Below are 142,859 nucleotides of genomic sequence, written 5' to 3' on the forward strand. Positions count from 1 at the left end.
AGTTGCTTTAAATTAATGCCTCAGAAAGTCTCTCAGGGTAATGCCTATGGAATTTCCAGGTTCCTTTAGACTGTAGCCACTAGACATATTTCAGCCTTGATTATAGATGCAGAAATTTGTAAGTAGCCCCAAGTCTTATGTTCAGGTGAGGTTTCAGGGGTGAACTTTTGGCTGGAGAGAAGCTTTCAGCAGCCACTTGGAGTAAGGCATTTACAGCCCAAGGGGGCTCAGCCTTAGGCTTTCTGCTGGCCTTTCTTGGAGGTTCTTTACTTACACAAGGTGTTTTCCATGCTCCTACCCTCTGCATGAGCATCAGGTGCCTGGCTGAGCTGTCACGACTCCTGTCAGCCACTGCTCCCCAAGCCTTGGTGCTTTTGCTGTCACTGGCTCTTCACACTCTGTTGCTGCATCCCTGACAGCAAAGTGCCATCTTGTCCTTAATAAAGGCATCATTTAATCTGCATTGTCCTGAAATATGATGGACTCCCCTTTGCTGAGACATGCCTGTGGCATAGAGCAGGCTCCCCCAGTGCCCCCACAACCTGCAACACCTTTGTGCAAGGGCTGAGTGAACTTGGCTTGGGCCCCCTTGGACATGAAAGAAAAACAAATCTCCTTGGGAGTAAAGGTCCCCTGGCATGGATTAACAGCATGCAAGCTTCACTTTCCAAACCACATCCACACCCAAACACACACACAGAACCATCTGAGTTGTTGTTTTAAATACTTTTAAATTCCATTATGTTTCCTTTATGGGTAGGTTGTTTTTTTCCTCAAGGACTGTCATAAATCAACCCTGCTAATCCCACTCTACATTTATTATTATTATTATTATTATTATTATTATTATTATTATTATTATTATTATTATTATTATTATTATTATTACTAGGGAGAGCACAGCTGAGTGAACAAGGAACTAAGTCATGGTTCAAACACCTCCATGTCCAAAAGGCTCCTTTTGCTGGTGATAGAACTGGGGAATGTACAACACATGGCCAACACCTAAATGGGTTGTGCTTCCCTTTGGTGGGCAAGCCTTGGGGCTGGCCTGGGAGCCATGAGGTGTGCTCTGAAATGCACATCAGTTTTGAGCTCAGTGCTGTGACTGCAGACACTGCCTCCCTGGGGAGCTACTGCATGATGGGGCTTTAGGAAACAGCAATTACCAGACTGGCAGGTCAGGAGAGGAGTAACAGTGTGAACCTAAGTAGAAGGAAACAAAAATATAAGTACTCTAGGTTGTCCCTGGAGCATATTTGACCAAGGAGGCGTGTATACACTCAGTACTGTTGTCAGCTTTCTTTTAGCAGGAATGCAGGTGCCCTGCAGGCACTCTGGATGTGACCCTGACAGCTCTGGCAGATGCCAGGCCCTACCTCAAATCCAAGAGTTAAAATCACTTCTCAGTCCAAGCCATCTTGGTGGCAACCCATCTCACTTTGATACCACAGATGCAAAAACCTATGCTGTGTTTCGGTGCATACCCCAAAGAGTTCTGCAACTTGCTCCTGTGAGTCTAGAGAGTGCCAATGAACTTGGCACCCACCTCTGCTGTTGCAACAGAAATACAAATCCACTTCTGAGCTAGATTTTGCCAGAGCAGAGGGCTGGAAAAACAAACAAACAGGAAAAGTGCCTTTGACTTACTGCATTCCCATTTTGTGGCTTCAGCATGGCCCAGGCTGCCAGCAGGTTTCACTGGCAGAGCAGCATGGTGAAAGGCATGGCCCAGGCAGCCCAGAGTCTTCTCCTCCCTTCTTGGGGCCTGTTTGCAGTGAGTCCTGCAATGCTGCATCCTCCAAGGCTGCTCCTTGGCCCTGCAGCAGAGCTGTTTCACCAGGGCACCCTGTTTGACCCTGAACACCCAGCAGGGCACAGGGACTGTCCCCCTGCTCACTGCCTGGAGCAGGTCCATGGCATGGAGTTACTGCACAGCTGATACACAGCAAGGCACAGGGACAGGCAGCCAAAAGCACACACACACACGGTCCTCACTGCTCCAGCATGGAGAGGGGGCTGTGCTCTCAGGTGTAAGGCAGGGAACCCCAAAGGCACAGGTACCATCATGAGACAGAGCCCAAACTCCCCGGTCTCTCCTTCTATTTGACTGAAGAAACACAAAGACAGGCCCAGATGTGTTCAGTTTATTTTCCCTGGATTTAGACACAGCTCTGGCTAACCACCACAAGAATGAACAAACCATGGCCTGTGCCAGCCCCTGCACCTCACCTTGCAGCAGAAGCAGCTGGTGGCACCCCTGGGAGGGCTGGGGCTGCACAGGGGCAGCTCTGCAGGATGCACCTGGGCAGTGGTGGCTGGGGGATGGCAGCACAGGCCCACATGGAAGGTGCAGCATTCAGAGTCAAGCCTTGGATGCAGCAGCATGGTGCACGTGGAGGGACCATGAAATGGGGGCCAGCTCTCCAAAGTGAACAGCTGCCCTTCCCTTCTTCTCCCCAGCTTGTCCTCTGGCTGTTTTGAAAAGAGGGATGGAGTTAAGCATTTACAGAAGAGGCACTTAAGCAGGGAAGGCTCTTCAAAGGCAGGAACCTTGGGCAGTTCTTTGGGGAGCCACCTTGATGAATCTTTTCAACAATCAGTGAGGGAAAGGAGATAACAACAAAGGAATAAGCAATTCCCAGAGCCTTTTCCTCTGCAGATGCAGCATTGGATGAGATGCAGCAAATAACTCTTCCAGCATTTTCTGGGTGGTAATAGTTCCCTCTTCACAGTCTGGGCATTTATTTTTCCAGATGCAGTTTACCTCTATCTTGCCCAGGACCAGCTTTTGAGGAGGTCTCTACAGAAAGCCAATCCTTGTCTACAACCTTTGCAGTCAGTGACTGGATGGGAAGAGGGGGCTTCTGAGCCTGGGAGGTTTGAACAGGCAGAAGCTACAGCAGTAAAGAGAAAAGACAATTCTCTGTGGCAGATTTTAAGTCCTGGGAATGCCAAAACTGGCAGAGGGCAGTAGAAAAGGACAGATGAAAGAGCCAATGCAGCAGGGAGCTGAGCAAAGCAGCTCAAGGATGTGAACTCCAGCAAAAGTCCCTGTAGTGTTTTCTGGATAGCAGCCTTGCAGTAATTTCAAGTGAAGATTACTGAAACCTGGCTTTTAGGAACTGTGTTCCAGCAGCAGAAGCAGCTCTTGGGTCAAAATATAAAGTTGCCCTTATGTCTGGGACAGAAATCCTGTGACCCAGTGCCTGTTCTGACTGAGATAGGGGCTTCTCTGATCCCACACACAAGACTAAATTTAATGGTTGGGGAGGAATTATTTACTAGCTCAGCAGCAGTTACCTGACTACTTGCTTTCACTGCAACATCCTCAGGCTGGGTCAGAACTCCTCTGATCAAACAGACACTACCACACCATGAACATCTGCTGCCAGGATGGGAGCATGCAGCCAGGACATCCAGAGTGCAGAGCTACACCATGACCACCCAACACCATGGCACTGTAACTTCCTAAGATGCTTTCCAACAGGGACCCAGAAATTATGACTACAAACTCTGCGTTCCACCAGCAGCAGACTGGGCTGGAAACTCAAAGGATGCAGTGTGAAGCAGCATCCTTCAGTTCCCAGGCCATCAGCAAGAGAAGGGACTGAACATGAGTGACAGACCCTATTTCACTAGAGTCAGCTGCAAATCACATCCCTTCTCCCTGTGCACAGCTCATGGCCCTGCTCAGCAGCTCATTTCCAGAAGCTCTGCTCAGAATTAATGCCCAAACACCAGCTCCACATGCCTACAGAGAAATCTCCGTTTTGCTAGGACTTGGGTTTTCCTTTGTTTTTTTCCCCTAAAAGGCATATTTGAAATGGTGAGAGACAGTCATAACTCCAGTTCTTCTGCTCCAGTTTCCCCCAGTAGGAAGCAGAGCAGGAACACTGGTGCATTAGGACACCTGAGAGTTTTCTCTAGCAGATGCTAAAGAGAAGCAGCTACTTTTGGTTGAGAAAAAAAAAAAAAAGGGTTCTCCAAGGGAGTAGAGTGGGCCTGAATGAGTCCTGAGAAGTGCTAGAGAAAAACAGGGAATGCTGGAAGCAGAGGCAGCCCCATCAGGAGGTGCTGGCACAGGGATGAGGGTTCCAGCAAAAGCTGTGCTAAACACAGAAGAGGCATTCCTGAAACTCCACGATCATATTAACCTGTTAATTTATACAGCATCTCTGTACAAAAATAGAAGGGTTCTAATAAGATTAACAATATTAAATAAATATTTAATAGAAAAAGTCTTTGGCCTAGTTCATAGCTCATCCTTTGGGTTGATGTTCATTTCACTGGGTCCTAGATGTTCCTGGTCCAACATTGCAATCACTTCGTCTGCCTGGATTCGTTCCTGCAAGAGGGGAAGGGAAGAAATGGTAACACAGAGCTTCAGTGCCTGCTCCAGCTAATTCAGTGAGGCTCAGGCTGCTGGGAGGACACACAGCAAGGATTTTATCCCAGAATCAGCAGTGTAGGTGAGAGGATGGGGGAGAGCCTGGGACTCAAGCTGGGGATTTGCTGGGCAAAATTACTCAAATCCCTTTCCACCTCAATGCCTGATTCCCTCCTCCCTGCAGGGCTGCAGTGGTTGGGGCAGAGCTGATGTTCTGTGGTCCCCTGATCACACTTCACTAGCAGCCACTGCCACAGCACACCCTCCTCCTGTCCCCTCTGCTTGTTGATTTCCAGACCTCAGGCAGGGCTGATCTCCCACCATACAGGCACCAAGCTTGGAGGAATTTCTGCTAATGCAAAAAACCTGAGAGACACTGATTTACATGTCTGAAAATAAGCTTTTCCCCAAACCTCACAGCCCACCTCCATCACAAGGCAGAGGAATGAGAGTTTTACATTCTCCCTGCATTTAGTTTTGCTCGGTCTTGTATCTTTCATTTTTACAGAGCAGAATTGCTACCAAAGGGAGGCAGGGACTGGTACAGCAGCCTTTTAAAACAGAATGTGGAGGGTGCCTGGTGAAAAGCATCACGGCCCAGATCTTCCAAGGCATCTTGGGTGTCCAGAGCCATAGATTTCAAGTTGCTGAAGTGCTTATGGGAGGCCTTAGCAGCAGGACTCACCCAGCACTCTGAGCTGTGGATGGCTTTGCAGGAGTTCCCCATCCATCAGGCTGCTGCCACTAGGTGTCAGAAATGGCCTTTCCACACCCCACTCAGCACTCCAGCCCAGCACTGCACCCCACCGGCCAAGGGCAATGCGTGCCCAGGACCAGGACTGGCAGGAAAAACCTGCCCTGGGGCCACCAGCTCCTCTCACGAGAGTGCTGCTGTGGGGGCTGTAATGGGAGGAAAACAGATCTACTGGGACTAGAGAAAATAAGATGGTCCTGGCTCCTGTGGGATGCTGGGTATGCCCCAACTCCCCTCACACAGGATGGAGGGACTCACCAGCTCTCTGTAGAGAGGGTCCAAGGTGAACCAGAGAGCCACAGCGCAGCGCTGGCCCTTGGTGACCGCCTTCACCCCGTGGGGGTTCTCGCCGCCCGACGAGAAGCTGATCATCCTCCCACACTTGGGCTTGATGGAGGCCTGCAGGGAAACAGCACAACAGGCTGGCAAGGGGCTGCACATGCTGGCCTGGCTGGGCTCACCACGCCCCAGGGCTTGGGACATTACTGGGCATCCCTCTGCTTCGCGCCAGGACCTGGTGAGCTGCCTGGGGGGACATGCAGAGCCCTGGGCATGGCTGGCAAAACGTGTAGGGTAAATAGGGAGCTGTGAAGCTTGCTCCTGCAGTGCAGACATCGTGCAGAAAGGACACAATGGCATGGAGTCTCTGGAAAGCCTACAGGTGACCACCTAGAGCACACTGGGGCCATGGCATAACTCCAGGGAGGTCCAGGATAAGCCTGGCATGGCTGTCAAATACCTCTTTCTTTCTTCTCTTGGCAAGAGTCCACAAGAGTCCTGCAGGACCTTGGGAGGAGAACTGCCAACCAAACCAACCCTCAGGCACTTAAGTAGACACAATCTACCCTCCAGCTTCTCCAGAGACCCCAGCATAGTGCCCAGACCTCTGTCCAACCATAAAGTGGGTGCCCAGCTTCCTTAATGGCCCCAAACAGAGGTGAGGGCTCATGCCTGAGCCACATCCCTCTCAGGGTCTGATATCCACCACTGTGACCCACTCTGGAACAAGAGACCTGCATCTGTGTGGAGACACCACCTCATGTTTGACCACGAGATGGGGTGGCAGCTCAGCAATCCTCCAGGCCAGGGACAACTACCAGCCATCCCTCTGCCTGCCCTTGGGGTGGGGAGAACCCCTAATCCACAGGTTTACTGTTTGGCATGGCCTCTAGGGAGGGAGCAGATGGTCTGTGCACCTCTGCAGCAGGATTTTGTATGGGCTGTTTGCAAGGTAGGAGCCACAGGCTGCCTGGGGAAGCCCAGAGCCCTGAGCATGGACTTATGAGGAACAGCTTTTGGCCCACAGCACCAACTCACTGTCACAGTTTTGGCGTCCATCTCGGTGAAAATGAACTCGCCGCCTTCAAAATCTGCGTTCATGTACAGGAGGGCACTGGGGAAGGAAGTGGGAAACCCCAGTTAGGGGAGCACTGGGGAGGTCTCAAGGCTGACCCCCACCTCCTGGACAGATCCCACAGTGCTCCACGGTGGGGACAGCCAGAGGGAGAGAAGTTCCTAGGGAGATTCCTTCCTACCTGTAATCCCGAAAGGTGTAGGCAGGAGGTTCCTTCCAGCACTCATTGGCTTCAGGGTCCAAGAGGCAATTGTCAGCATGGATGGGATGGCTCAGATCATTCCTGCGCTCCTGCTGGCCTAGGCAGGGCCATGTGGAGGAGGGGGGAAGGAGAAGGGATGGATGAGATGGGAATGCCATGCTCTGTGGGGTCCCATCATGGGGTGGGAGCCTACCCTGACCCCACTCCAGGTGGTGTTCACAGGTGAGAGGAGGAAAGGAATGGCTGGGGAGAAAAGGCAACATCTGAGGACGCAGATCTGCACAGCTCTGCCTTTTTCTGACTGCGGGGAAGTGAAATGGAGAACTGGGGCTGAGGTGGAAAGGAAAAGGGACAGACAAGAGAAAAGGGAGGAGAAAATAGAAGAGTTGCAGATATGAAAACCAAGAGACATCCCAGAAATTATTTTTCTGAGGGACAGCAGTGTCCACTTTTTGCTGCTGTGGGATGCTGACTTTGCCCAGCCTTGGCCACCCATTTAAGCATTAAGCACAACAGAGCCGTTCTGAGCTCATGAAGCCCCCCTGGAGGGCTGAAGCCCTCCCAAGCTCCCTGCTCCTCACCAGAGAGGGCGGTGCGGCACACCAGGTGTGTGTAGGAGAAGTAGAGCGTGGAGTTGAGCTGGAAATAGGACTGGACGATCCTGCGAGCCTTCTCACTGATGTCATAGAACAGCCGGGCACTCTTCAGGGGGACACGGCCCTCGTAGCCATACTGGGCAAGGAGAGGGCCAGGGAGAGGTCAGTGTCATGTGCTGACTGGGAGGGAGGGCATGGGAGAGGAGGAAAAGGAGGAGGGAGCTGTACCTTGAGGGCTTTGAGGACAGTGGCTCCTTCAAATCTCTCATTCGGGGTGTGGGGGGAGGTTTTGCCCCTGTAACCATCTCCAGCCAACATGATCCCCTGGAAAACAGGAATACAGATGAGGGGTGAAGTGGTGTGTCAGGAGAGAGGGATCTGCAATGGAAGCACATGGCACCCTCTTCCCCAAATCCCCCAGGGCTGCATTCACTGGGCCAGGTGAGTTGGGGTGGAAAGGTGCTGCAGCTCTCTGTGAGCACAGGTGCAGGATATCAACCACCACCTCCCAACTGGGGATGTTCAGGCACCCTCAGTGCCTTGCCAAGCTCAGTTAATGGTGAATGAGAAGGCACACCCAGACTTGTGGATGAGCATCCTTTGGGGAAAGAGCTCTTTCTGCACAGGCTGTGTCCTGCAGCCCAGGATGGAGCAGCAGCTCCCGTGCTGCAGTTATGAGTGTGCACTGGGGACAAGCATCCACCTGCTCTCCACAGGCACCCTGCCATCACCTGTAACACTCAGCAAGGCATGAACCCATGGTCTCCAGGGGCTGATCACACATTCAGCTGTCACACTGAGCCCGGGGACATTGCCCACTCACACTGGCCACCCTGTGCAGCTCCCGGCACTGCTCCTCCGAGATGACGTTATCCAGCAGCACTCGCTGGGTGCCATTCAGCTGCTGAGAGTTATAGACAAACTTCACATCGCTGTAGAGAAGAGGGCCCCCTGAGGAGAGACACAAAACCATCCTGCTGAACATGCCCTGGCCTTGTGGACATCTTGTACAGAGCCTGGAGGCCAGCTGATGTCACCCAGGTGTGCTGACAGGCAAAGAGCTCCACAGCTCTTTGAGAGAGAGCAGAGTGTTATTGTAAATCAAAGGCAACTCCGACGAAGGGGAGAGAAAATGATGATGCATCTGACTCCATCATCAGAAAGCTAATTAATTACTTTATTATACTACACTATATACATTTCATCTAAACTGAATCTGCCATGCACTCACTCTTGCTCACAACAGCACAGAACTGCACTCCTCTCTCATTCTCCCATGACTGTCCCATGACAGTCTGACACACACACACACACCTGGCCCTGATAGGCCAAGGGAACAAAACATCCTCACTTTGGGTAAACAATCTCCATATTGCATTCTACTTTAGCTCAACACAGGCATACCAAGCGAGATAAGAATTGTGTTTTCCTTCTTCTCTGCTCGTCTCACAGCTTCACTCTTTTCAGAGGGCATGTGATTACTACAGTGTGGCCTCCCATCAGTCACAAAAGAAACAGAAGCAATGGGCACACAAGAAGATGAAATCAATCTGATATAGGAGCATCAGCATTTTCTACCTTCTCAACAGCTACCTTGCAAATGCAGGGGCCACAGCCTGGAAACACCAAGCCCTAGTGGGACAGAGGGAGAGACAGGGACAGTGGCTAATGGCTCTCCAGCCCAGCTGTCAACACCCAAGTAGATTCCCACTGCATTTTGTGCTGTGTGGATGCTGCTGGCTTGGCATGCAAAGCCACCCTCTGCAGTTGTCATCAGTGTTTTTTGTCTGCCATACACAGAGAAAGCCTCACATGGTGCTGAGCTTGCAGCAAGCATTGCTCTCCTCCAAGAGGAGGGCAGGGAGTGGGTGAGCCAGAGGACTCTTGGGATAATCCTCCTCCACTGAGGCAAAGGAGCTGGCAGGGGCTGTCCCTGCCATCCCTCACATCCTGCCTCTGAGCTGCCTCCCTCTGCTGCACGCTTTTAACAAGAGGTTTCAATCCATCCCCATCAAATCTGACTGATCCAAAAACCAGAGCAAGGCCCCTAAACCACCGTCTTTTGAGCCTCTTCCACACATCTCCTCAAAGAAAGAAAAGGAAAGAAATGGTAACAATAAAAGCCTAAACCAGATGTCTCTCCAGGAAAAAAATGAACTATATCTAAACTGTGAAGAAAATTATTTGTTGTCACAGACAAGCAACAAAATAGAGGAAACAGAGCTGCAGAGTTCCTTCCCACCATGCGGCATATGGAAACTTCTCTGTGACAATGCTTTTGTAACTTCTACTTTTCCTGTCTGTTGAGTCAAAACTGTGTTCTTGGCAGGTCTCCTTGGCCTATGGAAGACACATAAACCCCACAAGCCCTGTCATTAGCTCACAGCATTATTTCTGAAGAGTTAAGTTTCTTGGAAATGGAAAATATGGGATGTTTCTGGTGTTCACTGTGCTGATTTTGTTGCCTGATAATCACACTTCTTGCAAATGCAGCTGGATCAGAATCAGAATTCTCAAATCCAAGCTCCTGGCATGCTCCAGCACAGGGCTGAGTTCTCCAGCTCAGCTGTTCCTCCCCAGCCATAAGCACATGAGGGATGAACATGGAAGTTATTGCTCAACACTTCCAACATTTCTCTCGGTTCCTCCCAGGGAACAAATGGGGCAGCTCTGTGCCATGGGCACGGAACCCTTGTCCCACACTGACAGTGTGCTCCCACCTGCTTTCCTTGCCTCTGCCTGCTCTGAGCACCAGCACAGACAGACCTGTGTCTGTGCTCTGTGAAAAACACCCCTGAGAAACTGAGGAATTCTTTGGACTTTTGGGAGAGAAGGAATTGGCAGAAAGGAGGAAGCGGGGAAAGGTAGAAGTATAGAAGAGTACAAAATTAGAATGACTTTTGGACTTTTCTTTTTCCAAATAAAAAGAGAGAAAGAAAACAAAAAACAACCAAAAAAACCAGTATCTGGATGGACAAAAATCCCAGTTCCTTTTTGATTGATTCCGTTTTCTTTGTAAACAAAAACATTCTGCAAGTAAACCAGAATAAGAGCATAGAAAGGAATAAAAACAGAAAGAAGGACTCTGAAATTACTGGGTTATAAACAGCAAACAGGCCAACAAATATAATTCAACCAGTTCTTGGCTTAAGCAAGATCTTTGGTATCTTCCTGTGGTATTTGTCTATTTTATGTACAGCTAGAGAAGGGATAACACCACTCTGAGCACAACACTGAGCAGCTGGACACAACTTGGGTTGGGGAAAGCTGTGAAATTCCCCAAAAAGAGCTACCACCCATTGCATTACAGTGAGGTTTAATTGCCTGCTGCTGTGGAGCTGGCTCACTAGAGACACAAGACATCTCCTGGCTTGAGACCCTGTTGTTTTGCAGCAAGGATTCTGCTTTGGTGCTTGGCTACAATATTGTTTTTCAAAATTGTTAAGGGGAAAAATCCTATCTTTAGTAGATGTTATGGTATTTTCTGTGGCTGCCGAAAATGTGCTGAAATCAGATGAAATGTCTGCTGACAGGCTTATAAACAAAGTGATTTCATGTGAGTTAAGACATGAAATCATAAGCTTAGTCTGCAAAGAGAAGTGATTGCTAGTATGGTGAGATCCAGCACATTGAGCAAAGCATGAGGCTGCTCCCAGCACCCATCCTCGGTCCAGCAGCCTGGACAACAGGGAACACACTGATCTCAAAAGCACTGGGACAGAAGACTACTGTTTGCTGCTTGCTTTCCCCATGGTGAGGAAGACCCAGCCTCCCAGCTCCACATCTCAGAGCTCTGTACTGAGTAGCCCAGCAGGTGGAAAAACAAGTCCAAGGCACAGAAGTGCCCTGGGATCCACAGACCCAGAAATGCTGTGGCAGACTGAAGACTTGTCTGTCTCTTAAACAAAACTTGAACTCCCTTAAATAGGAGTAGCCCTCACTACCCAGTGGCCAGCCTTTGCAGTCTGCAGTCTCTAGCAACAGGAAAAAAAATCCCAATTTTGTTGAGACATGTTCAACAGCCTTACCCTCCTTCAGCTCTCGATCTGGCTTTGGCATGGGTTTCTTTGTCAGGGACAGCCGGGGCCCATCCTCGGGTTCACTGCTGATGCTTGATGGGACACTGAGGAGCAAAAGAGAAAAGGAACATCATGACTTTGGCCACAAGTTCTTCAACTTGCATTTTTGCTCCCTTTGGAAACTAACACACAAAAACCCCAAGCAAATCAGTACTTTGTACAAATGTCACAGCCATACAAGCTGAAGCCCTGTCCTATGGCAAACATTGCTGTTGTGGTAATGAGAGCAACAGCTTCCACCAACAAAGCACAGACACCAACAAATCTGACCAGCACAACTTGGCTCAGCAATCAAGTTCCCTCTAGATCATTGCTGGTTTTGAGGCGCTAAGTTAAAATAAGGTTCTTGTGGGAATGTTTGCAATGGCAAGGGGCAGAGGGCCCTAATTCAACCAGGATGGTGTGCTGGGTGGATGGGCAGTACCCCTGAGTGGCAGGCTGGTACCCCACCATGATCCCACCATGGGGAATGGTGAAGCTGCAGCTCAGCTGTGGCTCACCTGTGCTCGTCCTGGCGGGCGCCATACCTGTTCCAGTAGTTCTGTGGGAAAAGAGAGGACAAACTTCTTAATCTAATGCTCCAGCCAAAGCCAGGGCATTACCTGCTCTGCCTGACTCCCAGGGACATCAACCAGCCTCTCTGGCTCCATCCCACATAACTTTGGGCAATGGCCTGAGTTCACCAGATTGAAAATGTGGATGAGGCTGTATGCGCCTCTCCTTCACCCCAGGAATGCCTCCTTTGCTTTGCCATCCCTGTTTTGCTACAGGGAACAAACCAGGCCAAGACCCAGCTCCTGAGTCACCCACAGAGGGCTGGATTGACGGGAGAGGGGCAGGGGGAGCTGTCCTAGAGCCGTGAGCTGCTGGCCCAGCACAGGCAGGCGTTACCGGCTCCGTGTAGGCGAATCCCAGCCCGGCCGCCGCCACCCGCAGCAGGTGGGACTCCAGCTTGTGCCGCCGCAGCAGCGCTCTGGCCTCCTGCAAAGAGAACAAAAACACGAGCAGATGCACGTGGCCAGCTTCTGCAGGACAGTGCAATGCCCCTCTGCTTCACAGGGGTTTGGTTTCCATGCAATGCTGCTGGTTTCTTTGGGTTGAGGGATGCTTGGGCCAACCCGAGGCACGAGGCTGAGCCACTCAATACATGACAGAAGCCTGAATCCCCAAAATTCGTAAGGCTGAATCCCCAAAACACATGTCCAAAGATGGCAGAAATTCCTGAACACCTTGGTGAGCCTCGAAATATCTGGGCAAAAGGCTGGCCAGAGAAACCCCAGCTGCAGAATGAGGTCAAGTTCAGGCTGATGGGGCAGGGACCCTGGCTGGGCTGTGCCTCAGTTCCCCCCATGGAGCCCATGGCCTGGCCCTGGGATGCACTCAGAGTGCTTGGATAGGGGGCAAAGCTTAGGCAGCTGGAAATTGTCGATCAGAGGGCTTTATTTTGAATGAAAAATCTGCAAACACTGGCATTTTTCCTAGAAAACTATTGTGCAAAGCAAAAATAAATTCATTTTTTTAACAGAAAACTTCAAAACACTCTAAACTATTAAATTTTTTTGCCAACTTCAGAGTTTTTTCCCTAGATTCATTTTGTGATGGAAAAGAACATTTTTTTCTTGTTTTCCTTTTCATAATTTTACTTTTATTTTTTAGTACTTTATCAAATTCACCCTGATTTGCCTGGATGTCAAGGAATTCCCAAAGGAATGGAAAAAACAGTTCCTGCCAGCACTCTGTTTATGGTGTGAGAGAAATGACTGGGATGGGATGGGATGGGATGGGATGGGATGGGATGGGATGGGATGGGATGGGATGGGATGGGATGGGATGGGATGGGATGGGAGGAATTTCTGTATGGTGAGGAAGGCAGCCCCAGGGCCAGAGATAAGGGCTGCCTAGACTGGAGAGGAAGCCTGTCCTGCTGGGTGATGGAACACACACTGTTTGGTTACTTGACCCCAGCCTAACCCTGTGATAGCAGAGCTACTGTCTGCACAACAGGCTGAGCCCTGAACTCCAAGCTAAGAGATTTGAGAGTAATGCTGGGATCCCATCCTCCCCTGGGAAATTTTTCCTAGCCCTGTCTGAAGAGATGCTGCCCTTTGCTTGGAGTTTCATTACATTCCTCCTCCATGTATCCGCCAGAGCACTGGGCAAGAGGAGGGTTTACACTGTTGGTCACTGCCCTCCCTGGCCTTGCTCAGGCTTTACTAGGCTGAAGTCCCCATTTAAAGAAAATCCTGTCCACGAGCTTCTCCCCTACACCAGTGACTCTGAACTTGCACGCTGAAAATCACCACCTCAGCATCACCAGCAAGCCCAGGACTTCTGCTTCTCTTTTTAAAGTGGTCCCAGCGGGGCAAAGCTGCCAGGCTGCTTTAATTTCCACCACATTTTTTTTTGTTAAAATCTCCCACCAAGAGCTCTGAGGTGTCACTCAGTCTCACCTTTCTGGGTTTGATGGTGGCTGGATCCACTGTGCCTTCCAAGAGACCCTCGTAATAACCTGCATTCTCCAGGACATCTTCATCGTCCGGGTGGAACAGCAGGTAGGACTTGGCACACTCCAGGGCTTTCACATAGTCACCAACTGGGGGGAACAAACAGTGGTCAGGGGAGCACAGGAGGGCACAGGGGGCTCACACAGAGCCCAGGAGGGGACTCAGCCCCCACAGAGCAGGGAGGGAAGCACAGCCTGAGCTCCCCCTCAGCTGAAGCAGCAGCCCAGGACTTCGTGGGGCTCTTTTGATGCCTCTTTGTCTTAACCACTTCACCAGCAGGGAAACTGAGGCACAGAAACAAGACTTTTCTACCATCACGCACAGACCAGATGGTATCCAAATTGCACCCAAATGGATGGGCAGGTCTGGCATCAAACTGCCTCTGATCTGTGCAGCATTTCTCAGGGCCCAGGGGTTTTCACCCACCACAGCAAACTTCTCACTGGGCAGAGGAATAAAGAAACCTGTACACCACACATGAACTTCTGCTTTCTTCCTGTTGTGATGATGAATCTTTATGTTTTAGTAGAAATTTTGACCCTTGCAGAGTCTGCCCTTTTCAGTAAAAAGTTATTAGCAAAGGCCTGAGAGAGCAGATGTCTATTTTCTTTTATGTAACAAAACATAATAAAATAGCCCACAGAACCACACAACTGGCATGATATTTTAGCACTGCCAACCCCTGACATTTTGCCATGCTGCCAACTCCTGCAACTTCGCTGCGAATCCTGAAATATTTGGTAATTGTCAAAAATTGGCATCTTGGGATAAGCTTGAGCTAAGTCATATGTCTGTTATATATTAATTTAGAAAATGTATCAGTTCATTTCAGAAAATGTGAAACATATGAATCCCAAGGATTTTAATATTAAAAGGCAAATGAAATGACCCTAAAAAACCATGATTTATATAAAGAAAAGTAATGTTTAAGCTAAAGGTTAGGCTTTTAAAACCTGACTGATCATCTAAAACACCTTCATAAAATTACTTCACTGTATTTTAGTCAACCTGACTTTTGAAGAGACCATTTCCAGTGTCCTTTGCTTCTCTTTCAGACCGTGCCTCTGCGTCGCTGTAGTGTGGGCACTGGGGGAAATAGCCTTATTCCCATACGGAAGAAATTGCACAGAATGAGCAGAACTCAGCAGTGCTGTGAGGGACAGGACTTTACCTCTGTAATAGGCAAACTGCAGGTAGTCGTAGTGGAGGGGCAGGAAGTTCTCGATGGGCGAGATGCGGCCCGAGCGCGTGGCCAGCTCCCGGACACAGTCGTGCTTGCAGGCCAGCACCTGCAGGTAGTGATCTGCCAGGAAAGAGGGAGAGCTGCTCTGAGCTGAGGGGACGGTGACAGTGCCCAGACAAGGACAGACAGAGGTTCAAACTCCTCAGCTGAGGGATGTGCAACTCACACTGCTCTGGCCCGGCAGGTGAGTGTGCACCGCGGGAAAGAGCTCATAGTGTAAATCGAAGGCAACTCTGACGTTGGTGAGGGAGAGAGAATGATGCATCTGACTCCATGGATATCAAAAGGCTAATTAATTACTTTATCATACTACACTATATACATTTCATCTAAATTGAATCTGCCAAGCACTCACTCTGCACACAACTGCTCACACTGTACAGAATCCCATGACTGTCAGCAACAGTCCCAACACACACACACAGTTAGCCCTGACAGGCCAAGGACACAAAACATCCTCACTTTGGATAAACAATCTCCATATTGCATTCTACTTTGGCACAACACATGCACAGCAAGTGATAAGAATTGTGTTTTCCCTTTCTCTGAGGTTCAGAGAATGTGAATCTCAGAAATGCTTGGGAAGGATTGTGCCTTGCTCTTCCCTGTAAAATGTGGCGACAGCTCAGGCTCTCCCCCAGAGCCAATTGGACAGAGCTGCAGTTATATTTTTGTCTCCTTTAAGAAATGCCTTTCTCCTTCTCTCAACTGTAGAGGGAGCTTGAGCATCTCTTTGGTGTGGCAGGAGCTGCGGCGTGCAGGGACTGCAGGTGGCAGGTCGCACTTCAGCCCCAAGAGACAAATGAAAAAGCAAGCAGAGAGGTGAAGACAAGGTGGCCACATGTGCTGCCACATGAAATCCAGCTCCAGACTCCCTTCCAGCAGCTCATCCTTAATCCTCTCCTTTCCTGCAGCAAGAAAGCTCCAGAGGGCACAGGGAGGTTTAGCTAAGAGGGGCTGGTGCTGGTTCTCAGCACAGCCAAGCAAGGCCAGTCTGAAAGGTCTGAGGTGCAAATCTGGGTAGCAAAAATCCCCCTGTTTGCTGCTTCTCAAAGATGAGGCACCCCCCAGGGAATCACAAGCACGTGGTAAATACTTGCCATTAACAAAGTTTCTTAATTAGTGGGACTCCATAGTATAGACGTTGTACCAGCTGTACAGTTTCAAAGCCAACACTGACATCTGATTCCATTTTGGAGCCTTTGCTGCAATGTACTTACGAATCTAATTTGCTTGCTCTGTCTCTGCACACCATTAAAAACCTTAAGAAACAAACACAGGCTTGAAAATAATCATGTGCTCAGCTACCAAGGCATTTCTTAAGAGCTGCCATAAAAACCACCTGAGGAATTTGCAATGAAACCAAGTGGAAACTCAGAACAGTGCCTATGTGCTCTTGGCTCTTGACAGGTAGTCTGAGTAGTTTTCTGACTTACCATGCATTTTCAGGGTATTACATTAGGAAAAGCAAGAAGGGAAAGGACATAAATCATATTGTTGTAATTTAAACCTGTTTAAGCATCCTAGATCTGAAATAATCAATCCATCAATGAGAAGTACTGTTTTTTCTTGGTACTGTAATCAATTCACTGAAATGTATCTGTCCTTAGGGGAAAAAGGTGAGAGTGTTTCAACCCCAAGCAGCAGCAGAGCAAATCAGTTTGGGATTAAAAAGAAATGAATTTGAAGAAACCTAAACCCTCTTTTCTTGGTGTATTATGTGTTCCCACTCCCCACTGAAATGTCTGAGCCTGAGTGCCTTGGACCAGGGGTGAACTTTGGATTATCCTGTCCTGGAAGGAGCCACCTCGATTCCTACAGAAGAGCAGTTGCACCAAGGATCTTATTTCCCTCCCTCAGCTCCATGTTCCTTTGGGTGCCTGAATGTCCTGGGGTTTGGGGTAGTTATGGCCAGGCACACATGGCCAAGCCTCAGCCCTTGCAGGGACCCTCTGGCTGCTGTCCCCCCAGGTGATGTCCTGCTCTGAGCACCACCATGGCCCTGTCTGTGCTCAGGAAGGGCCAGCACAGAAACACCTCAGCCCACTGGGGCTGCACTCAGCTGGCACAGCACAGGAACAGTTTGTCCTGTCTGAAGAGCAGCAGCTCTCAGTGAGAAGGATGCTGGGCCTGCTTTGCCACTGAAGGCTGCTCTCTTGATGGGTGTCCTGCTCAAGGCTCTAAAAGCAGGCCTGATCAGCTGACAGCCACACTGGGACCAAGTCAGCCTTTCCAACACTTCTATTTTTTGCATGGTAAACAAACCCCACCAGGGCAGCTTCCCATCCGGTATGCTGGTGGTTTCTCCTCTTGGTTGTTTCAATTAGATTTCCTCTCCCGACACAAACAGAATTATGCAAACCCAAAAAACATTCTGCATCTGAGTGAAGTATTTTCCACATAAGAAGCAAGATTTCGGGGCTTGATGCAACTCCAAGACCATAAGCAGATAAATAAGATTTCTGTCACCAAACAAACATTAATTTATTGCTCTTCCTTCCCTTACAACTAATTAAATGTAATCTCATTTCCAATGAGAATGAACTGTTTTAATCCTCTCTGGCTCAGAGCCACACATGCAAATCTGAAGATTACACAGCAACGTTCCATTCTCTCAAGAGATTTCAGTCAAGATCATAATTAGGTGGGCCTCCACTAATGACAAATCCATCCTTTTGGATGGGGAGAAAATCCACGTTACGAGCTTTTTTGGCAACTTTCCTGGCCACCTGGAGCACGGCCAAGAGAACTCTGCTGCTCTCTTCATGTGCTCTCAGAAACAGAAAACATAAACAAAGGCCAGCAATGCCTGGATTCCAGGGAGGTGTGTGACACTGTGTACAGGGGAAATGGAAGCAGTTTAGATAAAGCACCTCAACTTCCAGCTCTAACAGAAAGCTGCAAATGCTCCACGCATCTGGAAATGCAATTCTTCTCGCCCAGCTTCTGTTCAGGACCAAAATGAGATGTTCTAGCTCACTGTGCTCTGAGTCTGCACTTTCTGGGTTTCCAGGTGCCTCCTGCAGCGTTACTCACCAGCAGCAGAGGTGGGAGGGAAGACACTTCAACAAATCCAGCCAAGCCCAAACTCAATAACTAAAAACATTTCAGGGCCACGGGTGAGAACTCTAAAAATGCAAAAAGATCTCACCTGCAATAGCTTCGTAGAGACCAGCCTTGTAATCCAGGTGCTCGTGCTCCTCAAACCTCTGTGGCCCCTCGCACATGAGCTGGCAATCCTCATCCTCAGAGTAGTATCCTTGCAGGGCACGCTCCAGGAGCTCAATGGCCAGCTCATACTCCTCCCTGTCGTAGTGCCTCACCCCAGCACTGTAGTCCTCCTGCAGAGCAGGCAGGCAGAACACAAACCATGAGCAGGCCATGCTGCCTGGAGCACAGCATCCTGCAGGGCTTCTCAAAGGAAGGTACAAGGGGACAGGGACGGGACAATCTCCCCATACCTATCAGATATAACCACTTGTACCAAACAATGTTTAAGCCATCAAAGGACTTTTGGACCAGTGGAACCTAATAAACCTGCTTAAAGGCTCTTCTGAATCCTCCATGCTTAGGGAATCCTTAGTATCACTCCTAGATTATGCATTAAAATAAAAAAAAAAATTTTGGTTTTTTTTTTGTTTTGTTTTTACCCCCCCACCAAACAACAACACTGAATGCCAAGAGAACAGATTGCTCATTTTTTTAGAATGGCCTCTAATAAGCACCTCCATTAACTACACCCAACAGCCACTCCTGCTCCCCTGAGTCTTGTGAAATTGGGAAGTTGGGGGTGGCCCTGGCATTTGACTTGGGCTTTTGCTTTGTGGAGGTGGAAGCAGCTGACACTCTCCTGCCTGCCACTGTGCACCCTCACCACCACAGCCACCCATGTGCATGTCCCCTGCCCAGGTGGGAGAACTCAGGTCAAAAGAAGCACACAGGAGCTGTCCTGGAGGAAACACACGGGAGCTGAGATGTCATGGAAGCTTCCATCAAAGCTGCCTGCTGGTGTGTGTGTTCACAGCCATGTGAACCCCAGAGCACTCTGAACACAGGGACCAGGCTGGGGATGCAGCTATAAACAAAGAGCAGAGTGCCCAGAAAAGGCAGGAGCAGGCTTGCCTTAAGGGAAAATGCTGAAAGGAGAGTTTGTTTTGCTGTATTGGTAAGAATTTCCTCAGTCACAGATTAATCTCTTTTGGCCTCCTAGTCTCTCCTCTCCAGACTTCTTGATACTTAAGCTGGGCACCTCTTCAGCCTCAGACTCACCATGTGCTGCCTGGCCTCCTGGTCAATCAAGGTGGCCTTCCCTGACATGGTCTTGTAGTTCTCCAGGTCCTGCTGTATCTCCATGTGCTCAGGGTTTGCCATGAAGAAGGTGTGAGCTGCATTTGCTGCCTCCTCCAGCTTGTTCAGCTGTAACAAGGGGAGAAGGACCAAGTGAGACTGGTGATGTAGAACGTAAACACAGCTCTGACATCCTTTTGACACCATTAGATTGGGAAATGATGGGATAACCAAGGAAAACCTGAATGCAGAGGCTCAAGTAAAAAGCTGAATTGAGAGGAAAGCCCCATATAAGTGAAATGGAAAGAGCTGGAGCTCCTGAGAGCCAGACAAGTCCCTGCAACAGGGTCTGCTGGTGATGGGATCCAGCCTGTGTTCCAGCAGCACATCCTCTCAACTCAGCTACTCCAACCCCCTGCACAGTTCCAGGTGGAAAGATGCTCTCATGAGATATGAGATGGAGAGAGGAGGGGAAAGCAGTTGCAAACACTGCTCTCTCTCAAGCCTTGGAGGCTGAGCTTTGTCCAGGCTGAGGCTTCTGCTTGGAGACAGGGACTGAGGGCCATTTATTAAGCTCAGCTGTGTATAGCTGCAAAAGGCCAAACTCTGCTGATGGTGGCAGAGGTGTAAAGAGAGGTTTATTTTGATATACCAAATTATTTTGTGTTTAGAGATTCAGAAGGAGATCAGACATCAGTTTCACCCTAGAGAAAGCCTCATAAACAAACAGAACTGCTAGTGCTAAACACATCCATGGCAGCTGCTGGGAGCATCAGGAGCAGAACAGATGTTCAGGTGAAACCTCTTCACGAGCTAGCAAGAGAGAAGTCACTAAAACATTTGCTTCTGAAAGAAAGCCAACACCACTGGGTACCAGCAAGCTGCAGGCAGGTCCCTGGGATACATCAGCAGCCTGACCCAAACCTGTCAGCCAGGGCCAGGCTAATGATAGCCCAGGCTAGGCTGGGTCCAAGTGTTCTCCTTGGCAGCAAAACCCACAGCAAGCGCTGTGCCACTGCTGCAAGGCTGCTCCTGAGGCACCAGAGCCAGCAAGCCCTGGCACATCCATGGGACACAGTACAGCAGCTCACCTGCACAGGCACCCAGCAGGCAAACCCCAGCAGCAGGATGGGAACAGAGACCTGCAGGGAAGCATGAGCTTCACATCCTGCACCCTGCAGCAGGGCAGAGTGGCTCCAGGGCACAGCCAGCCCAGGAAACACACAGGAATGTCCCCAAAATGAGGGTGAGAGCCGCAGCATCCCAGCCCACCCCCCTGCACACCAAAGCACAGCTGTGCTGCAGTGCCCACAGAAACGCAAAATATTTGCCTTGTGTAAACTTCAGAAGTTTTTAAGGATTATCTCTGGACTGACAACATGTGCAGGGGAGCCAGATTTTACTGCAAAAACAACATCTATTCCAGTCTTTCATTTGGATTTTTCCAAAGGACACCACTCTCCATAATAATCCCTTGGCTTTCCAGCAGGCATGAAAAATGACTATAAGAAATTTTTAGCCAGGACAGCACATACAAAACCAAAACCCCTCCAGAATAGAAGTTTGAGTTGTTCTTTTTTTAAAGAGACATTCCTATTCAGAAACATAAGTGCCATTTTGAAATAGATCATTTCAAATAATCCCACTCTGGAAAAGTTCATTGCAGCTGGACACCATCGGATGTGGGATAAAGGACTGACCAGAGCATCTCACAAAGGCAATTCTCAGGTCCTGCTGAGCATCTGTGGGAATGCCACTGCATCTGGTAATCAGAGACAGTCAAGATGGAACAAAAGGTTTGTTGGAGATGTGAGCTGCTGACCTGATCCAGAGGACTGCTAAGAAGCCACTGTTTGAGCTGCCTGGGGGAATTGCATTCTTCCACACCACAGATTTCACAAACAGCACCCTGCCTGTGCAGATTTAAAAGGGACTAAAGATCTCTCAGGAGGGGAAGTGGTCCCTAAAGACACAACCTGCAATACTCTGCTGTGGGATGTTCTTTTTCCCTTTAGCTCTAGATCCTTTTCAGCAAACTGTCAGAGATTCCAGGATGGGCTTAATTCTTCTGGATAACATCCACCTCTGTGAAATAGGACAAGCCTGATTTCTAGACAACAGAAAATCCCTTTGAAACAAGGCTCATTCTATGTCTAGTCCTGCTGGCTCTACACAGCAGAGATGACCTTTGGAGTTTGCTAAGTGGACTTGAAGCAGAACATTTCAACTCAATGCTTTTCAATTTATCACGTTCCATATTTGCCTTAGAAACATTGAAGTAACATGAAGAAGCCAACAGCTGCTAAGGTTAGGGATAGCTTTTAAGTCAGTGAGCGTGTATAAAAGCAAAATTCCTAACTGGTAAGACACGTTCAGTGTCTAGCTCTGACATTAGTTATGAAACACTCTGGGGAAACTTTTGCCAAAACACTTTGAATTCAAAAGGAGCAGGATATTTTGGTGCTTAAAGGTCTGGGCTGGGACTCAGGACACCTGGACTCAGTTCCTGGCCCTGTCACAATCTCACTGTGCAGCCACTGGAAAAAAATAATTTTGTTTTCTTTGTGCCTGGCTTTCCATTGTTTTTAACTAATAACAATAAAAAATAATAGCATTTCTCCCACAGAGCAGTAATTTTGTTTATCTGGATGGCAAACAACTTGGGGGCCATAAGCATGTGCAAGCACATAACACAAGGAGATTTTGATCTTTGCACAACAACTGCTGAATGAAAATGAGCAAGGAAAAAATGACAAATGTGCACTCACAACCTCAGTATGTGCTCTAAGCCCTGCTTGCTCACCCCACTGGAATGAGATTGCTGGACTCTTGCTGCAGCTTTGCACCAAACCCTGTGTATTTCAGCCAGAGAAGACACAAGAAATCAGAGCACAGCACTGAGAGAGCCCTGGGAACACCCTGTCCTGTCCATTTTGATCTTGACATACCAACACCTAGAGCTGAGAAGGGGAAAACACAACACGTAAGTGCTGCGGGGCCCTGATGCTGGAAGATGTTTATTTTCCTCAATGAGATTTAGGAGTGGTTCGTATAAAAAATATTTTAAGCAGCAGAACCTCAGATGAAAGAATTTGAGCAAACTGCAATGCTCAGTTTCACTCCCAGCTGGGACAGTGCTGGCCTGGGCCTCAGTGGGGTTGTGGCTTCCAGCCTGCACTAGGAAGGCTGCTGTGACTGGAGCACTGTGCAGGAACAAACACAGGCTGGAGAAAGGACCTGGAGTGAGCATCTTGATCATCACTAAACAACTGAACCCAATTCTCACTGATAACCATTGAGAAAATCCTTTATGGAGCCTCCATGGGCTGCACGGTGACACACAACACAATTCTAACAGACCCTTACTATTGATTGCCATTCTGGTACCTGTCCAGGTATGTTTAAGACAGCAAACTCCATGCTGAGCAACCTGATTTGTACCTGTGATGCCACAGTCACCAGCCTGCTGGGCTAAAGAACCAAGCTGTCTCACTGAAACATGTCTAACCTGCTGCTTGATTTTACCCCCACTTCGGCTGCTGGGTGCCCTAAAGAGAAACCCAGAGGATTCACCCCATCACTGACAGCTGCCCAGACACCTCAGACTGGCTCAGCTCCAGGGCAGGCACATGCTCTGAATTCACATTTGCCTTCACCCCTGGCAGACAAATGAATTCTGACCAAAGCCCCTCTGGTGCCAGATGCTCAGCAGGCTGGCACAAACTCCTGTCCCCTTCCCCAGGGAAAAGGGCTCACTGCAGCACCATGGCTTCAGCTACAACAACCCAAAACTCACAGTCCTTTAGGTTTGCTCTCTGGAGCTTGGCAGTGGGACAAGGAAGTGGAACAGGCAGGGTGCCAGGCCTGTGAGACAAGGACTGCACAGCTTTACAGTCAGCTCATGCAGCCAGGGCTGCCCTCCCACCACCACTCTGCTGGTGCTGAGCACTGACACTCTGCAGCTGTAACCACAGCAACTACAGGTATTCAGCTGCTCCCAGCTCATCCTGAGCTTTCCAGGGCAAAAAACAAGGATGAAAGAGGTGCAAAAGTCAGAGGATTTTAGAGAGAATGTAGCTAAACTGACTGATTGAGAAAAGAGGTCACAGGTATGATATAGCCAAGACCTTAGACTATTCTTCATACTGAGTTCCCATTGCATGGAACTTAATATCAGATATTGGCAGCTGTCATGCATTCTGTGTCTAACTGTCCTAACTCAATCTGCTTCTATATTAAGGTTTCTTCATCACATAAAATATAGTTTCAATTAAAACTTTTTTTTTTTTTTTTGAGGGGAACAGAAGTAAGGCTTATATATTGGAAAACATGTCAGATCCCTCAGCATTTATTCCCATGCCAGGACTGGACCTACCTGCACATAACCTCAGTTAATTGCAGAGTGTATGAACCTGGCATGGAGCCTGTGATGAAAGATTTCAAACCATTCAGCTGACCTAGAAACCAAAGTTTCCAACCTCACAGACAATCCCTGGTTTGCTGAACAGATAATGTTTTTCTAAACTTTTCCACAGCTCCAGTGCTGCTGTGTTGTACTGAAGGTTCAGTGCACTGAGCTCTGCAGAGCAAGGAGGCTCTGGAGCCTGCAAGCACAACAAGGGAAATAAAAGGTTCAGTGCCATGAAGGATTAATCCTGTTGTGTCTGTGCAGAGCTTACTGCCCAGGAGAGAAGGAGCAAGGAGCGGTGAGATGGTCATAAATAGCATCTGACCTTATCTCAACTATTGTATTATTGCAAATAAGAAGGATGAAATTCTCCAGAGAAGTTAATTAGGAAATTTTCCTTCTGCTGATGGGTCACACATTTGCTGAAGTGTTTGCAGCCCACTATGGCACCAACTGTTCCCACAGAACCACCAAAATCAGGGAGCAAGGCAAGCACACAGCAGGAAAAGACCTTAATTGTGTGCAGGGAAGAGGTACCAGGAGCCAAAGGTGTGGGGCCATCTCTGAGTTCAGTTCCACACCATCCCCTGCTCTCCAAACCTGTCACCAGTTTCTTGTCTTCCAACTCAAGATAAACAGGGCTGCCTCCTATCCCTGCTACTGCTGTGTTGGAGGGCAACAATGATGCATTCCTGGAGGCTCCCCATGTAAATTTTCAGAGTTTTTTTCATTTTCAAAATGAAGACAACCTCCAGCCTGCTTTGGACAGTTCCTCTCAGACCATCCCAGCTGGTGTGCTGCTGCCTACCAATCACTCTGGTAGACTCAAATCCAAAACAAAACAAATTTGCAGAACTGACACAAGGAAAATCTCTCATGAGAAAGGAAATTTCGAAACAGCTTGGGGTTTTTTGGTATTCCAACAAGCAATTTTCAGGACACAAACATATGTGGATTGGTAGCTGCGTGGTCAAATGAGCTAACTACATGATGAATTTTGTCTTCAGAAAGTGGGAGATACTTGGAAATCTAAAACCAAACACCACTTCAATATTCTTTATGGAAAAAAAGTTCTTTCAATTAATGAAGACGGAAATAATATTTTTTTTTTATGAATCTCTCACTTGAGCCACGCTGGCTTCATTTCATGTGTGCATGAGTCCATGCTGAGCAGACTGGCTGGATAACTCTGTCTGAAAGGGCCATTTGGCATTAAAAAAACAAATTAGATTGACCCTCACATTCTCCCTTCCTTCCGTCTCTGACATGCTCTTCTTGGACTGTTCCCAGGCATGTAAGAATGAAGATTTCCACACGTTTCTGGCTGTGCATTACATGCTTCAGTGCACACTTGTGTAACCAATCCTGCACAAGGAGCAGGGCATTTACTCACAGCAAAACCACTTCCCAGCAGGAAGGACCCTTCCCATATAAATCTCCAACACACTGAAGCATTGCAGGATTCATTTGCAGAGCAAGCAGTGGGAAATGTGTTTGTGTTTACTGAACCTTCGATCTGACTGACTGTGAAATACACTCTGAGCCACATTTTGTGCTGTCTAGACACTCAGTCTGCCTAACAAACCCTGAGAGCAGCAGCTGTGTGTGAAACGGTATTTTCAATGAGGAAAAGGTGGGATGCATTCAGCCCTCAGGAATCTGTGCAGGTGGTTACCCATGAAGTTCCTGCACCCCAGAGTTTTGTTTTCCTTGGCCAGATAATTAACCAGTTCCTTCAGAGATGAGTAGCACGGGAGAAGCAATACACTCACACACTAATGGCAACAAAAGGTGAACAGCATAAAACCAGCCAGGCTTTCCACAGCAGAATTTCTTCTTGCATGTCCTTCCTCCTGTTGTTATAACATCCCTGTGGCAGCCTGAGCTGTTGCTTACCTTGAAAAATATCAAAGATTAGCCTAGGCATTTTAATCTAATGAAATCAAGCAGCTAGGACAAGCAGGATGTGACTATTCCCTCCCTGGACCACCAGCACTCCTATAGGCCACTGCCTGAAAGACAAATAATGAGCTTTCATCTATATTATGACTGATAACTGAGAGGCAGGTGTTCCCCAAAGTCATGGGAATACCTGGCAGAAGAAAGGTGAATCTCACTCAACACACTGGTGAGGAGTGAGGGAAGCCTTTGCCATCAAGGGAGGAGGGTCTCATGCTTTTAGGGGAAAACCAGAACAAAACAAACTTGGCAGGCAGTTAAGAGCAGCTTTGCAGTTTAGATGGGAATTTTCTCCAGCATCCACACTGCAGCTAATCAAGCTGCACTGACTGATAACTGGGTCACACTCCTAACCCAGCTGTCTCCACACTGGTATCTCTATGGCAGTAATTACTAAAACACTTAAGAAAAACACAACAGAAAAATCCGAGACAAGCAGAAAAATTCCTACAGCAGAAACTTTCCTCCCTTTCTACGGTTTAGCAATGGCTCAGCACCTCTTAGAAGAGTCAGACATGATGAGCTGCTGAATGCCCTTTGGGAGCCAAAGTTTCTTGTGCAGATGTATGTGCTTGTCTGCTGCTACCTAACAACATGCAAACAGCCCCTGTGTCCCCAGAACACGCCCTTCTCAGAGCACACATGGCTTTCCACCTCCATCCCAGAGCCAGGAAGACACAGCAAGCTGCTGATAAATGATACTTGTTTTTTGTAGCCCTTTCATGCTGTAAATGGAATTTTGTCAACAGGCTTAAGGCCTGTGCCAGCCTGAGGACTGCCTCCCTACCTTTCCCTTAGGCCACAGAAAGGTCTGCTGGAGAAGGAGCTGACTAATCATGATCAGTTTGTGGTATTAGCATCAGAGCTTTAGTTTGAAAAGCAGAGTGCAGAGCCCTGAGGGTGGGCTGCAAACAGGACTGTGCTATCTGAGGAAGAGGTTATCTCTCCCTGCCCTGATCTGTGATGGGGCAGCAAAGGGAAAAGCAAACAAACTATAAATTTCAACAAGAAAGCAGACTCATGGCATATCTGTGCATTGTTTCTCACCCGAAACCTTGACAGTCTTCAAGGAAATGGTTTTAATTCACGTTTTTTCCAGACACAATATTTCTTGAATACCTTTTCCAGGGCTCAAATCATAAACCAGCAAATAATAATTGACAGCTGCTGAATTCATGGAAGCCATCATGATGGTGATGGACATTAGGGCACTGCACATCTGATTAAATAAACCCATCACATTCCAATCCAAGCATTTTGCAAAGTCTGTAGGAGATCTACAGACTGGGGGTGGGCTGTGCTCACCATGAGGGGAACTGACTGACACCAAGGGGAAGCAAACTCAGCTTATGCCTTAGGTGGGTTTGAAGAAAACTGCCATAATTGAAGAGAGATTTTTGTGCTGATTCTCCACTACTGGGCCAGCACAAAGGCACTGCACTGGAAACAAAGTCTGCAGATAAAGGGAGAGAGTACAAGGAAGAAGTGAAAATATATCCACAATTCTGCAATTTAATCTTGGTTGGTCTGCAAAGCAAAGGAGAGGTCCTGCCAGGAACACTGCCTGCATGGGCTGCCAAGTCCAGTCCAAAGGTTTGATTATCCCAGGAATCTTCCCCCAGCAGTGGCCAGGGGTGGACACTTGTGGGCAAGCCATAAATACATGGTGGGTACACAGGGACCCTCACACACAGGGCATTGTCAGCAATGTCCAGCAGCTTACAGGCTTCCTGAACCAGGATTTGCCTCTGGAGCACTGCGTTTAAAAGCCACTGATGGCCCTGTCCTCCTGGGATTGGGTACTCCCTTCTGGAATGCATTTACACAGGCTGCAATAAATAAGGGATTTGGGAGATTTTAAGACATCAGTATATTATTTCCACCAGAGTACACGTTGGGGAGAGAAAGACCTACCACTAGGCTATGGTAGAGTTTTCAGAAAATGTGGAGCTGCAAAGTACAGGCTGACTCATCTGGGAGGCAAGAGGAATTGCAGCAGTGTTGCAAAACTCCTCAGTACCTCCAATGCTCGTTGTTCATAAAACTCAAACACAACCGAATACAACAGGGATAGGGTTTCCTACCAAAAGACATCTTCTGAAATTAAGGGACACGAAACAGGGCAGAGGAAGGGGTCCACAAGGCATCTTCTCATCCAGGACACTGAGAGCGCATCAGGTCTCAAGGGCTGTTGACAGGATGAGGATGCTGGCATGGGATGGATTGTGTTGACTTCAAGCAGAGCAACCTCCAGGCATGTTCCCTGAAAAATGTGACCCTGGAATTTCAGGGGAGAGGCTCCCTGTCATAAGGGTTGACACACAGCACTCTGAAGAACCCACTTTGTGCATTGCCACATTCAGTTTACCCAGCACCACTGCAGAAACGTGTATTTCATTTGGAGAGGATGTAACTCTACCCTTGCAAATGTGCTTCTTACCCTCCTCCAGCTCCCCCAGCTTTGATGAGCACTGTTACTGATTTGAGAGAGGAACTGCTGGCTTTGACAGCAGAGTGAAACCAGTCTGGGTGAATGGCAGCTCTGCCAGCCCAGGGGCACTGTTTGGAGATGTGTGCTCTGCTGCTCAGGCTCTTGGTGCTGCTCCAGAGGCTCCTGTGGACTTACACCAGGGCAGGTTTGGCTCGTGCTCCAGTGAGCAAGGCCACATACCACTGGACAATTGTCTCCATACATGACACACACCACAATCTCAGCTGGATTTGCTGCTTCTGAAATGAAAACACTTTGCTTGATTTCCCCAGCCTTGGCTTGGTAATCATTACTAAACACTTATCAGCTAGACAGCCTTCATTTCCTGAGAGCCTGAACCTAATTACACCAGGAAACGTGCTGCTTTTCCTTTAGACACTGAGAAATGCTGCTTTCTGAGCCCTTCTACTACACAGTTTAACTTTGTTCTGATTAGTAGAGTGTAGGGGAGGGCAGAAACACAGCCAGATCTCAAGAGGCAAATGCAGTGATCCTTCACAGAAATGCCCTGGCTTCACTCTACATCATTAATAGTAACAACAAAATGCCAGAGATATTTCACCTCCTCTCCCTCCCCTATTAATCTCAGCTGAACCCTGCGAGGCCCCTGCACAGAGGTATCATTTTCCCTCAATTGCAGGTAAGGAGTCTGATGTCTCACAGCAAATCAGAACCAGACCTGGGGCTGCCTCCCAATGCCATTCCTCGAAGGAGTGAAACTAGCCCTGCAGCTCCATCCCTTATCAGGACATTCCATCCCTGGTGGGATGAAGGAGCCTTTGCCAAAAGCAGCTCTTTCAAACCCCTCCTTTGTGCCACGGGGCCCCACTGGGATGTTGAGTTACAATTGCCCACTTGTAATAGAGCCCAGACTATCGCCACCAAATCAAACTGTTGGTTAATTAGTGTATAAAAAATCCCCCTACAAAAGCACAGTAATGGAGTTATAGAGCCATTAGCACCAAATCACAAGATCTGCTGCTGCAGCAGCATCACTTTCACCCTGTGAGCCGCCCAGGAGCTGCTGCCCATCCTGGAGGGCTGCCAAACATCCCCATCCAATGGGAGACACCTATGGCAAACCTGCTTGGAGAACAAAGGCAAGGAGACCTGAGCTAAGGGGTTGTGCTTCCCCTGACTGAGGCTTCCAGGCATTCTCATTGATTCTATTCTCCTGGCTTGGTAAAGAACTACAGAAATGCAGAGTGGGTCCTCCCAGTGGTGCAGTTTTCCCTTCACAAGAATTAGTAGAATGACATGGATGGGATGCGTCAGCTCCCAGTTTGACCAGTTCACACGTGGCCAAAGGAGTGAGTGACCCAAGGGGAAGTGGGCACATGTCTGTCCTTGAGAGCAGCCAAGCGATGTGCCCTCTGTCAAGTGCTGATGATGAGCACATCCCACATTTCTGACTCTGGAGGCTCTCCTATGGGTGTGTACCTTCACCCTTCTTCCTCACAAGCTGGAAATAAGACACAGAGCACTACCCTGGGCAAGAGCAGTGCATGGACTGGGCACTTGGACTGCGCACATTCCTGTACTGGGGGCAGATGTGGATAGAGCCAGGCAGGATGCAGGTCACAGCCTGGATGAAGTTAATAACACACAGTGTAAAGCTCCATCTTCTGACACCCTTGTGGTCCTGCTTGCTGGAAACCCTGTACAGACACACCCCTCCACAACCTGCTTCACATCAAGGGCTGGAAAGATCCGTGGTGATGGATGACCTTCACTGGGCTCCTACCCAATCACCAGCTCCCCAGTTCCTCAATTCTCAACTGGCTCTGGGAAGCAACATCCTAAAGGATGCACGTGTCACTTGAGGCAGGACACAGGTGTTTATTCCATCTCTGCTTGCACTGCTTTGCCTGCCTGAGATGGGGAAAGCAGCTGCTTGGTGCAGCTCCAGGGAAGGATGGCTCCCAGCTGCTGCAGGATGATCCACAGCCCGTGGGGAGCTGCACAGGAATGAGCAGGACACCCAGGGAGTGGTGTGTCCCACAGGGATGCTGTGGGGACCCCCTGAGCACAGGCTGTTATCACTGAAAGCCCTGCAGCTCTGTGCCCCTGCTGCAGCCCCTGCACTGATGTCACCCTGAGAGACAGTAGCTGCTGTCTGGGGCAGAGCTGTGCTCCACTGTGCAAAAATGAGGAGCTGCCTGCCCTTGCTGAGGACACATGAAGTCATGCTCCTGGGAGAAGTCAGTATTTTCCAAGCACTCAGGTTCTGCTTTCAGTTGCTGGCTCTGTTCTGATTTACTGGGAATTCTTCTGCCAGGCACTAAGCATCCCCATGACTCAGTTTCCCTGTTAAACAGGAGCACAAACCTCTTGGCCCTGGTTGCTGGGAGGCAGAATGACAGCATTTAAAAACCTCAGATGACACGTCAGGGCTTAAGACATTGCAAGATTTTTCTGTTGATCTGAAAATTACGCAGTGGACTCCTGTAAGAGCTCACTGAGTCCTTATAAGTGGCTCTTTGTCACTGTTCCCATCCACACCCTGGTTCCACCCTCTTTGAAGGGCAAATACCATAAAAAGCTGTTTATAGAGACCGAGATCTAGAAAAGAGAAGTCAAATAGGGTCAGGCTCTGGATGGCTTTGCTGCCCTGAGCTGTGGCCGGGGGCTGGCTCCCTGCTCCCACCCGTGACTGCAGGGAACACTGCCCCATTTGTCTGGGGAGCCTCCAATGTGGGTGGGTGCGTGGCTCCTGCCCCTCCACAAACATTTCAGCCCCACTGGAAACAGCTAAGACGGAAAACGTGGATGATGCCAAGATTAAGAAAGAGAATTAGGGAAACAGCAAGCGTCCCTAATCAATCATGCTTGGACACTGAGGGTTTTATGTGCACAAAGACTTCACTTGAATTCTTTTTTTGCATTTATCCACAAGAAAGAACTCCAATAGAGTTCTTCCTCCAAAAAGAGGAAGTTGCCAGATGTTGATTCACCATTTTGCTTTCTGCAAATGTTTTCATTTTATTGAAAACCCAATCAGCAAACTCAGGAACCCTTAAAAATTATTTATTTAGAAAATAAAACCTGCAAGCACCTCCCTGGCAGCACATGACATGGATGAAGGCAGAGGAACCAGTCTCTCTCTCACTGGTACCAAGTCTGGCTTTCCTTGGCACAGAAAAGATAAAGCTGAAAGAAACAGGGATTTTTAAAAGAAAATACAGGTAAGTATTTTAGCAAAACTTCTGGTAAGGATGCTAATCATCATCTGGTTCACAAAGATCCCTTAACTTGCTTAAACACAATCCAGGGTGACAACACAGGTAGGCAGAGACAGAAAGTCACAGAGGGCAGCAGGCAGGCAAGATGTAATGACATTGTATGGGACTCACCCCAAACCCCTGAGGGGAAACTACAAAACCTCAGAAAAAAGAAATCCCATCAGTGAGAAGGATCTGCCACCACACACCCCTAACAACAGCTCACAGCATCCCAGTGAGAGTGCAGGAGCTGCAGCACTGTCCAACATTTCTATTCTAAACAGAGATTTACAGCCAACTATTGATGGATTAAATAGGGTGAAGACTAAGTCAGAAGTCTGTTGTTAAATTTACTCAGCCTCTGGCACGTGCACCTAACCATAATACCGCATCTAATTTTGGTTTTGTTTTTTAAGAGAATCAATTTGGACTTAGTTTCCACAAAACTCTTCTGTTTGCCTTAGTGAACAACAGCTGTTCATTTCAAGAAGCTCTTGGAGAAACATTCATCTGCTCCCAGATCAGACTACCATTAAAAATGCTGAGCATCCTTCTAACACTAGCAAAAAAAAAAAATCTGTACTTTAAAAAGTGCAAGTATGAAGAACTTTTGAAAAATGTGTTTTGGTCATTTCTGAAGCTAATTCAAAACATAAATCCCTGCAGGTGTAACTTCACTGGAAACACGTGGCTTTCCATCCAAAATAAATCTGGGGCACAGAATAAAATCTGCATGACCTAAATGGTGACTTGGCAAACCATGGGCAGACTTGCAGAGCTAGCATCAGTGCTGCATTCAGCCCTCTGGGTTATTATTTACAGATGCTGCCCATGACAGCAGCATCCCTCTCCTCTGGCTGCCTGGGAGCGCTTCCCTGGAGCTCACGGTGCCTGGCTGTGGCACAGCCACTCGCAGCCGAAACAATCCAGGAACAACGTAAATGTAAAAAGGAACACTGGTTCCCAGTAACAGCAGCAGAAAGGTCTCTGGTTGCCAGACCACAAACAAGCTGGAGGCGTTTTCCTCCCTCATCCTGCTTGACACGAGACCTGAGCCAAGCTCCTTCAGCAGCTCTGCGAAGGATTTGCCGTGAGACCGCCCGTGTGTCCGACTGCAGCTGCACAGAACTGCCCCTGCCCTGGTGAGGGGAGAGGCTCTGCTGTGCAGGACAGCAGCAAAAGCTCTCTTGTGATGGGGCAGGAGAGACAACCACCTCCAGTTTTCCGTCAGTCCTGGGCTGGATTTTGCACCAGAACAACATCAACAGTAGCAGCTTTTGGCTGCTGGAAAAAAAGAGCTGCTCTGAGTGAAGCACCAGGAGGACCAAAGCCTCGGGAGCTGCACCCCTTGGTTTGCCCAGGACAGGGTGGGCTTCCCACTGCAGCTAGAGATTCAAACTCACATTCAGGTATGGGCTGAGGGCTTCCCACCATGCCCAGATGCTCAAACCAGGGCTGCAAAGCAATTGCTGTTTCCCAAGTATCATATTACACTTTTTTTGTTTCATGCTCAACAGGTCAGCTGGCCTGCTGACCCCAGGCTGCCCAGGCAAAGATGTCAGACTTCGGTACCCATGAACTGCACTGAACAGTCCTCTTTGTCAGCAGATGAGAGCAGCCCAAAGAGATGGCTCAGAGCAGGGCCAGCGCAGCCCCAAACATGTACAAAAGGTGGGCAACTCCTTCTCTCACCTCACCCCAGAGAGCTCATGAGCAACATTCAGGGAAGGCACCGGAGGCCAAGTCTGGAGGAGGAGGACAATGAGAGCAAGAGAAATACAATAAAGTTTCTCTTTTGGAAAACAGATGGCACCAAACCATGCAAAAAGGTTTTATGATCCCTCAAGCAGGAAATAAGTGATGACATACTGTCATGTTGCTGTGTCAACAGCTGACACAACGCAGCAGGGTAATTTCACAGACTCCCACGTTAGTTTAAAAGCTCTCTTTGAAACCACAGAGCTGGGGCAGAGGCACTTCAAGTCTTGCACAGACAGCAATGGCTCTGCTGCTGCAGATTCAGTGCCTCAGGAGCCAACCCTGCACAGAGAAGCCACAGCCAGCCCTGCCATCCACTGAAACCATCTGCGGCTCACCACAGACGGCTGCTGATACAAGACCAAAGCACCAGCCTCCCTTTCCCCCTCCAAGAAAACAGTACCCTGACCCAAAGTGTGCTCAAAGGGTTCATTGTTGTCGGGCCAACACACACGATGCCTGAAGCTGGCCTGCAAGTCCTCAAGGTTGTGAACAAAGTTCTGCACGTCTCAAGCAGGCCACAGCACTTTGAGAGCCTCCTTTATCCCTAAGAGGGCTTTTGTTTGCTTTAACATTACACACCAGAAACAAAATATTGCTCCCTCCCTCCCTGTCTTTCTTATTAGAAGCAGGCACTGGCATTTTCACCAACAAGATTGCCAGGCAGTTTTTCTAAGGGTCTGCATATTCACTTTCTCTGCTTTTTTTAGCAGTGGGGAGTGAGAGATGAATCCTTGAGGACTGGCCCACATGATCCTGCCATTACAGACACCAAGAGGGATATCTCCAGGAAACTCTGTATCTCACTGTCCTGCCAACTGGAACTGCTTTTCTTTTTCCAGCAGTGGGTCCAGCACAAGTCACACAGTCAGATAGCAGAGAGAACAAAACCCATGTTCCCTACAATCCTCATGGGAAGGCTATCCCTAGTCAGCACAAATTCTGCAAAGCCCATTCAATCTCTAGGGAATATCTCCTTTTAGAATCCAGTTTCATTTCCCAGCCCATGATACTAGAGACAGCCTGTGTGCAGATGCATCTCCCACTGACTTTTTCTTTTGAGAGTGATCCTGCCTTTGGGAGAAGTTTGCTGAAGTTACCAAGTAAGAGTACACAGCGTTCTCCTTGGAAAGCAACACATTAGAAAACGGTCTGGGCTCAGATCAGAATGAGTGCTTTTACCCATTAACCTATGAATTTACCCCCTCCCCTGCTCCAGGTGAGTGCCTCCATGCCCTACAGCATGCAGGCACTGGAGCATCAGCAGCAGCTCTGCTCTGCCCCAGCTGCAGTGCTGCTGGCCAAAGCAGGAGGCAGGATCCTGGGCCATGGCTGTGACTCACACTCCTGACCTGCCAAATAAGTAGTTTGGAGCAAGGAAGTAACAGGCAGACTCAAACCAGAAAGCTGGTGAAACAAAATGAAAGAAAATCCTCTTCAGCTCACCTTGCTTGCATCACAACTTAGAGCCATGACAGTCAATGGCAAAACTCCTAATGCTTAGGGGAGTCCAAAATGCAACCCCACGTAAATTGGCCCAAAAAACAGATGCTCCAGGTTTGCCTGTTTCTGAACAACTTAATTCACAGCTTTCTTGGATGGTAATATCCAATCTGCAGATGGGGAGAGGGGCACTTGTGAAGTCTCCTAGGGAGAAATCCATGTTTCTATGACTGCACTTTGACCACTGTCATGAATGACCCTAACAAGACTCAATTATGTGTTCAGCTGGCAAGAAGGGGTCAGGCACAGCAGATCAGCATGAACCACAGCCCACAAATACCAGTGAAAGAAATCTGAACCAGGATGAGTGTCCTGCCCACAAATCACATTGCTGCAAAGAAATCTGAAGGCATGGTCATGATGACCCCTCTTATGTCCCTGACCCAGGTGACTTCCTACAGGAAAATCCACTATATCCCGTTCCACACACACACTTTGGCCCAAAATCTTTTTTGCCAAGTTTCAGCCCACAGCTGAGATTTGATAGTCAAGTTAATGACTTCAGTGTGTGTCAGTTCAGAGGGAGAAGGATGACACAGTCAGCCTGACTCTTTCCCACAGCCTTCTGTGCCTGGTAAATAGGAAAAACACCAAGAAAGGGAGGAGGATGCTGTGCCACAGCCCTTGGGAAATCCTGCTGCATGACTGGTTGGGCAGGGTGGATCAGCTCTCAGGCAGGCAGGGCAGATATTGTCAGGGAGAGAAAAGGGCTGATTAGGCTTTCTAGCACTAATAATATCAAAACAGAATATTGCTTTCATTGGCAGTGAAGCAGAAAATGAAACAGTGCAAAAAGGAGAAGCCTCAGGTGAAGCGGACTGGAATAATGTCAGGTCTGGAGCAACAACAGCCCTCAAGTGCCCTTTATAGTTGAGTTTTCCTCTTGCACATCGGGAGGTCTGTGAGGTACAAGCTATCACCTCCTACTCACCACCCATGGGAACCCTCCCATACTCCTGCCCCTGCACTGATGGTAAATTGGCAAGTGTCTGCAGGCTAAAGCAAACCCCTGGGAGACATGAGCCAGATGGTCCCACTGCCCACTCTGAGGCTGGGGGAAGAACATCCTCACTTGCTGCCTCTGAGAACAACTGAGGTTCACTTTCTTCAGCACAAAGGGGAGCAAAGATGCTTTTGCTGGCATCTAACTCCAATAATGAATTTTGGCTCACAAGTCTGACCCATGGGCTCTCAGCTGTTAAATCAAAACCTGCAGAGGAAATCTCCTTGCTGCTACACAGAATGACAGCTTAGACCTTGCCAGACTTTGGTGCTGTGGCTCTCCCATGCTGGGTCACTCACACTCCACCACCCCACAGCCCAGAGTCTGGGCTCTCTGGGGCAGAGAGGGTTTGCTAACACACCTGTACACTGATTAATAAACTGAAGCACTGACTTTCTGTGACTGCCTACTGCTATAGCATCATAAACAAAGAAAGATAAAAAGCAGGAGCACCAAAGAACAATTGAAGCAACTTACTGAAACTCTCTAGAATGTTCCTAAATATCTAATGAGCTTTTTTTTATTTTTCGTGCAGATCCTGTGCAAAATCCAGAGCACACACCTAGCAGGTACACCCCAAGTGGGGCATAAAGGCACTGTCAATCTTCAGGATGTTCCCAGGCCAAAGTCTCCTCAAGCATTAGAGCTCTTATCATCTAAACATACAGGCATGCTCACACACAGCAGCAGCATATTGTGACAGCATGCCAACTGTCTGCACACCTGCATGCACTATAATATGCAATATGTAAAATGTAATATGTAATATTGTATATAATATATTGTACCTTATATATTTTATATTCATTATATATTATAACAAGGGCAAACTATATGCCTGGAGTCAAAGCTAGGTGGAAAGTATGAGTTATCAGTTTACCATGGAGCTGGCAAACCCCTGTGCCCTCCTCTTCTCCGGGATGCTCAGACCCTGTGGCTTTTGCTGCTTTCAGCAGTCTGTGCAGAGAACAGATGCCTTTTCCATACACAAAATGAATTATTTCCTTGCTCTCAAGGGAGAGATGCTTCCCTCCTACACATCCATCAGGTTAATGCACATTTACAGCTCCTCCAGGGGAGGGAAAGGCCAGGGGTCCCCACTGCACCTCAGATGTTCGGCACTTTGCTTCCAATAAGCAAAAACCCCTTTGCTGCTGGGGGGCAGCCTGGCAGAGTGGGAGGGCACTGATGAGGGCCAGGATTTGGGGCTATCTGATTTTCAGATAGGATTTTCAGCTGGCTGGGCCAGGAAGAAAAAAAAAAAATTAAATCAGTAAAAAAAAAACCCAGGAGGCTGGGGAGTTAATGTCATTAAGTATCTGACAGCTGGAAAATGTGAGCAGCCATTGTCTGCAAGCCCCCACAACTACTCCTCCGGCCAACCCAGTTTGCTGAAAGCAGCAGCAACAAAGCATAAAAGCCAAGACTGGAAACACTGACCTCCTCTCCCTGCCCTGCTGCCCTGACTGAGGGAACAGGACAGCTCAGAGGTCACCCTGCCCCAGCGTGTGGCCCTTGGCTTCTCTGCAGCCCTCCCGACCCTGTCCCTGCTCTGGCAGCAGCTCTGGGGCCTGCGGAGGCCCTGGCAGCAGCCCTGTCCTCTGCCACCCTCCCCAAGCTGCTGTGCTCCATCTGCACACACCCACACAGCACTGCTGCTGGGCTGGCACTGTCACCATGAGGGGAGCAAGCTGCTCTGAGCACAGCACTGCTGCTGGGCTGGCACTGTCACCACGAGGGGAGCAAGCTCTGTGCACAGCACTGCTGCTGGGCTGGCACTGTCACCACGAGGGGAGCAAGCTGCTCTGTGCACAGCACTGCTGCTGGGCTGGCACTGTCACCATGAGGGGAGCAAGCTGCTCTGAGCACAGCACTGCTGCTGGGCTGGCACTGTCACCATGAGGGGAGCAAGCTCTGTGCACAGCACTGCTGCTGGGCTGGCACTGTCACCACGAGGGGAGCAAGCTGCTCTGTGCACAGCACTGCTGCTGGGCTGGCACTGTCACCATGAGGGGAGCAAGCTGCTCTGAGCACAGCACTGCTGCTGGGCTGGCACTGTCACCACGAGGGGAGCAAACTGCTCTGAGCACAGCACTGCTGCTGGGCTGGCACTGTCACCATGAGGGGAGCAAGCTCTGTGCACAGCACTGCTGCTGGGCTGGCACTGTCACCATGAGGGGAGCAAGCTCTGTGCACAGCACTGCTGCTGGGCTGGCACTGTCACCATGAGGGGAGCAAGCTTTGAGCACAGCACTGCTGCTGGGCTGGCACTGTCACCATGAGGGGAGCAAGCTGCTCTGAGCACAGCCCTGTCCCCACTCAGCTGCCTTGGGGAGGGAAGGAGCAGGCCAGCCACAGCCCACAGCACCAAAACCCCAAAAACATTGCTCCTGCCCCTTCTCCCACTTCCCCTGATGGGAGGTGCTACACACTTCAGGCCTTGGAGCTGTCACAAAACTGGTCCTCTGCAGCCTGAGAGATCCTTGCACTGTTTCCTCAGTGTGCATGAATGTCTTAGCATTGGCTGTATGAAAACAGAAAGAAATCCAGAGCTTCAGGCACATGCAGCATCTTCCACCAGCCAGCAGTGGCCAACAGCTCTAGGGTACCAATAGCTTAACTATTCTTTAACCTTCAGGCTCCTTTCCCTTCCAGCAGCTGAGCCTGAGCCAATGCCACCTTCCCCAGGCACAGGCTGGCACTGATCTGCTGCCAGCAGCGCCCTGAGCCCCCTCCAGTGTAAAACTGATCTGGTGCCAGCATGAGAGGGAGCATTCTGAGAGCACTGCTGGCAGGAACCTTGTCCTGGGGAGAAGATTTGATGGCAAACTGTGGGTTTTTCCCTTTAATGCTTGCAGAGAAATTTAATCAAAAAATCTTCACAGACTAGTTCTGAAAGTACTGAACTCAGGCACTGAAACTGCATCCCACTTCACCTCCCAGAATAATGGGCAAACAAACCAAAGATTCAGTTGCAGGAGGGCCTTTTAAGCAACTCTAACTTATGGACAAATTTGTGGAGCCCCTTCTTCTCAGTCCAAGGACTGTAGCAAGCTTCAGGTTTTATCCGATCACAGGCATTCATTGAACTCTGCTGTCCCACAGTCAAAGGACTTGAGGTAATTTTCACTGGTCCAGGTAATCGTCTCCACACTTGGACAAGAAATTAAGAATTGCTTCCATAGCAGTGAGAGAATTAAATCTGACCTGTGCTCATACCCAGATGCTCCTTTTTACATACACACACTGAGGTCTCTCCTAAGTTACTCTGGTGCACCAAATCCTGTGAAGCACTGAAAGCCACCATGCCCCTTGGCCTGAAGAGCTCTTTGCTCAGCACCTCATCAGATGACACAGCTGCAACAGATCTACAGCAGCAGCACAGCATGTTCACACTCCTACAGAGCAATAACCGAGATCCCAAAGACATCATTTCCTCACCACTTCCCCTGACGAGTCCCACGCACTTCTGCAACAAACAGGAGGATTCTGACCAAGGCAATTCACATGGGTGTCAGCCACGTTTTCCCTGGCATCTCCCTCACTGGATGCTCATGAACTCCAAAAACCACGAGAGCACCTCACAGCAGCTTGTTCCAAAGCCTTTGTGTTCCCTTCCAGGCCATCTGCCTTCCTCTACCTTGCCTTCATCCAACTGGGAAACACATATTTAATTACATTCATTTATGTTCAAATAGGCCTATTGAAAAGTAAGTGGATTAAAAACTGGTCTGGAAAAAAAATTAAACTCTACTGCAGCACAGCACAGGCTGTGAATTTGGGCTGCCATGTAATGCAGGCAGTGGGAATTCTCCTCTGCAAGAGGCATTGGGAGTTTAATGTTGCAGCACAGCCAGTTGCAATGCACTTAGCAGATGTCTGAGACCTACAGCCTCATCCATCCACCTTTGATCTTATGTTCCACTCCTTCCCTCCAAGTCTGAACAGCCATTTAACCACGGCAGAGGCTCAGTGCACGTCTGCAGATGGATCTAAACTCCTCTCCGAGCTCCAAGGGCAGGAGCTGCACATACTCATCTGCAGGACACCCATTCATTCATACCCTCACCCATGCCACAGACATCCAACACCCACAGAGGGATATTCTACTTGAACATGACCCTTCCATTGCAGCAGACAGTTAATGCTGAAAACAGCTGGGAGCTGGTGACTGAGTCTGAACATCAGCACCTTCCTGTTGGCACTTCCCACCAGAAGGGCAGCCAGGACAATGCTGCTCAGCCTCCAGCACGCCAGGACAGGACCCCTGCACAGGCAGGGAAGAGCAAGAGATTATGCAAGCCTTTCCTACCTCTGTACACCCAAGTCCAGTAGTGCAAGACAGTAAAATACTAAAAATTAAAAAAAAAAAACAAAAAACAAAAAAAACCACCAACAAAACAACAACAAAAAAAAAAAAAAAAAAAAACCAAAAAAACCATGTGACATTAGAGCTGAAGAGTGAGATGGGTGAAGCACCAGGCTTGGGTGCAGAGAAGTAATACAATCCCAGTGCTCCCAGCTCGTTCTGGAAACTCTGCTGGGGCTGCACTGCTCCACACTGACTGCACTGCCACCCCAGATGCTGGCAACCATGGGACACCCACGCTCCACACACCCAGAGCAAACATGGGGGTAGCAGAAACAAACCTCCAGGACAGGCCATTCACACAGGGGTTGGACTCAAGGATCCCTGTGGGCCCCTTCCAACTCAGAATATTCTGTGATTCTGGGACTTGTTAAGCCTAACACCTTCCCTTCCAACCTATACCTTACCAAGCTGCTGCCTCTCAGACTTGGCTCCATGTGGGGAAGAAGGGACAAGAGAAGGAAAAATTTTTAAAGTTTTTTGCAGCCCAGTGAAAAAGTTCAGCAGTGTTTGGTAGATTATTAAGACCAGCACAAACCTACTGTGCTGCAGGCCTCCTCTGAGCTTCCCCCTCCCAGCTCTGCTTGCCTCCCTTCCCTGGCACAGCCAAGAGCAGAGCTGGCATGCTCCTACTGTTAATTAAGCAACAGCAATTAGGCAACACATTTTTAAGCGGTTCTCTCACAGCCCAGCTTGGGAAAGGGCTGGCTTCAGCATTAAACCGGCAGCTGTGTACAAAGAGCCAAATCAGTGCATCACAACGAGGGAACTTGATATGTAAACAGCCTTGTCAGTAATTACCCCAATGCTTTCCAGTGAATTGCTTCACTCCATGAGAGCCCCGGCTTCCTGGGGGCTGAGCGAGCACACAGGGTGCTGCACCAAGCAGGGCTGGTCTGGTGCTTAAAGGGTTTGGTCTGATGTTTAAACCAAAGCCCAGGACACTTGACAGCAACAACCTTGCTGAATATTCAGTGTTGTACTGACAGAGCCATGGTGACCTGGAGTGGTCCCTGAGCACAGTCCTGGAGGATTTATCCATCTTTCCCAGGGGCTCTGGGCTGATGTTTATTGCAGCAGACTGCACAGGAGAGAGGCTGGTTTTCCACAGCCCCTGGGAGCTGAATTCACATATTGCTGCTCCCTCCTCTCTCTCTGGCAGATAACAGGGATGGGCAGGTTTCCATCCCACAGACAGGGAACTGGACCTGGCTTCATGTGATCCACGTGGTGCTGCCAACATGTTCCAAGATCCCTGAGAAAAAAGCTGAGCAGCTGCAGAGTGAGCAGAGCTGGGGATCCAGGGCCAAGGCTGGGATGCACCAGGAAGCACCACAGGAACAGCACTGCTGTGCTCTCTGCCTCCTCTCCATGCCTGTGGCATTCCCTGGTAAGAGCACCAAATCCGTGTGCTCAGTCAAGCCTCAAGCAAAATTCTAAAATATTTCCTGGGGGACATTTTTTTTGGTAGCTTGTTGGGATTTTTTAATAATAAAAAAGGCTAAATTTTTTAGCCATTATTTTTAATAATGGCTATTCCTGCTCTGCTCCAACAAACAGGCGAAGGCTGCCAAGCACACCCAGTAAATCACACATATGCTCTGCTCCTCTCAGCTGAATATTTACAAATTTCCCAAGTGCTGAACCTCTTCAAGTCATTCAGCTTCTGCTTTCATCTGAAATATCTATCTCAGTGCTTCTGAGATTTTCCTGCAGTTATCCTAAATTAACGAGGATCGGAAACCAGGCTTCATCTGTAACCCTAAAGGTCAATCACATCATTTTGCTTCAACATGCCAAACAGACAAGACAAAAACAAACATGAAGTTTCTCAAAGGAATATGAGTGAGAGAGTGAAGAGCCCTCTCCCAAAGGAAAGCAAAAACCCTAAGTAAGAAGGATGTTTTAAAGTAGTTATTTCTATCTGTCTAGATAGTTGAAACACATGCAATGCCTGGAGTTGCACCCCAAGCTATCTGGGTTTTCCTTCTATTTCCAAGAGATGATAAAAACACTCCTGCTACTTTATGAGAACAACACCACAAAAATTCTGCATTCAAATTTAAGTGCAGTTTCATATATCTGAGGGGAGTTTAGCAGCCCCAGGTTAGGCACAAGCAGTTTGTCCCTGCTCCACCTCACAGCACCTGTGCTATGCTGCAAGTAGGCAGGAATCCCACCCCAGAGAAGAGATCTTTACAGGGAGATCTTTACAGCCTGAACCCCCTGGGAACACCAAATTGCAAGTTCCAGGTTCAAAGCCACCACACAGGCTAGCCCTGATTTCACCAACACGGGCAACGGCGTGCACTGCACGTCCTGGGCTCCATGGGCTGTCCCATCTGGTACCACTCCTTGGGTTCAGCTCCCAAGGAGGCAGTCAATGGGCACTGGGATTACGGGGGACCTGCCTTAGCTCTGAGAAGATGGCTTGCACACTCCCAGCTATCCGGGGATGGTGAGATGTGCCCCACAATCTGCATGTCAAGGATCCAGAACCAGAAAAGCAAAGGCAAAGCCACATCTCCAGCTGATGAGAGTGGCTGGTTCTGCCCCTGCTACTTGTGCTGCCCAACAGGCTCTCACATTCCAAGGGAGCTGTCAGGAGGTCAGGTGAAGAGAAAAATACTGTCATTAACAGTTCTGAGCTATAGGGCTGGAGGTCCAAGCATGTCAGAATGACTGACAGTGGTCTGAAGGGACTGCACACAGCTGGAAGTTTGAGTTTTCTTGCTCCTGCCAAGGCAGAAGAAAATCCAGCATCCCAAGGTGGCTTCCAAAACAGTTTCTTTCCTTAACACCCCCATCTCCATCTACATGTGACTGGTGGGGAGAAGTGGCTGTGTCACAACTCGTGGCCACTCCTGAGCCCCAGACCCTGTGCAGGACCACAATTCCCACCAGCACTGCTCTGGCTCTCAGTGCAGGAGAGGAAATCATACTCCAGGTAAACGTGACTATGGATTTAAACTCCATGTTTGCAGGCTTTCTCAGCAGTTAAAAATAACCAAATATAAAGAAGCATCATGAAAGCTTTTCCAGGGAGCTCACCTTCTAGCCAGCATTCAACTCTCAAAGTAATATCCCTAATTTCTAATTAATGTACTGCTTCATTGCCTTTAATAGCACTTTACCCCAAATCTGCACTTTCTCTTCTGCCTAAAGCACTAATTTCCATTACCTCAAAAGGTATCAAATTCCAAAAATTCCAAATTTTTGTTGCAGCTTCAGGTTTTCACACTCAAGTTACAGACACCTCATTAGCCTCCCCACATCTGGTCCAGGCTACAAGGTGCTCGTTCTGTGACACGCCAGAATCAGTCAACACGACTGTCTGGTTACGTACAGGCTCCAAAATGTCTCATGTGTACGAAAAAAAAAAAAAAAGAATAAAATTAAATTAAGCAGATGGCCCACAGAGCAACTGAGATTTGCAATTTTCTTCCTGGAAAACTTCTGCTAACCCCAGTTCCAAAAATAATACTAGGAATAGCCCTCCATGTGGGAAGGAAGAATTTTCTAAAAATCTTTGATCTCTGTGTTCCAGAGAAGGGAACTGACACAGTAATCAGAATATATTGCTGAATGGGGTTACTCTCCCACACCACAGGGCAAAACCAAAGTGGGTATTTAAACACTGGTGTCCAGCTCCTGAAAGAAATGTACTGTGTTGGTTTTTTTTTTTTCTCCCTGGGATATTTTTTCAATTAACAAAGCAGAAACACATCAGTTCAACTCTTCCATAATCCCTACTATCATCTCTCCCCTAAGTCACTGCTCATCTCCTACTAAAATTTCTTTCTAACAGTTCTCACCCAGAATTTTATGCAGGATTGTATCTGGCCTTTTTTTATTATGTATTATTAAGTATGATGAAAATTTCCAAATATAATGAATTTATCCATGACTAGGAGCCTCATTTCACAGGTGTGCACATGGTGAGAGCTTTGATGGTTACACTGAAGCGACAAATCCAGGTAGCCAACACTCCAGAACAACCTTGGAGCATCCCAAAACTCTGCAGGATAATGTCACCCACACACACATCTCCCCTCCCACCTAGGTTTCACTGCAATCCAGAATTTACAGGAAAATCTCTTTCCAGATGGGACCCCCAGCACACATCCTCATTTCCATAACTCATCACCACTCACAGGGGTCACATAAGGAGGGCACCCACACCTGCCCATCTCCTCCTCCACCTGATCAGTGGGAAGGGGCCTTGCTTGTCATCTAATTCCTGCTTTTAAGGAGGCTCCCTCATTTTGGGAACAGCATCTTCCAGCTCCCCGGGCCCTTCTCCCCACCCTGCAGCAGCAGCAGAGCCCCTGGACACAGGAGTACAGTGCTGAGCTCACGTCCCCTTCCCAAACTGCCTCTGCCTGCAGAGCCACAAGCTGACAGCATCTGTTTGGACTCCATTCCTGGACAAGACCTGCCTTGAAGCATTTGATTTTCCCCACTTCTTCCACTTCCTTTCTGTAACATGAAGCAACACTTTTTCCCCTATAAAAACCGAAATTTGGAGCACGCAACCTAAATTTCAAGGTATTTATAATTTTTGGTCTGTGCACTCTCAGTATTACCCTGCCAAGCACTGCTTGCTGCTGGGAAGGCTGACAAAATGTGATCAGCCATAAACAAGTGAACTTTAACTTCACTATAGGATGGAAAATGGAAAATGGAAAAAGGAAAAAACAAATGGTATCAAACACTTGTCACTTTTGCAGTGGTATGGGATGATAACCCTGCTCTGTGACAGCTCATCACAGACTGGAGTGCATTGTCTATCAGCAGGTTAAGGCAAGTAAAAAGCCAGGAGGAAGGGAAGACAGGCTATCAGCTCTCTTTGGAGGTAACAGAGTGAGGAGGAGGGGTGGAAAACACATCTCCAGCTCTCCAAAGACAACTTCAGCCCAAGGAGCACACATTCTGTGTGGCTTTATCCATTGACATGATTGGAACAGACACACGTGTCAAGCTGCTTACTGGTGCTTACATCATATAGGAAGTGAAGGCATATAGGAAAGCAGAAAGTCTGCTACCCAGTTTGGATAGCTGGGATTTGGCACCGCTGTCTGACCTACATTAACTTTCCATCCACTGGAGTACTACTTGGAGGAGATTCTTAACCACTGTTTTTGTATCCTGTGCTTCTAGTTTGTAAAACAAGTTAATTCACAAAGAATCCGAGTTACCTCAGAGGAAGAGAATTATGAGAGACTTCCTCTGTCTGGATCTGATAATTCATAATCCAGTGCAGGGGAATTTGCTTATAAGTAAAACACTGAGGAACTGTTGTCTTCACCAGCAGTTGCAGCTCCAGGAGCTATGGAGCTGCTGTGGAGCTGGCTCTGACCCTCTGCTATGGCCTTATCCTGTTCACCAGCTCCCAGCAGGGCAGGAGGATCCCTGAATATCCAGAGCAACACCCTGCAGTCCTGCCCCTGCCCTCCAGACCCCTCCTCATGAAGTTGGCAGTGTTTTCCAGCCTGACAGGCTGCAGCACCCAGCATCTCTCAATTCTGCTGATGTGGGGAGCACGTGTGGCCACTGCACTGCACAAGGGCTCAGCATCATGAACTCTCCTGCCCTGGGAACTGCAGAATCCCCCTGAACAACAGGAAGCATTAAATCAGCATCTCCTCTGGAAAAACACTGCAAGAAACCACCCACGGGACTCTTCTGCTCTTGCTCTTTTGGCCCTGAAACCACCTTCCTCAGCAAATGGACCTTCTCTGACAGGAAACGCTGCCTTTGTCCATCCCATTGTCTCCAAAACATCTGCACATGCTGTCAGTGCTCTGGGGTGGGCACATGCCCCTGCTGTGCCAAGGAAGAGCCTTTTTACAAGCACCTTCCCTTTAACTCAGCCTTGGACCTACAAACACCAAGGCCACCCCTGCCCTGCCAGTGATCTGATTTCTGCAGAAAGGTAAGGGCTAGGATAACCTGAGGAATGTAGGCTGCCCTTGCAAAGAGTCAATCTCACAGTAACATCAGCCCTGGCATTCCCACTGCAGGGCACCAGAGCCAGAAATGCCAAGGCTGTGCTTTGGGGAAAGAGAAACCAAGTTAAACACACATCCAGCAGAGCTGGGGCAGGGACAGGAGGCATGAGAAAATTACTCTGGAAGGTCTGGTCCAGGACTGAAAGCAGTTGGCTTTCTCAAGCTAGAATCAAAAACACAGAGGGGAGCTGAAAACACACTTCAGATGCAGGCTGGCATATAAAAAGAAAGGTGGTGAGGAACCAGAGTACAGCCACTGGCTTAGTTTGTACCATGTGAAAATGTTTATCTGGGTATCAGGAAAAAGAATACCCAACTTCAAGGTCATTTTCCTTTGGGAATTCAGGATTGTCCTCAGGAGGATTTTAAAAACACATATAATAATAATAATCTGGCATGCACCCATCTCAAGCAGATGGCTGGACTACAGAAGGTTTTACTACCTCTCAATGCAGCATTCACACGAATCTATGATCTTTGACAATTAATTACAATTTCTGAAAGATGCTGAGCACTTTCAATTCAGAAAATTTGCCAGGCCAGATCATTTGCCCCAGTTCTTAATGAAGCACTGCAATTGCTAACTGCCTTGTATATTGAAAACAAGCATCCTGTCTGTGCTCTGAACATGTTTTTCTGTCCTTCCTTGAGTGCCCAGTGCTGGCCACTCTTGGGGACCTTTGTTGTAACTGGATACAGCTGCTCTCTGTCAGTTGCATAAGAACAAAAACCAAAATTAAACCTCCTCCTCGCCCATATCATCAATCATGTATTTTCTAGTGCACACCAACGTTACTAAGAGTAACATCAGCAATAACAAAAAGCCTGGGACAAACAGGTTTTCTCACTAGAAAATCCAAATGTAGTCTCTGCACTGCACTGCACGTCCATAGTCTGTTATTGCAAGGAGCTTCAAAGGAGCAGAATGGCAGGCAAGAGTTTGTGACACATCTGGTATTGGGCTCAAGTTTATCTGTGAGGCATCTTAATTGAAAATTCGTAATTAAGATTGGAATCCCTAACAACCTTCCCAGCACCCAAACAGGAAATTCCAGGTAGGAAACTGTTTCTCATCCAACTCTGCCTCCTCCTGACAGCAGAATTCAAAGGAGCCCTGTGTGGGCCAGGCACCTCTGATTTTGTGCTGCCCCTTGGCACCCAGTTGGACCCAATGTTATAGACATGGGAAAGGAGATGAAAAGGAGCTGGGGGACTGACATCATGGACATCCTTGAAAACAGAGAAGAAAATCAATGTGTAGAGCAAGATCAGTGTGTCAGGGGCAGGCAGGCACTGCTTCCATGAGCCTTCTCCTCAGCTGGCACCTCCAGACTGATCTGCTGCTCCCACCCAGGGCACTCAGGAGCCTCTGATTATTTCCTCCTGCTGGAAACATGCCTCAGTTCAGCTGAGGCATTTATTGATTGAGAAACATCAACAAGTCACTTGATGAAATGTATATAAGCACTTGACACCTTTTAGGATGAAAACAGCCAAAGGAAACTGGGATTCATCCCAAAACACACTAGACAATCCACATTATTCAGATGGTGATATACCTGTCTCACTCCCAGCCCTTCATCTCCTCAAGCAAGATAAATGGCAAAGGAAACAAACCAACACCCTCTAAACTTTCCTCCCCCAAGGATCCAGTTTCCATGAGACTAGTCTGCCTTGGCTGTGAGCTGGAAAATAATAAACCAGAGCTCTGTTCTTTCTCAAGGGCCAAGATGAAGAAGCTGTGCACAACCAAGAATGAAAAATCCCATGACTCTGTACATTTTCCAGGCCCTGCTCCAGGCTGGCTGCTTATCACTGAAGCTGTGAAAGAAGCACAGCAGCTCTCTTCCTGCAAACAGACTGGTCACATGTCACAACACAGGCATCTTCCAGCATCCTCCCCATCTGCCTTCCTGAATCAGCACCACAGCAAAATCCCAGCCCAGCAAGGCTTCCCATCTCCGAGTGCCACAGGAGCCAGCACACAGCCCAAAATGTGACAGTCAGAAAGAGTCCCCAGGAATGAAGCAGGAAGGCAGTCATCTCTCCAGGAGCCAACATCAATGTTTGCCTTTGGAACATCAACTCCTGCATGCAGAAGACATGAAAATCCAGGTCATTCCTCTGCTCTTTTCCTGAAGAATGAATCAAGTCCCTCAATTCTGTTTTTAGCTGAAACCACAATGGGAGATCTGCAAGGGTGGGAAAGCCTGGGAAGTCTGAGATGCAGCCTGCATCATGTCTGGGCTGCATCTGTGTGACTCAGCAAGCTGTGAGGGGGTAAGACCAGCATCTGTGCTAAACAACAGCCTCCCCTCTCCTTGGAGAATTGTGGCACAGCCAGACTCTGAGCAAGCACAGTATTTGGAGGGGAAATAAAAACACTTTTCTTATCTAGCAGATTACAGCCAGGCTTTCTCAGCAAGGAGGGTGAAATGTCAGCTGTCTCAGAGAAGCAGCTCTAGCACCACAGCTTTTATGGCAAAATGGTTTCCTGCATATCAGCCAGAGGGGGACCCAGGGGCAATGCCAGCATCCACCCAAAGACATGGCAAACCTGTCTTGGAAACATTAACAAAGACCAAGCGTGTGTCTCAACCTCACCCATTCACAAGCGTGTACACACCAAGAGCTGTTTCCCCTCACACCCCACTGTGGGTTTGCTTAGGTTTAACCAGAATTACAGGGTGGCCTGGAGTGGCTTTACTGATGAGCCTGACAGCATCTGGCATGGGAAGGACACGAATTGCAGGAGTCAATTCACAACAACAGTTTAGAGCAAACATTCACAGCTTGCTAATGAAGAGATAATTCCTGACCTGCTGCCAACACACAGAGCTCAGCCCCCCTTGTGGTGTGCTGGAGCTGCTTTCCTACTGCAGTTACTTGCAATGAAAATGTGCAGAGCAAACCCTCCCACCTGCACAGGAGTTTCAATAGCTACACCACGGAAATTAATTAACAAATCAAGAAAGGGATGGATTTCTGGAGAGGTTCATGCTCTCCAGAGCAGGGCAGAGAAGCCCTGTTGGTCCATTTCCCACTGCCACCCTTCTGGCATACATTGCTTTTTGGTTTATTTTTCTTAATTTTTTCTGTGGAAGGCAACTTACTGGGCTCTTTTAGTTTTTTAAATCAAATAATTCTAACAAGACATGGTGTGATCTGTGGCAAAGCACATGATCACACCTTAGTGCCTCTGTACCAGGGTGGTGGGTGCCTGATGCCCAACAGATTCTGACCACGGACACAAACCAAGAGTAGGAACTCTCCCTCCTGCTTTCACCTTGCTGAACATGGACACTCCCAGGAATTTATTTACCACATCTGTGCAAACACTCCAGGCTCTACGAGATGAAAGAACTCCAAAAGTTTGTACACCTGTGACTGGCTCTGAGCATCCCATCCTCCAGCACAGAGCAGAATCACACACTGGCTCTGTGCAGATTGCACATCAAAAAATCATTAGTTAGAGGGGGGGAAAAAAAGCCATAACCACCATGAAAGAGGAAAGCTGTTAGATGGGGTTTTTGTGCTTATTCACTCAGCTAAGGTAAACTTCTTGCCTTGGATCTCCCACAGCACAGCCAGAAGCAACAGCTTTTCTTTCTCAGAACCGAGAAGTCTTCTCATCTTCTTTCCTTGCTTCACTAACTTTGGATTGCATATGAGCAAATAACATCAGTCATTTCTGCCTGATTGCTACCTTGCTGTTTAAGGAACAAATAATGTCATTAATGAAATTTTGAGGGAGAAAACAAAGGCTTTACTAAACACAAAACATCAGCTAAGCACTGTGAACTTTTCTTAAATTCCCTAGAAATGAGAAGCAGCTGCCTGGCACCAATTCCCCCAGCAGCAGCAACTGCAGCATTTGGAGCAGCTCTGGGTGCTTCTGAAAATAGACAGGATCTTGTGCCAAACAAAATAATCCCTTAATTTTATAGGTGTCTGAATATAAAAAGGCTGAAAATTGGAGTGTCTGGGGAGGCACATATATTGCATTGCCTGGTGTCTAAAAAGGTCTTTCCTTTTCCTCTCCAAGCATCAGCAAGTAGAACTTGACTTGATTTAAACTGGTAAGTGTGGGGTTCAAATAAAACCCCTTTTCACTTGATGTTCAGTTCGCCACCAATTTCAGTTGTTTGGGCTTAGGTCACTCAAAAAAAAAAAAGCAAAAATTAAAATCTTTCCCAAATTCTAGCAGTATTCCACAGCAAGGAAAACTCATCAGCAGCTCCATTAGTGGCTGCTGGCAGATGTTTGTCTCAATTTTTTAACAGGATATTTTAGCTTCTCTACATAGCAGTGGCATACACTGTGGTTGTCTCCTTGGGTGAAACCAGATGAAAAATTGGCAAAAAATTACATTTTTTTATTCCTGGGTAACTCTTCTGATCTGTGTTACAAATAGCAGGAGGAGTCAGGCTAGAAGCAACCTGGATGGGGCTCAGCAGTGAATGTGGGAAGGGGATATTTGTGCTGAGGAGGATTTGCACCATTCTGGGGAGGGCTGAAGCTCCTCTGCCAGGAACACTGCCCCTAAGAGAAGGAGCAATAGAGAAATCTTCTGACTGCTCACACCACAATGCCCTGCTAAACCAATGGGGAATCAATGACTCAATACACAAGGCTCTGGAACAAATTTTAGAGACAAAGTAGGGAAAAGTCTCACCAGAGCACATCACGAAACTCTGGAGTTATTTAAAGCACAGAAAATACCAAGAATGGCCCATGAAACAGCAGCTGCTTGGGACTGGTCTGTTATAAGTTACTCTAAAAAAAGTACTGAATATCCTAATTATGTTGAAAATTGTACAGGCCACCTTCCATATTTAGTACAGAGCGGCACAGAGACAGCCAGGGGACAGGACACATTTCTTTAGCAGGATGCCACCCAGATCCATATGCAGCCTTGGCCTTCTCCCCTGTTATTTAAACTACAATAAGCTGTGCTCTGCATTCAAGGAAAAAGGGGGGTGAGGGAATGAATCCAGACCTTTGTGGGGAAGGTTTCAGTGAAAAGCCTGGCTGCTTTTCCATGCTTACTGAGGTAATGAAACTTCAACAGGGCCTTACACAATGTCAGAGTGGAAGAAATTCAAAGCATCTATGAGAAGGGTTTCAAGTTACTCAAAAGCCTCACTGATAGGATTTCAGAGCCAGCTACTCTGCTTGGACACCAACGTGCAAGTGAACACATCCTTCCAAACCACACGCAGCCAGGCTTGTCCCAGCCATTCATAAGCAGGAGTGTGAAGCAGCGGGGCAAATCAAATAAATGACTTCATTCCTCTGGAGATATGAGCAAATGAGAACAAAGAGAGCAGTTACAAATTCAGGGTGCCATATTTTTGGCAAGTTTTCTTCTACTGAGGAGCTAGGAAAGATCCAAGGAATACAGCTGTTCTATTCCTTCCTAAGGCTCTGCACTCACGAGTGCACATGAGTGTGTAAGCACAAGCAAGCCTCAGATCTCCCAAATTTACAAACCTGCCTGCCCAGCTCTGTGGAAGACATCAGACAGCAGTTTAACACACCAACACTTGTGCAACTGGATACAAAGGTGTGTGTCTGGGGTAAAGCAGGATTTGGGGTACTGCATCCCATACCAGGGAAGTGTATCCTCTTTGCTAAGGCAAAGGCCAAAAGCTCTTGGAAAGCCTCACTTTACAGCAGAAAAGGTGTTTATGGACAGGCTATGACACTCCCAATTGGTAACCTGGGGCCCATCAAAACACCAAACATTGTGAATTTTCTTCTGCAGCAATCCCTGTCTCTGTAGTTCAGAAAAGAAATGTGTCTATGCTTGCTGCTGAAGACCAAAGTCCTATTGTAAATGTGAAATCTACTATGAACTACGAGAAAAAGTAATAACAATTTTTTGACATGTTTCAGCGATGTGAAAACCCAATGCACACTACCTGAGAATAATCCTGGTTAAACCTCTCTGCCTGCCTGGCCTGGAGGATGAGTCCCTCCTGAGCAAGGGCCAAATCCCCTGTGGGACAGTGCTGGCTCTTCCATACACCTGGCACACGGGCTTTAGAGGTGAAAGCAGAGCTACAAAGCCTTCAAAACCTTCCAAAGTGACAAGCTGAGAGACATGACAGCAGCTGTGTGCTTTGTGCAGGGTTGAGACCCTGTGAGGGATGACCCCCAGCTCCCTTTCCAGCCACAGTGAGCCTGCCTGGCTGCTTCAGCCTCAGCAGGAGCTCTTGCTCTGGTTTTCCACAGGAGAAAGTTCAAATCCAACCTTTTGGCAAGTTCCTCCTTTCAAAACAAACAAACTCATCATTGCTCATCCTCCTCAAACCCTGGTGCAGGCAAGTGCCCCTCAATACAACAGCATCCCCATGGCCTCCTCCTCCAGTCTGGCACAGGAGTCTGCCAAACACATTTGATGCTGTGAATCCTTTCCCCAATCCCTTTGCCACTTCTCTTCCCTGCCCCATTTTCTTGCTTACTCTTCTCTTTCAGCTCTCCATGAGTGGAAGACAAAGTGAAATCTGCTCCAGAGCTGAAATTTCAGTTCACCTTGTGAATTTCAAATCAAGCAGAGTATCAGCTTTCCAAAACAAATCTCAGTGGATATTGAAATAATTATTTTTCCAGAATGATTTTTTTGTTTGCTTTAAGTAAAGCAATATGAAAAATAGATAAAGCCTTGCTGGAAAGGGAGAATCCCTCTCAGCAACTCTCCTCAAGCAGTGCAGCTGAGACAGGATGAGCTGTCAGCCCTGCTCAGCCCCATGGCTGATGGGTCTGACTCTCCTTGCAGGAGTTCATTCTGATTGCAGGGGTCTTGCTGGTGAGGTCCGCCAGAAAGAAGCAGGGATGTGTGTAGAAAAGATTCACAAGGTAATTTATGGTGAGCTACAGAATGGGATTTATGGCATTGGGCCATAAAGTGGTGGGACAGAGGGATGGGATTTGGTTTATTAGGACATTTAGGACATTTCACCCTTCATGCTCAGCCAGATGGATGAGTCCTGTGAAATGAAAGCTGCTGCCCTGGACAAGGCAGCTGGCTTTCCACATTCAGTTCAGGTCCCAATCAGAAAATGTTTGTAACTCAGGAACCACTCCAAAGAAAACCCTTGAGTCACATTTTTTACCATGATCCTATCAGGCTTTGAAGGCCTAAAACAAGGACAGCCATTATTCTGCAGCCTAATGATGATTTTGGACTCCCACTCATCTGAAATGCTCAATTTCCCCAGATCCCAGGAATATTATCAGGTCTTGAGGGCCCTTTAAACAGCAGTAGTAGCAGCTAGAGAAGAAACATCTGGAATAAACATACCAAAGGTACTGAAGTTTTTGCAAAGGCAGTAAGGAACACCTGGCTGCAAATGTCTGCTGTGTGGAACACAGACCCTGCTCTGCTGCCTGTGGAGCAGTTTAACAGAGGGCTGGAAGCTGACCTGCCCTGGACCTGCATGGCTGACAGCTTGTGTCCTCTCTGACGTGCAGGACAGTTGTGACAGTGCATTGCCACAGCTGGATGACTGCTCTCCTCTGAGGGGACACTTAGCTCACACCCTGCTAATAGGCCAGGCAGCACTACTGACTCTGAGCAAGCTGCTCCATAATTGGCCTTTTGCAGAGCAGGACATCTTTAATTAATCTGCTACTGTTTGTGTGTGCTGTTCCTGCTGGAACTCCCTCACGGAGCACGGACACCACGCAGCGCATCTGACATTCCCCAAATATGTGATGTCAGCCCTGCCTCACACACTGAGTGCCTGGTGTGCAATTACTGCACATCAAACTCATTCCACAGATGGGCAAAGCAGGGCTGGGAGTGCTGGGCTGGAGCAGCCACTGTCCTGGTGTCTGGTCACAAGCTCCCAAATCAAGCACAGTTGAGACAATCAGGGGCTGCTGTGCCTGAGCCCGAGGTCTGCCAGATCTCATCTGAGCTCTGTGCAGAACAAAAACCCAACAGGCTGCAGCCAACACACACACTTCAATGCACAGTGCAGCTGTGCTTTAGTAAGTCATCAGGCATCAACCTGAGTCATTAGAACAGATGTGAGCCCACAGCAAATACAGGCACCACTTCAGCTCTTTTTCTTTCTGAATAAGCTGCATCACACTCCCTTCCATTTATCCTCCATCTCACTGCTTTCACATTAAAGGACAGATACACCTTCAGACATTTTACACAGCTTTGCTGCCAATATCAGCAAAGCTCAAATCCAGACACCTGTGAGGACTCTGCTAAACCCATCACCACTTTACAGTGCAGTCCATCAGTCAGAGCAGTTGTCCTCAGCATGGACAAAGATCAAAGTGTGCAGCTCAGAAGGCTTCAAACCCTGCTATTTTCAGCAGCCTTTGGTACATATCTCTGTCTGAAATTCCCCAGCACTGACATCCTTCTGTTGTCACCCGTCACCGGTTGGACACAGTCTCTGATTGCACTCAGCAGCACCCTGGCTCTGAAACAAGAGATAGCTGAGTGCTGCTTTTTGGCTTATAATGCTAAGCAGAAACAGATCTAGTTTTCCATGCTCAGGACTGCTAAAGCACTAAGGGTAGATAAGAGCAGAGAGCCAAGCCTGCTGGCACATAAAAGGGAGAATACAGCACAGCCAAAATTCTACTGCAGTTTTGCAATAGGGGAGTCTACAAGGATAACCTCCAAAATGCCTGATGATCATCCTGACACAGAGAAAACACTACAAAAAGAAAAGCAGATTCTGCCTTGTCTTCCGACAGTCCTTACCTTTCCAACTCAAGGACTCAAGAGCAAACAGCAAAATTAAATACACTTGAACTCTCAGCTGTCTGGGCTTAGCTCTCCTCCTTCGATAGCAGAGAATAACTTCCAAAGCTGCCATTAAGTGGCTTAAATAAGATGGACAGTAAAGTGCTTGACATAATGCACTATTGACCCAGCTGTGCCATTGACCAACTGGCACTTAAACAGCAGCATTCACTGGGCACAGCAATCCTGATCACTTCCCAAACACAGGCCTTTCTAGGCTTGAGTAGATTCTTAGCCTGATGAAATAATCCCTCACTCAGGGGCTAAGCACTGCAGGCTCTTACACCTGAGCATTCCCTCCCATCTCAGGTGGGCAGACACCAGGAGGGCTTTGCTGTCCATCTCCCCAGCCCCATGCACATCTGTGCACACACCCAGAGCAGGCAAGAGCTCAGCTGGCAATCCTACTTAGCAGGACTTGGTCATTCAGCACAGGTTGGCTGCAATACCAAAGCAACTCCACAGAGCAGCACAGAAGATCCCAAAGGAACTGAAACCCTTTCTGAGCAGGGCTCCAGCACTGAGGAGCTGGGCTGCCACATCCACCATGCAAAGCAGCAGCAGAGGGACAGGAATGTAAACAATAAGCCTGAAACATGCAAACCTTCACTATCTAATACTTCTCAAAAGCATAATGAAGGACACTATGGCTTCCACGCTGTGCTTTTCAGTATAGCTGAGCGTATTGATTGCTGGCAACTCAGGGGCAACTTTAAGAGCTGTAACTTTCAAAGAGAAAGTCCAGATGAATGGCTATTCAGGTCTCTACCTGGTTTGGTTTGATTCAAAAAGGATTAGAAGCTAAAAATGGTTTATTTACGAGTCTGTCATCTAGCCAGATTTCCCAGCAAGGATCCAAAAATATATTTGGAAAACAGAAGCACAGTGATTAAAGAAACAGTGATTTGGAGTTAAAAACACCACTGTGGGAAGCCTTATGCTACAGTGCAAAAATCATTTTCTAGGGACTGTTTTGCTGAACTACCCAAACAGTAATCAGGTTGGAATGAGTCTCCCAAGATGGGAAAATCTCTTTTGTTAAGCTCAGATCTGAGTTTGGCAACATTCACAGAATCATAGCCTACTCCAGCTCCCAGAGCTTCTGCTATCACATGGAAGAATCCAGCTGCCAAAACTGAACTGTCCTGCACATCCCAAGCCACCAGGGAGCTACAAGCCTTGTCCTCTACAAAGCAGTGCCTTGCAGAGCTGCCTCTCCTCACACTGCTTGCACAACCAGGCACTGATGACCCATGTTGTGTTTTGTTACACCCTGAAATTCCCAAGTCAGGAATGAGACCTGAGCCCAGCATTAAAGCACTGAGTGTGGGTAGGATCTGCCCCTTTAGAGGGTGGTGAGCCTGGGCAAGAAGTGCTCGGGGTACAGTGAGGAGGATTCTGCAGTTTGGGTGGTGGAGAGCAAACTCCAGTAGCAGGAGGGGTGGCTGGGAGAGCACACAAAGGTCGTGCTGATGGCAGACAGGGGTGCAACAGCTTCAGCTCCCCCATGCAGGCAAAAGTGCTGCATGGAGCCAGTCTGAGCCTGGCTGCAGCTGGAACTCAGCTGGAGACACAGCCCAGACATGGGCATTACCTGGGTAAACAGCTCTGGGGGAGCCTGAGGAGTCCTCTGCATCCTCACACACACAGCACACACCTGCAGTGAGCTGCCACAGTCCTGCAGCCCAGCCCAGGATGCACAGAAGGGACCTGCAGTTTGACAGCTGGGTGGACAAGCTGCTTCCTCAAGTGGCACATCACTGTTTTATTTGGTGCTTGCCTGCCTTGCAGCAGGATCCAAGCTGACCCCAAGTTTTGCTGAGCAGCACCCAGTGAGCCAAGGTGGCTGGCTGCAGGAGTCTGTGGCTGACCCTGGCAGCTCCAGAGAAGCAGCAGAGCCACCTGGGGACCAGGGTGCAACACTTGTGTTCAAGAAAATGGAGTGGGGCTGCCAACCAAGGAACCACCATCTCCCAAAAGACATTTAAAAGATCTTAAAAGATATTTAAAGCAAAGGGAGCAGTGGTGACCAGCTTCCCCAGCAGCCCACAATGGGATCTGCACTTAGAGCAGCATCCTGCAGTGCCTACACAGTGTGCTGAGCGTACCAGGGTAATTGGGAGCACAAGATGCAGCAGCACCTCTCCCTCAGCAAACCCTGCCCCAAGCAGCTGCTCTCAGCAGCACAGATCATCACCACACAATAAAAGCCTCTCCCAAAGCAGCATGAGTTCCCTCTACAAAAACAGCCTTTCCTCAGCTCCAGCCACCTCTGGAGCTCAGGGCATCTCACAGCTCTTGGTTAACAGCCTGCAAACACATCCCCAGCATCAGTGCTGCCCACAGGTAAGAAAAACTGCTGTCCATTCTCAGCCCCTGCAACAGAGAGAGCAGCAGCTCCATAAATAGGAAAAATGAAGATAAGACACAATGTTTTCCTCTCTTTCACTAAAATCTTCCTTTCAGACTATTTCAACAAAACTTTGCAGTTTCTCATCTGCTTCCAAAGACACAGAGTAACTCAGGTCACAGATGCCCCAGAATATATATAAACCTTAGAACAGGCAGTGCCTTAGCAAAAACCACTTTAAAGCAGCTTTCTAATCAAGGGAACCAACAGACTGTGCTTCAGTCCCTGGGCAGTCACAGCAACACCTTCAGCAAATACTCTGAAGGATATTTTCCAAGCTCTTGCTCTCTGTGCACCACTGATCTTTCCTGGGAAGGAATATGGCTGGCTCCATCTTCAAAAGAAGCTGCACTCACAGCCCTGGGCAATGAAGTTCAGCACATCTCCCCAGTGCACCCCCGGGGCCCAGCCCTGGCCTCAAAGGGCTGTGGGTGCAGGCAGTGCCCGACTTGCCATACTCTGAGCAGGATTTACCCACCCTTTTTTCCAGGCAGAAGGCTCTGTGGATTCATGTGCTCCCACCTCTAACTCTGACAGGACACAGCACAGTCTCAGGCTCATCTTTCTGCAGGGATATGGTGTGAGATCAAGGCCACCATTGCAGCTGCTTTGGAAAAGCCTTGGTGAAAAGCAGCATGTTGGTGTCTAACAAGCATTTTTGTGATGTTTCTGATTTTTTTAGTTTGGGTACACCAGGTACATCCTGGTGGTGCAGACAGACAATTTCTGACAATGTCCCTTCATTTTCCTCTCCTTCACAAATTTTCTGCACCCTCCCAGATGCTCCCATGACCCATTATAAAACCTTTAGAGCTACAAAGACAGAATTTTCTTCTATCCATGACTAATCCACATGTAAAACCTGCTGACTGCTCTGCACCCCTGGTGCTGGTGACATTCTGTCTGCAAACCCTGCCTGACATGAGCAACAGCATTAGGGCAGGGAGCAGGGGACAGTGGCCACTGCTCTCAATGGCTGCGAGGGGACGTGTTCCCTGTCACAACAGCACGGTCAGCGTGCTGTCCCACACCCTATCTGCTTCCCATCCCAGCACCAGCACAGACTCAGCCTTTCATCCAATCCTGAAAGAACGCGTTTTTCCCCTCTTTTTTTTTTTTTTTTTAAGTGAACAAGAAGCTACAAGTGAATATTTGGCCTTCACAACTTATGGGCTGCAGCCAAACCCTGCCATATGTTCCAGCTAATACATGTGGGCTTTGCTTCTCATCCAAGAAAGAAAAAAAAAGGACATTTATGAGTTGGGATTCAGCAGGATCGTGTGGGAAGGAAGGGGTGGGGAAGTGATGCTATTTTGGTTGCTGTAATTATTTGGTGGCCAAATCCCTGACCCTTGACATCAGCCCTGGAGGGTCTGTTTAAGTGACCAGTTGTCATGGAAAGGAGAAGGATGTTGGGAGGTACAGGCTGATGAGGAACAGCTCTTTGCTGCCTGAACCCACCCACAGGCAGACCCCCTGCCTTCATTAGTCACCACCAGCTCATGGCCAAGAAATAAAAATGTCAATACCTCCTTGCTGATACATTGGCTGGAAACAAAAGCGTGCAGGCAAGTTCGTGCCCTCCTTCCTGCCATCCCTTACTGCAGAAACACACCGGCCAAGCCCTGATCTCAGCTTCCCCAGGAACTCCAGGGCCCTCAGCTGGGTCACTCCGGGTTCACATCCATTTATCCCAGCTCAGCCTGGCCTCACTCCAGACTCCACACATGGAAATGTGCCCTGTGCAGAGCACAGGGGTTCCTACTCCTTGGGAACAAACCCAATCACAATGACTAATTCATACCACCTCCAAAGGAAAAAACTAAGATAAATAACCCCTCAATTCCCTGCTCCAGACGTCCAGCAGTGCCTTGAGCCCAGAATCCTGCTAGCAAGGCTCCAGCAGTGCTCAGGAGGTTGGCAGTAAGGCAGCAGCTACTGACAGGATGGCTTCTCACCACTGCCGGTGCCATCCACGATGAAATCACCAGTTGTACAAGAAACTGGAATAATCCTTGCTGAAACCTCAGCCACAGCTGAAGAGGACTGGGCACAAGTTTGCTTAGCAGGCTAAGCTGCATTGCTCATTCACATGCAGTCCATCATCAGCTGCCGTTTGTTATTCCTGTGGCCAAGGACAACAAAAGGGCCCTGCAGAAGCCAGAGCAGAGCTCTCAGACGTATGGATGAGATTTAACAGCAGCTCAAAAAGCCACTTAACAAATCCCAGCACACCACGGTGCATGGACAGGGCAGCTCAGCAGCAGGGCTCTGCCAGGGAGCAGCCAGCAGGGGAAAGTGCAATATCCATGAGAAGCTAAGGAGATGCAGGAGCAGGGAAGGGGCAGGTTCCTGGGTCCCATCCCAGCAGCAGGAGCCTGGGCTCTCCTGCACTGCTGGTGCCCAGTTTTGTTCCACTTGGGATATTAACCTGCACTGGGAGGCTTTTAGATCAAGGTCTCAAAAAATCCACTCCAACCATGTGAGTCTCACCTGCCTCATCCATCATCCAAGCCACGTCACCAGAGATTGCCAAGAAATAAGGAGGAAGTCAGGGTTACCTTGTTTTCTCCAAAAGACTGCAAAATATTGCAGGCTGGGACCCACTGCACTGGGTCTATAACTAGTATGTTTTTCTATATTATTCTATTTAGTATAATTTGAAGCCCTGGCACAACTGCATAGCCATGAAGTGGGAAAGGGGAATTTGGCAAGACAAAAAGAGCAGCCCTGGCAAAATGGATGATTACTAGGCTGTATGAAATGATCTTAGTGAGTCCAAGACCAGTAGGTGTTTACTGGTTGTGTCCTGATTTGCTGGGCAGTGCTGTGCTAATTTACTACCAGTTGAAATGATGTGGCAAACGCAAACACCTTAGTTTTGCTTTTGGATTTGCTCTATTAAAAAAAAAAAAAAAAAAAAGGAAAAAAAAGAACCAAACACAAACACCCAAAAAAGAAAAGAAACTAGCAGAAAAATCACTACAACCAGCTAGTCTAGCTTTTAGTACATCACAAGCCCATACTCAAGGCCAAAAAGTCAAGACTGACTCCTGTGAAGACACTGAGATACCTTCATGACAAAGATGTACCTAGGCTGCATTTGCTGGCAGCAGAATTGAACCACTGGGTCACCTCTTTCCCTCTCTGTCAATACTTTCAACTCTAAATATTTTAGAAGCATTTCATTTGAAATGGTCAGCAAGAACAGGAACAGGGGCAGTTGGGTCAGTGTCCCGGGCTTAGGGCAGGACTAAGTACCCTGTTCTAAACCCAGGACACTGACCCAACCATCAAGACTCAAAGTTTTCCATCCCCATAAACTGAGTTTATTTTTGTCCAAAATAATTTTAACTTTCTGAGCACTAACATTTACCCTCTGCTGAGGAGTAGGAATGCTTTCTCAGAAAATCTAAATAAAGAGACGTTCCAAGAGATTAAGTCTCAGATCTGTTTATTTATCCAGTATCTGAGTAATACCAATTCTCAAGATTGAAAATAAATAAACACCACTAATAGTAAAAATCCAAATAATAATGATTATCTGACAGTTTTACTATAGGTCTTCATCTGAGATGTCACATAAATCCTGCAAAAGCAAGACCAACTGCACAGACAGACTTTGCAGGACAGGTGGTGCCTGTGGTGAGAAACAGCTGCTCCCCCAAAGACTTTAAAGTAAAAAGTTTTACACATTATCCTGTGTCAGTGCCCATGAGATGCTGCATGTGAAACCACATCTCCCCAAAGGCTGTGGCTCACCCAGGACAGGAGCCCATGACCTGCTTAGGTGCATGCAGCATTGTGACACGAAGGAAAACTGAGCAAAACCTTCATGGAAAACAGCAGTCCTTGAGTGAAACACACCAAATTCCCTAAGCAACTACATTGATGTGAAACCACAATTGCTCCACAACCCCTAGGTAGGTGATCCACATACCTGCCACAGAGACAGAAGTCTCTGGCCCTGTGAAACACACAGAGGTGGGCAGTGATTAATTACTCGAGGTGGAAAGGATTTGGTTGAAGTGTCTCAACAACCACTACCCTGAGGGTTGGTACACTCAGACACCCAAATGTGGCTGTGGAAAGATCACACAAGCACTGGCAGAAGACAGAACAACCAGACTGGAGAGCTTAAAGGCCAAGGTTTACATACACAACTCTCCTCCCTTGGGTCTGGATTGTCATAAATAGGGAGTTTTCAAAGGCAGAACTGGAGTCAGGGAATAATCTTTATCACAAGTGTTTCTGAAGTCTGGCCTCACACTTGTCTCTCCTCTTTCTCTCCTGTGGTCTTTTATCAAGTGATTATTGTGCCTGTTGCATTTCAGACATCTTGGTGGTGTGGGTGGGCAGGACAGTCAGTGTGACCAAGGACACATTCCAGTGGTGCCTCCAGCACTGCTCCGTCTGCTGCACTGTGGAAAACACAGCACTGCAGATAAAAGTGGAAGCTCTCCCCAAACAAGATCTTGTTTTTTAAAAAAAAAAGAAACACCCTTAAAGAACAAATAAACAGTCTCTCCTACAACTCAGAAAACCTAAACATTATTGTTTTATGCTTGCAAAACATGAAGTCATGATGGTAACAAAACTGAAAAACATCTCAGACATGGCAAAGGGGAGCTCAAGCCAAGGACAGGATAAGCCAGACACAGTCAGGCTCTTGCCCCTTCTGTTCCACCTACAATCTGGCATTACTAAGAGAGAAGCAATGTCCAACATGCTGGGGACTTGTTTTATTTATTGTTTTAAACCCAAGCACAGGCTAAAAAGCTTTTCATCATCTAGATCCAAGGCTGGTGGTTACAGGCTACGTACATACAATTCCTGCCATGCTTCACCGATGTGCAACGGGGCATTCAGCAAAGTGGGGAGACAAGAACACTTCAACTCAGGATTTACAAACTGGGAGGAAGGGCTCACCAACAGCACACCAGTATCCACAGAAAACTAAAACAGGCTGTAGCCATCGACCCAGCCAGCAGGCCAGGGAATGCTGCAGCTGGTAACAGGGCGAGACAAAGGAAAGAGACCTCAAGGGGAGGATCAGTAAGTAGAAGAGAAACAAGATTTGGTTTTGCAATTGACACAGTGATCAACTTTTCCAGGTTACTCGTAGTTTTTGGACCAAGCTGACTTGCAGAAGTTAGACTGGGGACTGGAAGCAATGCTCTGTCACAGGGTTCATGGCACACCATCCAGGGCAAGCTCCAACACGGCTCCTGAGTCAGCAGCACACAGCAGCAAACACTGCCACAGTGTACATTGTGTGCATTTCCTCCTCCACTCACTCTCAGAGCTAGAAAAACCCCAAAAAGCAGGGTTAGGAACATCATGGCCTGCAGGCTGGGTTTTTACAGCAACAAGATGACTACAGCAACAAAGCAAGGAGGACATGACTAATAAAATATTTAAGAGGGCAAAGAGATCGTACCACACCCACCTGCCAAGCCCAGAGGTTATTGCTTTGACAAAGACCAAGCAGCCAGCACAGAGCTGAGACTCACCAGCATTTGGCAAGCTGTCCAGCCCATGGGACATGGCAGCAGAAACCCACTGAGGAACCTTCTCACTGTGGCTGGAGAGCCCACTACATGCATTGCATGTTTTCATCTCCTTCTCTGCTTCCACACCTTCTCAAACTCACCCCACCCTAACTGCCTCAAGGAGATGCACCCACTCTATTTCCAAATTACCTGAAAACACCAGCTATCCTAGGAAAAGGAGGAGTCTTCTACTTAAATACATACTGAGAAGCCACAAAGTAGTATTGCAAACACACATGGACTTGGGCTGCTTGTTCAATGCAACCTGTCGGCAGTCTGTAGAGTCTGCAGTCAACTTCAGGAGCCTGATCCTGAGCCCAGAGCTGACAGAAACCCTTCGCTGAACCCACACGCTGTCCCATTCCTGCAGTGCACCACAGCCTCCCCTCACATCATGCCAGAGTCACCAGAAACACTCAGATCATGTCTGAGAAATACAAAAGCGGTCTTCAGAAGAACACTGTTTCTGTTTCAGAAAAGTATGGATAAATGAGGAAATAATTGATAGGATGATGGATATGATCACATCAAAGGCTGATAGAACATGTTTTTGTAGAGGGATAGCACTGGTATTTCACCTACACACATCATCACCTCCCTGTCCCTTTACAGTGCTCTGTGCAGGAATATCTTCAGCATCTGCTCAGAAGCAGGAGCAACGCAGCCCAGTGCAGCTGCCGCTACTGTCCAGTTCAAAAAGCCCCCAAAAAGCTGAGCAAAAGAAGTCCAAAACTTCCAAATCTAGCACCAGTTTTCCAGCAATTCACTGCAGAGTCTCATTCACATCATCACGACTGGGCCAGGCTGTGCTGGTGCTTGCTCTGCAGTGAGACCAGAGGCAGTGGGAGACCCCAACCTGAAATTCTCAGGGCACCAAAGGCAGTGGGGAGCCCTGCCTGCTCCCAGGGCATCTGGGTGGCTCTGCTGCTCCCAAAAGAGCAGAGGCACACACAGTGCTGGCCAGCGTTAGGCTGTGCATGTGTCCAGCAGGACTGAAAGCCTTTGCTTTTCCTACCCCACAGGAGTGGTGCAAGGATTACTTCATGTATATTCAGCACCGTTTTTCAAAGCACTGCACAAGAGCCAAACCCTTCCGTTTTTTTCATCTGTTCCTTGCTCTGTCACTCCCTCCTGACGGGATGTGTTTCTCCCCTCCCGAGAAACAAACAAGCACGAGGTCAGCAAGAGTGGGAGGTGGGAAGCACATTCCAGGCTGCTGCTCTTCTCTCAAACCACAAATGGCACCAAACCCTACCATCCTCCCAGGGCTCAGCATCCCGGTCCCGTGATGGAGCCCAGGGAGGAGCTGGACAGGGCACACAGCAGGGTGTTTCACCTCATCCCATTTCCTCTTTGGGTTCAAGAAACAGAACACGAGGGTGAAGTGGCCAGAGCTGTGCAGCCTGTCCGTGCACCCACAGCAAGGCACAGGGACTCTGCACAAGCCCCACTTTGAAGCTCCCCTTTTCAGACAAAATGCTGAGCAGCTGCTGCAGCCAAAGTCAACGCAGAGGATGTGGAGCTGATGCATCCCAACCCCCAGGGAACATGCCAAAGCCTTGGCACTCAGCCTTGGCATGAGGGGATGGTTCACATCCAAGTGCACGACAGCAGAGCTCGTGTTTGGTGCAAGTGCAGGCAAATCCCACACGGGGCATTTCCTCCTGTGCACAGACTTGTTGAGCCAGAGCAAAAGGGCAGTCCTGGGAGCAGAGCTCAGGTACAGGCAGCAGCCAGGTGAGGACGTGGACAAATCACTGCAGGGTGCTCTGAGGGCATGGCTGATGACAGTGCTGCTTACAAAACCCAAGAGAATCGGACAGGATTAAAGAAAATGTATTAAAAACACGAACAAGTCTAATCAGAGAGTGGCTTCCCTTGGCTCCAAAGACCGACACCTGGACAGCCATGCAGATAACAAGAAGATCCACTACTCCATCTGAGAGCAGTGAAATCAGTGTTAGCATGAACATAAAATCCCCAGATGTTGTAAAAGCAAATTAAGATGAGTCACACATAAAATAAATTTTAAAAGGGCTGTTTTTAACACATTGCTTTGATAAGCTTAGGATGCTGTTAGGAAAATTACCTCAGTCTCAACAGAAGCATACATGCAAGAACAGCCCACACCCCAAAATTTTCTGGGGTTTTATATATCAATTTTACTGAAGTGGGAGACAAAAACCCTATCACTTAATTTAGAGGAAAGTTCTTCAGTGAGATTGACATCAGTGAGTCTGAAAAAGGCTTTGAAATCAGATAAGGGAATCATTAATTTTTATCATGACAAATTCTGCGTCACTTCCCACAGATGCTGACACTACATAGAGTATCTTTTACAGTAAGGACCACCAGCTGCACAGGCACTGCACACAAGCCAAATTACAGGATTTCTGTCAGGAACTCTATGCATCACATGGCCACTACAGTTTAAGCCAATGGAGTTCTAGTCCCTGACTTGTGAAACGGACATTAAGGCAATGACAGAAAAGGAAGCATAGAAAAAGCAACGTAGCTATGATTTTCCACTAGGTTTCAAAGTGCTGATGGTTTGCCTCCTTGATGTTGCTGCGTAAGAACTGCATCACAGGCACCAGCACTGCCTAGGAAAGATGTTTGCTTCTCCACCTAGAAATGGGTTTCAGCAGAACCACCCTCCCTGTGCACCGCTAGGCAGGTCTTCACCTATTAAGTTGCCTATAGCAACTAAAAGGTTATGAATGTGCTCAAATAAAGCAGAAATCCACAGGGAGATGTTCCAGAAATGCTTTAAACATTCCGCTTGGCATGAAACAAAATTCCCAGAGTTTTTGTCCTTACTAGTCATGAACAGGAAGACTTACTATAGGTAGCTGGCTTGACACAGCACAAGTCTAGAATGAATAAGAAAAATTCCATTATCATGGTGTGGGTTGTGGGAGGGGGTTGGGTTTTTTCCCTCTGGGTTTTTTTCTTCTTCTTTTTGGCAAAGAAGTTGAAAGAATAACACCATTTTTCTCAGGGAAGGCACCAGTTATAAGGCAGAAGTTACTGGGATAGGAGGATGATACTCAGGATGTCAGCAGCTGCTAAACACTGACTGCACACTGTTACTTTGCAGAAATACTGCAAAGTATTTCACATCACATCAGGACAATGACCATCAGGTCCCTGGAACACAGGTTATGTACCTTCCAGCTTCACCCACAGCTCCAGCTCCAGAAACATGGAATCAGTTCAGGTTGTCTGCAAGGGAAACACCTCTGGCAGAGGGCGTTGAGGGGTTACTGAGGGGTTTCTGGGTTGCAAACTGAAAGCAGACAATTTTCAGAACTATTTTCAGAACTGCGTTACATTAGAACAAAAACATCCTTTCCCAAAAGCAAATAGAAAAACCACCCAAAACAAGACAGGAAAAGCACAGGTGAACCAAAACTGGAGAGAATCTACGTTGCCATCCAGGATTCTCTGTCTGGGGAACTGGCCATGAACACTGACGACACACACCGGAGAGAAGGTTATGGGGGACCACACCTGTACGGCTCGGGAGAGCTGGCAGAGGGGGCACACCTGGGATGCTCGGGAGTGTGGAAGCGCGGGTAACCCTCTGGAGAGGGCGGTTCGGGCGGTGCCTACCTGGATGTACGCGCGCTGCAGGTAGCTGTAGGGCACCCTGCGCTGGAAGTCGGCGCGCACCTCCTCGGCGGCGCGGTGCCGGGACACGGCGCCCAGGCGCGGCTCCTCGCAGCGCCGCACGCACTCTGCGCGCCGCAGCACCGAGCCGAAGAACCGCAGGTCCCCTCCGGCGCCCGGGCCCGGCTCCTCCAGCCGCACCTGCGCTCGGCACAGCCGCCGGCACCGCAGCCGCGCCGCCCGCAGCTCCCGCCGGCTGCGCAGCGCCCGCTCCAGGCACCGCGCCGCGCCCGCGAAGTCGCCGCCGTAGTACGCCTCCACCCCGCTGGCGTAGAGCGCATCGAAGGGCTCCAGCGGGCCGCCCTCCGCCGCGCACCCGCCGCCCGCCGCCGGCAGCAGCAGCAGCGGCAGCAGCAGCGGCAGCAGCCGGGCCCCCCCGCGCCGGCTGCCGGGGGCCATGCCCGCCGCGCCGGGGGCAGCGCGGGGCGATGGGGCTCGGGATGCGGGAGGGTCCGGGATGCACGGTCCGCCCGGCGGGCTCGGTGCGGTGCGGTCCGTGCAGCGGATCCCGGCGTGCTGGGATGCGGGGTCCGCGCCGTGCAGTCCGCCCGGCGGGCTCCGAGCGATGGATGTCGGTGTAATGGGACGCGGGTCCGTCAGCGGGAGCGCGGCTCGGTGCGGCGGGCGCGGGGCCGGGCTGCGGTGGCGGCGGGGCCGCGGCTCCATGCACGCCCGGCCTGTGCCGCCTCCCGCGCCGCCGGCACCTCTTAAAGGGCCCCGCGCCGCCGGCCCGGCCCGCCCCGCCCGGCCCCGGCCCGGCCCCGGCCCGGCCCCGCTCCCCCCGCAGCGAGCCGGGGGCGCGCAGGGGGCGCGGCGGCCGCCAGGGCCGCTCCGAGCATCCCCGGCCCCGCGGCCGCAGGGGCTGGGGAGTGACGTCGGGAAATGTGAATCGTCCCGCGGTGATGTCAGAGGCAGCAGCGGCAGCAGGCTTTGCTCCCGCTTCTCCCTCCGCGCTCCGCACTCCTCCCGCCGCCCCGCATCCCCGCGCGGGCGGCATTATTCAAAGGATGCTTGGTGTTGTCTCCCTGCCAGGCTGCTGCTTGGAGCGTTTTTCGCTGGGTTCTCCACTCCGCTCGCCTTTTCTTACCCCGGCACCCTCCTGCCTTCGGGAATTCTGCAAATAAATAATCTGGGATGGGCACAGTGAGTGGCTGGCAAAGCTTTTCCAACTCCCAGCTGTGTGTTTGTCTCGATTCCTCCAAGATTTCTTTCTTCCAATGCTGCAATGCCCTGCCCTGCCAAAAATGTTACTTTTTTTTTTTTTTTTTTTTGCATGAATTTTAATGCTTTCTTGTGACGAGACGCTTGGCAATGCAGACTGGTGACACACGAAAAAAATATCTTAGTTGGCATTTTAAATAATCTCAGTGTTGAACACCTGTCACCAAGAAGTTTTTCATATTAACACAGTTAATTTGGCTGAAATCAGCTGTTCCTGACTGAGGGGGAGTGACCAAACCCTGGATTTGGCTAGGTGCTTTACTGTAAGATGTGCCGGGCTCTGCTGCTCCAAAGGCTGTGTGTACAGCACTGTTCTCAGTAGGGTTTTTCACAAAGCATTGTGGCCTTATTTCTTTCAGACATTTCAGGAATATCTCCACAGATATTGCCTATCTTCTCATAGACTAAAACAGCTGGAAATGGGAGATGCTTGAATTCCACTTGGTCCAGACTCTGTAACTGCAATAAGCCAGATGTTCTTCGCGGTCATGCTGTGCATCCCCCTCTGCTGCTCCAGTGACTTTGATCAAATCATGCCTTGTTTATACTGCTGTGTCCTGGATCAGAAACAGGGCTAAACAGCCTCTCATCAGGCAAATGATCAGATTATGGAGTCAGTTTACCACGGTTTCACATAAAGGAAGTTTTTTTCCACATGACTAGAGATTACTAGAGTTCTTGGTGAAGATCTTTCCCATCTGGCAACGATTTCATAACAATTGTCCTTGTTGCTTTCTTGCAAATTGGCACAAAATGTTTTAAAGGTTTGGGTGTCCCTGCACCCTTCTGCCTGCCAGGCTGGCATGCTGGGGAGGGTATCAAACAGGAGAACCCAGCCCTGAAGGGGTATCTGCAGTGGGAGGGGTACATGCTGTAACCATTTGCCCGTGCAAAACAAAGGTCTCAGGTCCAGATAAAGCCTTTTGCAATGAAAAGTTTATCAGCACTCCTCTGGGAGCAGAGGTGACATTATGAGAGGGCTGCTTAAACCTTCTCAAGGGTTCCAGAGGTGCCACTGGTGACTGCAGAAGTTTAGAGCTGGGGAGAGCTCTGCCCCAAATCACAGGGATAAAATGCTTGGGAATGTTCTGGGTGAATGTTCTGAATGGTACATCTCAGCTGATCTGTTTGCAGAACTGCTGTACCCAATTCCACGTTGCTTCCAAGTCAGCAGCACCTCTGCGCTTGCAGTGGTAACTGAGGCCCTGCATAGGAAGGAATGCAGAAAGTACACGAGTGACTGGAGAGAGAAAGAAGTCAAACAAAATGTTTTATTTCACACTGCTGCATGTTCTGGTGCAGATCTTTATTGTCATTAAAAGTCCTTTTTGAAACAGTGAAGAAAAAGTTATTTGTTCTGACCCATTCTGCTGCCCATCTTGCAGGATTTTCCCTGTAGGCACCCACTCACTTTAGAGCAGACACCAGACTGCCACCACCCCACTTGGCAGCCTCCCTGCCTGGAGTCACACTGTCTTTGTTCACAGACATTTGGCTTTCCCTCACTGTGGTGGTCTGTTGTTAGCTAATTGCAGCAAAGAGCTCAACAAGAGTTGGCACATACAAGGCTCTCAATCCAGTGTATCTCTCTGGCATTCAGGGCAGTTGCTTGAACAACCACTTTCAGTTTTATGAGCCTGCTCACTGCCAGAGCAGCAAGCAGAAGATGGAAAGAAGTTTGCTGGTCCCTTTATTGTCTTGTTCTTGCAGAAGATCTGCACCATAACATCCAGCAGTGCTGCTGCTACAGCCATCAGCATCACAGGCAAGGTAGGCTCTCCTCCGTGGAGCTGGAAAGGAACTGGCTTTGCTTCCAAAACAAATATAAAGAGAGGGTTTCACCCAGCACAGCAATTACTGGTTTAGGATGTTACAACTCTGAATCAGGCCCCAAGATGCATGAGATACCCCTCATGCCTTTAATGAAAGGAATAATTCTAAAAATGTAACAACTCAGCCCGTGTTCAGATGTTGATCCTGGCCCCTGTGCAGCTGTTTTGAAAAACCTTTTCCTACGTAAATTGGTTCATCTGAAGCTTTTTTTTTCTCGCTTGAAAATTCTGATATGTGAGTCAAACCACTGATGATTTGGCAAGAAGATAAGAGCAAAACTTAAAATGCCTTTCAAAATGGTTTTCCAACGTGCACTGTACAAGCAGACCCAGGTTTCAAGCCCTCTTTGTTTCATTTGTAAACTTGCTTTCATATTTAATATGGACAAACTTTATAATTCCAAATCAAACACAGATGACCCCTTCAGCCATGCACATTAGTGAGATAGAGAGCTTTGAATCAGACGGAAAAGTACAACATACCGTTAATTAGAAGGTTTTGGGTTTTTCCTCATGTACAAAAGTACAAGTTAATTGAATATATCATATCCATTAGTTAAGTACTTCACGATTTAGACCTGAATCTATAGCAGAATTCCATAGAATGCCTCCATCTACCCAACACCTGTTTTATTCAAGAAGGTGTGAGAGTGGTTGTGAATGTCAGTAAATGTCAGGAAATTAATATCAAATGAAAAGATGCAATATTAATCATGCACCGTATTTTGAGACTCTCCTTCCGGGAAAAATCCATCATCAGAGTTGTATAAAATGAGTCTGGGTTCGGGCAGAGTGAAAGGACGAGTGACCAAGGAGGAATTATCTCTGTAAATTTTAAATCTTGGTATAGCAAGATGTAGCACATTGCAACAGTGTAGAACATGGATGAGAGAGCACAAGGTGTCTGCTGGGGATGCCTCTGCATCTGCTCCAGGTTCTACCTGTTGTTTCTTTGCTGGTGGCTCACAAATCTGCTTCCCCACAGCTGTCCCCTGTATGTTTGGGCCTGTCTCTGCTGCATTGCTCTGCATGGGTTGCTGATAACCTGAGGTCAGCACAGGTGAACAGGTCTTTAATTTTTATTCCGAAGCATTTTAACTTTTACTTCCTTCTAGCAATATTTCTGTTGGCTCAGGACCTGGGAGCAGCTATCACTTTCTCCCAGACATCTGACCTGTGATCAAATGCCAGCTGTTGTTATTTCATGAGCTACTGCCTCAAGACCCTGGAATGTCCTCTGTCCTAGCAGCCCTCTATCCTGACATTTCTCCAATGCATGGCCACCTCATATCTTGCTGATGACAGCCTTGTTTTCCTTAATGACTTCCTCTTGACATTACCTCTGCAAAAGCACAAAATGATTGCCAGCAAAGCTTTGCTTGCAGTGTTGCTCTAAGTGCCTGACCTGCTCCTGTATCCTCACACAGACTGTCAAGGTCATCTCATAACTTCCTTTGCAGCATCCAGCAAAGTTGCCTTGGCACAGGCTTGTCACCTTCTCTCTCTGTTGCACACCATTATTAATACCAGCCTTGACAGCTCGTTCTTTTCTTTGTCCTTGTCTGTCCTGTCTCTCTGCTGCATTTTATGGGATTTACTGTACCTCTGCCTGTTTGGGACAGGGTTTTGTGTTCTAGAATTTGCCATTGCTTCTCCAGTGCAGCACAAACCAAAAGTAACTCCCCAAAGCCATCTCTGCAATCACCCCTCCACAGTGCCTCCTGAAGCTTTGGACATGTGTGCTTTAGTTTGCACGTGCTATGTGATACACAGAAACCCCTGTGCTGCATCTGCTATAAAAACCTTAATACAAGAGCACAGACAGATACAACATCAGGCTTGCTGTTGGCACTCGGCAGAGAAATACAATCCTATAAATCACATAAGCAGAGGATCCTTGTGTCTTCCCATGTGTAGGCAATGGTATGAGCCTTATTGAATTCCAAGTGCCTTCACACTTTTCTTACTTGGAAACTTGAACTTGACTGCTGTTGTAAATTAAAAAACGATAAAAACAAGTTCAAGAAGTTTAAAATACAGAACCAAAGGCACACTGGTGTCTTGAAGGGGTTGGCTCCATGCCTGTCACATTCAACCTCAGATTTAAAATACTTCTATGGCCTATCTTATTTGGGATGACAACAATTAATAACACCAAAGAATTATTCCATTGTGCTCTGCTGTACCATTGTACTCTACCCTTTTCCTCCACTGACAGACAAAAATTTTTACATAACTAGAGTTGCTGTTATGAACAGGAAGGCACCTATAAATGATATAAACTGGGAAAATTGAATCGGAGACTCATATGACACAGTTATTTTCAATGCATAGTCTGGAGTTAATGAGACGTGTGAATGGCTCCATTGTGCAACTGTCTGAACTTTAGCTGGGAGCTGTGGCAGTTCCAGAGCGTGAACAGGGTGCAATTCATGGCTGCTGTAATGGGACCGAAGTGGGTGACATTGCCAACAGGATGGGTCAAGTGCAGAGCGTGCGCTCGCACAGCCGGAGCCTGGCTCAGCCCTGGAGCTCACATGCATCAGTGCCTGGGGGTGACACAGCCTGCTGAGCTGCATTTGAGGGATGTAGAGACACCAGTGACACTTCTGGCTGATCAACTGCAGCTCTCTGTGGTGGTGTGTGAGTGGAGAAGAAAGATGGCATGGCAGAGAGGCCACAGAGACCAAACCTCCTCTTCGCCCAAAATGAGGTTGATGGAGATGTGTGTGTGCAGACAGAGAGGCCCAGACTCACATGCAGCTGGTGTGGATGTTTGCAGACTCACCACCAGCCTCCCATGAAAATCCTGCCCTTGAAAGCCTTTGGGGTAAACATCAGGTGGATTTGATCCCCAGGTTTCCTTGTGCTGGCTGCAATGGGGCTGGCCTGAGCTGCCTCACCTCAGCTGAGTGAGGACCTGAGTGGCATGGAAGAATCAGAGTTTGTGAAAGTCAGATGTGGCATTGAAGTGGGCCAACAGGGAAATACTCAAGGGTCTCTCAAAAGCTATCTGAAGCAGTCTGTGTTTTTTTAGTGGAAATGGTAAATAAACCCTCATTAAAATCAATAAAACTACCCTTAATCCAGTATGGCCATATATTTCTTCTGTATGACCTCGTGCTTATTTTTTGTATGCATTAATTTATAATCTGAGCACCTTGATGCTTTTCTTTTTTTTTTTTTTTTTTTTTTTTGGTTTTTTTTTTTTGGTTTTTTGAGGTTTTTTTGTTGGTTTTTTTTTTTTTTTTTGGTGCTTCTTTGTTTTGTTTCATCTTTTCGTTTTTTGGTTTTTGTTTTTTTGGTTTGGTTTGGTTTTGTCATTCCTCTTATCAGCTCTTTTCTGGTTTCAAAATATCATTCAGGACTCAGAAGGCATTTGAAAATAATATTATGCAGAAGCCATGGGGCAGCTGAGCCAGCTCAGGTAGATGCTGCATCCCATCCAAAATATAATTTGCAAACAGCAAGGTTTTATCCAGAGAGCTTTCTGCCTGCATTGCCCAGCAGTGAGAGACTGTGACTCCAAGAGTAAATATTTGTCTTCCCCACAGAGCCCTCCACATGAGCCAGATCCCAACTTATGGAAGGAAGAAGGAAATGTCAGGCAGGGGGAAGAGGCCCAACAGGAGGGAATGGAGATCTCTCACAGGGGGAAACCCAACGTCCTGCCTGGGAAACCTGAGGGGTGAAGAGAGCAGCAGGGGAAGCCCAGAAGGCAAAGCCCACCGAGGAAATGAAAAAACAGTCTGGCAATGGCAGAACAGAGCAGGGAGGAGCTCCCTGGTTATCACCAGCAGGGAATACTGAGATCCATCCCCACCAGGACCACAGCAAACACCAGAGCCTCTCACAGCAGTGGCATGGCAGAGGTGTAGAGGGGACTCCTGTGTTTGCAGCCTTTCCCAATTTTAATTTTATGATTCCATAAAAACGTTGGGGGGCTGAGAGACCATGAAAGACATTAAGCTGACTTCTTTCGCAAGCACTGGGTTCCACATGGCTCACTTTTCACAGTCCATCTTCCTGTACATTAATGCAGTTCTGACTGAGCTGACCAAGAGGTGCGAATAACACCTACAGCCCCATCAGCTGCAGCACAAGGGAAAACAGAAGAAATTATGTACATTTAAGTATCAATTTGAATAGCTTTTGATCTCCTTAAAGACCTGCCCTGGTTAAAAATCAAAAACCTTCATGAGGGTGAAGTGCTCTTGGGGCAGATCACAGACACACTGCATGCAGAGAGGGAGGCCCAGAGGTGATTAAAGCTACACTCCAGAGCACATTTGGCTGAATTGTTTTTACTGCAAGGTGTTAGGTTTATATGGCCACAGTTTTCATCCTAGAGAATCCCAAAATGTTCTGCTAATGCTATACACATAAAACTCACTTCACTACAGCTGCTAGGCAGACAGATTGCTGGCACACTGCTTCCCACCCAGATGTGGGAAGGGAATAACCAACCCAGGACATCTCAGCAAAATCCTGTCTTAAGGGAAATTACTCCTGGGAAAGGAAACAGAACTGGAATTCTTAACATTTTGTGTAATGCAGAGTCCTCTGGGGGGTCTTGATCAGTCTTTACAAATGTAATACTGGAGTCAGAGTGCTGGAGCCAACTGTGTGGCCCTGGGGCAATGAGAGCAAACACAAAGATTTCAGAGCCTGCAATGGACCATGCCCAGATTCCCCTGGCAGTGGGTCCATAACACCTGCACTGCCATGCTTGGCACCAGGCTGGGAACACAGAGCACCAGGGGTACCCTCTGCCCCTCAATCCATGAGAAACCTCCTCACAGTCAGCTCCAGCTGAAAGGAATGAGGCAGCTGGGGTTCTGTGGACAGCTCAGGTGTGCAGGAGATTGCAGCACCATTCTTCCTCTCATCCCATCCCCTGTGCCTGTGTCAATAACTGGGGAGAGCTGGATGCTGCACAGATGCTCTGCAGGGAAAAGGGCTGGAAGGGGTAAATGGAGGAAGGAGACTTGGAAGGAGTGGATTAATGTCATTATTTGCTGAACTACTGCAGGCCAGTGGAAAACATTCAGTTTGGAAAAGATCCTGCCAATCCAAGCAATGACATGTTCCCTCATTCTGTCTCTTTCCCACTCTTCCCCCATGGATAACATTTAGGCTTCACTAAAGCTGGACAAACCCCCTGCAGCAGCAAACTCACTCCGGTTTCACAGCGGTGTAAATTGCAGAAAGGCTGGGTATGGAAGCCATGGGATGTGGTGGAGCAGCAGTGTGAGGATATGGAGTGACTCCAGTTTGCTCCAGAACAGCACCGTGAGACCAGATCTGCCTCAGGCTCCCCTCCTGCCCTTCCAAGGGATGCCAGGCTCCAGGGCAAGCAACTGCACCAGGCAGCAGTGCAGGCACAGAGGGTGGCTGTAACATCAGCTGTGGGACATATGGCAGGAGCAGCAGATCCAGATGTGATAATGGAGAGGAGCAAACACCCTGTCTCATTGGAGTGTTCCCTGTAATTACAGAAGTAGCAGAGTAGAAACACTCTTGAGGAAGGGGAAGGGAGATGGCCTCTGTGCTCCCTGTGGTGCAGCACTGTGTGAAAGCTGCTGTTTCTCTGGTTAGAGGCTGTTCCTCTGAGGGGAGCAGCAGGAGGCTGTGCAGGGAGCAGATTCCCAGCACACCACATGCTGGGCACCCAGGCAGGGAAGCAAGCAGCCTGAAATCACCCAGGCCAGGGGAGCAGCTCTCCTGCTCCCTGCAGGGGACACCCATTGCTGGTGGGTGAGCAGCCCAGCAGAGAGCACAGCCTGTGCTTCAGTACAGCTTTCAGTACAGTTTCTCTGGGGCCTTTTTTTTGGCTGAGGATGGACTGGGCAAAGGGTACAGATTTCAGCCTTACTGTAATCACTAAAAATAGACCCTAGTGTGCATTTGCTCCCTCTCTCCTACATTGCATTACCTCTGGGACTTGTCCAAAAAAAGATTCTGGAGGGTAGCCAAGAGGAGATGATGTCTAAACACAGTAGCAAGAACTCAGTTTTCCTTAATTTTCTGGTTTCTGTTCCAGCTTTTAATGGAAAAGAAGTAAGGCACAGACAGTGCTGCTTTTGTATCAGCTCCTTGCATCGAAGGTCTCAGCTGTTAGAAATTAGGCTGTGGTTACTTCTCTGACCCCTGTCATTTCTGCAGAGAGCAGTGATCTGGTCTCACAAGCATCCCCTGGCCAAGCCTGCAGGACTAGGAGTGAAATCTGCTCTGTGTGCCAGGTCAAGAGTGGTTTTTGAAGTATCTGTCCAGAGAAGGATAGCTAAAAGCCTCAGCAACCTTTTGCTGCATTAATCCATCATACTTTGACAAGCTGATGGCTCAAATGAGCTGGATCCTTTATGAAAGGAGAAAAGATGTTTCTCATGAGAAGTGGGATTTTAATGGCAGAAGAGATATAGGAAAGCTTTAATCTTAGTACCAGGGTGTGTTTCTATTTAAGGAGATTCTGACCTTTTCTTGTCAGGAGAGATTGCTGTGAACCTCGCTTTGCAATGGGCCAGATTGAGTATTTATTCCTTTAAACAGCTCCATTGTTGTAAGCCAGGAAGGTCACTCAGAGCAGCAGCTGCTGCAGGCGCACCCCAAAGCAAAGGTCACTTGCAGAGGATTAGCATTTGGCTGGGTGGAGATGCAGGCCTCAAAAACATCTCAGCCCCTCAATATCTGTCCTTGGCCACAGCTGGGGGGGCACTCTGGGGGGCAGCAGGGATAATGCTGCTGTGATTGACTCCCAGCTCTTAACCAGCACATGCTTGGGTTTGCTGGGCTGATGGGTTTAGAGCAGGGGATGCACTGGGGAATGTGTTCTTGCTGGCTCCAGCTGCAATCCAGGGCAGTATTGGTGCCCCAGAGTGAGTCACCACCATCCTTTTTGCCATCCTGTGCTTCAGGGCCTCAGTTTGGTTGGCATCTCCAAAGGCAAAATTGAGCCTTTATTTATAGGTGGTGCCCCTGCTGCACTACCAACAGCAACACTCACAGCACAAACTGCTGCATAGAGCAAAACACAAAGCTCAGTGTTGTTGAGGCATTTCCCACTGGAACAGCCAGCAGAAATCCTTTTCTGCTGAAGAGTGAAGTGCTGTGTGAGAACAAGAAGGGAGATCTACTCCACTTTGGGCTCAGACCTCTTCTTGCCACTTTGGTCACCACAGAGCTTTAAATCTCTCCTCTATGGCAGTCCTGAACAGGCAGGCCAGAGCATCCTTGTGGCCAGGAGGTCTTTGAAGCTCAAGACTCAAACTGAGGTAAGACACATGGCAAGACACTTCTGAGGGAACAGGGCTCCTCCCTGCCACAGTCTCCTGAATTCTCCTTTGCCACTACAGAAGAAGCAGGCAAAGCAACAGGAGCCCACCCTGAGGGCTCGAGGATGCTCTCAGCCCTTGAACAGAGATGCCAGAGCTGTTCAGAGGGCAAAAGGTCAGCCTTCAGAATTCTCTGAATGCCAGTGTGGGAAATGCCCTCAAATGCCTGAGCCCTGCAGCAGAGTGGGTAAAGAGGCAATTCCTTACATCAGAGGGGGTTCTCCAGCATTCCACACCACCAGGCTGGGCTCAAAGGGTGAGAGAGCCCAGAGAGAAAAGAAATAAGGGATTGGTGGGGTATGTGATCAAACCTATGCCCCTTTGGAAGCCTTAATAAGTAATCAGTCTGTTTCACAGACAGCAACCTGGCTTGGGACAAATCCTGCTGATACATTACAGGATTTTCAAACACATCTTGTGCTGATTTTCCAAACTTCTGGGAAAAGGAGAGTGTATGGGGGATTCTGTACCCAGTCAATTTTATGGAGTGCATTGAGTAAGAGTGGATTTATTTTCTGAGCTAGACTTGGTTTCAAACCTGGCTTTGTGTTTCTTCATGGAGGAGGCAGGGTACTGTTTTATTGCCTTGTGTAAATTGCTTGTTGTTTTATTGAAGCATAAAAACACTTGGCAAGGCCACAGCGTCCCATTATCTTTCAATTGGGTGGGCAATAATTCCTTAAACAAACACAAGACCTTATTAAACCCTCAAATACCTGGAAATCCAAACAACATAAGAACAGGGACACCCAATATGCTGCAGGTAACAAAGAAATGAATGTGCTGTTTAACTACTGAACACAATTAGACCTGGAAAACCACCTTGAAAGCTGAAATAAAAGCAATGTCTGATGTTAGCACTATTTCCTTGTGTTTCTTTCTTCTCCTGTGTCTGCCTCTAAGCCTGCTACACTGCTGGGTATGAGCACTGAGCAAATCCCAAGGAACTGCTGATATTCTGCTTCCAGATGAGTTTGGAGGTATTAATTCAGCAGGGAGAGGTGGCAAAGGGGAGGCTGGCAGAGATCCCCAGCAGCTGGAGAGGGATGTGTGCCAGAGCTGGACCCTGCACCAGGGCTGTTGTGGTGTCCCTTTGAACACACACAGCATGGAGACCAAGCCATCAGCTCACCCCCTTCTGCAGCAGCCCTGCTTCTGTGAGAGCTGACCTCATCCCAGAAAAACCTCAGCACATTCAGGAATTTGTGAGTCATCCCTGGGAAGCTCTTCTCCCTCTGCACTAACATCTGAGCAGAATAATTCACTCTGCACTGGCCAGAGCTTCCCTACCTGCTAGGGCTTCAGGGGATTTTCCCCAGCTCCATGAAAGCAGCTTGCAGCCAGGGTCCTGTGCTGTATCAGTGGCACCTGGAGTGGCTGTGCCCACAGCTTTTCTTTCAGCTCCTCCCTGCCCAAAGAGCAGCACCCTGGTGGAGATGGAGGGGACAGCCCCAGGCCAGGGGTGGCTCATGGACAGCACAGCCAGAGACAGATCCTGAGGAGAGAGGACAGCAAAATCCATCTGTGATGGCAGTGCTGAGGGTTAACATTGACATCTGGGTCAGCACAGGTAGCAGCAACCCAGGGCCCCTCCTGGGGCTGTGGTTTTGGTGCCCACCCTCAAGCCCCAGCTGCTCTGACACTGTCATTCCTTTGGGCTCCTGTCCTCAGCATGGCACAGCTCCAGCCAGAGGACACCTGGCAGCAAAGAAACCAGCTTGGAGCACTGCTCCCCAGGCATGAGGCATCAGCAAGACCTGCTAGGAGCACTGTGCTCCAGTGGAAGTGAGACTTGTCAAGCTCATGGTGGTCAGGTTGACAGGAACACCAAAGGTCTGTGGCCTTCCTCCTCCCTCATCAGCCATGGCAGGGCTCTGCAGGACATTAAACATCCCAGGGGTCCCAGAGGACCCAGCCCTCACACCTGAAGATGTAGGTGAACACGGGAGAAGGACACATGTAAAACCATTATTCAGCTCTGGGACAAACTTGACAGGAAGAAATAACCAGCAAGTAGAGACCCCAGAGTAAAACAACTCTGTCCTTTTCACACTGGGGAGGTACCAAACTGCCCATCAGCTGGGGCTGGGTGTTCCCTAATTGATGCTGTGTCCATCCCACACAGACTTTCCACAGGGGAAATGATACCTGCTAAAGGACCCCAAGGGAGGTGTTTGTTTGGTTTTCCAGGGAGATGGAACCCAAGGGAGGTGTTTGGTTTTCCAGGGAGCTGGAGCCAGCATTTTATGTTTATGTTAAGGAAACTCCTGAATATCTGAAGCAATTCCCATGTGCAGAGAGGGCCTGCTCAGTCAGATGTCTTTCCCAAATGTAGCATTTAGGAAAAAGGAGGCTAATTCCTGCTCTCCAATGGGTGAATGGTGTGGAAGGAGCTCGGACAGCTGGAGGAAATGGCAGTGAAGGCATGAGGAATTCTCATAAATCATCTGTGACCATTTGGATGCTTCATTTTATGCTCATGCCAACATGCTCAATCTCTGGGCCAAACATCACTGATTTTGTTGGAGTTTCCCCAATGAGGCTTGGCTGGGATAAAATGGGACCTTTTTTCTTTAACTGTGTGTCCACTTTTTCATCACAAAACATCACAGGAACTCATTCTTTCCATGCTGCACCCCCAGCTTCGCAAGCACACAAACATTCCTGTGCGAACAGAATGAGCTTCTGTGTTCAAAAAAGCATTACTTGAGGTTTTCCTGTGTCCAGCCCAAAAGCTATGTCAAGGCTGGGTTTCTTCTGCTCTGAACAATGAGCAGGGTCAGCACAGAAGTGGCTAGAGTTAGCCCCAAATACAAGATGAGGCAGCTGATGCCAGCAGTGCTTCATCTCTGCAGAGGTTTGGCCATGGACATTTCCTCTGCACCAAGCACAGAAAACCTGAAGTCTGGGACATTTCAATGACATTCAGCAATGTGACACCCAGACAATAATTGTTGCATTTGTGAGCTCCTCTCAGCACGTCAGGGAGAAAGTGCCAGGCAGGGACCCATGGATGCAGCCCAGCCTCTTCTCCCCCAGGCCTCCAACCGTCCTGGTTGGCTTGTTTTTGTCATAGCTATATTTTCACTCCTTTATCCAAACAGCTTGGACAGAAAAGACCAAGCTATCCCTCCCTTAAACATGTTCTGAGCTGTATTTTTGTCATGTATCAGTGCTACCCATAAATTTCAAAAAGGTTCTGCTGATTTCCTGTGAGCTGAGTGCTCTTCAGGAGATCTCCAGGGGATATTGTCCATTATTCACTCTTCCTTCCTCCTTCCCCCTCAGCACTGGGGTTTGCTCACACCACAGAGTAGGTGTTCATGTCATATGAAACAATTTCATCCTTTTTTTTCTCCTCTTCAGCTTGTAGCTTCAGTGCAAGTGTTTAAATGCTGCTCTGAGGACACAACTTCACTTTCAGCTTTTCTCTGTTTTGTGCTGTCTCTAAATGCTGCTCTGACATTCACTAATTTCTTTGTGCAAGAAATAAATACCATTAGCTCCACATTAGCTGTATAAAATGAATCCTCACAAAATGAAAATGAAATATAGCAACAAATTTTGGTGTGCCAACTGGGGCATCAATGTGCTGATTTTTCAGACTATGGCATATTTGTTCTATCTAGAGCACAATTTAATATTAACATCAGCCACATCAGTGAGCACCTGCAAGCCCCATCACACTGAGCAAGTGCGACAAGAAATTTTTCAGACACCTGTGACTTGTCCAGTTTGGGCAAAGCAAAAAACCTCCCAATCAAAGTGGGCACTCCCTGCCAAACCTCCAGGCTTGGGCAGCACTTGGTTTTCACAACAAACCAGAGGCAAGAATGCACAGAACTGCATATCTGTCCCCGATCTTGGCCACAGAGAACAGGACAATTACAGCTGAGACATTCCAAACCCAGGGAAGTGCCTGAGATGGACAGAGAACAGGGACACCTTTAGCTCAGAGTGCTCACAGTCACAGGGACACCTTTAGCTCACACAGAGCACAGGGACACCTTCAGCTCAGGGTGCTCACAGGGCACAGGGACACCTTTAGCTCACACAGTCACAGGGACACCTTTAGCTCAGGGTGCTCACACAGTCACAGGGATACCTTTAGCTCACACAGAGCACAGGGACACCTTTAGCTCAGAGTGCTCACAGACACAGGGACACCTTTAGCTCACACAGTCACAGGGACACCTTCAGCTCAGAGTGCTTACAGAGACACAGGGACACCTTTAGCTCACACAGTCACAGGGACACCTTTAGCTCAGGGTGCTTACAGAGACACAGGACAAGGTCTGGGAGCTGGAAGTGCCCCCAGCCCATGCTTAGTGCCTGTAGGGACAGCTCTGCAGGCTGACCCTGCTGATGGATGGGGTCCTGCATCATGGCCAAGCCCTGGCACTTCTCCCAAGCCAGATGTGCCTGTGCTGCTGGGACAGAGCCTTGAGGAGCATGGCTCCTTAAGGCTCATTAAAAGCAGCATGAGCAGGAGATGGCAGTGGAGCCGGGTGCAGCCTCTGCATTCTCCTCCTCTGAGGCTGAACAGAAGCCAGAGGAATTATTTTCAATATCAACAACTATTTACTGGTCTGGGAGGGACTCTGCAGGGTTGTGGCACAAGCTTTGCTGTCCCAGCATCCAGCCCCTGCTCCAGTGAATAATTAGAGAGTAACTGCTGGAAACAGGGAGAAATCCATGCAGAGTGGCAGAAGGGGGTGTGCAGCACACTGAGCTGGGCCAAGCTCTGGCAGGGGCTGTGTGAGGTGGCTCTGTGCCCAGACAGGGCTCAATGGGAGATGCACAAACAACTGTGCTGCCCTGAGCCCTTGGCATGGATGTAGAGGCACTGTAGGACTGGACAAGCCGTTTTCCCCTGAACTGCAAAACCACTTCTGGCCACTCTCACTCCTTTGAAATAGCAAGTGTTTGAGTGCTGGGCAAATTCCAGCCTGGAGAGCTTCATTATGCCTAGTTAAATGGTCATGGTGGGTTTTAATTAAGCTCGTAATTCTTTTTGATTGCCTGCTCCTGGCATTTGTGCAACAGCACCAGACACTAATAGACAAGTGTGAGATGGAAGAGGGGAACTCTGAGCTCCCTATGGCCATGCTGCAATTGTCATTGTTGGGGCACCTTGCACAGCCAGGTAAGCTGTCCCTAAATCACCTGCACAGCAGATGTTTGCTGTTCTGACTGCATCTGCCAGGATGGTCAAGCTTCTCAAAGGAAATGTGAAGGGTGATCGCCCCAGAGCAAGCTGTTAGGAATCCTGCTTGGACTCTTTGCTCTGCCTAGAAACAGGGAGAAAAGACAGCAAAAATGAAAGTATTGGGCTGGTTCTTGTTTGACCCTCAGGTCCTTTGGTGGCATTGAGTGCAGCAAGGCAGAGTTCAGCAGTTTCCTGCACAGTCTGTGCCCTCCTGGCCCAGTGTCAGTGCTGGGCTCTCAGTGCTGCTCTCCTGAGCCCCTGGTTGGTTTTCTGCTGGCACTGCCTGCAGCAGCCCAGCTGGGCACTCCCTGGGCAGGGGCAGCTGCTCTGTGGCCCCACGGCAAAGGCACCAGGCTCTCTTTGCAGAGCAAGCACAACTCCTTCCCGATGCTCCTGGTTCCCATGGAGATCCCAAGGACATCACCAAACAAGGGCTTGAGATGACCCTTCCTCCTCCCACCCTGCACAGATCACAAACAACACAAGCAATGCCCAGCCACTGTGGGGCTCACAGCCCCACTTTCCAGGAGTGGCCTGTTTGCTGCATGGTACATTTGGGGCTGCGGAAAAATTTATGGAGTGTGCTTGTACTTGACAGCATTTTCCAGGAGGGCTTTGAGTTGTTTTCCTTCCAAGAGCCTGCATTCAGTTACAGCCCGGAATATGTGATCTCACAGTGTTTGTATTTATGCCTCTCACAAAAGCATTTTTACAGCACCAGTATCTATAGGTTACTGTGAGGCACCCAGGGACGTCACTGCAGGGTCAGCTCAGGGTCTCCTACGTGCAGCACATCAGCCTGGCTGAGCACAGCCACAGCTGAAGCTGCTTGCTGGAGCTGGGAACTGAAGAAACACAAGCAGGGGATTTAAACTGATGAAATAACACAATGTGAAGGGAAAATGCACTATAGGGAAAACACTCTCCTGGCTGGGGTCAGTCATGAGCATTTGATAATGGAAGGAGGATTTTCCATCACCTGTTCCCACATTAGGGAAATGTGCAGTTCCCTGAGCAACAAGCTCAGAGGGCTGTGGCTTTCATGATTTCTTCAAACAGCCTTATGATGTAAAATATGCCATAGTGAGATACTTCTGTATCTAGTCCAAGATTCCAATATTCTCCAGGGAATATTCTCCCCATTACACAGGTGACACTCTTGTTACCTATCAGTGTGACAGAGGCTGTGAATTGTCATTGCACCATGCAACAGATTTGGCTCTTGCATGGAGGGCTCTTTTTGCCTCTCTGGACCTCTTTTCAGAGAGAAAAGAGTCACCTTCCTTTACTGGAAGAAGGGAAATCATCACATAACAGACCAGAAGAGGTGCAGCAAAGGTTTGAATCTCTGCCTTTCACTCCACCTTGCAGCCTTCCCTGGGTGGTTGAGAAGGAGGAGACACAGCCTTTGTGAGCTGAGTGCATGGAACAGCCATGATGTGGGACAAAAGCAGCCCATGGACACTGTGGAACTCCTGGAATCTCCATCTCCAAGGTCCTCCTGCAATGAGCTCTGCTGCACACACAGCTGTGTGAGTCTGGGAGTGGGACTTGGGCCTTGTTGTGTCATGGCAATGGGATAAACACAGGCCTTTTGGGTAATCTGGCTCATTTGCCAGATAAGATTGCTCAGAACAGAAATACCAGGCTGCATATTCCCACAACGAGCTGGGGTTAAGAAACATCTTCATTTTCAAACTGATCCCTCCACTGAGATGCTCCAAATTCCCAAAGCTTTTAAGAAAAAAATGTTTCCTTTTTCCATCATTCAGGTCTTTGCTGCTGTTGTTGGGTTTGATCTGTTTTTATGGGACACCTGAGTGATAACACAGCCATTTCCAGAGCTCACTGCTGCTGAATGTTTTATCCTGTGGAAAACCCAAGCCCTCCTTTACTCATTAAGGCAATTGAATTTATTCTGCCAAATAGCTCAGAGGCATTCCAGCACCCACTGCAAGTGGTGGTAGCTTTCCCACTGACTTCAGTGTGCACAAAATATTCCCAAGACTGGAAATCCCAAATTACCTGCATCTGTTCTGCACATTTCTGAAGCTTTCCAGCTACTAACAAGACCATCGTGTTGGAAGAAAAAGTACAGCTCTATGAAACATTAGTGAGAATGTGTGTCTCAGCCTGAGTCCTGGTCTACTCCAGTTGATTGGAAAACTGCCATAAATAAATCAGGATTTGGCCTGACAAGTGTGCTGGAAATCAGGGCCAGATTCAGCACGCTGCATGTGCAAGGAGCAGCCCTTGGCTTGGCCTTCATGGCAGGGTTTTATCCAATGTTATGGTTTCTATGGCTGCCCCAGAGTTTGGGTGTTTGTCCACAGCCCCTTGTCCTCATCTGCTTGGCCAGGATGGGTGCAGGGGGGAGAATGAGGATGCAGTGCCCTGTAAGAGTGAGAGTGAGAGTGGCTTCCCTTTCTCCTTGGAATGGGAGGCAGGGCAAGAAGGAGAGTATGGGAATGCTGAAGTGCAGGACTGTACAGGCTGTATTTTGGGAGCTGGAGGGTGGCAAGCAAGCAAGGGGTTTGTATTGCAGAAGAAGTTTGGGATGCAGTGAGATGCAGTGAGATCCTGGGCAAATCCCTTCCTCCATCCTGGGCGAATTCCATCCTCCATCCTGGGGCGAGCTCCTGCCTCCATCCTGGGCGAGCTCCTGCCTCCATCCTGGGCAAATTCCTGCCTCCATCCTGGGCAAATTCCTTCCTCCATCCTGGGCGAGCTCCTGCCTCCATCCTGGGCAAACTCCTGCCTCCATCCTGGGCGAGTTCCTGCCTCCATCCTGGGCGAGTTCCTGCCTCCATCCTGGGGCGAGTTCCTTCATCCTGGGCGAGCTCCTTCCTCCATCCTGGGCGAATTCCCTTCTCCATCCTGGGCAAATTCCTGCCTCCATCCTGGGCAAACTCCTGCCTCCATCCTGGGCGAGCTCCTGCCTCCATCCTGGGGCGAGTTCCTGCCTCCATCCTGGGCGAGCTCCTGCCTCCATCCTGGGCAAAGTCCTGCCTCCATCCTGGGCAAACTCCTTCCTCCATCCTGGGCGAGCTCCTTCCTCCATCCTGGGCGAATTCCTTCCTCCATCCTGGGTGAGCTCCTGCCTCCATCCTGCGCGAGTTCCCTTCTCCATCCTGGGCAAATTCCTGCCTCCATCCTGGGGCGAGCTCCTGCCTCCATCCTGGGGCGAGCTCCTGCCTCCATCCTGGGCAAACTCCTGCCTCCATCCTGGGCAAACTCCTGCCTCCATCCTGGGCGAGCTCCTGCCTCTATCCTGGGCGAGCGCCCGCCTCCATCCTCCGCGAGGTCCCTCGGCCGAGCCCGGCTGACAAACGCCGCTATCCAGCCGCACAAATGAGCAGCACACGGGGAGCTGGCTGCGATGCGGTGCAGTTTCGGGGCGCTGGGCTCCCTGCAGCCGCAGGCACGGTGCTCTGCAGGGCAGGATTTGGGGGGAAATCCCGGGATTTCGGGATGGGATCCCGGCACCGGCTCCGCTCCCCGGGCCCGCAGCGCGCCGAGCCCGCAGCGCCGCCTGGCGGCCGCTCCCCGCCACTGCAGGCTCCGCGGATCCCCGGGGGTGCGGGACAGATCCGCAGGGATCCCGCTGGCTTCGGCACCCTCCCCAGCCCTCTGCTTCCTCACTGCCCTCTCCTGATGCCTTAGGTGGTAGCTTTCATGTTTTCCAGATCCTGTATTGCATTCTTATTGGATTCTGTATACTACTGATACCCTTGTAGGTCAACGAATTTGCTTGTTAACTGACACTTGCTTTTATCTATTATTTTTAAACAAAGTGCTTGAATTTTATGTATCCATCTGCCCTCAAAATTTACCACAATCCCTTGGGTGAATTTCTGCTGCTTTTCTTTTGGGACTTGCACAGCCCACTGGGTAGGACGGCTCTGACAGGAGTGGGAAGAGAAATTTCTTTATTCTGCTGGCAGCCAGTCATTCAGCCAGGTGAGCAATGTGTGAGCTTTTTACTGTGCCAGATCAGCATCTCATGAAACCTTTCCATGAAAGGGGTATTACATGGAGCCTATGTTCCTCAGGAAGGAGTCTCAAAACTCAGAGATGCTCTTCCAAATGCTACGTATGATAATCAGATTCAAATACAGCAGCTCAAGTGACAGAACAGCCACAGTAGGTCAAGGAAGCCTACAGAAGGAATATAGGTCAGTGCCTCAAATTTGGAGATGCTTCAGAAGACCAAGGAGTTGCACTGCAGACAGCAGCACTTACAGTTAGGGACCTATATGGTAGCAGAAAAAAAAAGGCTAGAAGAATAAAGGTACAGGCATTCTATACTGCATTCTATGTGCATTCAATACTGCATTACTATATGACTTCGAACTTCATATAGTGTTAGCACTTTGTATGCTAAGAAATCCGGGCGACACATATATGTTTTTTTACATATAAAACATATAGGTGTTGCCCTGATTTTTAAAGATTTTCTGAGCCTTCTGATTCTTGTAGCATTCTTGTAGCAAACTTTCTCACACACTTTCTGTAAATAACTTATTGTGTTGCATTCTTTTATGGAGGAGGAGAAATTTGGACTCTCGGTTGGTCCAGTGTCATTGGAGAGGTGGCACTTTCACCCTCCAATCCACTGTCACTTTTGGAAAACTATGGGTGTTGGAGTCAGAAAATAAACTTCCTTTTTCTTCACCTTGAGAACAGTGGTGTGTGCTTGTGTTGTTTCATGTCCTATAGTGACATATATATATAAATATACATATATGTCACTATAGGATATATATGTATGTATATATGTATATGTAAATATACATATATGTACATATTTGTATCTCCTCACAGTTCAGTTACACAAAGCAATCCTTTTCCAGCCTGAGAACCAAGGACATCACTTGGTTCAGCAGCTTCAGGCTCAAAAAGAACAAACAATAGCAAGCTGAGGAGAGCAAACTGGGAGGATGGGACTTCATAACCTGAAGCTGTAGTTGGACATTTAACCCCAATATGGAAATGGATCAGAACTTATAAAAGTGCAAAAACTCATTACTTGGAGTTCATCTTGGCCAGGCTCTTGCACTGCCCAGGGTGTATTCTTTGAGGGCCTTTTCATAAATACCTATTTATTCCTTTAACTCTGCCTAGCCTTTGTTCTAGGCAGCCTCACGAGGCATCACTGCTAGCTCTGAAATGCTCGAGGCACGCTCTGCTCCTGACAGGGCTGCTGGAATTTACATGTGGGGATGTGTGAGTGATGCTCTTTTTGTGCTTCCTGCCAGCTTACTCAGGATGGAGAGCTTGCAAACCTGCAGGTGAAGCCAGTCCAACACCAGCCTGGCTGTGCCAAAAGAGGCACCAGGTCCAGGGACCTGAAATCCAAGGTGTTGGTCTCTGCATCAGACACGTGAGCTGATGAAAGAACTGCTCTTGCCTGCTAGAAAAATGAATGGGATCACAACAGCTGATTTCACAGAGACTGGTGTGTCAGTCCTGACAAGGTCACATACACAAGAGGTTGCAAAAACCCTTCTGGGAGTCTGAATGAGAGCAGTCTGCTTTAAGTTCTCAGGTGAAGTGAACACAGTTTGCCTGTGTGAAATTCAGTAATATAATCATCACACTTCAGAGACCTACAGCATTTTGCAGGACTAACTAGTTAATCCCCACAGCCACTCTAAGCAACTTTTGCTGAGGCATCACTACCCCCCATTTTATATACCACAAGTAGCAGAACTTCTCCAATTCCAAAATTGAGAGCCAGCAGTTCCCAGACTCTAGGCCAGTGGTCAGCCTACCTGCCCTTGCTGCCATCTTCTCCAGACAGGGGGATGAGCAAGGCCCATGCACGTAGGCACAAGAGACAGGCTGAAAACTACTCATCTGTCAAGTTAAAAGCCTTGCAGGCTGGTGTTCCTCTTTATTTTATCATCTTGTACAACAGCTTCCTGAATTCCTACTTGACAGTGAGTCAGCCCTGGGCAGAGGATCCTTTTTCTTCCTGGAAAGTAAACCCAGAGTCTGCTCCAATATCTCAACATTCCCACTTGTGCAGAGTTTGCCAAGCTCTGCCCACAGACATCTCAGAGCAGGTCTTCCACAAAGCACAGCCAACAGGACATGAATTTCCTGTGTAAACCCCACACTAGCTTTTGTAGGACTTATGTTATTAGTAATGTGAAACCAAAGGCCCCTCCTCAGTCATGACAGCTCCTGAAGTATCACTTTGATCTGGAGATGTTCTTTGTGTGTAAGGCCTTCTCAGCCCTCATATCCTCTCCTTGTAGATCCTAACCTGACTGTCCAACACCTGGATTGATGCAGAACCCTGTGGCTGTGGTTTCAAGGCTGTGCCAGAGCCCCCATCACAACAGCTGCAGCCAAAGGAGCAGCAGGAGGCTGCCCAGAGCTGTACAGGCTGCCCAGAGCTGGGACAGGCTGCCCAAAGCTGGGACAGGCTGCCCAGAGCTGTACAGGCTGCCCAGAGCTGGGACAGGCTGCCCAAAGCTGGGACAGGCTGCCCAAAGCTGGGACAGGCTGCCCAGAGCTGGGACAGGCTGCCCAGAGCTGTACAGGCTGCCCAGAGCTGGGACAGGTTGCCCAGAGCTGTACAGGCTGCCCAGAGCTGTACAGGCTGCCCAGAGCTGGGACAGGTTGCCCAGAGCTGTACAGGCTGCCCAGAGCTGTACAGGCTGCCCAAAGCTGGGACAGGCTGCCCAGAGCTGGGACAGGCTGCCCAGAGCTCTACAGGCTGCCCAGAGCTCTACAGGCTGCCCAGAGCTCTACAGGCTGCCCAGAGCTGGGACAGGCTGCCCAGAGCTGGGACAGGCTGCCCAGAGCTGGGATAGGCTGCTCAGAGCTGTACAGGCTGCCCAAAGCTGGGACAGGCTGCCCAGAGCTGGGACAGGCTGCTCAGAGCTGTACAGGCTGCCCAAAGCTGGGACAGGCTGCCCAGAGCTCTACAGGCTGCCCAGAGCTGGGATAGGCTGCCCAGAGCTCTACAGGCTGCCCAGAGCTGGGACAGGTTGCCCAGAGCTGGGACAGTCTGCCCAGAGCTCTACAGGCTGCCCAGAGCTGGGACAGGTTGCCCAGGGCTGGGACTGGTTGCCCAGAGCTGGGACAGGTTGCCCAGAGCTGGGACAGGCTGCTCAGAGCTGAGACAGGTTGCCCAGAGCTGGGACAGGCTGCCCAGAGCTGTACAGACTGCCCAGAGCTGGGACAGGCTGCCCAGAGCTGTACAGACTGCCCAGAGCTGGGACAGGCTGCTCAGAGCTGAGACAGGTTGCCCAGAGCTGGGACAGGCTGCCCAGAGCTGTACAGACTGCCCAGAGCTGGGACAGGCTGCCACTGTCCCCTGTGTGCCCTGGGGAGCACTGAGTGCAGAGGGACACTGGGATGATGAAATGCTGTCACAGGCTCTGCTTTAGCTGCTGCTGGACTTGCACTGAGGCCAAACAGCCCTTCCTGCCTTGCCAGGGACAGCTGCTGTGACACAGGGGACGTGGGCAGATGGGAACAGGAGCCTTGCACACTGCCTGCACCATCTTCCCAGGACTTGCTGCTGTGGCTGTGTGATCCTGTTCTCCAGAGACTGTTCTCACCCAGCAATGAGCAGAATAACTGCTGGACAGTTTGAAAATGTGGTTTTCAGCAAATGGGTCACATCACATCAGGAGCCAATGTCCCAGCAGGGATGGGAGATAAAGATTCCTCCCCACACCCTTCCTCTCCTCATAGCTAGACAATGAATTTCCCATCATTGTCCTGGAGAAATCATCTCAGGGGAGATCTGGAGGAGGATAAGAAGGATGATACAGACTGGAGGCAAGGCATGAGAACACAGCGCGTGGAGAGGCAGACAGTGGGGCAGCCAGCAGGAGCGGCACCCCATGACGCAACCGAGGGCAGGAACCCGGTGCAAAGGGACAGACAGCAACAGACTGTGCAAGCCCAGCGTGAGCAGAGCAGTCTGGTTGGAAATCCAGGCTCTGGGGAGCGGCTCAGTGCAGGCACAGCCTGGGTCAGCACCTGCAGATGGAGCTGCAAGAGCAGCAGCAGCAGCAGCATCCCCTGCCTGCAAAGCGCTGTGTGTGGAGGGTGAGGCAGGCGGCCAGGCAGGGCTGGAGAGGGACACAGAGGCTCTCACCTGGTCAGACTTTGTCTCAGGAAGGTGGAGGCTCACCAGGCTGGGAAATAGTCGTGTTGAGAGGAATCGCTGGTGCTCTGCAACTGGTTTCCTAACCAGGGTGAGAAATCTCAGAGATGGGGATTGGACAAAAGTGCCCTGGCAACAGCAGAAGCACCCAAACCTTGTCAGGAAAATAAGCTGAAAATGGTGTTCAGCATAGTTTAAGACAGGGAGTGGGACTACCATACCACGAATCTGCAGAGCCAGCCCTCACCTTGCCAGGCTTTTCAATTAGCATAAATATCCAATATTCACTGACCCAGAAAGACTGACCCTGTCCCCAGGGCTGGCTATAGGAAATCCTGCTACACCTTACTCAGATTTTTGCCTTTTCCTGCAAGAACTCCTCTCAGAGGAGAAGGCTACATGTCACCTATTGTCACTCAAACCACTTTTGTGGAAAGCTGTTCCTGTGAGCCCTCTTCGCACTCAGCCTCCCCTGGAGCAGTGGCCAGAACAATGTCCCCCGGCTGTATCTTGCCCAGGGGGCACACAGGGCTCCCTGCCCGTGTCCCTTTGGTGGCCCAGGGCCGCTCCCTGTGCAGGGCAGCTGCTTGGGGCTCTGCAGGGCTCTCAGTGCCAGGTGCCCCCCTTGCTGTGCAGTTCTCCGGCAGCTCGGCTGGCTGCACTCTCTGCCCTGCTTGGGAAGCGGCTCTGATGGAAGAGAAACTCAGCTCAGAGCCATCCAGGAGCAGCAGGTTCCTGCATTCTTGGTAACAGAGGGAAAAAAGCCCCAACAACCCAGCAATGAGCAGAGGTGGGGGAGTTCAGCTGTAGCTACGTTTGTGTCCTGTCACAGACATCTTTGATGAAAAATCTTTTCTTTAGGATTTTTCTTCTTGAGAAGCTGAGAGGCTTCAAGAACAACATGTAAACAATTATTATCTGCTGCTGTGGAATGCAACAGGTAGATCTTTGATTGGCCCATGTTAGTTGTTTCTAATTAATGGCCAATCAGAATCAGCTGGCTCGGACAGAAAGTCCAAGCCTTTGTTATCATTCTTTCTTTTTCTATTCTTAGCTAGCCTTTTGATTAAAGCCTTTCTTCTATTCTTTTAGTATAGTTTTAATATAATACATATCATAAAATAATAAATCAAGCCTTCTGAAACATGGGGTCAGATCCTCATCTCTTCCCTCATCCTAAGACCCCTGTGAACACGGTCACAGTGTCCATGGAGGTGGGGGAAACATTGGGGTGCTACAGCCCCTGTGGAACGCTCTGCTGGCTGGTAAAGCAGTCTCTCTAAGCCTTTGCACTTTGAAAAGAAAGTCCATCCCTATGCACCCCTCCTGGATCAGGCACTGACCCCATTTTACCCGGGAAATATCTATTTTTTGCTGTAATTTGGTGTCAGGGCAGCCCAGAAGGGTGGGGGTGTACAAAGAGCTGGTCAGCTGGCAAAAAAGAAAAAAAAATGCTCAGCAACACAGAACAATGTCTGCAGCCCAGTTCATGTCTCAGCCGAGCTCCCCCAGCCCTTGGAGCCATCTCCTGGTGCCAGCAGCAGGATGCTGCTCCCGCTGGGATGCAGCCCTACCCACGGCTTCATTTCTGAGCTGCTCCAAAGTGACCCCGGGAAGGGGCTGCTCAATCCAGCTATCTGGGAGGCCAAGCAAGGAAAGTCTTTCTTGGCAAGGAGAAGGACCTGGGAGGCCCCCTGGGCTCAGGTGACCCCCCCCGACCCCCATGGCAAACACTGTAAATCCTCCCACTTCCCACACAGCATTCCCGGGCACTCCCCCTCGCACTGGAGCTGGGCCTGGCCCTGCCGAGCATGTCAGTGCTGGCCAGCCTTGGAAGGTAAATATGCAGCTGGCTGGCTCACTACTGATCAGAGGGTTTTTCTGGCTGAGAATGGAGCTGGCTTTAACCAGTGCATGGCAGAGCTGGGCACAAGATGTCAGGTGGGCTTTGCCCAGCTCCCTGCAGGACCAGCTCTCCCAGATCCCTTTATCCCTTCATCAGAGGCTCAGTGTGGCCCTGACAGGGACCCCAGGGGTGTGAGGGTGGCACAGGGCACACTCAGCCCCCAGCTGGGACTCACTCAGGCTCTGCACATGCTGCACTAGTGGTGAGCAGTGCACTTCCATGGGCACAGGGGGATAAGGATCAGAACTGGCACCGGTATCCCCCAGGGATGCACTGCCTGCTCAGCAAGTCTTTAAAGAATGGCTAATTTGATAGAGATTAGCTGAATCTCCCTATCTATCCTCAGAGCCTCCCCCACCTCTGTTCATTTGCAACAGAAAGCTGGAAACCAATCTGCCTCATTGCCCTTCCTCCACTGGTTTTCTCCAGGCTCCATCCCATCACCCCAGCAAGGCTGCTCTGAGAGTCCCCACATTCCACTGTCACCTCCTCACCCCACACCTCCACCAGCCTTCCCTCCCCAGCCAAGCCTCCAAGCACTTCCCCCTCTCCAAGCCAGCCAGGATCACCCTGCTCTACCTCCTCCCCATCCCTGTCTCTTGCTGGCTCTTTCTCCCTCCATGTAACCCTGCCAGGGAGCTTTGGGTATCTGCTCCCCACGCTGGGGAAAGCCCTCTGGCAGGGCTCTCGCCTTGGCTCCCTGCCACGCAGCATCACAGTTTTGGCTAGCCTGGGGCAGGGGGGAGCCCACGGGTGCCCCTGCCAAAGCTCAGAAAGGTCCAGAAGCTTCCCAAGCCTCTGCCTACGGTTTAACATCGTTCACAGGTGCTCGGTACCCTGGAAACACGGTTTATATAAGAGATTGCTAATCGCCACCACGGGGCTTACCCATGGTAATGGCACATGAATCACACCCGGAGCAGGTTTCAGCACACAGAGAAATGAAATGCACAGCTGAGATCTCGCAGATAAGGGTGACACAAAGTTGCTCCTGTTCCCAAGTGCCACCAAGGGATCACTCGTGCAGGAGGCGGGGTGCTGCTTTTGGGGGTGCTGCTCCGTAGTAATCACATGCCCTCTGAACAGAGAGAAGCTGTGAGACGAGCAGAGAAGAAGGAAAGAACACAATTCTTATCTCGCTTGGTGTGCCTGTGTTGTGCTGAAGTAGAATGCAATATGGAGATTGTTTACCCAAAGTGAGGATGTTTTGTTCCCTTGGCCTATCGGGGCCAAGAAGTGTGTGTGTGTGTGGGTGTGTGTGTGTGTGTCTGTGTGTCTGTGTGTCTGTGTGTGTGTGTGTGTCGGGACTGTCACGGGACAGTCAGAGATGAGTGCAGTGTGAGCAGCTGTGAGCAAGAGTGAGCGCAGGGCAGATTCAGTTTAGATACAATGTACCTAGTATAGAATAATAAAGTAATTAATTAGCCTTCCGATGATGGAGTCAGATGCATCATTCTCTCTCCCCTTCGTCGGAGTCGCCTTTGATGTACAACACTGCTCGGCACCGCGGCTCTGAGCAGGAGCTGCCGGCAGGGCGGGCGATGGCAGCGCTGTGCCCGGACAGCAGCAGGGGACAGGTGGCAGTGCGGTGGCAGGGAGGGCAGTGCCGCACAGCGGGACACAGCAGGGTTCAGGTGGTGGCAGTGCGGTGGCAGGCAGGGCAGTGCCGCACAGCGGGGACAGCAGCAGGGGACAGGTGGCAGTGCGGTGACAGGGAGGGCAGTGCCGGCACAGCGGGACACAGCAGGGGACAGGTGGCAGTGCGGTGACAGGCAGGGCAGTGCCGCACAGCGGGACACAGCAGGGTTCAGGTGGTGGCAGTGCGGTGGCAGGGAGGGCCGTGCCGCACAGCGGGGACACAGCAGGGTTCAGGTGGTGGCACTGCGGTGACAGGCAGGGCCGTGCCGCACAGCGGGGACAGCAGCAGGGGACAGGTGGCACTGCGGTGACAGGCAGGGCAGTGCCGCACAGCGGGACACAGCAGGGTTCAGGTGGTGGCATTGCGGTGACAGGGAGGGCCGTGCCGCACAGCGGGGACACAGCAGGGTTCAGGTGGTGGCAGTGCGGTGACAGGCAGGGCCGTGCCGCACAGCGGGACACAGCAGGGTTCAGGGGGTGGCAGTGCGGTGACAGGCAGGGCAGTGCCGCACAGCGGGACACACAGCACACCCCGGGCAGCAGCGCTGCGAGCGGGCAGAGCGCCGGCAGGTGCGGTGAATCACACCTGCCTTCCTCCCAGTTTCTCCCCATCGATTATGGAAGGAGCCGAGATGGCTGCTGCAGATACCGGGGTGTGGGTCCTGTCCCCCTGTCCCTGGGCTGCACTGAGACCCAGGCCACTGAGGATTTGTAGCCCCTGACACAGAGAGCCAGGATTTCAGGATTTCTGAGATGTTTCTAAGATGTTTCTGGTACTTTGGTTAGGCAGCGTCACTGCCTGCTCAGCGCAGTTTGCAATGCAAACACCACACAGGGACCACTTCCTCTGGTGCCGCCCAGGGGAGCCAGGACCTGCTAAAACTCACCATTGCTTTTTTTCTTCCCCAGCTCAAGTCCTTAAGGCTTGACTGCCCATGCCTGATTCCCAGCCAGCTTTCTGAGATTCAACAGTATTATCCCTGGGAGTTTGAAACTCAAATACATAAAAAAGTCACATGCAGTTAACCTAAATAACAAGCTTAGGGATTCCAATGACAGCCTTTCACCAGCCCAGCCCAGCTACCCAAGGTGTGTGTGCCTCAGTGATCACACCAGGTAGCATCTGGATATTTGCCATCAGCACCAAACCTTTCTATTGAACCATTTTCTGGAGCTGCAATGGTTCATCACGGTCCTTTGTTTTAAATGGATGGAAGGAGTCATGGCTCCTGTACAGGGGAGTGTTCCATCCCTCACCTCTTTACCCTTGTGCAGTGCCTGCACTGGAGAGCAGCGTCCCTGTGTTCAGACATTCTTTCTCTCTGATTTTTTTTCCTGCTTCAAAAACCATCAGTTTCCAGTGGCAGAATATCCCCCTGCTTTTAGGCAAGACCTGTGCTGAGAGCTATTTCTTAGGGGGTGCCAGCTCTCAATTGCTCCACACTTCAGTCAGGAATGCCCTTCTTTATTTCTTCTTTTTTTTTTTTTTTTCCTTTTTTTTTTTTTTTCCAGGAATGTTGTAAGTAAATTCACAGCTGAACAACAGTGGGAATAGAAGCCCTCAGAGCTGAGGGCTGCCTACGTTACAGGTATGGTAATTCCAAACTGATCCTCCTTTGTGCTGATAACAGGGCTGGCTATTGTTTTCCTGAAGTCCACATGTCTGAAAACACCGCAGGCGTAGATAATTGCAGTGAGCATGTGCTTTTGAATCTGTTTCTAAACACGCCTGGGATTTAAGCTTTTTAAAAATCATGACCCTGATTCTGCTTTTTTCAAACTCAAAAGCAAAAATTCCCTTGGCTCGAAATGAAGAAGGGTCTAGCTGTTAAGTAAAACTTGCTAAGGGGAAAACGTGCCCCTCTTTTTCTTTTTTGTGATGAAAGAACAAAGCCTGAAAGCTTTCAGCACTTCCCCAGCTTCTTTCTCGCCCCCACTCCCTTTAATTTTACTTCCATTTTTACGTGTAGAAAGTCAGATCTTATCTGAAGTGACAGGACAATTTGAAACTCTGCTGCTTTCATTTTTTTCTCTGTTGATGATGCTCATTAGGTTAAGCTTTGTCTTTGGCTGTAACTGGTTTCTTTCAGCTTCTGGTTGGGCACTTGGCTCCCAAGAGCCACCCTTTCACCCTTTCATGTTGTGCCATTGGACAGCTGAGACTGGAAACCTCATACAGCTAAAGAAAGAAAACAAGTTAGGGATAGCTGAATGAGCAAGATGTTCCCACAGGCTATTTTCTGGTGATAACCAAGGTACCTTTTGGTTTCTTTATTATCTAACAGGGTAAAAGAGGTTTGGAGAGCATTTGCTTAGGCTCTGAACTTTCATTTTACTGTTGTTGGACGTGAGCTATTGCTCTGCAGTTCCTCCATCACTGACACACCAGCAAAACGCATGACACGCAACAGAAAACATGGGAAAAATCCTGAATAAATTGTTCTTCAGTTAAATATTTCTGGGATAGGACACATGAAAGGAAAAAAGAAAATTTGACCTAAGTACCTGTGTGCCTCTTCCCTATCTCCTCTTACACCCCAAATAATTTTGGCCTGGCCAAGGTATAAGGTGCTCAGAGTTACATCATTGTGGGGCTGGCTGAGCCAGGACGAATAAGAAGTTGTAAACAAGCTGTTACACAGGCCAGTTCCCCCTGGTGCAGCAGGGCTGCATGGCTGATGTTTGTGTCCTGGGTGCTTGGCTCCTCCTGTGTCCCAGCTCGGAGGGAGTATAATTACATCTCACCTTACCGATCTTTTTGGCTTGCCTGAATTGCTTCCACAGACCTGCTCGACTTGTTTGGCTGCTGCTTATTATTCAGCACAAGCCCCCACCCACTGCCCTTTCATGTACGTTCATGTTTGTGTCTAAAAGCCACAGAGGGACATTTTTTGAGAGGGAAGGTGATGAGTGTTTGCTGCTGCCTGGACCCCCGACTCCCCAGAATCCTGGGGCCAGTCATGGGGCAGGGGTGAGTCCTGTGCTTGTCTCAGTGCCCAAAGCAAGGACAAACAGTGGCTGGTTTGGTGAGAGTGACTCACTCCATTTCAAAATAGGGAAAATCTAATGAGACGCTTCCTGAAACCTGAGTTTTGCTCCCACAAGGCACAGGACAAAACACAAACCAGGATGCAGCAAGAAGCTAAGGTGAGGGTGTCAATACAGACTCCATTAGGGACAGAGTGGGTCCCTTCCTGCTCCCCCACTTACAACTTCAAGGTGGGTATCATACAGGCAGATGCAGGTAGAAACAGCCTCTCCAGGTAAAACCTGGCTCTCTCCAATGATTCCAGGTCCCAACTTCACACTGGCTCGGACACTACCAGTGAGAATCCCTCACTGAACGTGGGCTGCTTTTTCACTCTAGCCTTATCCTACCTGTTGCAATTATGTGTAGAGGAACCTGATATGGGTTAAGGATGACACAGGAGATGTCAGACTGCTCTGATTCTGTGTGAAGAAATGGCTGCACAGCTCCATGAGCAGTAAGGAAATGGAGGTGGTTCTTGCAGCAGGCATCTCACCGACTTTGCATTTTGACATTGCCCTTTAGAAAATGACCCTGGCATATGGCCACTGTTAAGCTTGCACTGAAATCCATAAATTCTAGAGTGGCTCTTGATGAAGTGTCTGATTCACCTGACTCTGATGTCACACCATGATTTAGAAGCTGCTCCTCAGTAAGGTCGAATGGGAGAGCTGGGCTGAGTCAGGCACCAAGACTGCTGATCCACTGGACTCAGCTGGGAATGGGATGGGCTCCTAGCCTCTAGTTCCTCACTTAGGAGTGTCCTTGTAGCCATCAGGATCCCAAGCTTTCACCAAGCTGTGCCAAGGTGTCCAAGAGCTGAGCCCCTTAAAGGGAGCAGTTCAGGCTGGACTCCCTGAAGAGCTGATGTGCATTTCCCCATCCTCTGCCCTAGACAGGCTCAAAGCCAAAACCAGGGCCACCTTGAACAAAGGCAGCCTTACTGGTGCTGACCTTTGGTATATCCATGTGAAAGAGGGAACATTGAATTCATGTTCCTGCTCTGGTCAGTTGGGATGCTGCACCTGTCCCCTCAAGGCAGTGCCCTAACCCTGAGGTGGTGGCTTCTCTGGGTGGCTTCCTGTCCTCCACTCCAGCTGAGGAGTGTCTGGGTGTGAAAACACTCATCAGGCACTCAGGACAAACTCACATGCTCCTGGTGAGTCAACCACCACTCTGGACATCTGAGTGACTCAGTATCTGCACCCAAAGGCTGGGCTCCAGCAGGTGCCATCCCTCCATTCCTGATCCCCATGCACTGTGTTGGGCCAACACTGCTGCAGGGAATGGCTTCTGGCTTCTGGCTTCTGTTTGGATGGCTGGACACAGGCAGAGAGGGGGAGAAGGGATCATTCAGGTTTCATTCTGAGACACTGCTGGCACTGGAGCAAGCCTGAGCATGACTGGAGTGAGGCAGTTGGGACAGCAAATTCCAAGGGAGGAGAAACTGCACCAGAACAAAGGAAGTTTGTTTGGGGACAGAAACACAAAGAAAAGTCCTCATTGTTGCAGCTCTAAGAGAGAGATTAAACTGTTTCTAAAGTTAGGTGACTGCTCCCTGCCCCTAAGCCATTCCTCATTTGTCACCCAAATTATGTTTAGACCTGGGGCAGCACCTACCTGTATTAAACTGAATTATTTGCATCCGAAAAGAGTTGTTAAAAAAGAAGATTCAGGCAATGCAACTTATCTTGCTTATCTGACCTCCTCTGACATTATGGTGTTGTATCTGTGGCAGAGGCAGATGCAGAAAATCCTTCTCCACTTGGACACTGCTGCTGGTGCTGCCAGCTCAGCCTGGAGCTACCACCAGGCACCTACTCCCTGCTAAAGCTTCTGCTGACCTTAATGGAAAAGGGGAGAGCCTTTTCTGGTGACTCACAGCATTGAATATCATGTTGGGAAAAGAGCGGTTGAGATCAGTAAATTAGCTTGCTTTCATTTACAAGAGTGAGTGTTTTGTTGGATGGGAACAGGGAGGCAAAGGGTGGATTGTTTATCCAAAAGAAGAAAGGACTCAGTTTAAGTTTCGGTGGCTGCTGGAAGTCCAGAGTCAATAGCCGAGGATTGCCTCAGGGCACTTCCAGGTCGGAAAATCTGATGGCATTTTCAAACAGTACAAGTCTGCAGAGATTGTGATCATTTCTGGATTAGAATGATGTGAGCACCCAATTGAAGCAAGGGTTCACCACTGGTTTTGTCAGCGGCTTGTCACCCACATTTAGAATGTTTTATTGTTACTCAAGGGCTTCCTATTCAATCAGCTGCAGTCAGAAGCTTCTGTGATCAGAATCAAGGAAGGCCCTTTCCCAGTGGGGTCCAATCCATCCCTTCCTGCTCCAGCAAAAGGAAAGGTGAACATGTTACGTCCTCAATCTGCTGCCTGCTTAATTCAATCTAGATAAAAGCTGGCTCTAGCTTGTTACTGTTTACGGAATGGTAGCCATGGACAAGCTCTGTTGGTTTGAATATGGATCTCAACCAGATGAGAAAAGGGATATGATGCCAAAGGTAGCTGTTCTAGCAGGATAAAAGGAAAACCTCTTCCCTTCCTGTGTTGTTACAATAAACAAATGGATTTAATCTTTTCCCAGTGGGATCCCCCCACAAAAATAACAGAAATTACCCCACAAATGGCAGCAGTTCCAGGCTTTCATTACTCTTATGATACCGCTAGAAGTCTTTTCCAAGCAGATGCTGGAATCACATCTAATGTTCTGGCACTGGTCTTTGCAAACAGTCCAGTGTGTGTGTGTGCCACCTACACACATGCATGCTTGCATAAACACACTTTTTCTCCTGCTGGTCCTAGTCAGAACAGATCCCCATTCTCCCCTCTACTGAGCAGTTAAACTTGGCTCTGCTGGAAGGCTCCCTGTGCTGGGCTGGGCTATGTTACACTGACACACACACACACCAACTTTTCCAAAAGACAGAATTACCCTGGGAGCCTAACTTCACCAGTCAGCTTAAAATTTGACTGCTCATCTGTAACAGAATCTCACTAGTTGGTTTTAACAAATGAACAAGAACAGCTACTGCTGCTTTTTTTTAATTGCTTCCATCAAGCCTAATGGGATGTTGGAGCTGAATGAGTGTAAATACACAGAGGCGGGTGTGGGAATGTGTCCCAGGTTGCACCCACCACATTCTTCTGGTCTTCTCTGCAAGAAGATATCATCACTACAGTAACAATCCCGAGCCATCCCACAGGTTCTGGGATGGATGGAGCCCACATCCTGCCTTCCCCACCTGCCCCAGTCAACCAGAGATAAGTTGTGGGAAGCTGACTCTGCGCCCAGCCCGTTCCTCTGATCTGTGCATGCAGCTGCCTCCACAAACAGAATTAAAGCCACATGAGAAACATCCAGCAGGAAAAAATAAATCTCTGACATGGAGGAGATTGCGCTGCCAACGGGAGCCCCAAGGATCATGGGGATGCAGAGTTACTGGTGTCAGAAGCAGACCCATGCTTGTGGGGAGGGACATCTTCTGCCATCCCAGGCTGGGTGTGATGGCACATCCAGCAGCAAGTGCACAGCTGGTCTCCACAAATATGTGCAGCCACCTCTCCTGGGAAGAAAAACACTGCTACTGGCACCGGGCAGAAACAGGCTTTCATAGGAAATCGCCTCAATTGCTCTTGAGAGGAAAAGCTATGACTCTGATAGGAAATTTTCCATTTTTTATTAGCTACATTGTAAGTTGTTTTGCAGTTGAATTCCATGGAAAGAAGGAAGAGTGAGTGTTTAGGTTTTATCAGCATTTTTTTCTCTGAACTTCTATTAGTTTTGCAAAAAGATAAAAACTCAAATGTCCTGAAAGAATCTCTTGTGGGAAGTCATGGATGTTGTAATCACTCTTTTAGCTCCCGTTTGTCCAAGAGATGTGAATCAAAATTACCCATGTCACAGGGGAGTCCCAAACAAACCTTTATCTAAATCTCATCATGGAAGAGATTAGCAGATCCACTGCTTCACTTGCACATCTCTGCTGTAGCAGGAAGGAAGCAGAGCTTGCCCTGCACTTAATGTGCCATCTGTTCTTTAAGAAATTATTAAAGTGAACCTAACAGGGACAAGACAATGGTGAGTTCTGGGACTCTCTGTGCTATATTTGTCCTATAATTTTCATAGGTATGCCTTTTTTAAAATTAGTAGGAACAGCCAAGTTATGGCCCAGAAAGGAGTCCAGGTGCTGCAGGCTCAGGGACACTGAGCTCAACCCTGGCTGCCTCACTGCAGCTGTTACTGCACTCCAGTCATGCATGAACAAGTTGATTTAAGTGTATATATTTGGTTCTGTCCCACCCTTAATATATTATGTATTTTTCCAAGCTCTGAGCTGTTTGTATGGCACCTGGCACAGCTTAGCTGAAGCCACTGCTCAGAGGGGCTGAGGGCTGACACCATTTATGTAACATGGAAATAATTTGGGTAGAAGTGCACCAATGGAAACCTCTGTAAGTTTGTGTGCCCTGTGTGCCCCTTTTGCACAGCACAGATTTCATTACCCAGGTGAATAATAGGAGGAAAGGGAGGGCTAAGTTCTGAACACCAGGACATAGATAAGCAAGTTTGCCCATATTAGAAGGGGGTAAGCTGGCTTAGAATAGGTACTTTACAAAACTTTGAATCTCCTCCAAAGCTCTTGTATTTTTGGGTCCAAGCAGATAAAGCAATGCAATCCTTCAAGTGTTCTTGGTGTTGACACACACTGCTGAGCTCTGTGTATGCCAAGATAAAGAGGCAGCCTCCAGTAGTCCATTATTCAGTGCTAGACAACTTGATTATGATGGAAACAAACTACTCTTTTGCAATATTGACATTGTGATCTATGGCAACAAGTTCTAAAAGGCCTGTCACATTTTGAGCTACTGCTACGGCTGTAATTAATGTTTTTACCTTATTTCAAAACACCTGATATGTCTTCTTTGGAAAAAGGTTCATGCTGAGTGCAGTTCTGTAAGAGCAATTTTCATCTGCTCTGGACTTCGGTCTTGATATCATCATCTTTCAAAGCTGGCCTGAGTCTGGCTCTGGGAACAAATTGTAAGGAAATTCCTATTAAAACATTGTCTTGCAGTGATAAGAGCTGCTCTGAATCAGAACTCTTGCCTTCAGCAGAAATAGGTGTGTGCAAGGAAAATTTCATCATTCCTCTGAAACACAGGACTCCAGGCAGACTCTTACCTAATGTTCCAGTTTCTGAGGAATTCTGTGGCAAGCCTGGGAGCTTTGCTGGCCTGCCTTGCCCAAGGAGTCACTGGTGCCAGAAGTGTGGTCCTACCCCAGCACTCTGCTTCTCTCCTTTGCCTCTGAGCTGCAGGCTCTCAGCCCAGTCCCTGCCTTCTGCTGGCCTGAGCACCCACTGGCAAACCCTGCAGAGAGCTCCTCACTCAGCTCAGTGTGGGTGAAGAGAGCCTAGAGATGGCAAAAAGAAGGACTCAAGAACACATGGCTGGCAAGGATGGAGCAAGGGAGACTTCCCCCTTTCCAGGGCAGCTTGAGGACTGAGTGGTCCAAGTTCAACCTAAGTCCAAAGCCTCCTGGATCTGCAGGCACTTCACTTGGTTTCAGGCATTCAGGGTTCAGGGCTATGGTTTGCCTGCTGCCCATCTGTAAGCAGAGTGAAGACACTGCCCTAACTCACTTGGGTGCTCTGAGGATGATGAAGAATTTAGGTGTGAAGAGCCATGTAAGCCTTGTGGAGAGAAATACTTGCTCTGGAGTTAGCTTGAATTTCAAACAACTGTTTCCTATATCTGCAGGGCTCAGTCCTGCAGTGTTACCCTGAAAGATGAGCAGACAGCCTGGAGCAGTCCCATGAGCTCAAGCCCTGCACAGGTGTAAGCAATTACTGCTAACAAATCTACCAGGCAAAGAGAGAGGCGTGTTTGAGCCAAGACAATGTTGTATCCCAAAGCAGGACCTGATCAGAGCAGTAATTATCTGCTGTCTGTCTAGTATCACCCTGGCACCCCAGTCTGTGTCTTGAGATAATTTTTACTGTTTCTGCTATCACTGTTGGTACTGGCAACAATATTCTCACCTTCACTGCCTGGACTCAAAAAAAGCATGAGCTAGAGGAAAAGTCATAGATAGGGGGATGGAGCTATGTTTTCTGACACTGCAGCCAGTGATTGGGGGCCAGTTCAAAAGCATTAGGGAGATCCTGCCTGGTCCTGTGCTGACACCTGAAGTCTGATTAACCTTGCCAGTAGCTCTTAAGGAAGAGTGAGTGTCACTGCAGCAGGTGCTGGGCTGTCACATCCCACCTGGGTCTGGAGGGTTCAGGGGGCTGCTCCCACCCAGGAAAGCCCCAACAGCTCAGCCCCAGCTGAGCTACTGCCCGTTATTTTCACGGAGATGGCCCAGCCCCAACCCTTTGTGGAATTGTTTTCCATGTGGATGGAACACACCACAGCTCCAATGTGAGTGAACACAGTAACATCAACACAGCCTTCTCCCCAAGCTAAACATATTACAGCATCAGCAAATTACAGGGCACTGTAAATTAGACTCCCTCTTGTGCAGACTCTGCTCGCTGGGCCAGGGCCACATCCCTCCCTGAAGGAAGGCAGCAGCCCAGGGTTTCATTCCTCCTCATGTCCCCTGCTCTGTGCACAGGGCTGCCTGGGCATGGGCACATTGCTGCTCATGCTCCCAGAGCATCCATCCCACACATACTTCCCAAAGGATGCCCTTGTCATGTTACAATATGACAGTGACCAGTAAATCTCAACAAAAGCAACTACCCATAGGTCTGGGTCAGTTCTGAGGCATTTTTACTCATTGGAGGGGAAAGCACATAGGAAGGGACTGGCTTCCCCTTTCTGTCCTGAGTTTCTGAGGACCTGAAGTCAGGAAAGGCTCAGAGAAGACTTCAGAGCACCTGTGTTGAAATCCAGGAGTCAGGTAAACAAGCAGACCTGGCTCTCTGACAGATGTGTTTTGGCCAATGTGTTTTTACCAGACCTTTTCTAGAGAATGCAGTGTGGAGAAATGTTATCGTGCGTCTGGGAAAACAATAATTAAAAGGAACCGTTGAGCTCTTTTCCCCGAAAAAACAACAAAAGCAGCCCACACTCTCCCATCCCCCTTAGCGCAGCTGGCAGCCTTGCTCGTAGGGCTGGCCCGGGGCTCCCAGCTCGGGCTGGTGGGACACAGCCCGGCCAGCCCCGGGCTCGGGCTGTGCCATGCACACCTCAGGGCAGCCAGCCCTCCACAGGGAGCTGCACTGAGCGACAAAAGCCGCCAAAGAGCAGCAGACACAGGTAAATGATTATTTACAGCTGCTGCCTGGGGAGTGTTGCACAAGGGAGGGTGGAGCGCGTTCCACCGCCCCTCCCCGGCTGTGGGCAGAAAAGCCGATCACCGCCGTGATGTTCCTACTCCCCCAAGACGCAGTTAATGCTGTTTACCTTGTAATAAGAATGCTATTTCTTGCTTTTTTTCCCTTGGCCGAGCTTGTTTTCAATCTCCCCGGCTGCTGTCCTGCTGGGGCAGCTGGCTCCAAGGGCAGCCAGGAGTGCTGGGCTGGGAGCAGCAGCATCCCACACCTCCCACCTTGCTGGGTGGCTTGAAACTAAAAGTCAAAGCCCTTGGCTGCAGTGGGAGGTGAATCCGTGGCAGGCGAGAGCACTGGTGCAGCACTGAGCAGCTTTCACATAGCTGGGACTTTTCTAGGAGCTTAGGAAGGAAGAAAGCTTGGCACTAGCTAGTTCATGTTGTTCTTTCCTCACTTTCTCCCTTTTTTTTTTTTTCCATTAAAACCCACCTGCAAGCTATAGGACATTGGCAAAGGCTGTCTTTGTACCCCTCAGTCCTGGGGATCCTCTGCCCTGATGTGAAAATGCAGTTTTTTATGTCAGTCACATCCTTCACCTTCCTGGACAAAAGGCAGGTGTGGAATTTTATGATGGGGTAGGTGAAGTACAAAAACACCATGGTAAGAATGCAGACTTGTGCAATGTCCCAGAATGTGCCACCCAGCCTGGCTGTACCAGCCAGCAACAGCCTGGGATGGTCAGATGGACCTGCCTGGTGATGAAAACACTTTTCCAAACAATCCTTCTCCTAGCAGGAGGGACAACCTGTGCAACTACAGTGAATCAGGACACAATGGAAGCAAAGCCATTCTAGAGCAAGCAAACAATATGGGAAACATCAAAATTCGTGTTTCTGACATAAAACCTGCTCCTGGGCCTGGCTGATGAACCAGATTGGAGTGGAGGGTGGCTTCTGTGCCTCAAGGCAAGCCCAGCAGATGTGTTATCCAGGTGTTGCCCAGGGCTCGGCCCCCAGCCCAGGCAGGACCCACCAGCTGAAGGCTCCTTGTGGCCCCTGTGGCAGCACAGCAGGAGCAGCCACAGGCTCCATAGCTGAAGGGGCTCCTGGTATCCACAGCAGGTCCCTGCAGGAAATGTAGACCCTAGGAACTCCAAGTCCCCAATGCAGTATGCTAGGAATCCAGGCAGGGCTTTTCTGGAAAAGCTGTAGGAGTTGGAATGTTTTCCAATCAAGCACATGAGGCTCAACAAAGGAGTGTTTTTCCCTTTCTGCTCAGTGATGCAGATGCCTGAGCACAGGACTTCAGGAGCTGCAGAAAGGGTCAAAAGCAATATGCTATAGAAGAACAAGCTCCTTGTCACAGGCTGGACTTCTAGAAGCAGGGAAACAGCTACAAGGCAAATTGAAGAAGCAGTGGGAGTGGAGGAATGAAGAGTGTAATGAAGGGGGACGGGGAGGACACCCTTGCAATAGTGTTAGTGTTGCAACCCAAAGGGCAGATTGGAAAGCTCAGCCCAGTTGGATGCAAAGCCCTGGCTGAGACACGTGGTTGATGTCAGCCTGTGGCTGCTCTGCTCCGTGTGACACCAGCCATCTCCTCTGCCAGCTGGTGGCTGCTAAGGTGATGGGCAAACAACATTGTGGGCGACTAATCCTGATGGGATACACACTAGCTGCCAGGCTTTGGCCACTGGTGAGGTGACACTGCAGGATATATTGAAATATCCCCACCCATTGCAGGGGCATGGACAAGGTGACGAGGAAAGGTCCCTTCCAAGCCAGGCTGTTCTGGGATTTGACTGCAGCACTGGCACTGTGCAAAGAGCTGAGCACAAAGTAACTTTCCAGGTACACTTAGGTGTAAGACCCTGGAAGATGCTGCTACCATTGGCAACTTTTAGCTGTCCTTTGTGAAAAGACTGAGACAATTTCACATCACTGTCACTTCACTGGCTGCCCCAAAGTTACTCCATATGTCTCTATGCTCAGGACAAAGGCTCAAGCTCTGTCAGTCTGGTTACTCATCTAGATTGCAAATCTGCTGCTTTTGAGCAGCTTCAGAAGGTTAGTGACATTTCTGGGCTTTTCTCTCGAGAAGAAGTCCTTCATTAACTTCTTTCCCTCAGTAATGCCATAATTTCTGCTTCTGCCTTACATTAAAAAGATTCTGAGCTTGTATAAGTGTTTCACAAACAGCTGTCAACAGCTGTCACTAGGTTGCTTTGCTATTTCTGTGATCTTAATTGTCAGTTTTCAGTGCTTTAATACTCTTTAGCTATGTGTTCAGAGCAATACAGAAAACAAAGCCAAATTTATTACAAGAAGCTCATGTGCAAATCAGAAACTGAATCTGAAAAAGGCATTGGGCATGGATGATTTCTTAAAATTATTCAGTTGGAGAAGCCAAGAAATCCAACAGGCTGATGCTATTCCAAAAACATCTTGAGGTCTCTTACTCCTTCAAAATATCTAAGCAATATAAATGAGCATGTAATTCCCACTGACAGTGAAGTTCTCTGCATAGTGTTCAGAGCTCTGGCACCATGTGAATAATAAATATGATATGGAAGAAGGTGCCAAAAAGCAGTCAAAGTTCCTATTGTCTGCAGACACAAATGCCATCATTTCATTGCAAGATGGCTTTAGCAGCAGGAATGTCAGTCATGTGCAAAGACTGAAATCCACTGAGAAACTCCCCCAACTTTCAACCCATGCAACTCCTTTCCTATGCAAACTACAGCAGAGATGGCCAAAGGCTTGTAGGAAACATGGCCAAGTAGAATTGCATGATCATGGCAGAAAAGGAGAGGAAAGGAAAGTTTGGCTTTGAATTTTGTCCAGTTAAAATATAGCAAACAAATAAACAAGGTAGCCTCTGGCTCCTGCCTCTGTGCCAGCCTCACACACACAGCTGCATCTCCTGCAGTGCTGCTGAGAAGTCTTAAGTGACCATTTTAGAGCTGGAAATGCTTTCCTCTTTTCTTCTGCCCAGGAAACCTCAGAGTAGAAGCTGCAAGAGTCCTTGGAGAGGGAGAGAACATGAAAACATGGGAAAAAATTAATCTCAATGGAAATCCTTGACTAATTGACAGGTTGGAATAAGAATGACCATAGAGCCCAAACTATGCCAGGCAACCAGCCTGCTCCAGGCACTGCAAGCTCACTCAGCCAGCCACATGCCTGGCTGTTTTGCTCTGCCAGCTTTACAAGGCCTAATTAGCTTTGTTCCTATTGTTTGTAATCACAAAAGCAAACAGCCCTTGGAGAGTGAGGGACTAGAGGAGGCAGCTCCTTGACCGAGCTTAAGAAAATTTTTTAAATACAGTTTGCCCCTCATCACAAGTACTTAAAAATATGAAAGGGATGAACTCAAAACCCTGATGAACAGAAAAAGGTTTCCAGGGCAGGTAGAAGCGGGGGGCTAGAGCTTGGGGAGGTATCAGAGCAGGTTGTAAGACCCCATGCCCAACAGGAACCATTCTCTACTTGGCCTGCAAGAAAGGTTGTGCTGTCACAATAGAAGCACACACAGTACACTCCCTGAAGGGCCTTAGAGTGAGATGAAGGAGTCATACATGGATCAGCAGAACTCTCCCTGCTCTGAAGGCAGAGCACCTCTCCTGGGAACACCTTGGCTCTGTGTCCCATCCCTTCCCCATTCCTGCAGCTCCCACTCCCCTGCCAGGGCCAGTCTGCCTTGCCCCTGCCCCTTCCTGCTCCACCCAGGGTGCAGCCTGCCTTGCCGAGGAGCAGAGCAGACCTTCTGGTTTCTGGGCTGCAATCGGAGCAATTACTGGGTGAGTTTCTGCCAGAGGCCACAACTGCCTGACTCACTGCAGAAGATCTGTCCCCACCTAAGTCTGCTGTAGATACACACAGCTAAACAAGCTCCATCCTGGCAGGCAGGCTCCCAAAAGCCCAAGTCCCACTTTTCACTTCCATGTGCACTGTTCCAAGTTCTGCTCAAAAACAAGAAATGAAGTAATAGTCTGATTTTCCTTAAAAAAGTCCATTTATTGAAATTGTTTAAACACTTTGTACAAGTTCCCAGTACAAGCATCTGCTCCCTGGCTCAGGGTTAATGCAAATACAAAAGCACAGACTTCAGCAGCTCTTTAATGTGACCTGAGCTGCCACCTCCCAAGACAAGAGGTGTCCCGAGGCAGCTGCTGTGCACAGGCAATTCCCCATGGAGAAGGGGAAGCCACATGGCCCAGCTCCAAGTACAGGCCAACAGCAACTCGAGCCTGAAGCAAATGCTCTGGTTGGTTTCTTTTAGTAACTTTATGCTGCAGGAATCAGGTACAAAGGTACAAGGTTTGTACAGACCACCAACGTGGTACACAGCTCAGCCAGAGGCTCTCCCTGTCTATGGAAAGAAATCAAGAGATCTGATACCTCTGAACATCCACACAATTATAAAGCCTGGTCAGAAGTACCAGTTTCCTTCTGGAGCTTTGGAGAAGTGGCACCATCCCTCTAAGAATCACAAGACTTAACTCCCAGTGTCAGCCAACACCAAGTGACTGAGTGGGTGTTTCAAGGGAAGGGGTGGGAACCTTTGATGAACAGCATTATTATTTTTTTAGACATGATTTAATATGCAAGGATGGCTATATCTTTAAAATGTTTGTTTCTTCCTCTTTGGTGAACTTGGATTACAAGCAAATGCCATAACCTTTGGGTCAGTTTTCTTGGAATTTGCCTTCATATCATCACTGGAAGTGTTTACAAGAAATAGACAGGATGGAATGGCAGTGTGTGAGGTATCCTTGGGGAAACATCAGGGAGTGGCAGTGCATTCAGTTTGGTTTTACACAGCTAGCTGCATCAGGCAAACAGAGATTGGGAAACTAAGCCCAAGTGAGAAAGCCTTGAGGAAAGAGGAGAGTGTAAAAGGTGACCTGTAACAGACACAGGGACAAAGCTGAAGCTCAGCTGCCAGGGTGGGAACATGGAGAAACAACCACTGGCAGCACTCGGTGTCTAAGGAACAGCCACAGCCTCACCATAGACACACAGTGAAAACAGAAGGCAACCCTTTTCCTTGAGCTCTTCCCTGGCACCAGGGAAACCTGCAGATGCTTTGGGAGTCTGGTAACTTCTGTGGTCTCTACCTTACACTGCATCTTCCATTAGCCAACAGCATGTGCATGGACAATGTGGATTTCCACTTAAGCCACAGCAATTTGTTTCTGACCCTTTGTCTGCATGGAAAGGAGGGTGCTGAAGATGATGCCAATAAGACAGTACAAGAGCATTTTACATCTCCAAACATTCTTACATGTAAAGCCTTTTCCCCAAAATTATGTTTCCCCTTAAGCTATTGGTTTCATCATTCTGTATATAATATAAGTTCCTTTAATTTCTACACACACCACACTGGGCTCTAACTTAATGGGATATGGGACTGAATTGTTACCATCTAGTTAAAAAAAAATAAAAACAACCAACTAAAAAAAGCACCAACATCCGTCTATAAAAACAGTATCATTTTCCCTTTTACTCCCAAATGCTAAACTTAACCCAAGCTTGGAGGTTTCATCTTTCCAGTGGCAATACCTATGAATCTAGGCTAGCCTTCCTCCACGGGCTGGGAGAGAAAGGAGAAGTTACGTCCAGTAGCAAAGAGGATTACAAAAATATACACATTTTTGGGAGAAGAGGAAGGCAGAACCTAGAGCCTGGACTCTGCTCAGGACAGTGGCATTGTAGTGTCCTCTCCAAAATGCTTTCACTACCAGTGCTGGTGGCTCCTCTTCTTTGTTTCCTTATACATAATCCTTCCCTGTGGAGGAGGCATTTTTTGGGTAGCCTCGGGTGGGGGGATATGAAGTTTCTCTCCGTGGACAGGAGCAGCAGAGGAAGGATCCCCCCAGTATGGCCAGAGATGAAGCTGCCCAGCCAATAAAGAGAGCTGACCCAAACTCAAATCTGGAGAAGAAAGAAGGGAGAAAGTGAGAATCACTGTAATCCAGAGGTATTACTTGCAGTTACACATTCACACATAGCAGGAGGAAGCAGAAACTGGGATGGATGTGGCTTCCTACAAGGCAGCAGCTTGGAGCAGTCAGGCTTTGTTGACCCTCAAAGCTCAGAGCTGGGTTTCTCCAGTATTTTGGGTCACCCCCAACAGCTGCAGGCCAAGCTCTGTGCAAACCAGCCCTTCAGCACATAGTGGGGCAAAAATTACAGAAGTCCCAGCTGTGAGATCTCTGGCAGTGATGTTACCTTAAAGCCAAGACCTAAGAGCCACATGGATAATGAGATCCAGTCACAGCTCTTTCTGCACAGCCTGAAGCCAGCCCAGCTACTTCAGAAAATTCCTTTCTTTGTTTTGAGTGACTGCTACCCAAACCTAAGCCCTGTGACTACTTGTCATGCTAAAGCATAGTGTGTTACACCAAATGGGTCAGTACCTGGTGTTGACAGGGGTGAAAGGATCATAGAAGGCCCGAGCCACCCTGTTGCCATACCACGAGGTGGCCACCAGTGCTGCCAGACCTGCAAAGAGAACATAACGTCATGGTTTAAGGGAAAACAATCAGCAAAAATATCACTGCAAAAGTAAGAATGCAGTAGAATCAGAATCTGGAGTAAAGCTGAGCTGCTGCTACCCTGGAAGTTCTGAGCTGTTCCATTTAGTGCTGGTTGGGACAGAAGTTAAGAGCAGACTTGAGGCTTCCTGCAGTTACATGCAGCAAAGGCAGGACTGCTCTGCTGGACAGCCTTTTCTCACTGAAGCAGAGTCAAACTCAGCTCTGCCAACAGATATGGAAAGCATGAAGTCCATATGGAGATTGTAATGCTGTGCCAAGGTGCCTCAGGTAGCCTGAGCCAAAGTCCTCTAAGGAGTTCCCAGACCAAAATGCTCTTGGAGCAACACATCAAGCCCTCCCACATTCTGCATAGGATATGTGCCACCTAGGAAACAGCACACTCAACTCCACACATCTGTGTGTTACCAACCTGAAATGATGAAGATCACCCCACCAAAGACAGCCATCCTCATCTTCTTCACCTGGTCATCTTCCATGCACTTCATGCATTTCATGCCTGTCACAGCAACAAACATTCCAACGAGCCCCAGGAGTATTGAAGCCACCATCAAAGCCCTTGTGGCCTGCAGACTGCCTGGAAGACAACAGGATTTGAGTTACCCACAAAGTAAAGTCAAGATACAAATCAAAATTCAAATTACTGGGCTCAATCTTCTATCTAAATATTCCTGCTCCCTAATACACAGGATACAGCCAAGCAAGACATTCCTTCTCAGCTTTTAGTCTCAAGGCTGCCATGCATCAGGATCAGAGGGCTCTCTGCCTCTTCTAAAATGCATGGCAAACAAGGGCATGCAACGGCCTTTTGCAGGAAATGACCTGGGAATTGCCCCCAGACATCTTTTGTTCCTTGATCATTTGAATCCCAATTGGAAGGACATATCTGTTTATCAAAAGAAGTATTCAGATTTAGGCTCTACCTTGACAAAGTACTTAAGCACATGTTTTAATATGAATAGTGACATACATATGAATAGTGCTACAGCAGACAGAGAGGCCCATTTACTGCTCAACACTTCCAAAACCTGTCTTTTATACAAGTAACTCGGTGCTGATTCAGATGTTTTTGTGCTACATTCTCAGTTTGAGTCTCAGAGGGTACAAAAATACAATGGCAAAAGAAATAGGACTTTCCCGGACAATTGAAAAATACCTTGTTTTCTTTTCTACATAAAATATTTAGCTTAACTGACTCAGACAATTAAATGCTTTAAGAGCTTCTTGTGCTTTTGAAGAGTTGGAACATGGAGTGATGCCTCTCATAGTGAGTTCTCAGCAGACAGACTCGATGTACCTCGGGATTTGGTTTTCATATGGAGCCATCTGAAGGCATGAGGACACATTAATCCTATGAATGTGAGCTACTGAACTTAGATTTTCTTGATACCAAAGAAAAGTAGTAATGTAAATCAAGTCATTACTAAAAAAACACTCAGGTGACAAAACACCTGACTAACAGTGAAATAAGAGCCTGAGCTTCATTGTCTGGCAAATCAGGTTTGTTTGAATAGAATGAATTTTCATACACAGCCCTGTAAAGCCCTGAGAACAAACAGGGCTAGTTAATAAAATGAATAAGCTCCAGGGAGCATGCTGTTACCAAGGCACAGGTGTCCCCTGACACAGAATCTCAGTTCTGAAGCTCACCCCTCAAACACCCTGACTGCATCCTGGTAGAGCTCTGCAAAGCATTTCAGGCTTGAACTGCAAGATTTAAGCCTTCAAGAGAGCACCTGCACACTCATGGTGAGCCCATCGGAGTCCCTGCCCCAACAATGGGCTCTGTGGCCCAACCTGAAACTCAGAGCCCAGACCTGGCCAGGAGGAGAGCAAAGCCACACAGCCACCCTCTGCAGCTTCTTTACTACACTTTGTCCCACAGAGCTGCTGGTGCAGGAAAACTCCTGTGACCCATACCAGCACCAGGCTCTAATTCTGCTCTAAAACAGATCTGGATCTGCCCCTGCACACAGCCTTATTGTTCTGTCAACACATTATGAAACCAGTTACAAACAACACAACAAAAGGCCATCGGAGCAACAGGAAGGAACACACTTTTCATAAGATGAGTGTTGGCTTTCTTGGGAAAAATTCCTCAATCAGCTTGACTAATATTACCTCTCACTTCCTTCAAAGGGGAAGGTGACACACCTCTGCACCACCCATGTGTTAATCAAAGCCCATCTGCTGCATGTACAGAAACCCTTTAACAAAGCCAGTTGTCACTTTAGCATAAATCACCACTGCACTATCCAAACTGGTTTTTAATTGATTTATCTCCAGTGTCAGAGATTACACTCCAAAAGTAATTTCTACCTTACAACAGCGATGCCAGTGTTCAGAAAGGCTTCAGCTGACAGGCAACCAATTCAGCTGCCATACAGTTAAGGCTAAACTGTGCCCTACAGCAGAAGCTCTGGAGAGGCCCACAGCTGAGTACCAGCTTTACTAGGCATGGGAAACCCTATGTTCTGCAGAGGTACCAAACCTGTTTTATCAAGACTACAGGAAGTTTGGCTCAGTCTTGCTGCAGAAGAAATTACTTTATAGGAGAGGGTTTTGAAAGAGTTCTTTCATGAAGCTCAAAATAGGCAATGCTATCTCTAAAAACTAGAAAAATAGTTATAAGGGTAGAAAAAAAACATTTCACCTTCTCACACAGTGCCAAGGGACAAACAAAGGAAAATGCTGGAAAAGGTTTCTATGATCTCTAAAAACTCAACTATGAAATGCACCAAAATCTCAATATGTGTAAGTATTAACTGGATGCATGCCACAACAGCTTTGCAGAAGCAGCTGAACAAAATACAGCATTGTGAGCATTCGCCAGGGCTGCCCACTCTCAGCAGACGCTGCTGGGACAACTCCTGGTGCCCTCGCCCCCTCCTCATGCATGGCTCACAAAGGGACAGAAACACGGAGGAAACTTGCAGTGGGACAGCAGAACAGGTTCTGCCCGTGCAGAATGTTCTGTTCCTTTGTCCCAAGAAGCTGAAATGTGACATGGCTGTGTTAGCCAACCACCCTCCACCTGCCCTGTGCTCCCAGCACAGCCTGGGAGGCAGGGCTTTTGTCCTCCGACCACTTTTGCAATGTGTGCAGTGCACTGGCCACAGTTAATCATCATACAAGCTAGCAGTTAGTAACTACACATTAACAGGCACGCTGTCAATGGAAGCTGCACATCCAGGGGCTGGGAAAGCTACTTTAATAATAGTCCTGCTGTTCACACGAGCCTTTCCAGATGCTTTAAAAATCCAAAATTATACAAGTACAATATTGTCTCAACCTGCTAAACAGGACAGGCTGCTGACAGCAAGTAGAAGTAATCCACAGCAATTTAACTTTACAACTTCTACCATATTAGAGGGAAAACAGGATTTCCCCCACACTCCTTGCTGCTGCAACTGTCTCACCAACAGGAACAGAAAAACCCAGGCAGCCCTGGGAGCCCTTGAGGAAAAAACAGTCCTACACAAGGTAAGACAAAGTGGCCTGGCACTAAACAAGAGCTGTCAGATGGCAACAGTATTTTGTCAATACAAACCAGTATTCACTCTGAAGCCAAGCCTTTTGATTGCTGGTTAGCAATGAGAGACATGGTCTGAAAACCCTGCAGCAACAGAGCAGCAAGAACTGAAAAACAGAAGCTTAAAATGCCTGATGACAATTACAAATGTGCATTCTACAGGGCATAAAAAACTTTAAAGTCCACAAACATGCAGCTGCAGCTCACACCTGTTTCACCCACATCTTTTAAAAAAATACCAACAAACTATTCAGAATTATTGTTAGTGGTTTTGGACACAAACAACCTATTCAGTTTATCTGAGGCCTAAGTAATATGCTTTCCTTCCCACAACTATCATTAACTGAGACAGGAGTAATTGCTGGTAACTGCTTAGTTTTATAAAAAAATACTTCAGTACTTCACCTGCAGATGTTTGAAGGTCTTTTCTATCATCCCATTTCCTTATTCAATCTGTTTATGTCACTTCATATTACAGAAAAGCTGTTGGGAAAGGGCCATGGGATTTTTGTAATGCCTGTTTGTAAGGCAAAATTGCTGTAATGGCTTTGTGTGCAGATTATTCTCTGATATGGATGCTCATCAACTGCCTTAATTTAAAATAAGGACTTTTCCTTCCCTTCCCATGGGCCTTCATCCAACTAACTGATGACAAAATACAGGTGAAACAGATGCTGTGCAGTTCCCTCTAATCCTTATGAAGGAAGTTCCCCAGGAGTTTCAAGCACTCCTACAGTACATGAAGCAGGTTCCACTGTCCACCTCCGAGAGAAGCCAGCAGCCTTCAAAGCCTTCTTCCCACCGGGGTTTCATGAAAGCTGGATTCCCTGGAAGGAGCGAGAGCTGAGATCCTGCAGGTCTGCCCTGCCAGCATGTGAAAGTCACTTTTGTGCAGTGGACAGGGGACTGAAGATCTGAGCAAGCTTCAGAAGTGGCCAGCAAACATCTCTCTCATACTTTGGAGTTGTACTCAAAGCTGCTAATGGCTTGGAGGCTTTCAACTCCCCTACTGGACCCTGCAAAGGCCCACCTTGCATACCCAGCAGCAGACTCCAGTCTGGACACTTTCAAATCACCTCCCTACAAGTCTAAAAGACCATACCGAGGTATCCAGGCAGGACAGGGACTCTGGGTCCTGGGGTTTTTTACAAAATGGGACAGTTAGGAACTCCCTACAAGAGGCAAGTTCAGTAGGTAACAGTGGCCTTGTACTCTGCATATCTGAAAGCAAGTAAGGTTCGATGCTCTCCTACCCCCACTGACAAATAGAGATTGGTAGTAAGACAAGCATGATCCCACCACTTCCAGATTCCTGGGCAGAGGAGACCTGGGCAGCCTGTTTTCCCACAAAGCCTGGAAATTCCCTCACCAAGAGATTTAGTAACACACAGTAACACCAGCTACTGAAAACTGCTTAGAAGCTGCCTGTAGAGCAATAAAGCCAGTGTATTGCGACAGACTCCATCCATCCCCTCCTGCAGACACCAGGGCCCTGCACAGGAACAGCCTCGGTGGCATTCCAAGTAACCCTCTACCTTCTCAAAGCCGGCACAAATGAAACTGTTTTATCACTCAATCGCAATTTTTCATCAGGAAGGAACAAGGATTGAGAAACACAGTAGCAAATTAACCCTTAACCCACATGAAAGCACAGATACCAGCATGTTCTACCTGCTTAATCAAGATCTAAAGATGGAGAATTGGACACATGTCCCTCATGCTTTGTCCCTCCCTGGGCCACCATCCCAACTCCCCTACCACCAGAAATGAGCAGCAGTAACCTAAGCTTGAACCGTTCCTTCCCCCCACCCATTGGAACAGGCTCAGCCAGGGAGGTAAAGGTGTAGGAGGGAAGATTTCACATTTCAGCCATGTTGCTTGACCCAGAGGGCATTCAAAACCTTGTTTATTTTTTGGGCTCGGGCACAAAAGCTCATTGTGGATGTACTAGGTTTGGTGATGAAGTGATAGATGAGTCTCAGCTTGTCTCAAACACAGAACCTCTCCCAGCAAAATCAAACAGGTCGATGAGTATCTTCAGCTAAAACAGCCTAGACAGGATCCAGAACAACATCTGTCCTGAACAGAAGAATGTGGTTAGGTGGGGCTGGAACCTTTCAGAGACAGCTACCAGGAGCCCTACTCCCTCCTGTCTGGGACCATCCCCCTGAGACCCCGAGGAGCACAAAGCCGGGCTAAGCTCCATGGACCATGCTGGAGGGCCACAAGAACAATGCTGAGGCTGTGCAACAAAGCCTCGTTGCAAGGGTGGCATTTGTTGCCTCTATGTCTGCGTGTGGCCACGCACTGCTTTTCACGTAAGCCAGCAAAACGCAGCCTTTCTGTTGCCTGAATAGGAGCAGTGACATAAGCCCTCAGCTGAACGCAGCTGCGGGAGGAGTGCCAGCACGGGTGCACTCCAGCAGTGTGCCCACACGGGAAGCTGCAGGCCCCTCGCTTGGCTAATGGTGCTCATCAGCTTGTGCCAACCCCATCTCTGCCTTGCAGCCAAACACTGACACATCCAGAGGAACGGCAACAGCTACCAGATGTTCCAAAACTTGCTGGCAAAGCCTTCCAGCATTCCCACAACACGAGTTACTGCAGGTGCAAGAAGGTTCAGTCCTTTCTACGGGGACACAGTAATTACAGATCTGAGCCTCTCCCATCAGTGCATGCGGCTCTGCCATGTGGCTCAGAGCACCTGGGGCAGATGAAGCCCTGGCAGGAAAGCTGGCCAGGCAGAAGTTCTGCCCACACAGCTGTGCCACCTTCACCGGGACACAGATGAATGCAGTATGGGAGCTCTCAATTGCACCTGTCCTGGGGTGTGGCTGTTGATTTGGTATAAACTGTTTGGGGGGTTTGTTTTTTTTTTTTGGCACCTCCACCCAAACCAGAACTGCTGGTCCGGACCCAGGCCTGTGTGACTGCAAGACCTTGAAGGGACACCAGGAGGGAAAACGAAAGATAAGGTGTACACCCCCAGGCATGATCTGCCTAAAAGTGGGAAAGGCACAGCCTAAGCAAGCTGAGGGCGCACAGAAATGAGGAGCCCTTTTGCCAGCCCTCACTGAGGATAACACACCCTATGATCTCCCGGGTATTTGAGAATTCTCAGGCATACCGTCCTGTAGAGCTCGGTGAGAACATAAAAGGTCGCCACAAGCTCAGCCTCGGTCCCTGTCACTCCCTCCCCTGGAAGAGAAGAGCCTGCATTGTTGGCCGGACAAAGGTGAGGGGAGCAGCTGGTTTCGGCGCTCGGCCATGAATGGCCAGGTCAGGAGGGCCTGGGGCAGGTTTTGGGGAGCCTGTTCAAGGCGGGCTCCATTTGCAGCACAATGGGCTGCACACAGCCCCCGAGGCAAGGTTACCTTTCGCAAGCCATCCAGGGGGTGGATGGAGATTCCTCAGCCACTGCTAGCATCTTCGCCCCCCACCCCCAGTGAGAGATAAGAGGATTGAAGCTGAGCTGACACATAATTAGCACAGCGAGCAGTCCGGACTGCGCGCCCAGCCCTGCCCCGCACCCTGCCAGTGCCGAGTGGGTGCGAAGCGCTCCCGATGGGCGCGACCCGCACCTCCTGCGGGGCTTTGGGGCAGGGAACAGCGGGACAGATGTGGGCTGGCCGCGAAGGTGGCTCGGGCTCCACCGCGTGACACACGGGAAGGAAGGGCTGGTGGCAATCGGGACTCGGGGACACTCCCCGCCGACATCGGTTTACGTGAAACTGCCTGCTCACTCTTTTGGGAAAGAGAAGGTGACCACGGTGGCAATTATTATTTTATTAATTAGGGAGGGATGAGGGTGTTCCAGGACTTGCGATGAGACAAGGGATATTGAGAAAGTAGTACATTTGTTTTAACCCCTTTCGGTCTCAGCCTGAGTTATCTGCCCCGGCGCTCTAGAAACAGCCCTCTCTGAGGCTCCAGCTCGGCTTGAGCATCCGAATGACCCCCGAACGGCCAGGCTGGTACCCCCCGTGCCACCCCCGGCCGGCCAGGCTGGTACCCCCCGTGCCACCCCCGGCCAGCCAAGCTGGTACCCCCCCGTGCCACCCCCGGCCGGCCAGGCTGGTTCCCCCCGGGCCACCCCCGGCCGGCCAGGCTGGTTCCCCCCGGGCCACCCCCGGCCGGCCAGGCTGCAGCTCCTGCCTGCACACCATGGCTTCACTGTCCCAGGACAAGATAAGAGACCCAAAGATTATCTCGGTATACTGGCCTGCCTAAAAACTTCAGGCAGTGCTACCTGGGCAGAAGGCCAGCTCACCTGCCAGTCCTCAGCTTAAAAGCCCCGCGGGAGCAGCAGCGACTTTCCCAGAGAACAAAAGACCAAAACAGCCAAGGGCAAACAGGACCCGTGCTTCAAGAGCCCACTCCGGCCACGCTGCTGCCCAACGAGGGCAGCCCAGTCCCTGGGCTGGACCTCTACAGCCAAAAGCACTTGTTCGCAAACACGGCGCTTTCCGAACGCACGTACAGAATCTCACCCTTCCTCCTCCCGGGGCATTTCTGGGGGGGCGGGCAGGGGGATGCGGGGCAGCTCCCGCGCCTGCCCGAGCACTGCCCCTGGAGCGCCCCGCTCCTCTCCCGGGGAGCCCCAAGAGACACGCATCCCACCCCCGACAGGATGAGGAGTCGTGAAAGAGATGGGGGACCCCGAGCCCTGCACCTTCAACCCTGAAGGGACAGGCTGAGTAAATCCAACGGGACAGAGACCGTGAGACCCGACAGCGACAGGCACCCGGGCGGGGGCGAGGGAACGACGGCGTAGATGGGACATTGGACGTGCAATAGGACTGGCAAGCCCAGTCCAAAAAGTTCACCCTGAACTTTAACGCGACCGACACCGGGTAATGACCCTGCGGGACTGGTCCCCTCCGCCCCGACCGAAACCAGAGGCGCTGAGGCGGTGGGGACAGCCCCGACGGGACGGACACCTCGACACCCTCACCATCTTCCCAGCCCCAACTTACCTTCCAGCTTGAGCAGCGAGTCGTACACCTTGCACTGGATCTGCCCCGTGCTCTGCATGGCGCACGACATCCACAGCCCCTCGTAGAGCGCCTGGGCCGTGACGATGTTGTCCCCCGCGTAGGATGCCATCTTCCACTGGGGCATGGCGGTGCTGATGATGATGCCGATCCAGCCGAGGAAGGCCATGACGAAGCCCAGGAGCTGCAGCCCTCCGCTGGCCATGTCTGCGGGCTGAGGGGCCTGAGGGGACGGACAGACGGAGGGCGCGCGCCGCTCTGCCCCGCGCGCTGCGCTGCTGCTCTGCCGCTCGCGCGCCGCCCCGCGCGCCTCTTGAACCCGCGCCCAGCGCGCCCCCTGCCGGCCGCGCTCCCGCCCCGCCCCGCGGGGGCCGCGCAGCCCCGGGCGCGGCCGGGAGTGACCCTCCCTCAGGAGAGTGACCCTCCCTCAGGAGAGTGACCCACCCTCAGGGGAGTGACCCTCCCTCAGGGGAGTGACCCTCCCTCAGAGCCTGTGACCCTCCGCATCGCCCCGGGCGCGGCCGGGAGTGGCCCTCCCTCGGGGCCTGTGACCCCCCGCACCGTGCCGCATCGTACCGCGCAGTCCCGGACGCGGCCGGGAGTGACCCCCCCCTCACGGGAGTGACCCTCCCTCAGAGCCCGTGACCCCCCCCTGCACCCTCCCCACAGAGGAATGATCCCTTCTGTCCCCCACAGGACGGCTGCGTTGGTACCCCTGGATGTTTTGGCACCTCGAAAGGGTGCCCTGTTTGTGCCCTGGTCTGCCCCTCCTCGCGCTGGGGCTGCTGAGAGCACGAACCCCTCCTTTCCTTCCTTGGGACTGGCAGCCCGCCGCTGCCCTTCACCTGCTGGAGCTGTAAACCTGGCTCTCCGGGTCTCCCTCCGTCCCTCCCGGAGCCAGCACAGCGGGCAGGGGAGTGGGGACAGGGCTGTGCCAGTTCCACCTGTGCTGTGTGTGACCCTCTTCCCCAGCCCCGCTCAGTGCCACCGGGCAAGGCAGGGGACATTTTCCCCCGGCAGATTCGCTGCCTGGCTCCTGGACATGCAGCACGCGTGGGATAACCAGCCACAGAGGAGGCAGTAGAGCAGCCATGGGAATTATGAGCACTGATATTTGAAGGGCTTTCAGAGAGGCAGCTGTGCAAACACTCATCATCCACGAACAAATCCAAACTTTTGAACCCACCATTTTAATAAGGACAGTACACCTCTGCATTACTGGGAGAAATTTCTCTTCAGTGATTTGCTAAGGTTTATTGAACCAGGGGATTACAGACCAGGAAGGAGTGTCCTCTGTCTTGGGTGTGTGTTTGTCCAGTTACTCTAGTTTCCCTTTCTCCCGCACGAATATTTGAATATTGACGCATCGTAGTAGGCAAAGTGAGGAAGGAGTCTCCTTCAGAGGGCACAGCATGGGCTGGGTGGTGCTGCCCGCCCTCACCACAGGCTGGAAGGAGGGGTCCTTCAGCCTGGACCTGCTGTAATCCCAAACTCTGAGATAAGCAGGTGATAATTCCTGATAAAGGTCCTGCTGGAGGTAGGGATGGGGTTGCATTGTTTTGACACCGTGTTTTGCTGCATTCTGATGACTTAGGAGATTTTGCTGGAGCTGCTTCCTGAGATTTGCAAACAGACAAACAAACAGACTCATGATTACCTGAGCAGTCCTGTGCAATGCCAGGGGGGTCAAAGGGGAGAAAAGCCACTGCAATCTTGCTCCACCGGCCAGAGACAAAGCAAAGCTGGTTTGCTCTGAAAACATTTGTGGCTGTGGGTCTCCAGTGTCCAGGCAGCAGTGCTGGTGTGATGAAATCCACCCCAGTTGCCTGGTAGCAAAGTTTTCCAGTTATGCCTTTTTCCACTTTTGGAGGATTAGGGAGCTGTGATTCTGCATGTGAATAAATGATTTCCTGTGTTTCTGTGGACCACAGTTTTATACTTCTGGGAGTGGAGAAGAAGAAAGCAGCTAAGTTTTCATTGGCAATGTAGAGATAAAGTAGCTGGATTTATCTGTGTATTCATGAAGAACTCTGATACAGGGAGCAGGGGAACCAGCATGGTGCTTGCTATTTGAGCTGATTCCTGTGAGGAACAATTCCTTGCCTGGTAAAGAGGCAGAGCAGAAATTCATGTGGACCTAAGGAGAGAGGATTTAGGAGTGTCTGGATTTGATTGTTAACATCTGCAGAGTCATTTCAGTCCAACAGTGTCCATCTGCACAGGAATGTGCAGGGCTCCTGGTGCTTCAGAGCACTGAACTGATTCACCCTTTTCCTGGCCCTCCTGCCAGCCCCTACCCCGACAGATTGGGCAGCTCCTCATTGACTCCTGCACTGCAAGGTCAGCTCTGGACAGGGTTAAAAGTTACCAAGACACTTTTAGAAGGTTTAGATCCTTTGTCTACAAGCTCTGAGCAGCCAGGAGGGGAAACAGAAGGAGGGATGGGAAGGTCTTGGACTTTATACTGAACCTTCTAGGAAAGTACAGGGAGGAGTCCTGGGTACCAACGATCTGATTGCACTGGTACTGGGAGGCACATCAAGACTGATCTTGGGGAAATGCATGCAACCAGCATGTGATGCACGTTGTAGCACCCTGACCATGCTGCTAGCTCTTGCATGGATTGAAATTCATGGCCACGGTGTCCTTGGGAAAATTTGGCTTAGGATTTATCTTCGAATTTATCCTGGTGGCACTCTGGGGACAGTTTGTGCCAAAACTGTTGTTAGAGTGAGTCTCACTGCTTGCTCATATTGTAGGGACAGCATTTGTGCTCAGTGTCTTCCCCTTCCAGAAGGACATGGAACTTAGACTGGAAACAGCAATATTCTGTGAGGATTACTGTGGGATTGCAGCCTGGAGATGGATGCTGTGCTCCTGAGGGGCAGTGCAGCCATCCCATTGCTCCTCTGTCCCTGATGGTGCTGCACTGGGCAGGGCTGCTGGCTAACAGAGTGGCCTTGGGTCAAACAAAGCCAATGAAAGGCAGTAAGGACACACATCCATGTGCTCTCAAGACCTCCTGCAGCCCTCACAGGCTGCAGCACAAGTTGCCAGTGCTTCTTTGACCACTGAACATCCCTGACAATCTGTACACAGAGTTTTACACAGTTCCCTCATGCACAGTGCCAGCCTCATGAACACCCAATTTGTATTTTGCTTTCTAGGAATGATTTGAGGTTGATACTTTTTATTCATGTTTCATGAAAGATTTCAAAACCCAGAAACTATTTCTGTGGAATCATCACAAGGAATTTACATAGCAAGATAAACACTGAAACTCCACTTTTCCCCTTCATCACTCATCAATGTTCTCAGTGCTCTGGAATTTGCAGTGGATTTTACAGTATCCCTAAGAGCACCTAGTCTCCTCTTCTGATCTTCCTTCCTTTGAGTCATGAAATATCTGATTTCTTTTCTTGGATGATTTTCTGTTCTGCCTCAATGGGGAAAATAAAACCTCTTTTTACTCCTAATCACTGTCTTTCCTCCTCTGCCTGAGGCTCTTTTGTTTTTTGGTTTGTTTTTGTTGGGTTTTTTTTTCCCATTGGAACTCCCGAAGAGTTTTCACCTAGTTTTTATACCTGACTTTTGGGAAATACCATTCCTTCAGATCATTAATCTCAGCTGAAAGACCTGGGTTTATCCAAGATGTTGCAATCTCCTCTGTATTCTTTAGGCTAAAGGTACTCCCCTAGTGACAGTCCTCAGTGATTGGCCTGCTCTTAAGTAAACATGCAAGCTGAATTTTTGTCCTTTATAATAGCATGACCAAGTGAGAGGAGGCGTGTGTACAGACAGTCCGTGAAATCAAACTGGGATGTTTCTGTCTGCAGGTAGAGAGACTCCTCTAATTGTTCAGAGAGATTGCCCTCGTGTGCCACAGCCCTGGCCAAATGCTCAACACCTTGGTCATGTCACTCCCTCGGGGGGTGTGAGTCAGAGAGCAGCCTCAGCGCTGTACTCAGCACAGATCTCAGCTCTGTGGGTAGTAAACGATACCTGTTTCCTTTTCTGGCAAAAACAAGCTTCAACACTTGCCAGGACTTGCAGGTGAGCAGCCTGGTTTCCTCTTCTCTCAGACTTTTCTCGGGAAAAGTCTCACTGTGCGTGCCTATGTTTGGGCAGCACGGGCTCACGTGTGGTTCTCTGTCCTTGCATACCCTAAAGCTTGCCCCCAGACTCCTGTGAATTCATCCTTGAGCTAAAATTCATGCACATGGGTAAACACCTGATTGTAAGTTATTCTAAGTATGGGCAGGTGCACAGAGCAGCAGGTGTGCAGAGCAGGCACACACAGCTGCATTACTCTGGTTTCAGAGTGAAGGCACAAGCTTCACAACTGGACCAGAAAATGGGAATGGCCAGACAGCAGCACTCCAGCCCGTGTTTCTGGTGGCAGCTGGTTGTAGAGCCAGGAAATAATGCAAGAACAGTGACCCTTCTCCAAAATGCATTATAACATGCCCTGATCCATGTCTCAATAAACCTTGAGCCTGTGCCAGTACTTTTAACTTTAATTTTGTTCACTCGATTTTCCCTCCATAAATCCAGCAGTTTGTTTTTTTAAACTTCTGGTGCTTGCAGCATTCTACAGGAAGGAGTTTTGCAGATTTACTCAGTATTTCACAGGAAAGAGGAACACCTTGTTTCTTTTGAACTCTGTGACTTGCTGTTTCATTTGAAGTCCCCAAGGTTCTGGAGGAAAAGGGTGGACTGGTAGGACGACATGTGTTTAGCTCAGGTTTACATTGTCTGGAAAAACCTCAAAAGGACTTTGTTGTTTTCTGCAGGCTGCTTTTTCTTCTCTCTCTCCCACTTACTCCTCCATCCATCCAGGGGAAACACCCCTGCTGAACCTTAGCTCCGAGCTCTGTTTTGCAGGCAGCGCCCAGATGTCTTTGCCCAGATGTCAGGAGGATCTAAGACCTCTGCAAATCTTCCCCAGGATTAGTCAGGATTGTGTCCAGCCTGGTCTGCAGACTGTGTTTGACCATGGTAGCAGCTGAAGCAGCCAAAGATCACAGCTTTCAGGGCTGGAGAGGGCAACAGCACAAGTTTAACCCTTCATCTGCTGCTTACTCCTGCAGGGCTGCCATTCAGTACAAACTTTTACAAAAATGTTGTTGGAGAAGACTTCCTTCAAATTACTGCCATTGCCCATAAACCACAGGGCAGTGAATAGCATCAAAACCAGAGCTTTTACCTACACAGATGAATTGAAACCATCATTTCCGGGAGCAAAGCTCAGATTTCCTCTTTGTTGTTGAAATTTGTGCTCGATGGAGGTAGCATTTATCGAAGGCACTGACAGGACTTATTTGATACTGATTACACACAGGGAATTGATTCTGAAAATATGATTTAAAATAGGCTGTAGTAATTATTCATTCTCAAATATTGGGGACAGAAAAAGCATAAACTAATCTATGTTTGATCAGCAGACATGACCTGGAATTCCCAATCATCTGGAGATAAACCAAGCTAATAATCAACCCTCTTCTTGCAGTCATTCAAACATTCATATTTTCCCACCAGTTTTAATAAGGTTACCGTTTTGGGAGTAGTTTAATTCCACTCTTCACATGATGGATTTCATCTGGCTGTAGCTAAAATGTGTTTACATGTAACACACTGAAGTTGTGTGAGGCTGGCTGAACTCCTGACTTCTCCTCCAAACCTCTCACTAGTGAGGGCTCTGAAAGGAATCGTGTCTCCTCCCCAGCTTCTCAGTTTTCACCTGTTACCTTTGTTTTTTCTTCTCTTCTGAATCAGCAACCAACAAATGACTACAGGGCCTGAGACTGTGCCTCAGAATGCCTCAAAAACACTGGAATCTTTCTCGTCTGTAAGTAAGTGGTTTTGGCATGTGTAAAGCTGTACTTTGTGTGTCATTACCCACAGCTCTCAGATCTCAGGGCTTGCCTGTGCAAGGCAGTGAGTTGCCAAGGAATAAAGGTGGTCCTGCACTTGGCTGCTCGTGTGTTGTTTCCCAAAGCAATACTGGAAGCTCTGATAGAGATTCCAAGGCACGAAAACCAACCCCTGGAGGCCAAGAGATTTGACCCGTATGGTAGGATTTATTTTGTTTTCAGTTTTTCTATTTTAGTATTGTTCTTTCACTGGACATTCTGTACCAGAGGCCAGATAGAAAACAAAAGTCAGACACAATCAAATTCCTGGAAACAATGAGTTTCATAGTACTAGAGAGGTAATGGTAGGAAAAGCAGGGAGTTAAATGTTATAGATAGAGGGTAGCTTTACATCATATCAACAAGAAATGCAATTTTCAAAATGTATGAAACTAATGAGAATGTCACGTTGGGACAGGTGTGGTGAGGCATCTGGGAAGAGGTTCAGCAGTGATGTGGCAGATGGAAAGTGTGCCCTGTCAGAAGTGTGGCCACTTTCCCCACCATGTGCCACTAGGTACACCTGGAGCACAGCAGTCCCAGGGCAGGAGAGGTGGAACAAGGAGAGTGAGACCCAGACTGACTGAGAGCAAGGCAGATCCATGTCTGTGTGAGAGTCATGCTCAGTGCATGAGCCATGAGAGATGTGCACCAAGGTCCTGACAAGATAAAAATCATCCCTGGTACCATCCATGGAAGAGTTTTCTAAGTGCATTTCCAGCAGATGGGCTCTGTAAAGAGCTAGTCCTTGCCATCTACCCATCCTGTTGTCTCTCATCACGTTCCTGACACTTCCAAGGTCTTGGTCAAGATCCTCCAAGATAATTTATAGCAAGAATCACGTTTCTACCCAAATCTTACCAAGTGTCCACCAGGAACTCAGTGATGGATGGTGAACTCGATACCCTATTACGAAATTAACTTCCTGAGACTGGCAAGAATCTGATCACCTTCAGAATCACCACTGAAAAATTTTCCTCTTTGGAATAACCTCAGGTTGTTCTTGCTGAAATCAGATCAAGGGAGGAAGGAGGAATGGTATTACAAAGAGATGGGGAGGAGAAAAGATGCCTAATGACTTCATCTGAGGTGCTCTGCAGGAACTGCTGCTCAGGCAGTCCTGAAGACAAAGTTACCTCTGTGAAGTCAGAGTTACCAGCATTGACATTGCCCAACCACTGACCAAGTGAGCCATCAAGATCAAGTACCTGTGAGTCTGGTTTTGGGGGCAACCTTCACACCAAGGAAAAGCCCAAGCTGTACTCAGCACTTTAGAAATTACTCAAAGATTCTCATCTCAGGGTATGGCTATGTCTCACCTTTCTGTGCCTGGACCACAACCTCTGCCCTTTTCCTAAGCCCTTATGACATGTCAGATAATTAGTGCTGGGAAGATAAAGTGATCCAGTGTCCTTCCTAGAAAGGCTCTGCCATAAATTCTTGCCAGATTTCTAGATCAGACTGTTAGGGGCAATGCAAAGATTAGGAAATGAAGTTTCGTGTCTTTTTCAGGTTGCTGAACTTAGTCCCCTTCACATGCTGCTAGGAATTCCTCTGGGGATCAGTAAGACCAAACCTATTTGGGATGTCCTTGGACACTGGAAACATTCAAGAAGCACAGATTACTGTGCTGTAGGAAATCTCATGACAGGCCAGAAACAGTTAACAACTGCTCAGCATCCTCAGAGGCACACTGGCGCTGTACAACCATCTTCCAACAAGTCTTTGGAAACTGAGAGGAGGAGAAGGATGGGATTTGTAAGTATTGACATTCAATGTGGTCTCTTTAAGACACCCAAATCAGAGCCAGGTATTTCTGAAGCACTCACTAACCCCTGCCATGACACACACGGCTGGATTTTTCAGCGGGGAGCAGAGTTTAACACTTAGTATTTAAATGTGGCCGGTTAAATTCTAATGCCTGCAAGGAAATGAAACTCTTGAAAAGCCTTGGCTACGTGCAAGACCCGTCTGCACTGAAAGCAGAACTGTGTTGGCAGAGGAGGAGGGAAGGAGTTTCTTCCCCGGACTTTCCAACACACCCTTTATCGCTAGGACTGGGAGAGCATATTGGAAACCCAAGGTCATATTTCAATGCCTGGAGGGAGTTTAAAACCCCAGTTATCTGGCTGGAGGTCAGAGGCTGGGGGTGTTTCTCTCACAGCTGTGTCCCTGCTGGTGAAACTCTCCCTTAAACCCGATGTACACAGAGGCTTTGCCGATGGGTGTTTCGGGAGCGCTCCGTGAGCCCACGCCCTGCGCTGTTGACAAAGAAGGTGCAAATGAAGCTCTAAGCCTGAAAAGAGGGGAGGGATGATCTCCTTCGGGAGAGCGTGGGTGAGGAACAACACATCTTCCTAAAGAACAGAAACTGGGCCCTTCATGAACCAGGACCACCGGGGCAGAATAGGGAATAGGGGCAGGTGAAAGAAAGAGGGAAAAAGGACATGCTGGGCTTTCTTGTTTTAGTGCGCAGAGAGACTCCGATGTGGAGGAGAGACAGGACAGTGAGTGTGTCGGTACGGACAGATGGCAGGCAAGTGGGCAGACACTGATTTTAAGAGAGTCACAGCCCCAGAGCTCTGCAGGGAAACTCCTTGCAGACCCTGCACCCAAACCTGGCCCCCACTCATCTAACCAGATCGCAAAACTCTCCCGCGTTCACGGTCTGTGAATCACAGCAGCAACTGTTCTCTCTGAGCCTCAGCTCTCATCCTCCTGGGCTTTTTATAGCAGACCAAACATCCTGTTACCAAACTGTGCATTTCTAACCCTCTAGTTACTTTCATCCCTTTCTCGATGAGTATCCTAAAGGGTCTTTCGTCACTCTGATAAGCAGGTTGGTGAGTATCAGCGAGAGGCACAGAGGTCTGAAGCGGATGTTTCCTGTGAAGTGAGTCACAGGGGGGGGCTGGATTCCAGCCAGGAGAGCCCTGCAGGGCCAGGCTCACCTACGGCCCCTCCCGTGCGCTAAGGTGTCCCTGAGGAGCAGGACACGACACAGAGCCCTTCCACCGCGGCTCCTTTCTCCTGTGCTTTTCTCTGGACTCTGGAGAGTGCTAAATGCCCACGCTGCTCCCCCTTCCCTTCCCGCACGATTGCTAGCAGTGGCACGGAGGTTGTGCTTCACTTGCTTTTAATCACCCTGGTATCAGCGCACGGGAAAGTTCAGGCTCATGCTGGGAAAGGCACGCTTGGGTGAGGATGACTCCGCAGGGACGTGGCAGGGCATCAACAGCCCCCGGGGTGCCTGGGGACGAGGGCTGTGCACTGGAACTTGTGACATGCCGAGAAAAGGTGTGTCTGCTCCACTACCCAGCTCCTCTGCCAAAACACACCTGCGTGCAGCTGGTATGCAGCGAGGGCAGCGCGTATTCTGCGGCGGCTCCCGGGAAAGCCGAGCGGTCACACACGTTCTCACCGATAGGGATCTCACCACGCCCGGGCAGGGAGTCCTGCCCCGGCGCTAAAGGGGAGCGGGACTCCTCGCTCTCCGGCTATAGGCACTTAGTCAGGGCCTGGTTTGCCCCAGCTCTGAAGTGGGGTTAGCAATACATCATTGAGATGATGTGTTTCTCAGGTGTGGGATTTCATAGGCAGCCATAAAACTAAATTTATTGCACTGAGGAGAAGATGGTACTTTGAGAACCTGAAAAGACTGTAGTGAAATGCTTGTTTTAGCATTTATTGCTTTGTAGTGACTAAAAAAGCTGTTTTAAAGGAGTGTGTGCAAGCATCATATCTGTGTGTATAATATACAGACACACACAACCACGCACGTACAAACACAGTTTTTACTTACCAGTCCTTTAAGCTCTCATCTACCAGAACATGCCTTTGCTTTCCTGTTTTCCTTTAATCTTATATATTGCCTGCTTGAAAAATCATAGGCTGCTCAGAAGTCTTACTATTTTCCTTGGGGTTACTGAGCTAAAGCCAAGCTAAATCCCAAGGTTTTGTGACTGTGTGAGCATGGCTGAAGGGGTACATTACACATTGCTCTGTAATTTATTTGTGTACACATCTCACATCCCAGGAGCACTGCTCTGGAGCTGAACACACTTAGAGGCCATGGTGGAAGTGTGTGAAGCAGGAAAATGGAGGTGGAACAGCCAGGAGGGAGGAGTGGGAAGGGTTGGGCAGACAAGCCCATGGAGCAGAAGGGCTCTTAGGGAAACCCTTTCCAAAGCTCTCCATCACCTCTGACTCCTGAGCCCGTCCTGCTGGACAAGCTCTGAGCACAAGTCACGTCATGGGTGCCTGCCTGTTTGCAGAGAGGTCTGTATTCTATGCATGGATGCACAGCATCACCACTTCCTTCTTGCTCCAGGCCCTCTGCTACACTGTGTATTAGACACTGAGGAAGTAAAGGCAGAACCCCACCCTTCTGTGCTCACGGGACTGCAACCTCAGGGGGGTGGTGCTGCAAAAATGGTTTTGTCAGTAGACTGGTGGCAACCACTTCCCAAGACTGGCAGTAGCTTCTCTTTCTCTAACATAAAATAGCTTGGCTTTAAGGGAGAGCACAGACCACCTTGTGTTAATGAGTAATAAAAGCAATCGACCCATGGTGCATTTGTCCCTGAGCTGGGACTGAGTGTAGTCAAGGTGATAAAACTCTTACATTAGCAAAGTTTTGCTGCATTGATACCACACAGAGTGAGAGCCCCACAAGGCCAAGCTTTATCAATCAAATATTAGGATACTCTAATGCTTTTGTTAGTGTCAAAGCACAGTTAGCATATGTAGTACAGCCTACAAATTCACTGGAAATCTACCCTGCATCATGTCAGCCAGGTTTTGGGCTATACAAAGGCATCTTGGGAGGTTATTTTGGGAGAGCTGTTTTCTGAAGCTGAGGGGACATCTGTCATGCAAGTTAGGAAAGCAGACCATGATGAGAAACTGCTACAGACTTTGCTTCAATAAAATGCTGACTTGTTCTAAGTAAAGAATATTAAACATGTACATTGCCATTTTCTACTAAATAAAGAATATTGTATTCTTTCTAGTAACTACAGCAGATTCTATGGCTGTGTTTGAAGACACAGACCTAAAGAGGGACCAGATATTGGATTGGTCTCTCCACCAGGTGAAAAGCCACGAGCCACCTTCATTGTGTTTTGCACACTCTGGAGCAGCCTCACACCAGGGAAAACTGGAGGATCCTGACCTGCTCTGCTGTCCAGGCCAGGATGCTCCAGAGCCCCAAGCTAGATGCAAATGGCTGGAGCCACTTCCTGCCCCCAGTGACTCATGGCCAGGGAAGCACTGGCATCCTGCTCCAGGAAGGGTCACTCACCTGCCCTGCCCTGCAGGGAAGGTGAACATGGGGATGTGGAAGGAGCTGGGACAGCAGCACATTGCTGGGCATGCGGAAAATAAACATCACCAGGACCACAATAACAGCTGGGGGGAGATGGAGTGAAGCACAGGCAGCACTGGTGCCTCATATGCTGCTTCTCCATCTTGGTGGAGTTTGCCTCATGGTCTGACATCCATGGGCATTTCATCGGCTGGGCTGGAAGAACAGAGTATGATGTGCCCATCACACAAGCTTAGAAACACCTCTCTGGCTATTATCATGGGAGATTTTCACTTCCTACCTCTGTCATGCTTGTATAGAGACACTTCCACCATACACCAAATAAGAGAAAATGTCCCCTTTCTTTCCACTGGGCTTATCCTCTCTGAAAGTGAGTACAGGACAGAAGGAGAGGGCAATGGCAATAGTACATTTCATATGGCTGTAATACATTTCCTGGTTAATCCAGGCTCTGTTGCTGTCAAGCTCTGGTCTTGACACTGATGAGGACTTAATGCTGATTGTGGGAAGGCTGTCTCAGATTTTTCAGGCCTTTTCTAGCTCACCACACTGCTTTTTCTGAGTTGCCACTAATAACAACTGACTAGGATGCTTTTTAAAAATGGGTGCAGACAGAGGTTAATGAGCTCAGAACAATGCAAGCACAGGAAGATGATGTGTGTTTTCATACCTGTCTCAGACAAATGCAATCTATATACATGTATGTGCTAATGAGAGTCATGATCCTTTATGGGACTTGTGTGGTCACTGCCATGTCCCCATGGGTCAGGACTGTTGAAAACACAAAGCTACCTTTATCACAGCCATGAAGTGAAAATCATGAAGGTTTCTTTGACTTATCCAGACATTTGGATTCCAGAAAACTCAGCAGAAAGCATCATATCCACATAACCACATCGGGACCTGCATCTGGGAAAGATGGAAGAAGAAAAGTTTCTCACTTGTCAGCTTCTACAAATGGAATTAGGAAACAGAAAGCCGAAGCAGCAGAGCCTCCTGCATACCCTGGCCTTATGACCTGGGACTTATGTTCTCCACTTAAGCCTCCCAAAGCATGTGCTGAGGACCTATTCTACAAGGTGACCTATGAGGAGTGGAGTGAGCCTGGCATCGAGGGTAAAAGTTGTGATCTCTGTCGGCAAAACTGTCTCATGAGGTTATGATTGGAATTATACGGGTTATCTGTTGTGAGAATAAACTTCTCATTGCTGTGGTATTTGAAGGGGAATCCCGGAGAAGCAGAAGCTTTGAGCAGTGCTGTAAAGGTGCCGCTTGGCTCCATCTGGAGGTGACAGCTCAGATGACAGACACCGCCAGCTTGGGCAAGCAGCTGGAAGCAAAGCTGAACGCAGAGCAGGAGGCTGCTCCTCTGCCCTGTGTTGTATATTTGTCCATTCAAGGCAGCTCTTCAGCCTGTTACTGCCTCTCTTCATATTCAAAAATATTGATCATTGGGGATATGATGGTTTCTGTGCTTCTGTACCTTTGGAGTGGGAGCAATTTCTAGCTGCATTCCCCTTTGGTTCTCCTGAAAGATGCTCTGGAGCCCTGATGGCTTTCTCAGCACCGCACGAGAGGAGACACTGAGAAGCCTCTTACACAGGCCCTGCCCCTGGCAGCCTGTGTGACCCCTGCTCAGCTGCAGAGCCCGGCAGGAAAACAGAAGTTTGCAGTCAGAGTAAGCAAGCAGGGAATTCCAACCAACTGAAATCCTCCAGACTGGCACTAGTCTGAAAACTTCAAGATCTCCACATGGGAGGTGTACTCATGCCATGAACAAATTGAGGCCTAGGCATGAGAGGTACCAAAGTTTGACTTAAATTCAGAATGTAGAGTTCTGTGTCTGGGATGGGGGTGGATGTTGGCTCTGAAGGCCCATGACTGCTGCCTTTTCCTTTTCCTTTTCCTTTTCCTTTTCCTTTTCCTTTTCCTTTTCCTTTTCCTTTTCCTTTTCCTTTTCCTTTTCCTTTTCCTTTTCCTTTTCCTTTTCCTTTTCCTTTTCCTTTTCCTTTTCCTTTTCCTTTTCCTCCCTAGTGACATTTCTGCATTGAACTAGATCATCACCGCACCAGAGACCAACAGGGTAACAACCAAGGGGCCTGGGATCTACACCAAGACACTTAATAATTGCTCCCTGGTAAAGCATAAATAATTGAACAAGAATAAATGTGTGTGTGCACATGAGAGCTCCTCTCTGTATCCCTCAGCAAGGCTCAAGACCTCTGCCCTGGAGAACAAGTTTTGATTCTGTTTTCTAATGCCTATTTTGACAAAACCTGCCATGATAGCTGCCTCCCCTGGCAGCCGGGGCTGCAGTTACCTGTCCCTTCTGCACAGCCCCATTTCTCTTCAGTCAGGCATGACAGGAGCCATAGCGGGGCAGGGCGGATTGGCTGCAGCAGCTCCCGTGGGCGCTCTCACCCTCCTCCTGACCCCTGGCAATGAGCACTGCCCTGCAGCCATCACACCAGATGGCATCTGCACAAGAGAGGAGGTCCTGCTCTTCATGGTCCCTGCTGGGCCTCTGGCACACTGACACTCTGTCTCTGCCCTGGCTTTGGGAACAAGGCTGGGCGCTGTTGTTTGCACTCCCCTGGGTGTGCTGAGCACCTGCTGGCATGAAGTTTTTCCTCCAATATGTGGGCTTCTTTTGTGCTTTTTTCTCTGCTACGTTTTTGATAATATCTACCTGGACAGACTGCTGGATGGTGAATGCCGATGACTCCCTGGAGGTAAGACTGGGGTGAGGAGAGTCTGATCACCAAAACCAATGTGTGCTAGAGAGAGTTTGTTCCTGGTGTCATTGCTCCACTCCACTCTCATGTTCTTTCTCCCTGTTGTGCTGGATGAAAGTGGATGAGAATGAAAATAATTACTGTGGCAAGAGCAGGAGAAAAGTGATGTTTTGTGAAATTCTCTTTGCCAGACATTTTTATCCAGACTGTGCTCTTACTTAATAAGAAGAGAAAGATCTACAGGCTCTAGTTTTACATGTGCATGAACTTGAGAAGAGTTATCCTGTACCTCCAACTGCATGGATATTTTGAAGATGTCTCTAGTTCTGTAGTTCAGCCTTCTTGGTGGAGACATCCAGCATGTACAACTGTTCTCCTCAAGTCTTTTTCTGGCCAGCCATTGAGCTACAGGGCTACCAGAAATTTAAGGGGAGCATGGGGACTCAATATCTCCTGGAACTCATGTGGACAGTAGCACCTTGTATTAGAGAAAGATATTGGCAAAAGGTAATTGCAAACAAGGGAGCAGATTGCGGCTTACAGGCAAGGTGTGCCCCAAAGACTCCAGGTCCAAAATCATCCCTGTTTCTCCAGCACTCAGTACTGTGAATTTGTAATTTTCTTCCCAGCACAGCCGTTCATTTCTGTACATTTAAGCTGCAGGTCCACAGTGTAGGAATCTGCTCTCTGGCAAACTGTATCGTTTAGGCAGTGAAGGTGAAACACCTTCCAGGATAGAAAATTTGGCTGAAGTTATCAGGAGGAAACTTTCTATCTGCTATCCAGCATATGAAACCACGAGCTCCTCTGCACTCAGTGATTGCAATGCAGCATTTAGCTGCAGCACGTGAAGGGGTGAATTATCCAGGGAAAGAAGGATAAAACTAATTACAAGAAAAAATTTTTTTTCTACGCCACAAGAAATCCTGACAGTCTGACTGTCAGAAACCCTGAAAGGTGGATGTAAGTGCCAAGGTGATGATCCAATGCAGTGCAGCTCCTGGTGGTCAGCATGTCTGCTCAGTGAGCCGCTTTTCAGGATAAATAGAGTGCACCCAGTGGTGCTGGATAGGATCTGACTCTTCATTTGGGAGATATTTCAGATTCCTATCAGAAAGTACTCAGATGAAAGTATCAGTATAGTCAGAAGGGCCAAGGGAGTCCAGTTGTGGGGAAAACCAGATGAGAGAAGCCCAGCTCCTGAGTGAGTCCAGTAAAGAGCTGCTCCGTTACCTGAGGCTGTGTAACCTTGTCTTCCTGGGCAAAGGCACCTGCGATGGGCTGTCCCAAGTGCTCCATTAACACCCAGTTTGGTCATTAGCAACCACTATTCTCACATTCCGGCTCTGAGTGTGAATACTAAATAATGGAGCAAAACGCCCCCAGCCTTAATACCTGACCACTGATCTTAATGACCCTAATGACTCACTGCCTCTCTAAATAGGGAATGTCCATGGCCAGAAAGGCTAGAGTCCGCAGTTACTCCTGTTTTCAGCTGGAAAAAGGGTAAGTTAGGCAACTTTGGCTCCAGAAGAAGGGAACTCCATCCTTCAGCAGCTGCTGGATCGTGGCTGGTTGCTTGGCTTTGACCCTGGTCCTTCACAGGTGGGGAGGATGAAGCCCCCACTATGGTCCCAGTGGAGAGGAGCATCCCAGGAAGAAGAGGCCAGGGAGTGCCAGGAGCAGCCGCCTTCAGATAGGCTGCAGGGGCCTGACTCAGCTCTCACAGCCCCTCACCTCCCTTGGGAAACAACAGGTTACAGAAAGTTATTCAAGTTAGTGACTCCCTGTGAAGCATTAAGACAGGGCTGGGTTCATTTTTGCGGTAGTTTGTAGTGGAAAAAGCCCATAATCTGCTTCTCAACGAGGGCTGTATTGTGTAGACAGTCCCTCCCTGTTGCAGGTGGATTATAAATACCACCACTACTGTTAAATGCTGCCTGTTTTACACTCAAGCTGGGCTTGTAATCATTGTCTGCTGGCACCTTCTCAGAGTGCAGTAAAACACTGTGACTAACATCGCTTACGTGTTTGTCTTCTCCGCTTTCCCCAGAAGGAGAAGCATGCGCTTGTTCTGTAATTTTCCTTTTTTTCTGTATGAGAGTTATTTTAATATTAATTATACATTATGAATAGGATATAATTATGTGTATTACAGTCATTATGCAGTTCATGTTTTACATGCATACTTGTGTTAGGGAAAGCAGGTCGTGTTTTGTAATCCGAGTGGAGGATGAGGAACATGGCTGTGATTTTGGCTGCTCTGGGAGTCCTCAGCTGGGCCAGGGAAGCTGGAGCACATCTGCTGTAGGGGGAGAGAAGTGATGGGGAATTAGTGCTACCAACATGGTGCAGGAGTCCAGCCATGGATGGGGAAATCCATGTCCCCACATGGTGCCCCATGCCCTGACCCCTGTCCCCTTTACAGCAGTGAGCTCCCGTGTGCCTGAAGGTCTGTGCTGACAGCACAAGGGAAGATGCTCAAGGGTGGCTTGGGAGCAGATTAACAACCAGAAGGATCAACAGTACACAAAGCAGAGGGGAGCAAGTGTTGGCCCTTGGCAGCAGAAAGCAGAATAGCTCAGCAGCAGCTGAGAGCAGCCACAGGTCCCCACAGTGACACCTGTTCCTATCCCTCCTGCACCAGGCAATGGGACAATTATCCCTGGCTGTACACAGGCTGTGTGGAGATGGGCCGGCTCTTGCTTTGCCCAGGAGTAGTGACAACTGAAACATCCCAAGAAAAAAAAACATTAAACAAATTTTTATTAGTCTGGGAAGGGGTTTATTTCACAAGCTAGACGATAACTGTTGTGCTTAAGACCTCTGTTTTGCTTGGAGGGTGACAAAGCCTGGAATCCTGTTAGTCTTCTTATAAATAATTTAGATGTAGATACTGCTTGTAAGATTTAAAAAACAGTAATAATATCAGCAAGTGAGGAAGTAAGTGACATGATTAGCTGAATGCAGAGTAGTATAAATAAGCCTATGGTGGTTTGGGAGGAAAGAGAAATTATATAAACAAAAGTGGAATAAAATGTAATTTAATAAAAATATGCTAATTTCAAGCACAGCCTGAACAGTGGTGAGTTAAGACAGAAGAGGACCTGCAACTGCATTAAGAGGCCCACGGTAAAAATACATTGAATGTAAACATAGCAAATTGTTTCACGAGACTCTGTTCTCTTGAAAAGCACAGAATCAATGAAATTAGTTTTTTCCATCACTGCTTCTCATTTTTCATCATATTTTTCATTAAATATGCCCTGAAATTCTCAGAAACGTTAAGCACTTCTCATCTTCATGAAACAAAACATGTAGATTATTTTCATTCAAATATAAATAGCATCTCTTCTGCCAGTCTGAAGCAGCGAGTCATTTTTCCTCCCCTTTGATCCAGACAGCACTATCACAGAGGAGGTGCACAGCTTGGCTCAGACATTGTGTTGTGGAGAAAATATTACAGTTGGCTACAGACCTCAGTACATCCTGAATAAGACTTTATTATGTGCCCGAGATATGTTATTATCTGCTTTGTGATTTACACAGTGCAAGAAAAATGAATTTATTGCATCATCCAAGCAAGCCTGGTCCCCTTCACCTGCGTGAAGCTCCTTTGCTGGAAGAGTTTCTCTTTCTATTAACTGCAGCGGGTGTCACTGGCAGAAGTGGGTGGGCTGGAGTCCAAGGCTGCACCAACATTAACTCTGCTCCTCCTATGAGCAATTCCAGGAATATTTTAAAGGAGCTTGTTGCCATATTTGCATTGGAAATGGAAACGCCTCCCGTATTAAAGTGATTTATGGAAGGCTGGGCTGGGAATGGTATCTACGGCTGGAGGACAGACGATTAACCACGATGCTGCTGCCTGGCCTGGCCCAGTCTGCGTGTCTCAGTGATGACTGTGGCTTGGGCACGCGTGGTCCCAGGGCTGGCAGCACAGAGGGAGCCCCAGGGCCGGGATCAGCACCCCCAGGGCCGGGATCAGCACCGGCTGCCTCTGGTTTTCCAGCCAGTGTTTACAGCTGAGTCATCTGGGGGCAGCCCTCCCCGGGCTCACATCCAGACTGCTCTGCACTCCTCTCCCACTCTCTGAGCTGCTCCTTAGCCATCAGGAGGATGATGTAAGGAAGGGGAGCACAGGCAGCAAAATCTCGGGTTGTCTGGTCCATAGCCCTGCCCAGCTCAGCCTAGACAAGAGTTTGACAATGAGTGAGCAAACCTGCTCTTAGATCTTTCTGGTCAGCCACCCCTCAGCTCCTCCCAGAAATTTCCTTAAAAATTTTTATCCTTACTAGGCAAGGCTTTTTTTCCTAATGTCTAGTCTGAATTCTTTTGCTATAATGTAAAAACATTAGTAGGGACATAGAAAACATTGTCCTTTCTCTCCATATTTCTACTTTTTCTCTTCAAGCTAAACATTCTGGTTTACCATCATTGTACCTGGACCAGGATTTCTGTTGAAGGACTAAGACAACCACCTGCTGCATTGGTGGATATTTTAACCTATGGTCTCTTTTGTCCTCTCAATCCACAGGTGAGTACGAAATGCCGTGGCCTGTGGTGGGAATGTGTCACAAACGTTTTTGATGGGATCCAAACTTGTGATGAGTACGACTCCATCTACGCCGAGCATTCTGGTATGTAAGAGTCAGAGATGTTTCTGCAAGTGGTGGGGACACTTGAGTGCAGACTAAGAGTATCTGTTCCACTCAGTGACAGATAATTAGAGGCATGTTTCTTTTCTCAGTCAGGTATTACTGCCAGGGGCAGCTGAAAAAAGCTGAACACCAGAAAATAAAATGTTCCCGTGGGATCTGACCCCATTCCCTGCACACATTTCCATTCCTTGTGCACTGGAATGATCTGCTTTGTCCTGCAGTGAAGCTGGTGCTGACCCGAGCCATGATGATAACAGCAGACCTCCTGTCAGGATTTGGATTTCTCTTCCTGGTCCTGGGACTGGACTGTGTGAAATTCCTTCCCGACGAGCCGCTCATCAAGCTGCGCATCTGCCTGGTGGCTGGGGTTATGTTGCTCCTTGCAGGTATTTCCCCACAGTGTTCCCATTCTGTAGAACACCCTTTAGCAAAGTGGGGAAGCATTAAAAGCCTTCTTTTATTTTGGCTGGTGATTTTCTGTAGGAGAAAGGATCTTTATTTGATTTATTTGTGTAATGCAGCTTCTTCTGCTCACCACCTGCCTTAAACAGCATGTAGCTGAGTTTATCTGCTTTCAGTTCATATTTTGACCAGGTGAGTTGGCTTTGCGTTGACTGACTTCCATTTATTGCTGTTTCACTGTGGAGCAGTTGAGGTTGTTGATACAGCAAAGAGATCTTGCTGTGGGTCTCTAGACCAGTTGCTGAAAGACTAGAAAGTCCTGGCATCCTGGTTTGGTTCCTGGCTCTGCCACAGATTGTGTGACCTTGGGCAAGTCACTTATCCCAAAATCTCTGCAGCTGATCTCTAATAAAAGGATAATAGCATGTCTGTCCCTTCTAGGTGAAAAATACCCAACTGGCTGAGGTGCTTTGCTGTTACAGCCAGTGGGAGAATTTTAAACACGAAAATAGCCAACTAAGAACCAAATAATATAATTTGACTTTATGCCGATATCAAGCAGATATCTCTTCTTCAGTCTAAGCAGATTCAATAACTCACCCCAGCCACTGGGAGCACATGTAAAACACATCAAGAGGCTCTTTGAAACATCTTCCAATTCACTTCTCAAAGTTTGTCTGAAAAGCACATCATTAAAGTTCTGAAAATCAGAAAAAAACAAATCAGAAAATTGAATTCTGGAGACAACTTTACAAGCAGCTGAGATGGGAGGAGTTTCCTGCCTTTTGCTGCAGAAATCTGAGTGCTGCCAGTGTGCTGGAAGTGTGTGTGAGTGCTGAGCCAAGAGATGCAGCCTCTGCCTGGCAGCAAAGGATATCAGCAGGAGCCAGGGTGAATCCACCTGAGCATGGACAGGGGCCAAAACCTGCTGTCCCAGGAAGGTCTTCCCACCCTGCAGCTGTACTTTAGGTCTGATCCCCCATGGCTGTGTGTGGCCCCTCTCTGCAGGTCTCCCTGGCATCACGGGCTCCGTGTGGTACGCCGTGGATGTCTACGTGGAGCGCTCCTCCCTGCTCTTCCACAACATCTTCCTGGGCATCCAGTACAAGTTTGGTTGGTCCTGCTGGCTTGGCATGGCGGGGTCACTTGGCTGCTTCTTGTCCGGGTCCCTGCTCACCTGCTGCATGTATCTCTTCAGAGGTGAGGAAGCATGGCTGAGGCACAGCTCAGGGACAGAGCCATTGCTCAAGGTGTGCTACAGGGTGGGGAAAGTCCTTTGGCATGGTTGCTCATCATCCAGGGGTGGTATTTTCAACTGTAAAATGGGAATAGTCTTAGGCAGCGCCAGAAAGAACATCAAGGTCTTCATGTGGGAGCTGGGGTGTAAGGATGACATAAAGTGTGTTGTTGTTGTTATTATATCACACCTTGGAGTGCTGCTTTCCCTGAATAACGAAACTTTGCAGCTGAAAGTCACCAAGCACTCATTAGCAGTTCCTATTTCTCTCCCTGTGCCTCACAGAGACCAGTTCTGGAAGATTCCATTCTGCCTACTCCTTGAGGAAGGGCTATTCCTCAGCTGCCACCTTCGTAACAAACGTGCATTTGCCATCCTCCCAGACAGCCACCTCCAAAATGTATGCGGTGGACACAAGGGTGTGAGCAGGAGGTAAGTGCTCCAGAAAGAGCTCTGCTTTAACTTGTAGTGAATTGCACAGAGACTCAAGCTCCTGTGGTTGTGATACAGATGCAGTTGAATTTCAAGGATCTACTGTATGCTACGATGTTTGCATTATGAGAGCTTCAAAATACCTTTCCTTCAAGAAAGTAAACTCTAAGAAGATCCTGCTTTCTGGAATCCTCTTGATTTGAGTGCTGAGACCACTTGTATAAGCACAGACTGAAATAACCAACACAAACTCATTTCAGCATTTGTCTCAACAATATTGGTGGAAATGAGATAAACCAGCCATTCCAGAGCACAGTGTTTTGCATGAAGACCCCCAAACTGCAAGATGGATCTGTTCCATGTCTGGCAATGTGTCAACAGAGGAGAAAAGGAGAAAATCCTGCCAAAGGGAGGGACTGACTGCCTGACCAACATCTGGACCCCGTGCCCTCAGCAGGGGGGTCTGCCCCTCTTACAGGCAGCTGGGGAGCTTTTCAAGAGATAAGAGCTGTGTTAAATGTCTGATCCTCTCTTTGGTCCATGAGTCTGCAGTGAGAAATGATTGTAAATGCAGGTGCATTCTTGCCTGAAAAATACAGTCCTTCTCAGTCAGTGTTAAAAGGTACACCACTAAACTCAGTGAAATCTGGAAATTGCCAGCTTCATTCTGCTTAATAAAAACATTTATTGGACAAAGTGAGTGAAGATCCAAAATCTGAACTTGTGCATTACAATTTATCTACATTAACTAGAAGCTAGGATAAATGATACTAAAATCTATTGTCCCTTTCCATCAAAAGGTATTTAAGCCTAGTTCAGGACTGCTGTCCCTGGCTGCAATCCAGGCTGCCACAGGCTGGATGAGGTTAGGGCATCAGCCAGATCTTCACTAGGGTGGGAGATGAAAACCCCTGTGTGGCTTAACATGTTCCATAAGGATGGATGTGAACATTTTTCATGCCTTTAATAGAGAGAAGCTGAGACAGACTTTTCTTAGGGTTGATAGGAACTGTCCAAATCCAGTCCTTTCTGACCATGGGCACCACACCACATCATGGCCACTGAGGGTTGAGAATAATCTCCCAGCACAGAGATTTATCTGCTTAGGGGCAGTGGAGAAACAAAGCTGGAGTCTCAGCTGGGTGTGAAGCACTACCAGAGGGAGGCTTCCTCCATGGGCTGCTTGATGGGGAGGCTGGATTTCCTTCTCCCAGACAGCATGAAGTGAAACTTTATCTTATGTGGGCCAGAGGGAGATGGGCTGGCTGAGGCTGGAGTGAGCTGCATCCCAAGGAGCACTTCTGATAACTCCTATGATGGAAGATGTAGGGCTGAGTCCTCTGATGGGCTCCCCTGGGAGCAGCACCTTGTGCTGCAGCACAGAGCTGACCAGCAAGGCCAAAACATAACCCAGCCCTGACATGGCTCCAAGCTGAGAAACACCCAGGGCCTGGAACAGACAGGACAACAGCAGCTCCATATGGCTCTGCTGCAGGCCCAGGCACCTGCACAGGGCTCAGGGCACAGCACAACCATCTCAGCAGAGCCCTGGTGGCAGCTCTGCTGCCCAGGAAAGGGAGGCTCGTGCCTGCAGAGTTTGTGCCTGCAGAGTTTGTGCCTGCAGAGTTGGTGTCTGCAGAGTTCGTGCTGTTGGGCTGGCAGACGTTTATGTCAGCCAAACTGGGAGCAGGTTACTGCCAACAGATGAGCTATATCAAACAGATGTAAACACAGTAGGAGGGGTGATGGAGGCTTTTTTACAAGGTCCTGAGAGACAACGAGTACAAGAGTTATGAGCAATGTGATGAATTCACAGATTGTACCAAGAATGCACAAAGAGATCTGGAGGTGACAGGAATTTTGGTCTGTATTGCAGGAAGCTGGAAACTGCATTCAGAACTTGGCAGTTTGGTTTTTTTTTTTAACTTTTTTACAGCCCCATCAGAAATGTGTTTTCTGTGGGTCTTTGGAGCAGGAGAGCTGGCACTGCTGATTCTCTCTGCCAGGGCAGGGAAACTCTGGGAACATTTTTGGCTCTGCTTCCTGGGCTGTGTCCCTGCTGCCCTGCTCCTTCAGAGACACAGTGGGAAGGAGATGGAGGGTGAACACACCCCAGAGGCAGAGCTGTGCTCAGTGACTGCTCCACTGCCCACATCCCCGCTCCTGCCCAGAGAGGCAAATGCTCCCTCAGCCTCCCCAGGGGAGGAGAGATGCTGCAGGCAGCCTCAGCCCAGCTCACCCAGCTCAGAGATTGCTCCTGGGGAGGAGGTACCCAGCAAAAACATCAACTCTGCATCAAAAACTGCCCAGCCTATGCAGCCAGCACATTACCCCTCCCCACAAACACTCAGGGATGCCTGCCAGCCTCTTGCTGTTGTTTTCCATAGCTGTTTCTGAGCACAAAGGTTATTTCTTGCCGTGAAGATTTATTTCTTGTTAAGCAGAGAAGAAGTGCAGGTGTAATTACAAATCTCAGATCACTGATTTCTCCTGTTCAGTAATAGAGGAGAATTTTTGGCCTTTATCTTGAATGGCCTTCAGTTTGTTTCAAGGTGGTGGGAGCTGTTTTGTGACTTGCAATGTGTGGGTCACACCAAGCAGTGGCTCAGTGGGCACTGAATGTCTGTGCCCTGATCAGGGATAAATATTGAGGATTAGTTTCTTTGGTCCCTCCAGCCCTGTGTTCCTCCTTGGGAAACACAAATACTACCTTAACTCATCCTCCTCAAATACACTTCAGACACAAAGAATTCATGTACAAATATTCTTTGTATATCAAGAATATTGCATCAACACTTGTGAGCCTCTCTTCTTCAGTATGTGTATAGAATAAGAGTTAATTCCTTAATCATACTTCTATTGTAGCCAAATTCTATGGTAGGTTTTGAGGACCCATCTCCTGCACAAGAGGACCAGGAAAAGGTCACAGCAGCTCTTAGTT

At 48.8% G+C, this 142,859-nt stretch overlaps 3 protein-coding genes across 3 annotated transcripts; 1 reads left to right on the forward strand and 2 right to left on the reverse strand.

Moving 5' to 3' along the window:
* Positions 1–2,145: 2,145 nt before the first annotated feature.
* On the reverse strand, positions 2,146–66,941 carry P3H2 (prolyl 3-hydroxylase 2). Its single transcript, XM_058031000.1, has 15 exons — positions 66,486–66,941; positions 19,392–19,538; positions 18,274–18,463; positions 15,051–15,182; positions 13,826–13,968; positions 12,267–12,356; positions 11,876–11,916; positions 11,325–11,419; positions 8,120–8,247; positions 7,525–7,620; positions 7,282–7,432; positions 6,680–6,797; positions 6,462–6,537; positions 5,403–5,543; positions 2,146–4,348 (listed from the first exon to the last, which is right to left on the reverse strand). The coding sequence occupies exons 1-15, from the start codon at positions 66,939–66,941 to the stop codon at positions 4,256–4,258; spliced, it is 2,097 nt and encodes a 698-aa protein (XP_057886983.1). The 3' UTR covers positions 2,146–4,255.
* Positions 66,942–108,123: 41,182 nt separating this feature from the next.
* On the reverse strand, positions 108,124–119,462 carry CLDN1 (claudin 1). The gene is made up of 4 exons (XM_058031054.1): positions 119,196–119,462; positions 111,100–111,264; positions 110,550–110,634; positions 108,124–110,064 (listed from the first exon to the last, which is right to left on the reverse strand). The coding sequence occupies exons 1-4, from the start codon at positions 119,416–119,418 to the stop codon at positions 109,902–109,904; spliced, it is 636 nt and encodes a 211-aa protein (XP_057887037.1). The 5' UTR covers positions 119,419–119,462; the 3' UTR covers positions 108,124–109,901.
* A 13,604-nt stretch (positions 119,463–133,066) lies between these two features.
* CLDN16 (claudin 16) lies at positions 133,067–139,911 on the forward strand. The gene is made up of 5 exons (XM_058031451.1): positions 133,067–133,183; positions 137,724–137,826; positions 138,069–138,233; positions 139,258–139,449; positions 139,772–139,911. Exons 1-5 carry the CDS (start codon positions 133,070–133,072, stop codon positions 139,909–139,911), a joined length of 714 nt encoding a protein of 237 aa, XP_057887434.1. The 5' UTR covers positions 133,067–133,069.
* Positions 139,912–142,859: the final 2,948 nt, after the last annotated feature.

The sequence above is a fragment of the Melospiza georgiana genome, chromosome 10 (assembly GCF_028018845.1).
Source record: "Melospiza georgiana isolate bMelGeo1 chromosome 10, bMelGeo1.pri, whole genome shotgun sequence".
NCBI classification, from domain to species: Eukaryota; Metazoa; Chordata; class Aves; order Passeriformes; family Passerellidae; genus Melospiza; species Melospiza georgiana.

Coding starts and splice junctions, on each gene's coding strand:
- P3H2 (XM_058031000.1), bottom strand. CDS start 66,941: ATGGCCCCCGGCAGCCGGCGCGGGGGGGCCCGGCTGCTGCCGCTGCTG. Junction 12,357..13,825: donor CCACCATCAAACCCAGAAAG/GTGAGACTGAGT, acceptor TTCTCTTTGCAG/GAGGCCAGAGCGCTGCTGCG. Junction 5,544..6,461: donor TGGACGCCAAAACTGTGACA/GTGAGTTGGTGC, acceptor GTTTCCCTGCAG/GCCTCCATCAAGCCCAAGTG.
- CLDN1 (XM_058031054.1), bottom strand. CDS start 119,418: ATGGCCAGCGGAGGGCTGCAGCTCCTGGGCTTCGTCATGGCCTTCCTC. Junction 111,265..119,195: donor CTCGCTGCTCAAGCTGGAAG/GTAAGTTGGGGC, acceptor GTTGTCTTCCAG/GCAGTCTGCAGGCCACAAGG. Junction 110,065..110,549: donor TTCACCCCTGTCAACACCAG/GTACTGACCCAT, acceptor TTTCTTCTCCAG/ATTTGAGTTTGGGTCAGCTC.
- CLDN16 (XM_058031451.1), top strand. CDS start 133,070: ATGAAGTTTTTCCTCCAATATGTGGGCTTCTTTTGTGCTTTTTTCTCT. Junction 133,184..137,723: donor ATGCCGATGACTCCCTGGAG/GTAAGACTGGGG, acceptor CTCAATCCACAG/GTGAGTACGAAATGCCGTGG. Junction 138,234..139,257: donor GGTTATGTTGCTCCTTGCAG/GTATTTCCCCAC, acceptor CCCTCTCTGCAG/GTCTCCCTGGCATCACGGGC.